The sequence below is a fragment of the Heterocephalus glaber genome, unplaced genomic scaffold, assembly GCF_053883595.1.
Source record: "Heterocephalus glaber isolate CG9 unplaced genomic scaffold, H.glaber_assembly_v1.0 deba00001606, whole genome shotgun sequence".
Lineage (NCBI taxonomy): Eukaryota > Metazoa > Chordata > Mammalia > Rodentia > Bathyergidae > Heterocephalus > Heterocephalus glaber.
In genome coordinates this window covers 42,332,966-42,475,956 of record NW_028258377.1, presented here as the reverse complement: position 1 = coordinate 42,475,956, position 142,991 = coordinate 42,332,966, and the positions used below count along the sequence as shown (strand labels likewise).

The 142,991-nt window shown below is 46.5% G+C and overlaps 3 protein-coding genes and 1 pseudogene across 16 annotated transcripts; 3 read left to right on the top strand and 1 right to left on the bottom strand.

The window, feature by feature from the left end:
* Nucleotides 1-31,037: 31,037 nt before the first annotated feature.
* Flt4 (fms related receptor tyrosine kinase 4) lies at nt 31,038-66,411 on the top strand. Of its 8 annotated transcripts, XM_087195013.1 has the most exons (31): nt 31,065-31,163; nt 40,995-42,510; nt 44,531-44,627; nt 44,994-45,238; nt 45,433-45,545; nt 45,659-45,821; nt 46,003-46,142; nt 46,419-46,587; nt 46,855-46,972; nt 48,856-49,010; nt 49,106-49,268; nt 50,619-50,748; nt 51,795-51,903; nt 52,716-53,078; nt 53,277-53,423; nt 53,513-53,644; nt 53,796-53,902; nt 54,082-54,307; nt 54,635-54,739; nt 54,993-55,106; nt 55,239-55,327; nt 55,409-55,556; nt 55,907-56,001; nt 56,349-56,471; nt 57,297-57,408; nt 58,182-58,281; nt 59,056-59,161; nt 59,893-60,044; nt 60,907-61,027; nt 62,334-62,419; nt 62,669-63,871. In XM_087195013.1, exons 2-31 carry the CDS (start codon nt 42,468-42,470, stop codon nt 62,895-62,897), a joined length of 4,200 nt encoding a protein of 1,399 aa, XP_087051139.1. In that variant the 5' UTR covers nt 31,065-31,163; nt 40,995-42,467; the 3' UTR covers nt 62,898-63,871. The 8 variants fall into 8 exon arrangements, 6 of the variants coding, with proteins under 6 accessions (XP_004836815.1, XP_087051140.1, XP_012920741.1 ...); XM_004836758.3 differs by lacking the exons at nt 40,995-42,510; nt 62,669-63,871 and adding an exon at nt 64,869-66,411 and having other exon boundaries at nt 31,038-31,163; nt 54,172-54,307; XM_087195014.1 differs by lacking the exons at nt 40,995-42,510; nt 62,669-63,871 and adding an exon at nt 64,869-66,411 and having other exon boundaries at nt 31,038-31,163.
* A 6,679-nt stretch (nt 66,412-73,090) lies between these two features.
* On the top strand, nt 73,091-74,571 carry Scgb3a1 (secretoglobin family 3A member 1). Its single transcript, XM_004836753.4, has 3 exons — nt 73,091-73,266; nt 73,840-74,072; nt 74,437-74,571. Exons 1-3 carry the CDS (start codon nt 73,212-73,214, stop codon nt 74,458-74,460), a joined length of 312 nt encoding a protein of 103 aa, XP_004836810.1. The 5' UTR covers nt 73,091-73,211; the 3' UTR covers nt 74,461-74,571.
* A 138-nt stretch (nt 74,572-74,709) lies between these two features.
* Cnot6 (CCR4-NOT transcription complex subunit 6) lies at nt 74,710-131,684 on the bottom strand. Of its 7 annotated transcripts, none has more exons than XR_002388680.2 (13): nt 131,663-131,684; nt 111,070-111,183; nt 99,402-99,588; nt 97,082-97,167; nt 92,874-92,978; nt 92,722-92,790; nt 90,912-91,069; nt 89,962-90,116; nt 89,232-89,386; nt 88,132-88,362; nt 85,878-86,080; nt 78,288-78,441; nt 74,710-75,028 (listed from the first exon to the last, which is right to left on the bottom strand). XR_002388680.2 is itself a non-coding variant. In XM_087195017.1 (13 exons), exons 3-13 carry the CDS (start codon nt 111,179-111,181, stop codon nt 83,679-83,681), a joined length of 1,674 nt encoding a protein of 557 aa, XP_087051143.1. In that variant the 5' UTR covers nt 111,182-111,183; nt 121,228-121,436; nt 131,093-131,313; the 3' UTR covers nt 79,676-83,678. The 7 variants fall into 7 exon arrangements, 6 of the variants coding, with proteins under 6 accessions (XP_021098290.2, XP_087051143.1, XP_021098285.2 ...); XM_087195017.1 differs by lacking the exons at nt 74,710-75,028; nt 78,288-78,441; nt 131,663-131,684 and adding exons at nt 79,676-83,891; nt 121,228-121,436; nt 131,093-131,313; XM_021242631.2 differs by having other exon boundaries at nt 74,710-78,441.
* On the top strand, nt 100,559-106,043 carry LOC106010504 (testican-3 pseudogene; annotated as a pseudogene).
* Nucleotides 131,685-142,991: the final 11,307 nt, after the last annotated feature.

The following is a 142,991-nucleotide window of genomic DNA, read 5'->3' as shown; positions in this document are numbered from 1 at the left end:
AGGTTTTTCTAACATGTACCTCAAAGTTCTTCCTGCCTCTACCCTTTACCTTGCCCCAAGTCACTTTCACATATTTAGGTATTTGCTACAACTGCACCCCAATTGCCAAAGTCTGTTATAGTTTGCTAGGGCTGCCATAGCAAAAGGGCAAAAGGGTTTTCTAGGGCTGCCACTTCACAAAAATGCTGAAAGAAATCCATAAGCTGAAATGAAAGGACTCTAGACAGGCAAATCTGTGTGAAGAAGAAAGGAACACCAGTAAATGTAACCATATAGGTAAATATAAAAGTGGTTATTTTCATATTTTTGTTTGTAATTCCCTTTTAAAATGTGATTTAAGAAAGGAATAATAGTTATAAATAAATGTTAATGGCTCAGGATGTATAAAGATATAATTTGTGACAATGGCAACATACAAGGATGATGTGCTACATAAGAACACAGTTTTATATACTATTAAAATTAAGTTGGTTTTAATGTAAATGTTAGGTAAATAGTGGCAACCCAGTAAAAGAACATGGCCAATCTGATTTCAGGGTTGGAAGCAAGACCTTCCTGGACTAACTCTGAAGGAGAGTCTGACTCAAGTTGGGGTGGGGGGGGGAGAGGAGAGTGAGGGATCAGTGAAGTGAGAATATCCGGGCAGCAACAGTTTTGTGGCCACAGCCACGGCTACATTTTGTACTACTGGGTGTGCTGTGACCCAGCAGAGCTTCTGTGTTGGCAACAGGATGTGGGCGTTGAGCTATGATTGTTCACAGAGTGTTCAGGTGTCTGGGAGCAGCTACTCCAAGAACTCAGGTGGCTGGGGGCAGATGGGTGTCATACCTATCTATCATTTATTGGGTTTTTGAGATAAAGAAGAATGAAATAAGGAATCTTGCATGGGAGCCTGAGTTTTTGTCCTCATGGAGCTGCTTCAGGCTGAGCAGGGGTAAAGTTGTGGTGGAGACAGGGACTATGCGGAACAGGGTGGTGGCCACTTGAGAAGTGAAGCAAGACCTCCCTGCCTGAATGAACCTAGACAGGGTCTGGAAGAGACAAGGGTCAGATGTGACTAGGAGGAGTATTGAGACAATGGGCCCATGAAGAGGTACAAGCCACAAGCTCTAGGAAGTGGTCCACCAGCAAGGAAGGGTCTGGGACAAGACCTGATTTGGTAGGTGTCCCGTCCCGCGGGACAGTCAACGGAGACCCTAGAGGGGGAGTGAGAATGGAGGGACGAGAGACACAAGAGACGGAGACGAGACAGGCTTCTGATCAAGTCTCGTTTATTGCCGGGCTAGCTAGAGTTCATATAGGGAAGGGATGCGGGGAGGGAACGAGGAGAGGTATTGGCGAATCGCTAGGCAGAGGGCGGGAGGATCCTACTTTTGAAAGCGGAAAACTGAAACTTAAACTTAGGCGGGAAGCGTTACTCAGGCGGGAAGTTCAAACTTAACCTAGGCGGGAAACTCAAATTAGGCGGGAAGCGGGAAACAGAAACTTAAACTCAGGCGGTTTGATACACGATTGCCCGGTGGGCTAGTTTCCCACAGGTAGGGTGGTGGCTTGACCATGCAACCTTTTGAGGCCTTCTTGTATAAGTCTGGACTTGTTGGTGAAGCAATAGCAGGTCTTGTGGAGAAAGCCCCAGAGCCCACCTTTTTCTGTGGCTAGCAAGTCTAGGCCTTGGCAGTTTGGGAACACAACAGCAGCCAGCGAGTCAATCTGATCTTGCAGATTAGTGAATTCAATAAAGATCTGTTTTAAACTTTCAGATACCTGCTTAGAGAAGCTAGAAAATAGTGTTGGCAAGGGTGAGTTCAGTCAGGCAAGGTGGATGGCAGGGCAGACAAGGGAGGAGTTAAGTTAACTTTAACTGTGGGTGACAGAACAGCAAATTTTATTTGGTTTTGGTCAGGAACTGCAGTTCTTACTTTCAGAATTGAACCTGGCATAGGCAGCAGTTGGGTGGGGGCCAGGGGCTGAACCTGGAAAGGCCCTTTTGGATTTGGAGAACTATTGCTGCCACTGTTGTCAGAGAATCAATTTGGCCTTGAAGGTTGGAGAGTAGTTTGTTTGAGACTTTCAGGTATCTACTTGGAGAGAGCTGAAAAACAGTGAATAGAAACTCCTAGTCTGGCTGGCCCGGTGCCAACAGTGGTAGCTATTCTGATTCCTGCCAGGAGGAGAATTAACTGAACACCCTGAGAAAATCACTGTTCATTATGTATCCTCTGGTGAGTATAATGGGAACATGCTGTCTGGATTAATAGAAAGTGGAGGCAGAAGGTGAAGAAGCTGATCTGGGTTGGAGTGAACTTGATGAAGGTGTCCTGAAACCACAGGTCAGTGATTACATTTGGGAGCAAAGTTGAGGTTGGGGAGAAAGGATATTAATTCTCCTACAGGGGAAATGATAAAGTGGACCGGTTTAGGGAGTGGGAGAGTCATGAGAATGACAGGTAGCTTTTGGGGAGAAACCTGTGGAGAGGAGGCACTGAAGGGAGAGAAGATGGAGGGTTACTATCCCAAAGACAAGGAGTATGAGGAGAACAATTAAGGGACTGTTTTCAATGGTGATCTTTATAGGGGTGTTTGGGAATTCTGGTGAGCTTGAGCTTAGTTGGTCCAACAATGGACAGCCTGGAAAGAGATCGATGGTCAGTGACAGATGGTCTGTGGAGAGGTTGAAAGCTGGTGGTCAGCTTTAGGTGTGTGAGATGGACCCAAGAAAAAATTTTACATCAGTAGAGGTGGTAAAGAGGACCATGTAAGGTTCCTCCCATGTTGGTTAAAGAATTTTGACCAAGACTTGTTGACCAGAGATAAAGAGGGAGGGAAATAGTGAGTGTGAAGGTTGGAGAAGAAGAGTATCAATACGTGCTCATAGGAGGGCTTGAGCATGATAATGAAGGATATGCCTGGCATATTTCGAGTCAGTATAGAGGTTTGTAGGACATCACAATGCTCGGATAAGTGTTTGAGTTAGTGCTGTGAGTTTTGCCTGTTGTGAGGTAGTATGGTAAGGAGCGATCGGGTCCTGATTATGCACCTAGAGTTAGAAACCATAGTATATGTTGTCCAGTGCCTATTGGGGGTTTGCACAAGCTCTTATCTATGAGCCAGGCTTTGATTGCCTGTGTGATGGGGTTTTATGTATATTGGGTTATTATGTATATTTAGATCATAATAGATGCCTTGAAGGCAGCTGTGAATGATATCTTGAGCCAGGGAGAGCATGAGGGAAGGGGTATTTGGGAGGCATTATAAAGGGATCTGGCTATAAAGCTGAAGTTGGGAACCCAGAGGCAGAGAAAGCAAGCTAGGCCAAGGAAGGTTTTGTTTGTTTGTGGGAGGGGAATTAATTGGATGAGAGCTTAGTGATAGATCATGATGGCCTGTGAGGTGGGATAAGGTGGAGCCCCAGGTATGAAATGGTAGTCTGAACTAATTGTATCTTGGAAGATGAGGCATGTTATCTGTAGGAGGAGAGAAAAGAGAGAAGGGCAAAGCTGTCTGACTTGTTGAGAGAGTCTGCAGATTAAGATATCACCAATTTATTGGAGCACTTTATCATTTAGAAGTAGAGTCCAGTCAAGATCATAGCTGAGAACCTAACTGAATAAGTGGAAACTGTCCCTAAAGCCTTGAGAGAGGACTGTCCAGGTGAGTTGAGCGGCATGTCCCAAAGTGAGGTCCGTCTATATAAAGGCAAAAAGATCTTGGGGATCGGGGTGGAGGTGAAGGATTGGAGGAAGGACGAAGGAGAAGGGTAGAGTGTGTGAAGAGAGAAGGAGGATTTTGGAAGGTGACTGTTGCCGACCTTGAGAAGGAGGTCCCGTCACAAGAGGGGAATGGGGCACAGGGAATCAGCAGAAATGAATGAGAGAATATATGATGTTTTATGGAGCAATTTAAGGGTGCTGTCATGTAGGAATGAAGGCTGGCTGTCAACTCCCACTGCTGATATTGAAGAATTAACTGCAGGTCCCAAAAATTTTGTCAAAGGGGAATAAGGGGCCCCTTTGTGAGAAAAAATGAGATTTACCTTCAACCAGAAGAGTTACCCTGGGCTCTTGTGTGCTGGTGGGCTGGAGGTACAAGAGCTGGGGGCCCCATCAATCTTAGCTAGAAGAATAGGTACCATTAGGTCCGCAGAGCAAGGAAGGTACAGGAGTGGATGGCTCCTCCATCTTGGAGTGGGGGTAGTCCATCTTCTAGTGTGCCTCTAAGCTGCATAGGGCTCAGGGTTTGGTTGGGAGGCCATGGATTGGGGGTTGCTTTACTCAGTTCCCTGTTTTTCCACATCAAAAGCAAGGCCCGAGGTTTAGACTTTTATTCATGTAATTGGCCTGGCTGGAATGTTGTGAGGAGCTACAGGGCAGATTTATTGGAAGCTGGAGACCTCTCTGGAGGACTCTCTGTCAAGTTCTCAGTTTTGGTAGACCCTGAAGGCAGTGGTCATGAGATTGGCCGTAGGGGTTGGAGGATCATCCTTGAATTTTTTGAGCTTTGTCTGGATGTTGGGGGCTGCCTAGGAAATAAAATAAGTTTTGAGAAAAAGTTGTCTCTTAACTAAGGAGACATCTAAGCAAGTGAGGGCTTTTAGTGCGTCTAAGAGTTGGGCCATAAACTTGGCTGGGCTTTGGGGTGGGGGGTCTTGACAGATTTTTTTGGAGTTTGTCAAAATTGATGGACTTAATGAAGGCCCTGTCCAGACCAGTGAGAATATATTGACTAAAGTCTTGGTATTTTTTCCTAATCTCTGTGACTGGGCTTGTTGCTCCATCCAGTGTCCTCCCTAGGAACAGCAACTGTCCTGAGGTCTTTGATCATCTCAGGAATGGGCCTCATCCATTGTATGGGCTGCCATCCTCCAAACTCATTTGCCCTCACTGGGGAGGACAGTGATAGTGAAAATGATATGAATGTTATACCAAGTGAGGTCAAAGGAGTGAGATGAGTGAATTCCTTAATGTAAAATGAGGGAGTTGATAAGAAGGAACCAAGATGAGCTTTTATTTGGGAAAGATAGGAGAGAGTGAGGGCCGGGGATTTAGCTCAGTGGTTTCGCCACCTGCTGCACAAGTGCAAGGACCTGAGTTTGATCCCCGGTACCAAAAGAAAAGACAGGAGAGAGTGAGTGGAATGTGGACGTGAATAGGATCATTCGTGCTGGCCACCTCTCATGAAGGGGGGTCTGGGTCAGGGGACTCCGCGGGGCTGCTCTGTGAGGACAAAGACCAGGTCACGGGTGGCGAGGAAGGAGGCCAAGGAGCAGAGGGGGAAGTTTGTGAGACTGAAGTCCTTGGGTTGGGAAGGGTCTGATGTCAAAAGCTGGCACAGAGGGGACGCTTGTCGTCATCTGATGTGAGGCAGAGCAGAATGAACAGAAAGAAGGATGAAAGTGGAGGGTGAAAAAGACCTGACCATAGGGGACCTCTGCGCATTTGCCTGAACTCTACAGAAAGCAGTCAAGGTCAGAGAGGATCTGAAAACTGAACAAAGTGTATTCTGGCCAGATGAGGTGTTTTGACTTGAGATAAGACTGGTGACCAAGACATTGAGACAAGTTATTGCAGAAGCACCCCAGAAAGGTTCCTTTAGGAGGGACAGAGGCAGTTCTCCCCATGGTGGCTTAGGCCTGAGAGTAGCCTGCAGAAATAAGGGTGACTGGGATCAAAAGGAGCATCCCCCAGATGAAGACTGAAAGCCAGAACAAAGGACAAACAGAGCAGTCTGCATCCAGGCAGGTTTGTTGTGTCCAGGCAGAAGCTATAGGTCAGGCCTGATTAGGACCTGGACAACTGACTGCAGAGGTGGACCCCTCAATCACTCTCCAGAGGACTTACCCCACAGTCACGAGTGGCAGGATTTAGATGGAGATGTTGGGAGGAGGTCTTTGGTGGGCTGGAGGCAATGAGGCCACTGCTTCTTACCACCCAGAAGGTGTTGAGATGGGAGAGCCACATCCCAGAGGCATCCTGCCACCTTCTAGGTTTTGGCACCAGATGTTAGGCAAATGGTAGCAATCCAGTAGAAAAGCAGGGCCAGCCTGAATTTGGAGTTCCAAGTGAGACCTCCCTGGAATAACTCTGAAGGAGTTGTGTTTTTATGAACAAGGCTGGGGTTAGGAAGTGAGGCGAGCAATGGATCAGCAAAGCAAGAATAGCTGGTAGCAATGGCTACATGGCCATAGCAACAGATGTTTTGTATTGCCGGATGGAGTGTGATTTGGATGAGCAGGCAAGATGGGTGCACCATGTCCTAGCACGGCAGGCTAGGACATGAGGAATTGCATGTTCATATGGAATTGGAGGATGTGGGGCTGCGCTCTGATTGTTCCCGGAGCACTCAGACAGCTTGGAGCATCTGTTCCCGGAACTCAGGTGGCTGGGGGCAGAAGTGGTCAGACCTACGAGTAAACTAGATTTTTATTAATTTAATGTTAGTTTTAATTCTCAGTATAACCACTAAAAAGAAATACAGAAAAATAAATGACAAAGGAATCAAGAATGTGCACTAGAAAAAAATCAATTAATCACAAAAGATGACAATAATAGAATTGAGGAACAAAACAGATGTGACATATAGAAAACAAATGCATAACAGAATTAAGCCCTTCCTTTTTGATAATTAAATTACAATAAATGAATTAAATGCCTTAGTTAAATACCAGCAATTGTCAGGCATGGTGGTACATGACTATAATCCCAGCACTCCGGAGCCTGAGGTAGGAGGATTGCCATGAGTTCAAGGGCAGCCTGGGCTACACAGTGAGTTCAAGGCCATGCTGAACTGCATAGTAAGTCCCTGTCTCAAAAAAAAAAAAAAAAAAAAAGCCAGCAATATTGGCAACATGCATTAAAAAAAAGAAAAAAATGATCCAAATACAGATCTAAATATCTTTTAATATCTAAAAGAAGCTAACTGTATAGATACAAATATATTGAAAGTGAAAGGCTGAAAAAAAAGAATATCCAAAAGAGAAAGTTAGCGTGTGGCTACACTGATATCAGATAAAATAAACTTTAAATGAAAAAAAACTTTACAGGAGGCAAAAATAAAGATATTAGACACTGATAAAAGAGTAAACCCATCAATAAGATATAACAATTACAAATACAGTAATATCTCAGTTCATGAACAGTGCTGTTTGCAAAGAATTCGGTTTGCAAACAAAAGCATTCAGCAAAATTTTGCTTCTGTTTGCAAACTCTGCATCAGGTGACAAACACCACCTCAGCCATCTTCCCCTAAATCATGAAACAAATTAAGTTCATAAGCTGAGGTACCACTGTATAGGCGGCTAAAAACAGTCCCAAAATATATGAAGCAAAAATTGACAGAATGGAAGTAATCGGTTCTACAATAATTGAAGATTTTGGCATAGCACTGGAAATTCTAGTTAGAGCAATTAGGCAAGAAAAAAGAAAATGTATTCAAACTGGAAATGAAGAAGTAAAATTATATCTATTTGCAGGTGACAATCCCATTACAGACAAACTTAAAACATTCACACACTAAAGCTAATAAGAGAATTCATCAAAGTTGCAGGATAGAAGACCAAGACATAAAATTATCTTTAACTTCTATACAATATTTCTCCATCAATTTTGAAAAATAATTTTGCAGGGTACATCAATCTTGGTTGGAGGTTGTTTTCTTTTAGGGCTTAAAATACTTCACTCCAAGCTCTCTTTGACTTCAGAGTTTGGTAAAGAAGTCATCTGTAATCCTGATGAGTTTTCCTTTATAGGTGATTTGTTTCCTTTCTCAAACAGCTTTTAATATTTTGTTCTTGTGTTGAATTTCTGGAGTCTTGACTATTATATGCCTTGGTGTAGTTTTTCTGATCATGGCTAATTGGGGTTCTATGTGCATCACTTATCTGTAAGTCAAATTCTTTTTCCATGCTTGGGAAGCTTTCTGCTATGACTTCTGTGAACAGGTTCTTTTTTTTCCTTTTTGCTTTCTTCTGACTTTCATTGATTCTGATTAATCTTATGTTATTCTTCCTTGCATCATCTAGCAGCTGTTAGATTCATTTTTTGTTGTCCCTTGCTATTTTTAAGAACTTTCTCATTTGGTGGTTGCTAACCACAAACCTGTCTTCTAGATCTGATATTCTGTATTTGCATTGGTTGGTTCTCTTGTGTGTATTTTTGATAGAATTTTTAATCTCCTGGATATCTGTTTGAATATGTTTTATGGAATCCAGTTCTTTCCTATGTTGGGCATTCATGGTTTACAGCACATTCCTAGGCACTTCTATTTTTTTTTATCTATATCCACTCTAGATTCACTAATCATGTCCTTCATTATGGTCATTGTCTCTTTAGTAAACTGTGTAATTATTTCTGATTTTTTTCCTAGAGCCTCTTCATCTGCTTTGCTACTTCTGCTGCTACCATTTCAGAAAGTCCAACTGGGTGGCTTTTGATTTCTTCCACCTCAATGCTCCCTGGATTTGCCGTGAGTGAGCTGGAGGTCTGGGGTTACATCTTGCTTTCTTGTTTTCTCATTTTCTATTTGTTTTCTGTGTTGATGTTTGTAAGCTTATGGTAGGTAGCTTTGTTACTAGTACCAAGATCTTGTTAGGAAATGATTACTTTTCACAGATGTCTTCTACACATAGCTGACTTTTGGCTTGTAAGTCTGTCCCAGGATCCTACCTCTTTGATTTGTTAGGGATTAAAGGTTGTCTGTTTGGCCTAGCACCCTGTTCTTTGGTATTGGACTATGGCATTGTTTATGACTCCTGGACAATCTTGGTATTGGCATACCAGGAAGATCAACTGATCACAACAACTATGTTATACCTTGGCTAAAGTAGTATGGCCAGTAATAACAACAGCATCAAGTACAGTCCAGAAAATGACAAACTGTGATAACTATTAATTTGCCACCTTTAACCATAGGTACAAGCTTTATAGTTATATAACAAAATCTAAAACCAATCAAAAAATTATACACAATAAAAATCCACTTAATAGAGCAAATTTATCCTCAGGGGAGAGAACTTAAAAGAGATATGAGGAAAAAAATAGAGAAATAAAAGAAAAAGATTAGAAACAAGGCTGAAGGAGAAAGGAAGATCACTCAAGCTTTGAGAAACTGATGAAGACAGGAGAGAAGGAAAGAAAAAAAACAAAGACACGAACAAAGCAAAACAAAAAACTAAAAACAATGTTCACCCTCATGAAAAAAACAAAAACAGATAATTAAGAGAAAACAAATAAATAAAACAACGAATAAAAAAAGCAAAAAAGAAATTTCTCTGTGACTTGAAGCCTTTAGTAATCTTCTAGTGTCCACAGTTTTCTGGTAGTGTCCGAGTCAAAGCTCAGAGCTGTACTAGGTACCGCCAGCCTGGGGCTGGGACCTGAGTCTTCATCCAGCAACACTCTGGGTGTCCCTTGCTGGCCTGCCCATGACACCCTGACCCTGGACGTCTCCTGTGGCCATCCCTCACCCAGCTGCTGTAGGATTTCAACATCGGGAGCCCTGAGACAAAGCTGCTGAGTCCTGGGTTCAGTTGGCCCCTTCCTAAAAAGGCCTCCCACCAAGTACTCTATCCAGGGAACATGGCTGTCACTTGGACTGGAGTCACTCACTGGCCCTTGCAGTGCACAGCATCCACTGCTCTGCTCCACTGGTTTGTTTCTCCCTGGAGCCCTCTGGACTCAACCATCCTCACTGTGCCTCTATAGATTCGATAGTCCTCTCTCATGCTATGAACCTGGAACAGGAGGCAGGGGAATACAGTCTGCCTCCTCTTTCTGCACTGCCATCTGTCTCCTTACTTTCTCTGCAGGCTCCAATTTTTCCTTCACATCCTTCCTGGGTCCCAGGGATCCTCCTTCCTCTCTTCCCCAAGTTGTTATTTTCTAGGGTCTAGATTCCAAAATTTGAGAGGTTGATTTGTTGCTGCTTACCACTCTGCCATCTTCCCAGTTTCTAACGTCTATACAATAGCCATAAACAAAAGGGAAATTTACCCAGCTATTCCCGTACTGGGTATCTTCCCCAAAGAATTAAAAGAATCGTACCAGGGCGATGTATGTGCACCTATGTTTATAGCGGCACAGTTTGTAATAGCTAAAGTTTGGAAACAGCCCAAGTGCCCATCAACTGGAAACTGGATAAAGAAGATGTGGGTTTTTTATAAAATGGAGTACTCTCGGCTGTGTTCTGGTTCCTGCCCATGGTACGGTGACGTCCCGGGAGCAGATTGGAGCCCCGCCTTCATCCGGTGCTCCGCTTAGCCGCGTGGGCACCTGCAAGGGCCAATTCCATTCCCCCCTCCCCACCTTCCGGCTCTGCTGCTACCTGGTCCCACACTACAGAGGCACAGGGGATTATACTTCACATAGTTAAATGTGATAGATTAATAACTATCACAGATTGTCATTTTCTAAGCTGCACTTGATGCTATGGTATTGCTGAATGTAACATTTGGCCTAACATGTTGTGATTGATCTAATCAGGTTTCCTTCCTGGTATAAGGAAAATAAAATAGCCTCAGAGTCATTAGAGCCTCAAAACCTAAACACAAGCCATATCTGGAAGACGCCTCTGAAAAGCAATCATTCCACAAGGGTTTTAAACACAAGCAACAAAGATACCTGCATTAAGCAATTTTGAAATATCAGCCCAGGAAGTAAACCAAGGACAGTACCAAAAACAAAAATGAGAAGACATTTAAGCAAGGCAAAAACGCACGCTTCCACACCACAAAAGGGAAATTCTGGGGGAAATGAGGTGGAAAAGTCGGATAATCAACCACCTGGACACCCTGAATTGATAGCACAGGAAGGAACAAAGCAGACACATGAGGCTCTAGAAAAATTCAAAGCAGAAATAATCTCTCAGATAAATACAGAGATGGTGAGTAGAGTGAAAGACACAATTAGAGGCTCTAGAGCAGAAACAGATAAGAAAATAAATGAGATCAGAAACATGCTGGAAGTCATGAATGCCCAGCATAAGAAAGAAATGGAAACCATGATCGCCCAACATAAGAAAGAAATGGAATCCATGAAACACATTCAAACAGATATTCAGGAGATTAAAAACTCCATTGAAAGCATGCAGACCAGACTAAGAGAATCTGAAGACAGAATATCAGATGTAGAAGACAGTATCGCCATTAAGGACCATGAAAACAGATTTCTTAAAGATAGTAAGAGACCATAAGAAATCAATCCAACCGCTGCTAGATTATGCAAAGAAGAATAACATAAGACTGATAGGAGTCCAAGAAAAAACAGGAGAAAGTACAATTGACAAAAAAAACCTGTTCACAGAAGTAATAGTAGAAAACTTCCCAGACAGAGGTAGAGAATTGGACACACAGATAAGTAAGGCATATAGAACTCCACCCAGCCACGATCAAAAAAAAATCTACACCTAGACGTATAATAGTCAAGATCCCAGAAACTCAACAGAAGAACAAAATTCTACAGGTAGTTAGAGAAAAGAAACAAATCACCTACAAAAGAAAGCCCATCAGAATCACGGCAGATTTCTCAACACAAACCCTCAAATCAAGGAGAGCCTGGAGTGAAGTATTTCAAGCCCTAAAAGAAAATAACTTCCAACCTAGACTGTTGTATCCAGCAAAATTATCTTTCAAAATCGATGGGGAAATTAGATACCTTCACGACAAAGAACACCTGAGAAATTTCATGAACACCAAACCAACACTCCAAACAATTTTATGCAATATCCTAGAAAAAGACAGTGAAAGTCACAACTCCATGAAGGCCAACAGAGAGAAGACACCATGCAAGGTAAGGCACTAAAGGGAAAGGTGGAAAAATAAGAAAAGAGCCAACAACAATAAAACATCATGGCAAGAATGAGTCAATATCTCTCAATTATAACAATCAATTATTTTTGTTGTTGTTGTTTTGTTTTGTTTTGTTTTTGTGGTACAGGGGATTGAACTCAGGACCTTGGCTTTGTGAGGCAGGCAGCAGAAGCACTAGAGCTAAATCCCTGGTCCCAATATAACTATCAATGTTAATGGCCTCAATTTGCCAATCAAACGAAACAGACTGACAGAGTGGATTAAGAAGCAAAACCCAGCAATATGCTGTATACAAGAAACACACCTAACTCAAAAGGAAATTCATAGACTGAAAGTAAAAGGATGGAAAACAGCTCTCCATGTGACAGGAAGCCAGAAAAAAGCAGGGGTAGCAATCTTATTTGCAGACAAAGTAGATTTCAAACCAAAACTAATTAAGAGAGACAAAGACGGTCACTACATCCTTGTGAAGGGAACAATCCAAGAGGAAGAGATGACAATCCTAAATATTTATGCACCAAATACAAATGCCCCCAACTATACAAAACAAATATTAATGGACATGAAAAACCAAATTAACAATAATATAATTGTAGTGGGGGATGTCAACACACCTCTATCACAAATAGACAGATCATCTAGGAAAAAAATTAACAATGAAATTCTAGAACTGAACCAAGCTATTGAACAAATGGACTTAATAGATGTTTACAGAGTGTTCCACCACACAAAATCAGAATACACATTCTTTTCAGCTGCACATGGGACATTCTCCAAAATAGATCACATGCTAGCTCATAGGACATGTCTAAGTCAATGTAAAAGAATTCAAGTTATCCCCTGTATATTATCACACCATAGTGCAATAAAATTGGAGATCAATAACATAAGAAACCGCAAAACACCCACAAACACATGGAAATTGAATAACACCCTCCTGAACAACCAATGGGTCACAAAGGAAATTAAAGAAAAAATTAGACACTTTCTACAAGTAAATGATAATGCCAGTACAACATACAGGAATCTGTGCGACACAATGAAAGCAGTTCTATGCAGGAAATTCATAGCAGTGAATGCCCATATTAGGACAACAGAGAGAACTCAGTTAAATTACCTAATGCAGAACCTCAAGCTCCTAGAAAAAGAAAAGCATAACAAACCCAAAGCTCGTACAAGAAAGGAAATTATAAAGATCCGAGCAGAAATCAATGCAATGGAGACTAAGAGAATGATACAAAAAAATCAATGAATCGAAGAGCTGGTTTTTTGAAAGAATAAATAAAATCGATAAACCTTTACCCAACCTTATCCAAACAAAGAAAGAAAAGGCTCAAATCCATGCAATTAAGAATGAAAAAGGTGAAGCCGCAACAGATCCAGCAGAAATTCAGAGGATCATTAATGCCTACTTTGAGAACCTGTACTCTAATAAAATGGAAAACAGAGAAGAAATGGACAGATTCCTAGATACATACAAATTGCCAAAGTTAAATGAAGATATAGAAATTCTAAACACCCCAATAACAATGAGTGAAATTGAAAATGTAATAAACAATTTACCGACAAAGAAAAGCCCAGGTCCTGATGGCTTCACTGCTGAATTCTACAAGACATTTACAGAAGAACTATCACCATTACTCTTTAAACTCATCAAGGAAATTGAAAGGGAAGCAAGGCTTCCAAATTTATTCCTGGAAGCAAGTGTTACTTTGATTCCAAAACCAGGGAAAGACCCAACCCAAAAAGAGAACTACAGACCAATCTCCCTAATAAACATTGATGCAAAAATCTTCAACAAGATACTGGCAAACAGAATACAGAGTGTCATCAAGAAGATCATACACCCTGACCAAGTTGCATTTATCCCAGGGATGCAAGGATGGTTCAACATCTTTAAATCAATAAATGTAATACACTATATTAACAGAGTCAAGGACAAAAACCATATGATCATCTCAATAGATGCAGCAAAGGCATTTGACAGAATCCAGCACCCATTCATGGTAAAAACGCTGCAGGAAATTGGAATAGAAGGTCTTTATCTCAACCTGATTAAGGCTGTCTACGAAAAACCAAGAGCCAACGTCATACTAAATGGTCAAAAACTGAAATCTTTCACACTAAAATCAGGAACAAGACAAGGATGCCCACTAGCACCACTCCTGTTCAATATTGTTCTGGATACAGCCATAGCAATTAGACAAGAGAAAGAAATAAAAGGAATGAAGATAGGAAAGGAAGAAGTTAAACTCTCATTATTTGCTGATGATATGATACTTTACATAGAAGACCCAAAAAACTCTACCAAAAGACTTCTAGACCTAATTGACAGATTCAGTAGAGTAGCTGGATATAAGGTCAACACTCAAAAAACAATAGCCTTTTTATATGCAAATAGTAGACCCATTGAGAGAGAAATTCAGGAAATAATTCCTTTTACAATAGCATCTAAAAAAATGAAATATCTAGGAATCAACCTAACAAAGGAAGCAAAAGACCTCTACACTGAAAACTACAGCACTCTGAAGAAGGAGATCAAAGAGGATATAAGAAAATGGAAAGATATCCCTTGTTCCTGGGTAAGAAGAACCAATATAGTGAAAATGGCCATACTTCCAAAACTACTATATAGATTTAATGCAATACTGATTGAAATTCTAACAATGTACTTCACAGAACTAGAGAAAATAATCCGAAAATTCATTTGGAAGCAGAAGAAACCTAGAATAGCAAAAGCAATTCTAGGCAACAGAGACATGGCTGGGGGTATCACAATCCCCAACTTGAAACTATACTACAAAGCGACTGTGATAAAAACAGCATGGTACTGGCAAAGAAACAGACCTGAAAATCAGTAGAAAAGATTAGAAGATGTAGAAACAACTCCAGACATACTCAGCCACTTCATCTTTGACAAAGGAGCCAATCGCCCTTATTGGAGAAAAGATAGCCTGTTTAATAAGTGGTGTTGGAAAAACTGGATTTCAACCTGCCAGAGATTAAAACTAGACCCATACCTATCACTGTGCACTAATCTAAGATCAAAGTGGATTAAAGAGCTAAATATCGAGACAGAAACAGTAAACTTGCTGGAAGATAAGTTAGGTAGAACTCTCAATGACATTGGCATAGGAAAAGACTTTATGAACAAAACTGCAGTAGCACGGGAGCTAACACAAAGAATTAACAACTGGGATCTCATCTTATTAAAAAGCTTCTGGACTGCAAGAGAAACTACTAACAGAGCTAAGAGACAACCTACAATATGGGAAGAAATTTTTTAGCAGCTATAACTCAGACAAATGGCTACTATCTAGAATGTATAAAGAATTGAAAAAAATCAGACCCCCCAAATTCAAAGACCCAATTCAAAAATGGGCATCCGAAATGAACAGACATATCTCAGACAAAGAAGTAAAAACACCAAATAAATATAGGAAAAAATGTTCAACATCACCGGTCATTCGAGAGATGCAGATGAAAACAACACTGAGATTCCACCTCACCCCGGAAAGAATACCTGCTATCAAGAAATCAACCAAAAACAAATGCTGGCAGGGGGGTGGAGAGAAAGGAACCCTGCTCCATTGCTGGTGGGAGTGCAGACTGGTGCAACCACTGTGGAAATCAGTATGGAGATACCTCAAAGAACTAGGACTAGAGGTCCCATTTGACCCAGCTATTCCCCTACTGGGTATCTTCCCCAAAGAATTAAAAGAATCATACCACAGTGATATATGTGCACCTATGTTTATAGTGGCACAGTTTGTAATAGCTCAGGTTTGGAAACAGCCCAAGTGCCCATCAACTGGAGACTGGATGAAGAAGATGTGGTTTTTTAATAAAATGGAGTACTACTCAGCCATAAAGAACGAGAAACTAGAGACATTTATAGCTAAATGAATGCATATTGAGGCCATCCTCTTAAGTGAAATAAATAGGACACACGTGTAAATACCAAATAGTATCTCTAGTGTGAGAAACTGAAAGTGTAAATAAGGATGAAAATGATTAAAATGAATAATTGATAATTTGAAATAGGAAAAGGTCCAAAGGGGTAGGGGTGGTGGGAGGGGAAGGGAAAAGGGAAGAAGGGAAAGGAAGAATTATGAGAAAGAAAAAAAAAATGGAAATAACGTATGTAAATAGGGAAGGGTGGTGGGGGTGAAGGGCACATAGGTAATGGAAAAAATAAGAACTAAGATACATCATGTTCAGGTACAAACACCCAATGATAAATGTAAATGTATTGTATACCTAAAATGTACCAATTAATATATAAATAAAAAAGGGAAATTTAGAAAGCAATACAATGTATAACAGCATTAAAAACAATAAAATACTTAGGAAAAATCTAAGTATGGAGTTACAATACATATACACTGAAAACTAAAAAATACGCCAAAAAAATTAAAGATCTGCATAAAGATAGCTCATGTTCCGAGACTGGAAGGCAATATTGTTAGTATGGCAATATTCCCCTAAGGCAATCTAAACAGACTATAAAATCCCCATTAAAAAGTATTGGCATGTTTTTGAAGAAATGGAAATGCCAATCTTATATTCATAAGGAATTGCAAGGGAGCTTGAATTGCCAAAACAACTGAAAAAGAAAAACAAAACTGGATGTTATGGCTGTGTCTAGATGTCCTCACAAAGCCTCATGGAGTCATAGGTGAGGCTTTTCAGAAGTGGCTGGATTTAGAGTGTGATGCTGGGATTAATGATGGAATCCTAGGATTAAGCGTCCCCTACCCTGTGTACGAGTGCTACCTGTTCTAAGGGTAGGTAGCCTGGATAGAATATAAGCGACAGAAAGAGGGCTGTTACCGTTGCTTGCTGCTTACCACTTCACTGCTGATTGCCTTCTGCCTGCCTGCCCTGCCGTGAACTGTTTCTCCTCTGTGATGCCCCTCTGCCACGCTGCCCTGCCTTGGAGCCAGCTGACTATGGACTGAAAATTCTACAAACTGCGAGCCAAAATAAACCTCCTCCATTAACTGTGGGTGTCGGGTACTTTGTCTCAGCAACAGGAAAAGTGACTAAGACACTGAAAGACTCAAACTACTTGACTTCAAAACTGATTGTCAAACAACTGTAATCAAACAGTGTGGAACTGGCATAAGGGAAAACATAGAGATCAATAGAATACAATTGAGTGTCCAGAAATATACATAAATATATGGTCAAGTGAATGTCAACTGAGTGCCAAGAGCATTCAATGGGGAAAGATAGTCTCTTCAACAAATGGTACTCAGACAAATGGGTATTCAACATGCAAAGAATGAAACTGGACCTCTATCTCACACTGTAAATAAGAGTCAATTCAAAATGTAGTTTTAAAAAAAGGAGATGTAAAGGCATACATGTGTAACCCCAGCTACTTAGAAGGCTGAGATAGGAGGATCACAAGTTCAAGACTAGTCTGGGAAACTTAGCAAGACCTTGAAATAAACAAACAAACAAACAAATAAATAAATAGGGCTGGAAAAGTAGGGCAAAAACCCTAGACTTCACAATAATTAAAAATGTTGTACTTCAAACGACATGGGTTTTTTTCTTTTTATATTTGCATTTTTTCCACTTTTTATTAGTACATGTTTGTAGTACATGCAGTTTACAGTCATCTTGGGGAGTAGGTTCATGTACATAATACAGCTTGTTTCTCTTTTTAATGCCCTTCCCCTTCTCTCCCCCCTCCACTAATTCCCCTTTTCAAAGAATGTTCTAGAATTAGTGGCGATTGGTTGTATAACTTAATAAAGTACTAAATTCCACTGAATTATACAGTTTAAAATGGTTAGGACAATGAATTTTGTTATGTGAATTCTGTTACCAAATCTGTGGGTTCTTTTTCCTACTCAATACCATTCACAGATAAAGTTCTGAGAGCAAGCCGGAAATCCTACTCAGTGGACACAGAATGGGCAAGGGGAGCTCTAAAAGGACCTGCTGACCAGAAGCTCTGGGATTTGGATTTTTAGGAGGTCTGGGTTATGAGGGATGCGGTATACATGCTGTCATCAGAGCCATTCCTGGAGAAGGGAGGTTTCCAGGGATCGGGGTACCACCTCTTTCTTCCCTAATTTGGGAATAGTTGGTTATGTCATGGCACTGGTAGCTATGTTTTTTATTATTATAGTGAGATTATTATGAGTCCAAGTTCATCTGGAGTGTCAGGATGGCTTCCAAACCACATCAAGCTGGCCTGGAATCTCCCCACCCCTGGCAGTGCAGAGTATGTGATAACTTGGTGGTCAGCAGCTGGGAGCCTGTGGTTATCAGAATCCAGGCTTGAACATTTTTTGGTGGTTTATTATTTTTTGGTGGTGCTTGAGATGAGCCCAGGGCCTTGTACATGGTAGACAAGCACTCTACCACTGGGCCCAGCCCCGGCCCTCCAGACTTTAATTCTCACAAACAAGTGGCATCTATAAGCAAATAAAGCTAACAAGCTATCAGTAATTTCAAGGTTCAGTGTGTGACAGTTCTATCTCAATGAAAAGGGACTACTTATTGATCCATACAATATCTTTGATGAATCTCAAAAGGATTATTCTAAGGAAAAGAAGCTACATCAACCAACCTCTCTTGGGCTTCTATCTAATACACAAATGTGGAGGTCTTCACATTTACACACTATAACTCAGATGTTGAATTACAACTTTTTAATCCATAAATGAATGAAATTATTCTCAGGAGCCATTTCTCCATTTCCAGAGATAATATAAACAAACAATCTTATGTCCACATTTTGTTCAGCCATTTCTAGATTAAATGCCAGCTCCTCTCAGGCTGACTCAGACTCCTTTTGGTAAACACTTGCTCTGTCAAGGTTTCCCCGTACCCTGGATCTTCTCGCTCCCTCCCTGAGAGTTACCCGAATCTGGATGTTGAAGAGTCTCCCTGATGTGCCCTCTCCAGCCTCAGCACCATGCAAGGTCACAGGGCTCACACTATCCTGACAGTCCCTCAAGCAGATGAGGCACAGCCTCCGCACTCTGAGACACCCACAATTCCCATCCCATGCTCTGTCCCTTCCAAACGCTGGGGACACTGAATCCATTTGAGGAGGTAGGCCTCATCTGACCCCTACCCCGTTCCTGTCTTGTTCGCTTCTTCCTGTCTGCCTATGGCACAGCATTCTCAGCGGACACTTTTTCTATGCCAAGGCTGCTTCTTTCCCTACTTTGTGGCTTCATTTTATAAACTCTATGGTCTGAGTTTTCCAAGCTCAGCCTCTTCCAAAGTTCAAACCAAAATTGTCTCTTATCTAGCACCACCTAGCAAGTCCAAATCAAAAGCATTCTGATTTTTGGAATGTTTTCTCTGCTCTATGCCTTGAAACATTTGATCTGAAATTCATAGCTGAGCCTTTACTTTCTACAGTTCTCTTCTTCTACCTACAGCAGGCTGTAGGCATGTACACATCATGGTGTCTCCAGGATTGTAAAAGTGCAAAGGGACAAAGACTTCACATTGTCACTTTTCCTGAATTCACTTGCCTAAAAACAAGAGACATTTTTATAACCAAAAGAGGAGAAATATCCCACACTTGATAAGAGAAGCTACAGAGTCACATGGTAAAAGTACGTGGATACAGAGAGAGGTAAAGGGTGGTGGCCATCTTTGCAATCTACCACATTAATAGAAAAGAAAAAAATGTAATAATAAAGACACTTGATTGATCTATAAAAGATAATAAAGGAATCAACAAAGAGGTGGAACAATTAGAAAACAAGCGATAGGTGTAAACCTAAATACATCAGCAATTATATTAAATATATATGGGGTTATGTCAAACACTATCGGTCTGCTTTGGTTTTTTTAACCTACCATATGCTATTTATAGGAAACATATTTTAAATGCAAGAAAGAGCTACAGTCAGTTCTGCTATCTAAATATCTGACTTTTTTTGCAGTGTTGGGGGTTGAATCAAGGACCTCACATACACCAGACAAGCACTCTACCACCAAGTTAACACGGACAGCTTCAAATATTTGAATTTTATCCAATGTAGTTGATATACTAGAGACAATTTACACATAATGGAAAATTTGCATTTGCTCATACATGATTTCATTTGCAAGAAACATTAAGTGAATGCAAAATCACCTGATGGCTTATTTGTGCATGTATAACTGTACAAAAACCACACACATTTCCAACATTTTCCAGTCACCTGATTCACTGTGTGCTATGAACTACACCCACCCACATCTGGTGTGACATCTGGTTTCCATCTGCTTTCAGACAATTTCCCTTCCACCACTTCACTCATAAGCAACAACCCTTCCAAAATGCACTTCAACAAAGAACCTTGAGATTTTCTTCAGGGTAAAATGTCACATACGGATATTCCTTGTTTAACAATCTACCTGTTTACCTACTTTTCGGACTTACAACCTAGGCACTCTGTTCAGGCTTACAATCTGCTGCTTGGACTTATGACCCACATTCAGAACATGAACATCAGTGCAGCCTTGTGGTGGCTCCTTCTACAGTACAGCACTGTAATGTTTTCTGATTGTACTGTACAGTGCAGTACTGCTGTTTTATGTTCTGTTATACATTATAGTACTGCACGTAAGAGTTAACGCAAATAAAAGCAAAGTCATCAAGTTGGAATTTCCTTTGACAATTTCTTTCTTCTGAATATATAATTACATACTATATACAATTCCTCAATTAGGGACTAATTCATGTAACGACCTCATCATGGGAACAGAACATGTTAAACAAGAAATGTCTGAATAGTGTAGTGTTTATGTATTTCTTAACTATTTAACCTATATAAAACTACACTATCAACATTTTGGTTATATATTTGTTGAAATATAATTCACATATCATATCTTTTTAAAAAAATTTTTTTGAGACAGGGTCTCACCATGCAATCCAGGCTGGCCTCAAACTCAGCAATCCTCCTGCCTCAGCCTCCCAAGTGCTGAAATTACAGGCATGCACCACCACACCTGGCTCTCATTCACCTATTTAAAGAGATTTTTAGAATATTCATAGCTATGCAACCATCATCACAATCCATTTTTAAACATTTTTATCACTTAGGAGAAAGAAGCCTTGTACTCAGTAGGTATCATCCCCTATGCTGCCACTCCCCACTCCAGCTCTAAGCAATCACTAACCTACACTCTGTCCTTATGTATTTTCTCACTGTGGACATTTCATATAATAAATCATAATATGAATTATTCTGTGACTGGCTTCTTTCATTCAATATAATGTTTACAAGATTCATCTGCATTATACTTTATATCTTTGATGTGTGAAAAATCAGATGACAGCACAAAGAACATTAAAAAAGCCTATTTACAGAAGTAATACCAGAAAACTTTCAGGTACGGAAAAATAATTTAATGTACAAGAAAAGTGAGAACCCTGAATAGTCATGAACAGAAGCCAAGAAGAAATCCAATTCACATCATAATCAAAATACTAAAAATCCAAAACAAGAACAGAATCTTAAAAATTGTTAGATAAAAGTACCAAATTGCCTAGAAAGGAAAACCCATCAGAATTACAGCAGACTTCTCAAAACAAACTTTAAAGTCAGGAAGAACTTAGAATGAAGTGAGTCAAGCCCTAAAAGAAAACAATATCCAACACATACTAATATAGCCTGCAAAATTATCTTTCAAGCCAGGGTTTTAGCTCAGTGGTTCTGCCACCTGCCTTGCAAGCACAAGGTCCCAAGTTTGATCCCCGGTACTACTACTACTACTACTACTAATAATAATAATATAAATAAATAATTTTTAAAATTATCTTTCAAAAGTTGTGTAGAAATAGGATATTTTCATGACAAGGAGAACACTTAAAGAAATTCATGACCACCAAGCCTATACTCCAAAAAATTCTCAAGGATATCGTAGAAAGACAATGAAGCTAAAAATGCCAAAAGATCCAATAGAATGATTGCACAAAGTAAGGCAAGCAAGTAGAAAGGAATAAAAGGCCAATGGCAAGAAAAAAACCACAATGACAGGAATAAGTCCAGGCCTATCAGTTATAAGTATCAATAAAAATGGTCTCAACTTGCCAATCAAAAGACACAGATTAGAAGAATGGACCAAGAAACAAAATCCAACAATATGCTGTATACAAGAAACCCATTTAAACCAAAAAAAAATTCATAGACTAAAAATCAAAGGATAGAAAACAATTTTTCATGCAACAGGAGTCCAAACACAAGCAGGAGTTAGCTGTCCTATTCTCAATGAAAGTGAATTTTAAGCCAAAGCTGATCAAAAGAGGCAAACAAGGACAGTACATATTGGTTAACAGAACTATTCAACAGGAAGAGATAACAATTAGAAAGATATGTGCAAAAACTATGGTGCATCCAACTTCACAAAACAAACACTGACAAATATAAAAGATCAGATAAACATCAATATAGTTATGGTGGGAGACCTCAATAAAGAGTCCCCAACTTACAAACATTCAAGTTGCGAACTTTCCCAAGTGTACTGTATAAGACTCACTTTGTCAGATTACCAATGAATCCGACTTATAAACCTTCGCCTGGAACAGAACTCATTCATAAGTCAAGGACTTGGTGTGCCTCACTTATCAATCAACTAAATAAAAAATCAACAAATATCAGAGTTGAATAAAACCTTTCAACAAACGGACTAATAGATGTATATAGTATTCCACCCGACAACAAAAGAATTCAGTATACATTCTTTTTGGCAGTGCATGGTACCTTCTCCAAAAGAGACTATGTACTAGCTAATAAAGCATACTTAAGTAAATGCAAAAGAAACAAAATTCTACCATGCCTATTATCAGACCACAGTGCAATGAACCTAAAATCAGTGGCAAAATAAACCACCAAAAGTGTGGAAATGAAACAACGTACTTGAATAATCAATTGGGCACAGGAGAAATTAAAGAAGAAATAAGACAATTTCTAGAATTAAATGGTAATACCAATACAATACAGCAGAACATATGGAACACAATGAAAGCAGGAAAGGAAGGAAGGAAAAAAAAAAAAGCTTCCTTCCTTAAGAAGGAAGCCAGAAAAAAAACCCCAAAAAACTACCAACTAAGAAAAGCCTAGGACCTGATGGATTCCACTGCCAAATTCTACACGAACTTCAGCGAACACCAAACTCTTTAATAGAAATAGAGAGGGAAGCACTGCTTCCAGAATCATTCTTGGAACTACCAATACCCTGTTCCCAAAACCAAACAAGGATCCAACCAAAAAACAGAACCACAGGCCAATTTATTTAATGAACACATTTGTACAAATTCTCCACTGGGAAACAATGCAACAAATCATCAAAAAGATCATACACCGTGATAAGTAGACTTCATTCCAGGGAAGCAAGAAAATTTGAACATATGCAAATCAATAAATGTATTTCATCAAATAAACAGAACCAAGGACAAAAATTGCATGATCATCTTAATAGACACAGAAACAGCTTTTGACAAAATCCAATATCCATTCATGATAAAAAAACACTGAAGAAAATAGGTATAGAAAGAATTTATCTCAGTCTGATAAAAGCCATTCATGACCAACCTACTGCCAACATCATATTAAATGTGGAAAAACTGAAAGCTTTCACTCTAAAATCAGGAAAAAGACAAGAATGTCCATTATCATTAATCCTGTTCAATATAGTCCTAGAAAAACTACCCAGAGCAATCAGGCAACAGAAGGAAATAAAAGGGATACGTACAGAAAAGAACAAAGTCACACTATCATTGTTTGCACACAACATGATCCTCTACTTACAAGATCCAAAAATATCCAGCAAAAAAATTCCTAGAATTAATGGCCAAATTTAGCAAGGTAACAAGATACAAAAACCCCACAAAAATAAATAGCATTCCTATACACTAATAATGAACTCACTAAGAAAAAAACTAGGAAATCAGTACCATTCACAGTAACATCAAAAAAATTAAATACCTAGGGAGTAGTCTAACTAAGAAAGTGAAAGGCCTCCACAAGGAAAATTATGTCACTCTGAAAAATGAAATCAAGGAAGACATGAGAAAATGGAGCGATATCCCGTCCCCAGATAGGCAGAACCAGTATAATCAAAATGACTATATTACCAAAACTGTACATAGATTTAACACAATCTCAATAAAAATACCAAAAGTATTTCTCACAGATCTAGAAAAAAACAATCCCAAAATTCATTTGGAACCAGAAGTGACCCAGAATAGCAAAATCAATCCTGGGTAACAATCAAAGCAGGAGGCATCACAATTCCAGATTTAAAGTTATTCTACAAAGCTACTGTGATTAAAACAGCAAGGTACTAATACAAAAACAGGCGTGTGGATCAAAGGAACAGTATACAGGAAGCAGAAACAACCCAAGACACCTTCAGCTCTTTGACCTTTGACAGAGGGGCAAAAAACATATACTGGAGGAAAGACAGCCTCTTTAATAAATAGTACTGGGAAAGCTGGCTATCCACATGCAGAAGAGTGAGTCTTGATCCATATATCTCACCATATAGTAAAATAAAATAAAAATGGATCAAAGATCTAAATATTAAAATGGAAACAATCTTCTGGATGACAAAATAGGTAAATTTCCTGAAGAGAAAGATGTAGGCAAAAGACTTCCTGAACAGAACCCCAGTTGCAAAAGAAATAATACCAAGAATCAGCAAAAGGGGTTACATCAAATTAAAAAGCTTCTGGACAGCAAAGGAAACAATGAACAGCAAGAAGAGACAACCTACAGAATGGGAAAAAGAATTGCCAGCTATTCCTCAGACAGATCATTAATATCTAGAATATATAAAGGACTCAAAAAAATTAGACTACACAAAATAAAGACCCAGTGAAAAAAATGGCCAACAGACATGAATAGACACTTCCCAGAAGAAGTGTAAATGGCCAATAAATACACGAAAGAATGTTCAACGTCACTAGCTATTAGAAAAATGCAAATTAAAACAATGTTGAGATACTGTCTTACTCCAGAAACAATAGCTGTCATCAAGAAATCACATAATGATATAGTTTTGAGGGAAAATGGCAGAGTGGTGAGTGACAGCAACTCAGTATTTCCAAGATTCAGAATCCAGACACTGGAAAATAACAATTTGGAGAAGAAAATAAAAGATAAGTAGGTCCCCAGAAACCAGGAAGGACTTGACAGGCAAATTAAAATCTACAAAGAAGTTGGAAAGATAGAACACAACAGGAGAAGGAAAGAGACCGTCTGAACTCCTAGCTTGTGGTTCATGGAAAAGGGAGCTGAAACTTGCAAAGACAAAATGAAAGCTGGAGTTCAGAGTGCTCCAGGGAGAAACTCAGCAGCAGGATGGACTAGCAGGTGCTGTGAGCTGCAGGGACAGTAAGGGATTCTACTCCCATGAGTTCTTCAATAGGCAGTAGCTGGTGTATGACTCTAGTCCGTGCAACTGACATATCCATGGAGACAGTGCCTGATCAGACCCATTCTAGAAGTGTTAATTGTTTGAACCCAGGACTCAGAGCAGCCTTGGGAATGCTTCACTTCAGGGTTTCCAGTGTCAGGCTCCCACAGTGACCAGTTTGAGACAGCTACGGAGACAGCCACTGGCCCGGGAGCAAGTTGGAAAGAGATTCCCTAAGGCAGTGGTGACAACCTATGGCACCCATGTTGTTTGTTTTTCTTTTAATACAAAAGATGCTAATGTAGAGTTGCGTTTTCTAAGCTAAAACCTCAGTATTCAAGTTTAATTGCAGTGTTGGCACTTTGGGATAAATAAGTGGGTTTGGGGTTGCAGTTTGGCTCTCGGTCTCTAAAAGGTTCACTAACACTGCCCTAAGAGGTTTGAGCTAAAGAACACAGCCCCACCCCTCTGCAAGAGACCAGACCCAGTGTGAATTTCTCTGGATTTGAAAGTCACAGCATTGGCATCCTCACCCTGCTCCTAGTGCCTGCTGATGCTTGCATCTAGCACAGACCTGGGATCTGACCGCCTTCTTTATCCATGAGCATGAACAGAGACAGGTCTTGATTCAGACACTGGCCCAAAATTGTAGACTCTGAAAGAAAACCACAAATTCAAATTCATGTAGAAATTTCTAGTAGTAGTAGTAGTAGTAGTAGTAGTAGTAGTAGTAGTTGTTGTTGTTGTTGTTCCTGTTGTTATTGTTGTTAGTATGTGTTTTCTTTTCTGTTGTGGTTTTTTTTCCTTTTTAAAAAAAAATTCCTTTCTTCTTTGCTTTCCTCCATCTTCTTCCCTAATGTATTAGGGCTTGATGAATTTTCCTTTTTTCTTGCTTCTTATCTCTTTTTCTTACTCCTTTTCCTCTTTTTTCTTTTCTTTTTCTCTTATCCCTTTTAACTTTTCTTCCTTTAATTTTTTCTCTTATTTTTACTCCACATGTAGTTTTTGTTGTTGTTGTTCTCTTTTATTTTTGGTACTGGGGATCGAACTCGGGTCCCTGCGCTTGCGAGGCAGGCGGTGGAACCACTGAGCTACGTCCCCGGCCCTTGTTCTCTTACTTTAGCTCCTATTTCTCATCAGTTTCCTTCTACTACCTTTACCTAACCCTGTAAATACCCTTCTACTCCCCAGAAGTATCCGGCATCCCACTTTTCTCTCCTCCTCATATAGTATACACTAAGGTTTTTAATTTTTCCTTCTTATGTTCCCCCATTTGCAACACCCTATATCTTTAATAGTATAACAATAAAGCTGTATTAATTCTTAGATAATTAGTTAACTCTATAAAATTACTGTTGAATTCTTTTCTACCATTACCAGAGATATAGCTTTCATATTTAAAACAATATTTCTTGTAAGTAAATGCATGGGTTGTCTTAATGTTCACACCATAATTGTGGATTTTTTCCTCTGGGGTTATGGGTAGTACATAATTGGTTTTTATAGTGTGTTAATATCCAAATTGTCTTGGATGATACTATTGTAGCCTATTTGCTTGATATTGCAAGGGTTGCATAACTGTTGCTATTAATGGATTTTCTTTGGAAGCCAACACCCACATTACCTTTGTGACATTAAAAATACTAGAGCACACACCTAGAGAACTCAGTGTTGGACCACTTACTCTGCATCCTCCCTTCCCAAATTACCTGAAGTGGTCGAATTTTGGGCCTGAGGCAAAGGACTATAGTTAGCCACACCCAAAGTGCATCCCTGAAAAGTGACTGAAGAGACCTCATCACTAGGAACAAAGTCCTTACAACACAAGTATCTGCAAACCTCAGCACAAGACAAAACAGAAAAGGGAAAAAGCAACAGAAGTATGAAAAGATGAGGCAACAAAATGACTCCCAAATTTCTTCAATGAACATAGATGCAAAAATCCTCACTATGATACTGGCAAACAATGCAGCAAATCATCAAAAAGATTACACATCATGGCCAAGTAGGATTCAGTGCAGGGATGGAGGGATGGTTCAACAAAAGCAAATCAATAAGTGTAATACACTACATAAATGGAAGCAAGGACAAAAATCACATGATCATCTCAATAGACGCAGAAAAAGCATTTGACAAAAATCCAACATCCATTTATCGGAAACCTGAAGAAAACAGAAATAACAGGTCTTTATCTCAGTCTAATAAAACCCATCTATGACAAACTGATGGCTGACATCATCTTAAATGGAAAGAAGCTGAAGGCTTTCCCTCTAAAATGAGGAGCAAGACAAAGATGTCCCCTGTCGCCACTCCTGCGGAATATAATTCTCAAAACATCAGCCAATTAGGCAAGAGAAAGAAATAAAAAGGATATGAATAGTAAAGGAAGAAGTCATATTACCATTATTTGCAAATGACATGATCTTCTACATAGAAGACCCCAAAAACACCACCAAAAGACTCCTGGAATTAATAACAGAGTCAACACTCAAAACTCAATAGCATTTCTTTACACCAGTAAATTCATCAAGAAAGAAATTAGGAAACAATACCTTCCACAATAGCATCAAGAAAAGTGAGATACTTAGGATTTAACCTACCCAAGGAAGTGAAAGACTTCTACAATAAAAACTATAACACTCTGAAAAGGGAGATCAAAGACAACATCAAAGTAGTCGTAATTCCAAAACTGTAATACATATTTAATGCAATCTCAATCAAAATACCAGTAGCATTCCTTATAGAACTAGAGAAAGCAATCTAAGATTCATACGGAGCCAGAAGAGCCTTGAATAGCAAAATCAATGCTGGGCAATAGGGCAAGGCAGAGGGCAACACAATCCTGAGCTTCAAGTTATACTACAAAGCTACAGCGATAAAAACAGCATGGTACTGGAAAAACAAAAGACTTGTGCACCAATGGAACAGAATAGAGAATGCACAAACTCCAGGCATACTCAGCTACCTTTGACAAAGAGGCCAAATCCTCTCATCAGAGGAAAGATACCTTCTTTAATAAATGGTGCTGGGGAAACTAGCTCCACATTCCAAAATTGGACCTAAACCCATATCTCTCACCATGCATTAAACTAAAATCAAAATGGATCAAAGATCTAAACACTAAAATATAAACAATCTGCTGGAAGACAAAATAGATAAAACTCTTGGACATAGGCAAAGCCTTCCTGAACAGAACCCTGGTTAGACAAGAAATAATACCAGGAATCAACAAATAGGATCACATCAAATTAAAAAACTTCTGGACAGCAATGGAAACTACCAACAGAGTGAAGAGACAACCTACAGAATGGGTAAAAAAATTTAGCCAGCTACTCTTCAGACAAAGCACTACTACCTAGAAATTATAAAGAACTCAAAACAATTAGATACCCTCCAATTTAAAGACACAATCAAAACATGGGCATCTGAAATGAGTAAACATTTCTCAGATGAAGAAATGCACGTGGCCAATAAATACATGAAAAAATATTCAACCTCACTGGCCATTCAAGAAATGCAAATTAAAACAATACTGAGACCCCACCTCACTCCAGAAAACATGGCTGTCTTCAAGAATTCAATAATAACAAATGCTGGAGAGTCTGCAGGGTAAAAAGAACTCTTCATCATTGTTGGTGAGCTTGTAAACTGGTACAACTACTATGGAAATCAGTATGGACATTCTTCAAAACTTAAAAAGAGAAATTCCATTTGACTCAGCTATCCCCTTGTAGGTATCTTCCCAAAAGAGTTAAAGACATTGTATTACAGTTACTCTTGTTTATAGCAGCACACTTCATAATAGCTAAATCTTGGAAGCAGCCTGTATGCCCATCAACAGATGAATGAATAAAGAAAATGTGTTTACACAAAACAGAGTACTAGTCTGTCACAACTAGAGAGAAACTCGAGTCATTTGTAGGAAAATGGGTACACCTTGAGACCATAATATTAAATGACATAAATCATATTCACAAGCTTAAATATCGCATGTTTTCTCATACATGAGAAACTCTAATGCAGGGAGGGAAAAGGGGGGAGCAAAATAGAAGGCAGATAAATAGGAAGTAGGGCGATCTTTTTTAAATGAATGGGGAAACAAGAGGCAGAGGGAGAGGGAAAGGGGATGAGAAAATGAATCGAATGGAAAAAATAATAAAAGTAGACCTTTTGTAAATGGGAAGAGGACCAAGAGTTGGAAGGAGCAAGGAGGAAAGAGGAAGCTGGGAGGTAGAAAAAGAAAGAAAGGAAAAAGAGTTACGACGTATTACGTACTATACCAACTCCGACAAGTATGATCATCATGTACTGCAAACATGTACTAATAAAAAATAAATTTTAAAAACCCTATGATTTTAAGCACAATTCCAAATATGTTGTTAAAGTGTTTTGTCTATTTTGATGTCACAAGTTCATTTTTCTTGCACATGCGGTCTTCAGGCTGAACATAATATCATCTCACAATGTATTTGTTAACAAATTTGGTTTTTCTTGACAAAATTATTTTAAAACATAGCACTACACTGAATGAAAAAAGTGACAGTACTGTGTCACTGAAGGTGTGGAGCACTGGGAACTATTTACACTGCCACAGAAGTGCAAAATGGCACAGATAGCTTTTTTAAAAAATAGATGGCACTATCTACCAAAGTTGAAGACGCACATACCTAGCCATCTGGGAGACGGATGGGGGGGGGGGGAGATGCCATGCCAGGAAATATGTACAAGAGTGTTCACAGTAGCAAAAGTTGTAAACTGTTAACAATTCAAACTTCCATCACTAACAGACAGTGTGTCAAACAGTGGAAAACTATGCAGCTATGAAAAGGAGTAAGGTATAGCTTTTCATAGCAATGTATAGATGAATCTCACATATGATAGTGAATAAAAGAATACATATGGTACGAAGCCATTTAAATAAGGCTAAAGCGCAAGCAAAAGACACATTTGGGTGACAAAATGATAAAGCAGAGGTAAAGCAGGATAGTGAAAATCTCTGGGGATAATGAGGGACCTGTAAAGGAAATGGAGAGATTTCCGGAACACTAGCTAGAACCATTCTACATCCCTTGTAAACATAAGTATTTGCTTTCAATTTAATTCATATTACATCGATATATACTTTGTTTCATCTTAGGCTTATTTTAAAACTAAAAAAGGATGAAACTGAAAAGGCGTGTGACTTCATTTTTAATTCAGTTGCCTAGCTTGTCCGACATTATTTATTGAGTTACCTAAACCGTCCCCACTGGCTCGCGCGTCCCACTTCGTAACACGTTCAATTCCTCCTTGACAGTTGGGGGCCGTTGTTATCGACCGCCCGGTCACGGTTTCTGGAAGCGGGACCGCACTGCGCGGGGCGGCGGGTGAAGGGAGTAAACGACCGCGGGAGAGGCTGAACCTGTCATCCGCATGGGATTTATTTTTAAATAGGAAATTCCCGCGACAGCCCTGAAAGGAGAAAGGAAGTCTATGGGAGGCTTTGCCAAGTCAGAAAGTACAACGCTGTCTAGCAGGAGACCAGGAACGCGCCAGAGCGCAGCCGGGAGCTCAGGAGCCCCGAGCAGGCGCCCGGCCACGGACGGACTCCACCGGCACCACGGAGCGTGGAAGCGCCGCCCTTTCGAGCGGGGGCTGTTACCGTCTCGCCCGCTCTGGACTGGCACTCACCGCACGGGCGTCACGGAGTCCACCCCGGCGCGCGCCCTCGTGGCGTCCGGAGGCTCAGCGCGCACCTGCCCGGAGGGGCCGCCCAGCGGGCCGGCGCGGGGCGGGGAGGGGCGGGGAGGGGCGGGGCGACCGTGACGCCTCTCGGCCCGACCCCGCCCCGCCCCGCCCCGCCCCGCCCCGCCCGCCGGGGGCTCACTCCAGCCGAGCCGCGGCCGCGCTCGTCGGACCCGAGCCCAGTGGCCGGAGATGCAGCGGGGCGCCGCGCTGTGCCTGCGCCTGGGGCTCTACCTCGGACTGCTCGACGGTGAGCCGGGACGGGCTGGCGGCCGGGGCGGGCGGGAGCGCGGCTGCGGACACTGACCGGATGGGGCGCGCGGGCACTGCGGCCGGACGGTCCGCGTCCCAGCTCCGCGCCGCCGGCCGGCGCTGCCTCCTGGAGCTGAGCCGTCGGCGGCGTCCTCAGCCTGGCTCCCGGCGGTGGGGTCCCAGGGAGGTCCCCTGGGCTGCACCGCACGCCCAGAGGCCCCGCTCCCGGCCCGACCCCGGGCCCGGCGCTTCCCCAAGCCCGCAGGGGGCGGTGGAGGTCCCCGGGGGGCGCCCGACCCGCGTCCCCTTCCCGGGCGGGGACTGAGTGGCGCCCTGGCCAGCGCCTTCGTCGGAAGGGAGGGCGCCCACGGAGGCTGGAATTTGGGGACCCGTGCGCTCGAGAGCCGTGAGCGACTTGAGGCGCAGGAGTGCCAAGGCCGGGACTCCCCAGATCTGGGGACAGGAGGCTTGAGGGCCAGCTGAGCTCCCCGGACCAGAGGCCGCCCCGGAAGGGTCTTGGCACAGGACTAGCAGGTGTAGGTTTCTTTGCGAGTCGCTGGGGAGAGGAGCTGCGCAGTCTGAGAGCCCGGTCTGCGGGGAGGAGGAGGCGCAGAGGGTCGGATGGGGAGCTCGGGAGGAATCACTGGGGTGAAAGAGGATGAGCTGGAAGTCTCCCGAAGATGGTGTCCCTGGAAGCTAAGGGGTGGAGGGAGCGTCGTGGATGCCCAGTTGTTCGCCCAGGCGTGCAGGGAGGCCCAAATCCAGAGGGGGAATTTGGATACTTTTTATGCTACCCAATCTGAACACTGGCTGGTCCTTCATCTCTTCGTTCTCAGTGAGAGACGCATTTCACATGTGAGGAAGCTTAGACCAAGGACAGGCGAAACTTCCCAAGATCCTCAGGAGGCCCAGGGGAAGAGGGGAAGCAGTGAGTCAGGTCTTCCGGAGGCCAGAGCCTGGCCTGCAGTCCCCCTGCACCCTCACTGAGCAGGGGCTGAGCACCGGACACAGGGAGGACTCTGTCCCAGCCTGGGCAGGGCGTTCTCTTGGCTGTTTCTGGCTCTCCGCGCCCAGACCAGGGTCAGGATCTCACTGGTGCCCAGTGTTGAGTGGGGACCCAGGGTGACGGACCGGGCCCTGGTTGGGCAGCAGGGATAAGGAAGGAATGCACCTGGAGGCGCCAGACGCAGTGTCTGAGGCTGCCCAGACCGGCTGGGCTGGGCAGCTGTAGAGCAGGCAGAGCAGAGGGCCCACCACGGGCTCTGGGGAAGAAGTGGGGAAATGGGACATTCTGAAGGTGTGAGGAGTCCAGGAGGGCCAGTGGGAGGCGGAGGGGTGAGAGAAGGGTGCCGTTCCCTGGGTGATGCTGGTGACTCACCAGACCTGACCACGAAGGAGAGGGGAGGAGAGGCCGTCAGCTGCAGGTCGGCGTCCCTGACAGGACCTGGTGTGACTAGCAGGCAGACGCAGTGCAAAGAACATTCCTCCCTGAGCCCTGCACCTTGCCCCCCACCCCAGCTTGCTGCGCTGACAGGGGCCAGGAGCCCCCGGCCTGCAGCAGGCGCATAAACCTCTAAGCGTAGTCAAGTGTCCAGGAAGCCAGAGTGGGAGGCGGGCGAGAAGACTGCAGACCCCAAACTGCCTGCTCGGCGTGGCCCTGGCCTGCCCCTGGGTCACCGTGGAGCTCGGGCGCCTCCTCTTCCCTCGCTGCGCCTCAGTTTGCCCACTCGGGCCGAACAGCAGACTAACAAACGCTGAGCGACTGTTCTGGACTTCAAGGCAGGGCGCCTTGTTCAGTTCCAGTCCATGTCCCTGTGGAGATGGCAGATGGGAGCCCCCTGAGCCTTTATCTCTTGAGACTGGACCTCCTAGGGAGAGGCTCTCTCTGTACCTCAGGACAGTGGGCAGCCAGCTTAGGGACATACAGGGCAATCAGGAGGCGTCTGGATACCTGGGTTGTCCTGGCCTGAACTCACACATCTTTGCCGTGTCTGGGTCACACATGGCAGGATGTGGGGCCAAGCCCACGTTGCTCGGGGCCTGTGGACCTCCAGCCCTAGTTCAGGTGTTGCCCGCCTGCCTGCCGTGCTTGGGTACAGAGCCAGGATGGCACCGTGGGCCCTGCTCCCTCTCCAGAGCACAGTGCCCACCTGGCCAGGCCCTGACAGGGTGTGACAAGCGGCCTGCCCGGGGCGCTCCCCAGTGTACCAAGAAGGAGGCTGCAACCACAACCATGGCACCTGCTCATGGCGACCCAGGAAAGCTTTGGACCTGGCCCCACCCTGCAGGAGGTTCCCGGGTGCCAGACCATCGGGGACACAGGCGTGGCATCAGATATGTGTACCACAGGGATGAAGCGCTCAGGGGCCCCAGGGAAGCCCAGCTGGTGATGGGCTGAAAGGCAGCATCACTTCCAGCAAGGCGCTGCCTGGAGAGGTCTGCAGAGCCCCAGGAGAGGGAATTCAGAGCAGGCAAGGAACTCCTCAGAAGCCCAGCGACAGGAAAGTCTAAATGGTGCATGGAGACAAGTGAGCAGTCAGACGAGGCTAGAGCCTAGGATGGGGGTGACAAAGCAGGAGAGGATGACAAAAGCCAATGGCAAGGAGACACTGTCCAGGTGAGGCAGGAACCCAGGAGACACTGTTAATAGTCAGCGATGGTACCTGGTTTAAGCAATCCAGGTGGAAAGTGAGATTATTTATCAGATGCAGATGGGGGAGCAAATGTGGAGAAACATGCCCCCCAGGTGGGATGTCCATGGGACCTCCGGGAGCCCCCAGTTGATGCAGAGAGGTCTGGTAAGGATGGAGGAAAGGAGGCAGCACTTACATGTGATGGGACAGAGGGAATGAAGGAACTCAGAGATATTAAGCCGGGTCTTAGCATGTGTCTAATTTCCACCCCTCATGCTGTTTGAGGATTTGGCTCCACTGGGCAGATCTTCCTCCACCAGGGCCTCGCCTGTGCTTCACAGTCTTTTGAGAGGCCCTGAGAACAGAGGGTAGGCGGGGAGCGGAGTCCGAGCAACCTCTCACACTGCCTAGGCTGGCCTCTGATAGAGGAGTAGCCAACATGTCCCCCGGGAGCCAGGGATTCCTGAGTTTCGATCCTTTTCAGACACTGGCTTCCTCTGGGATCTCAGTTTTCCGGTCATGCCTAGGGGACAAGTCTGGGAGCAGGAAGGTGCGGGCATCCATTGCTAGCGGCAGCTGGGGTGCTGGGCCTGCCTGGTGGAGCTGACAGCAGCCACTCCCCCACTCACCAGGCTCCTGCGCCTGCGCCACCCCACTCCCTGCCCACCTGCTTACCTACCCGCCAGGCAGCCCCAGGGCTGGGTGGCAGTGGGGGAGCCCCTGCCACGTGGCCAGCAAGGTCAGCAGGGGTTCATGGGAAAGGACTTGTCGGCCACAGAAGAGGACATCCTGCCTGCGTTTCCCTCTTCCTGCGGCAGGAGCCAGTGGCCCCGATTTAGCAGCACGGGGGGCCACCTCTGAGCCAGCTGTGCTGTCTGATAACACAGCTCATCCTGCGGCTGGGGAGCAGAGCCCCGACCCCAGGGAGGCCAGGGCCACTGCCCGGCACTGCTGGCACACTGTGCTGTCCTGCACCCGGCACTCGGCGTCTGCCAGAACCCCTCCATCCCTCCACAACCTCCCAGGTACTCAGGCAGTTCACCCAACACTGGCCACACCCCCACGCCTGACTGCCCACCTCTGCCTGGTGTTTGCCTTCCTGCTGCCTCCAAGGGTCACTCTGAAGTGCAGATCTGAACCTCCAGTGCCCCCCACAGATAAGCACCAGCTTCTTGGGCCCATGGAACAAGTCCATCCTGCGGGAGTCCAAGAGCACCCACTGCCCTAACCAGCAACCCTGACCTGGTACCTGTCCTTCCTCTGCCCCAGCTGTGCCCCTGGGGAGGGCGAGGAGGGCAGGCTGCTCACAGTGGAAGGAGGGTGCCTTCGTCCCCACTGCCCGTGTGTCCCAGGACGCGGCATCCAGAATCCAGGTGGGCTCCGGCAAATCCCCGTCCTCACCAAACCCAAGTACTGTCCCCAGAGCTCCTTAAATGCCACTAGACGGTGGCTCATTTGTGTCAAGCCACACTCTTGGCCTGAACGTACCTGTATGAGCCACAGCCCACACAAGTGCACTTGGGTAACTGGCAAGGAGGGAGCTCCCCCCATGGAAAAGGGCTCATCGGCTCACTTCACTAGGCGTGTGCCGGTTTGAACTGGACACAGGCCTCCCTGAGCCCCCTTCCCGCCCACTCCCATGCTGAGGCGGAACCCGTGCTCATGCGCGCTGGGTCAGCACTCTGCCACTGAGCTGCACGCCCGGCCTCACTGCGCCTGCTCTGAGGAGCAGGAGATTAAAAGCAGAGTGTGCAGTGGCTCACTGGGTGCTAGGGTGCATGGGCTTATTTCAGTGTGGTGACAGACGTCTGTTTTCTGGTCCCATGTGGCATGGGGGCCAGGAGATAAAAAGGGGCAGGAACTGGCAGCTGATTGTCATTCCCCGTGGAAAGCCCTAGAGGGGCCAGGTGAGGTCCTACATGTCTGACCTCCTGGGACATTGTCACGTGGACATCCCTCGCGTGCCCCAAACCCTCACCTTCTTTTCCCAGGTCCGCCGCTCACCGCTGTGCCCGTCTGAGCGCCCACTGTCTCCACTGGCCCAGACACCACCTCCCGCACCTCCCCATCTGCCCATATGCTATGTGCTGTCCTTTTTGTTCCTTGCACCCCCGCCCCCAAGCCAGCCACAGTTCAGCCGCCCACCAAGTCCATGCTGGAAGCCACAGTGTAAAGACAAATGAAAGCCCCGACCTTAAATACGGAGTTGTCTAACGTGATAAGCCAGCCTCTCCACAGGGCTGCGGGGAGGTGCAGAGGTCTTGTGCAGGGCAGGTCTGCACGTGACCCTGGAGATGTGGCACAGCGCCGAGACATGAGCGGAGGAAGGGATTGTCCCAAACGCTTGCCACGCGGAGGCACAGCCTCCAGCGCTGGGGAAGGCAGCACAGCACTCAGACTCCACTGAGGCACGGGGAAGCAAGGAGCGGTTGAGCAGACAGGGACTTGTGTTGTGGAAAGCTCATCGGACCGTGGGTATGGACTGCACCCGTGGAGAGACCCTGCTGTGGAGCACTGAGGCAGCCCGAGCAGGGGTGGGAGGGGCCGATGGAGCAGGCTCAGCCCCGGAAGTCCTAGCAAGGGCCATCTAGCCAGAAGGTGTCCACTGCAAGGATCTGAGCCCTGCGAGAGCAAACTGCTCTGTCCATGCGGCAGCACGGGGAGGGTGCAGGGCCCTGGCTCTCCTGTCCACTCGTCCTTGGTGCCCTCCTCCCAAGCCAGCAAGCTCCCAGTCAGTCTGAAAACCCCATTTCAGGTGCAAGAATGAACACTGTGTGGTGGCCAGTCGACTGAGGTTGAGTGGCGTCAAAAATGCTGGTGGGATGACCTACAAGGAAGGATAGCCGTGTTTCCAGGGCTGAGAGAGGAAAGAGAATTTGATCCAATGAAAGCCTTTCCATTTCATAAACTGTAGAAATGTAAATAATGCTGCCACCTCTAGGAGTAAATAATGGCTTTCCAAAATCCTGTGCTCCAAGGATGATGTTACCGGTAATCTAACTGTGGGCAAGTTGGCCTCCGCGCGACTTCGTTTTCTCATCTGTACCATGGGCAGCAACAGCACCTCCCACGGGTCCTACTAAGCAGTGAAAGGTGCCCTCATGTGCAGGACTTCTTCCGCGAAGAAAGTGCTCAGTGTGCATTTGCTCTTATTGTTGCAACAGGATGTACAATATTGGTATAAGCAGGATTTGGAGGTCAGAGGGTACAGACGTGAGTGCCTGCTTCTCCACGCCCCTGCCCACGCCCGGAGGTATTTTCTGTTCCATACTCACTCAGCACATGAGTGCACAGCTGTGTGCTCCTGCCTCAGTTGTCCTCCCGCGCTGGATGGGTATGAGGCTGGGGTCCCTGAGGAGGGAAATGCAGGACAGCTCTCAGGAAGTGGGGAGTACTAAGTGGAGGTGAAGCAGTCAAGAATGGCACTCTCAAGACAGAGAATGCACCTAGTGAGCAGGACAGGGGCCTGGCCCTGAGCCTGGGACCCTCATCACTGCCCCCCATGCTCTATCTGCTGTCTGATTTTTGAGGTTACCTATGTTCCATTCAGCCTAAGTACTCACCTCCTGAGCCAGCAAGCTCCTATGCAGCCTACAAAGCCCATTTCAGCTCACATGAACACCCTTCATGCCCCAGCCACAGAGGCTTTCCCTGGCCCCTGCCTTGGGCACAGAAGCCCAGCGATGTGCAGCAGCTATGATAACTTGAGAGCATCGTCCAGCAGGCAGGTGCCAGCAAAGGGCTCAGTGGAGCTAAGCCAGCAATAGTTTATTCTTGCAGTGCTTCATAAGCTACTGTTCTGTTATTCGTGGTTCCCAGAGAACCACAATAGTAATAATAATCGGAATCTCACAAGTGGGAACACTGGGGCTTGGAGAAAGGAAATGAACTGCCCAAGTCCGTACACCCAGAGGCATCATGGGGTGCCCAGCCAGGCTCGGGGGGTGGCGAGCCCACTCTAGGAGCAGCTCTTCCTGTCCTGGCCATCTTTTCTCCTCCAGGGCGGGAGGTAAGGACCCGCCTTGACCCTCACTCTTGAGCTGTAGGGCACGCAGCTGCCTGCCAGGTATCTCCCAGGCCAAGCCCGGGGTGGAGGGAGAAAGTGCCAGTGCAGGGCTCCCGCAGCTGGAGTTGCCCCCCTCCCCTCTCCCCATGTACACACCTTGCCCCTAATATGGCGGGCCTGGCCTCTAACTGCCTTTGTCCTCCTAGGCATAGCTCCCCAGCAGTACAGGACTAGCACAGGGCCCCTGACTTCCACGTCACCCCAGGGAGAGAGCAAAGAAGAGCCAGATCCAAGGTGGCCAGGACAGGGCCATGCTCCCTGCCAAAGTGTGGAGGAGCCCCAAGCTCCTGGTGTTGGGCATGCTGGCCTGGGAACTGAGCCGTGGTCTGATGAGACACTGCAGCCCTGAGAGCCACTGGATGACACAGACCTCCCTGCACTGGTGGTCGGAGCAGGGCTGAGGTCAGCTTGCCAGGCATGGAGGGTAGGCGAGCACAGTGCACACGGCCTAAGCCTGGGCAAGGAGTGGCAAGCCTGCCGGGAAGAGCCACCAAAGGGGTCTGGGAGCCACGAGGTGCAGGTTGGAGGCTGCGGGGATCGTGAAGGCCAGTGGAGGGAAGGGGACAGAGAAGTCAGGATGCGGGCAGGAGGAGCCCCAGCTCCCTGTGCCAGCGCCCGCTGCCCTGCTGTCCTGGGACCCAGCCTGTCTGCTGCCTGGTGACTTTGTGACCAGGGGGAGGCGGCTCTCCAGAAACCACTGCGGCCCAGCCACCGTTGCCCTTCCAACCCACGGCACCCATAAAGGAGGTGCCTGCTCTCAGCCTCCGTTCCAAATCTGCCTGTCCTGTGTCTTGTGCAGGATTCCTGTTTCTTGGCAACCCCTCCTGGGCCCACCTGGGGCGGATCTGGTCAGGTGCCCACCCGGGGACATCTGTGGGATGAAAGTAAGCCTCGCCCCTCAGGGGTTCTCCCTGTGTTTAGTTGGGCTCCCCCTCAGTTGCTCAGGAAAAATGCTTTTGAAAAAAAAATAGCATCTGCGCTTTAAAGGACTTTCCCCAGCTGTAAGCTAGAAAGAGGGCCAGGACCCAGAACGAGGGCACCGAGGGGAGATGGGGCTCACAGGCCCACGTGGCTTCCTGCATAGAGGGGTCCCTGAGCTTCAGGTTTGGGTGCCCAAGTTGTGATCTGAGCACCTCTAGCCCTGCCTTGGGAAAGTATCCTGGCCAAGACTTGGGCCACTGTCCAGCTGCTGAGCCACTGCGTCTGAGGCCCCAGGCCTCAGTTTCCTCCTTTGTAGGCCAGACTCACCCCCCTCTCTTCCCTCTCAGGCTGTTGTGAGGCCCAAATGGGGCACTTACAACTGAGCTGTGGGACCCAGAACTGCCCGCCCCTCACGCGAGACGTTGTGCTTTCTTAGGGGAGGCAGAGAACCAGGTTGTGCTGCTCCCACAGCCCACTGCAGCTAATGTCAGGGTCACTAGAGCCCAAGGCCGGAGGGTGTCCCGGGGCTGCTGACAGACGGGAAGAGGAGGTGTGCACCCTGGCCCTGCCGACCTTGCTTCAACAGGCTTGGAGGCCAGAGTCCTGCTGGTCAGCGGAAGGAAGAAGCTAGTCCCCGGGCCAGGAACAGGAAGGCAGGGGGAGCGCAGCAGAGGCCAGGATGACAGAGCTTCCTGCTGTAGGAAGGGAAGGACAGTGGAGACAGACAACAGCCAGGCAGGAAGGATGCGCCTTCTTCAGGCTGCAGGAGGGGGCTGGGCAGTCATGGAGCAGCTAGAGGCACAGCCCTCAGGTCCCCATCTGCCCGGCTCCCAAGCACTGGGTTGCACGGTCTTCAGAGAGCCTGTTCTATAAAGGTGAAAGCATCTACTTCAAAGGAACAACCAGCCCTGACAACTCCAACCCAAAGGAAGCCCTCAGGGGTCTGTTTAGCCATCCATCTATCCAACCATCTGTCCTTCCACCCATTCGCCAATCTGTTCATCCAGTCATCCTTCTGCCCCTCTGCCCATCCATCCATTTTTCCATCCATCCATTCAGTCAGTCAGCAAGTATTTGATGAGCCTTTATTCTGTGCCAGGTGCTGGCTGGGCACCAGGTAGAGTGAAAAGAGGACTGTCTTCATCCTTACACCACTGAAACTTACTGCCAATGGAGGACATAGACAAACATAAATAAATAAGATCGTTACAAATTACAACCAGAAGGATAAAGCAAGTGACCCCGAAGCTGGGGTGGAGCCTAAATAGGGAACTTAAGTTTTATAAGGGTGAGGAGGCTGCATCTAAGCTGAGGGCTGGGAATGAGAAGCAGCCAGCAGTGCAGGGCCTCGGAGAGGAGACCTCAGGAAGACAAGGTGTAGGCAAAGGCCTTGGGGTTGGAAGGAACATGGTGTGCTGTAGACAATGTGGAGGAAGTGAACATGAGCTACAAGGAGATCACTCTCCAGAGGCCAGGCCTCCATTGAGAGTTGAGATTTTCCTGATCTTTGACAGTAGGAAGTCACTGACAGGTTGTAAGCATAGTGTGATGTGACCCTTTCGCATTTTAAAAATATCACTCTGCATGGAGGAGGAATAGAGGAGTGCAGGAGCAGCCCCAGGAGCCCACTTTGGGCCCAAATGTAGCTGCGCAGGGCCCCCCCGCAGGAGAGCAGGCGCCAACTCTGGGATGCACTGGGCTTGCTAGGCTTTGTGGGGCTGGATGGGGTGGGGAGATGGGAGCTATCCAGGGAGGAGCCTTTGGCAGGGGAGGAAGTCTGAGCCTGGAGCTCACCATCAGCAACTTGGAACACAGGGTGTCTGCGGGTTGTCCCAGTCCACCAGGCAGCTGCGTATATAAGGCTGAGTGGAGAAAAGTGGTCTGGAGGTAGAGACTGTGAAGCAGTCTGGACCCTTGAGAGAGAATGAGCAGCGACAGGAATTAGTGTTGGGCAAAGGAGGAGGAAGACGAGGGCAGATGGGGTCACAGGAGCCAGCAAGAGGAGAGGACAGCTCTGCTCCTTGACCTTGTGTGGCACGGCGGCCACCAAAGGCTTTGGCTGCCCGCTCGATGAAGTCGGGGTGTACCCCACCTGGGCATGTGAATGTGGGGGAAGGGATAATGAGCAGAGCTCTGGCTACCGAGGCAAAGAGGACAAGGAACAATGGCCAGAGGGAGTATGAGACTAGAGAATTGTTTTGTTTTATAGATTGAAGATGATTCCATGGACAAAGAATGGTAATCAGAAGAGGGAGGAATCATCTATGGGAATCGGATCACGGAGGGTTGGGACCTGAGCAAGATGGAGAGTTTGCCTGGGGAGCAGGAATGTCAGCAGGCCTTGGATGAGGGTCAAGGAGGCATCTCTGTCTGATGTTCCTGTGTTCATGCTGAGAGGGAAGGAGGAGGGAAAACCCTGAAGTGCCTCAGTGGGGGCCTGGATGAAGCCCGCACCCAGGAAGATAAAGAGGAAGCAGCCAGGGTGTGGGGTGTTGTGCTGCACTGCTGAGCTGCTTTCGGACATGATGGCATTGCAGGGCTGCAGTGGAGAGTAAGAGAAAAGAGAGAATCAGAATGATGGACATGGGTTAGCACTGCACAAAGTCAGGGGTGACACTAGCATGGTGTCAATGAGAGCAAGCATTGCAGGGCTTCTGATGTGGCAGAGGGCTTCACAGAGGCCGGACAGCACACCTGAGTGTGAAGGAGGCGACGGGGAGAAGCAGGAAGGCAGGCACTCTCAGTGACGGTGAAGTTTCTGGTGATGACTGTGTCCAGGGTGTGCCCCGGAACCCATGGCTACGGGGGAGTGGAGAGGAAGATCTCAAAGACAAGGGTACCAGGGATTCATCCGTGTGGATGCTGAGGTCATAGAGAATGGCAGGAGTGGGGGAGACAGGAAGCCAGGAGCTACGGTCAGCAGAGAATGAGGGGAAGTGACCAGGAGAGCAGCTGATGACAGCTTTAGTGGGGAGAGGGTGGTGCCACTGAAAGCAGAAGCCTCAAAGGGGTGGTTGGGGGGGCCAAAAGGGGAGCCCAGCAGTAACTGCCCCCCGGCAGTGGTGTCCTTGGAAAGCCAGGTTTCACATAAGACCGAGGGGAACTGGGCAGATGGTCCTGCTTAACGTAAGGGTGTGGATGCTTCCTCTGCGGCGAGAGAAGTGTCAACAAGCTCACATCTCACCCATCCGCCCATCCACCACCCATCTGTCCACTTGTGCACCTGATGTTCCATCATGTACGTCTCCCTTTTCTTACATCCACCCCCTGAATCTTAACCACACATCCCGTTTGGGGCTGAGGAACATGAGAACTGATTAGCATTCCAATCAGGATCCCCAAGGAAGACAAGGCAGAAACTGCCCAGATGATGGCGACTGCTCCACAGGGAAAGGACATGTGGACTAGACCTTCTCAAGAGAGAAACCCAAAGGAGAGAGAAGCTGGAATGTCCCAGGCCCAAGGACAGATGGGCAAAGCAAAGGCTCCAAGATATGAAGAAGCCTGACAGTTCGTGAGGAAGCTGAGAGGTCCTCGGCCTCGCAGGCGTTGACGCTGGAGAAAGGAGGGCCAGAAGGTGGCTGCTTATCTGCTTTATCTTGGAAACAACAGAAAGCCACCAAAGGAAGCCGGCTGACAGCTGCCATCGCTGTGTAGCTGGCCACTGCCAGGGCGTAGAGAGATGAGCACTTCAGAGAGGGGAGCCTCCGAGGTGAACCTCCGAGGTGAGGCGCTCAGCACAGCCCCTGCCTCTCCTCGACGTGGCCCGTCTCCCACAGTGAGGACCCACACTGGGCTGGGCAGGTCAGGGCCTGACCACTGCAGCTCTCCTGTGCTGATGGCCCAGCCCCAGGCCCCACGGGTCCATCAGCAGGGAGGGCACAGGACTGGCCCCCCACAGGCCCAGACCCACTCCCATCACCTCCTCAGTCCTGGGGCTCAGAGCACAGACCGCCATCCCCTCGATCACCCACGCATTTGCTGGCTATCTGCCTGCCGTGGCCTCGGTCGCTTTGACCGCCTGGGGAAAATCTTCCTCTCCTTCAAAGCCCCGCTCAAAGGTGTTGTGCTGGGGATTCCTGCCTAGCCCCTCACTGTCCCAGAGGAGAACCTTATCTCGTGAGACACCCTTGCCTTTGGCGTGATCTTCAGCAGCACAGCATGACCCAGTGCTGCCAAGTGCCTGGCCCTGCAGCTCACATGGGAGGCCTAGCAGGGGAACAGGCAGCAGAGCCCAGAGCCATCTCCCACCTCGGGGCCAGAGCAGTTGGCCTGAGTGCGAGGAAAAGGCACTCTTAGCCCGGGAGGGAGGACTTTGCAGCAGTCCTGCACTGTCCAGGAAAGGAGCTGCCTTCTTAGGGCAGGCCTCAGTTTCCCTGTCTGCAGGTGGGAGTAGATGCCTGAGAAGTGTTTTTCAGCTCTGGTCCGTGGTGCAGTGGTGCCTGGAAGGGTCTGGCACAAGGTGGAGCAGGATGGAAGGAGGGAGAGGCCAGCAGGCTGTGTTATCCGTGTGGTGCTGAATGCCCTTTTGGTATGGAGCGTGCTGTCTTGGTACCACTTGACTGGACAGCTTGGAGTCAGGGTGTGCAGAAGAGCGGATGATAGTGGTCCCTCAGGCTCTGCTGCACTCCGCAAGCTGCCAGACAGGACCCCAGGGCCTTGGGAGCTGGCTGGAGAGCAAAGGACTTGAACTTCGATCCCCTCTGAACCATGAGGGACTCGAAGAGGCTTGAGGCAGGAGAATGGGCTTTGCTGCCCCCCAGGAGGACAGGGACTTGGGGGGAGGGACAGGACACAGCTCCGGGCCTCCAGCCACACAGTCCTCCCTTCCTGTTGTCTCGGGATGGTCCTGGCAGGATGCATCTGCCAGAGTTCCAGGCCCATTCCTCCCCCAAGGCCTGCACCCACCCCCACCAGGGTACCCCCCCCACAAGAATGTGTCAGAGACACAAATATGCATGCTTACACACACACTCAAAGAAACACACATCAGAGAGACTCAGATTCACACACCCAGGCCCACAAATGCAAACAGATGTGCACACACAGAAGACCCACACCTTTCAACACGTGCAAATACACAACATCCACTCGGAGGATGCTGGGGGTGCGGAGCTGGTGGGCAGCAGGGCAGGGGGCCTGGTCCCAGTCGCCTGTGGTCATGGAGGTGTGCAAACAGGTAAAGCAGCACAACTGTGCACCCGAGGAAGAGGGGAGACCCAGGTGTAGGGAGGCCTGGCCCGTGGAGAAGCAGATGGAGCCATGAGGCAGACTCCCTGGGACACAGGCAGATGGGGCAGGCAGGCTGAGGCTGGGCCTGCTTGGGGAGGGCCTGGGACGTGCAGGGCCACTTCGAAAGCTTGGATGACCTGGCGTTCAGGAGGGTGGGGCTTCAGGAAGAGCTATGGAGCCGCGTGCTTGACCCTCTGCCCGCCAAGGAAGATGCCAGCTGTCCTCTCTACCTCCTTTCTGGCAGCTCCCCTCACTCCGGCCAGAAGTCAGGGTTCAGTCCCTCTCAAGCCCAGAGTCACTTGGAGCTGGGTCAGCTGTGAGCAGGGGCAGCCTGAGGTGGAGCTTACTGGATACCCTGGGGTACACGTGGGGAGACCAGCATGTGCCGAATGAGAGCCACCAGGCTGCTCCTGGCAGGAAGCGGGGGTCCCAGAAGGCCCAACAGTGACTGATGGACACTGTCCTGTGAACTCGGGGTGGCCCAGGGGCACACTAATTCTGTCTCCCGCCTAGGCCTGGTGAGTGGCTACTCCATGACCCCCCCAACCCTGAACATCACAGAAGAGGTACACATCATCAACACCAGTGACAGTCTGGCCATCTCCTGCAGGTACAGGGGCTCTCCATGGGCAGCCCAGGGAGGCCGCAGAAGGCTGAGGAACTTCCTTCCCGAGGCAGAGAGGCCAAGGGGCTCCCAAGGGGGCACCTGGAGGTTCCCAGACACAGGCACCCTCCCCTCACCCACCCACCCACCCGCACCCCAGCCACCCTGCACTGGCCCGGACCAGCTGCCCTCCCTGCCCCAGGAACCAGGCAGAGGTACTGCACCTCGGGCAGGGGCTGTGGAGTGTGCCCTGCACTGTCCTGTCTGCAGTGACAGAGGATGGGCAAAGCTCTTAGCCCTGGAGCAGGCTCCTCGGGGACTGTCCCCTTGGGCTCTGGGGGGGTGCTCCTGACCACTCCCTTTCTCTGCCAGAGGACAGCACCCCCTCGAGTGGGCCTGGCCAGGGGCTCCAGAGGCACCAGCAGCCGGGGGGAAGGAGAGCGAGGACTCGGGGTTTGTGCGAGACTGTGAGGGCACAGACGCCAGGCCCTACTGCAAAGTGCTGCTGCTGAGTGAGACCCACGCCAACGACACGGGCAGCTATTGCTGCTACTACAAGTACATCAATGCCCACATCGAGGGCACCACAGCTGCCAGCACCTACGTGTTCGTGAGAGGTGAGGCGGGCCGTGCGAAGGGGCCGGGCATGGCCAGGCCCCTTGCTGTCCGTGCTCGCCCCCAGCCTGCCCTCTCTGAGTGGCCGGGAGGGAGACGAGGGTCTCGTCCCACCCCTGATGGCAGCAGGCGAGCTGCCCCTAACCCTGGTCGGGCCCCTGAGCCCTGCCTCCCTCCACTCCTGGCCCCTCCTCAGACCACGAGCAGCCGTTCATCAACAAAGCCGACACGCTCCTGATCAGCAGGAAGGAGTCCACGTGGGTGCCCTGCCTGGTGTCCGTCCCCGGCCTCAATGTCACGCTGCACTCGGTACAGTCCCCACCCCAGGCACACCCCTTCTGCCCCATCCCTGGGAAAGGTGGCCACTGGTCTGGCCAGGCAAGCACGGCAGGCACGTCCTGAGGGTCACCGTGTCCCTCCAGCAAAGCTCCGTGCTTCGGCCTGACGGCCACGAGGTGGTGTGGGACGACCGGCAGGGCATGCAGGTGCCCACGGTGCTCCTCCGAGACGCGCTGTACCTGCAGTGCCAGACCAGCTGGGCCGGCCAGGACTTTTACTCCAGCCCCTTCCTCGTGCACATCACAGGTAGGGGCTGATCGGGCTCTGCTGGAGGAGACGGGGCCCCTCCGCATTCCCAGTCATGGGTGCCTCAGGGGCACCGGTGATTTGAGGGCGTCCTGTGCTCTGTGCCCCGGGCTCTTGTGTGGTGGGTGTCCCTGTGCATGTCATGTGAGGGACACGGGAGCCACTGTGTGTGTGTCACCAGGCAATGAGCTCTATGACATCCAGCTGTTCCCCAAGAAGTCCCTGGAGCTGCTGGTTGGGGAGAAGCTAGTCCTGAACTGCACTGTGTGGGCCGAGTTCAACTCGGGTGTCACCTTCGACTGGGACTATCCGGGGAAGCAGGTGAGGGTGGCTGCCCTCCCTGCCAGGGTGCCTTCCTTCTGCCCACAGCTGTCCTTCCCCTCCCCAGGAGTCCCCGTCACCTGTGCCCGGCACACGATGGGCCTTTAGAGAGGAGATCCACACTCAACTGGCCCCAGGAACCCCAGTCTATGGGGAGTTTCCCCCACAGAAAACTGTAGGCTTCCAGAGCTACCGCCGGCTGGGCAGGGTGTGTGCCTCGTGGGTTAGCACTGCCAGAGCCGCCTGCTGACCCTGGGCTTCCCTGGGTGTGGGCAGGCAGAGCGGGGTAAGTGGGTACCCGAGCGGCGCTCCCAGCAGACTCACACAGAGCTCTCCAGCATCCTGACCATCTACAACGTCAGCCACGCTGACCTGGGCCGGTACGTGTGTGAGGCTGACAACGGCATCCAGAAGTTCCGGGAGAGCACAGAGGTCATCGTGCACGGTATGACCACCAGCACGTCCGAGGGTGGTTCCTGGAGAACAGGGGTCCTTGTGTGCTGTGGGCCAGAGGTCACGGCACACCTGCTCAGCAGGGACTCCAGCCAGAGGGAGGGGAGCATGAGAGGAAGCCCCGCCCAGCTCATCTTGCTAGGGCACTGTGGGCCCCGGACTGCTGGTGGCTGGCTTTGGGGCCGCAAGGACCACGGCTAGGGATCCCTGGTCAGTGATGAGCCACCCCAGATTCACACTGATGCCTCCTGTCTGGCAGAAAAGCCCTTCATCAGTGTCGACTGGCTCAAAGGACCAGTCCTGGAAGCCACAGCAGGCGACGAGCTGGTGAAACTGCCTGTGAAGCTGGCAGCGTACCCCGCGCCGGCATTCCAATGGTAACGGTTCGGGCCCCTCCCTGTGCTGCCCCACTAGGCCCAGAGGAGAATGGACCAAAGGGCAAGAAGGACCGAGGGGCAGTGTCCTTCCCCACAGAGCCTTACCCCTGCCACCCAGACAGGGACCTTCCTAAGGAGATCCTCTAAGATCATATGCGTCGTTCAGTGTTTAGCTGGAAGGAAGGTTGGTCTGGGAGAGGTTTACAAGGGGGTGTGGTGGGCGCCACGTGGGCTTTGCTTGCCTGCTATACTGCCCGCTGCTGCACCTGCGTGCTCGGTGCACCTGGGCCTGCAGAGCTCGGTGCTCTCAGTGCCTCCCTGGGGGCTCCCTCGGCCCTTGAAACATCAGGCTGGACATTCATACCTCATGCCTGTGCCCCAGGCCTCCTGAGAGCAGCACGCACTCTGTCCTGGCCCAGCACCCAGAGAAATCTGGTCCTTCCCAGCCCTCTGGCCAGAGCCTGGGCCCTGTCCCTGCCCTTCTCTGTGACCCCAGCAAGTCGCGTCCCTCTCTGAGCCCTGACTGCTGTCAAGCTGAGAGCAGATGATTGCTGTGTCCCTTTCGCACAGGCTTCTGCCCAAGAGACAGCCCTTCCCCAGCCCACACTGCCGTGTGTCTGGCTTAGCACACCCAGCACCCAGAGACGGCTGCCGGAGTCTGGAGCACAGGTTCCAGGCCTTTGGAGATTCCAGTCCCGAACTAGGGAGGAGCCTCTCTGTGGAAGGAGGCACCATCTCCACACACAGCAAGTCTGGGAAGCATCCCCAGGGGTCAGGCCCTGCTCCTCACGTAGGGCACACGGCCCACAGCCCCATGGCAGGACAGACAGTCACATGCCTAAAGACCAGTGTGCTGATGAACAGGACAGCAGGGAGGGCAGGCGGAGCCAGGGGCCATGTTACTAGGATGAGTGAGAGAGGCCTCTCGGACGACCTCAACACTCCACCCCGTGAAGGAGGGAGAGGCCCTGCCAACTGCCACTTGCAGGAAAGAGCATTCCTGCAAGGGCTGCAGCAAGTGCAAAGGTCCTAGGGAGGCCGCATGTCTAGAGAGCTCAAGGAAAGATAGAGCTGGGATCCAGGAGACAGCAGGGGCCGCCTGGCACGGAGAGCCGCTCGGCTGCTCCCGCCTTCACTCTTCGCGCAGCCGGGGCGGCGGGGGGGGGGGGGGGCCACTGAGGGCAGTGGTTGGGCCCCCGACTCGCGCCAGCCCAGCTGATGTTGAGGAGCAGCCAGGGGAGACCGGGGAGGGGCAGAACCCTTCTGGGCTGGGCCTGGTGAGTCTGGCTGCAGAGGAGCACAGCCTCACTGCTGCCTGGGGGAGATCTGGGCTGCTCTGGGGCGCCTCAGGAATGTCCGAGCCAGCAGCCTGACAGGGTTGTGACCCTCGGCAGGCGGGGCCTCCAGGCCCACTCGAAAGCCTTTGGCCACCTGCTTCCCAGGCCAGAGCCTGCTATGCCACCACATGCCTGCGGGCCCTTCTGGGTCCTCCAGAAGGGACCACTTGCTCTGGCCTCGCCCAAGGCCAGGCCGCTTGGCCTCCACTCCCCTCACTCTCTGGCAGCACATATGGCTTTCCACGTCTGTGGGTCCACCTGACCACAGACAGAAAATACCAGGCAAAGACTGTCCTCACACCGAGCTTGTGCAGACTGCTTGGTACAGTTCCCTGACGCTTTAGCAGAGCAGTAGTTCACACAGCTCTTGCATCGTTTTGCGCATTAGGCCCTCCAGAGATGATCTGTAGTGCGTGAAGGCTCTGCGTAGGTTACACGCACCCACTGCAGCCCTGTACGGGAGGGACTTTTGCATGCAAGGGTCCTGGAGCCATTCTGGTTGGAGGGATGGAGCCACACAGTCCCTGAATCCCCTCCTTGGACCAGGTACAAGGACAGAAAGGCGGTGACTGGGCGCCACAGCCCGCATGCCCTGGTGCTCAAAGAGGTGACCGAGGCCAGCGCGGGCATCTACACCCTCACCTTGTGGAACTCTGCGGCCGGCCTGAGACGCAACATCAGCCTGGAGCTGGTGGTGAACGGTATGGGCCGGGCGCGTGGGAGGGGACGGGAGGCCAAGCAAGCAGGCGGGTGAGGCGGCAGCTCTGGCTGACTGGCCGTGTGCCTGTGCCCTCAGTGCCGCCCCACATCCACGAGAAGGAGGCCTCCTCCCCCAGCACCTACTCCCGCCACAGCCGCCAGGCCCTCACCTGCACAGCCTACGGGGTGCCCCCGCCCCTCAGCGTCCAGTGGCACTGGCGACCCTGGACGCCCTGCAAGACGCTGGCCCAGCACAGCCTGTAAGTGTGACTCGAGCGTCTTTCCTCATTTCACAGTCCTGTTCCCGACCTCAGCCGTGGTGGGCGGACCCCTATCCCAGCCGCTCTGGCTGCCCGGGCTTTGCCCCCACGCCCTTCCTGGGAGCCCTACCCAAAACTCGAGCTTCCCTTTGCTTCTGTTGCCTGGGCTTTTGAGATCTTATTCATAAACCCTTGCTCAGAACAATGCCACGGAGCATTCCCCTGCTTCCTTCAAGGCTTCCACTTAAGTCTAACCTCTTTGGAGCTGACTTTTACAAATCGTGAGAGGGGTCCATCTACTTCCATTCTTCTGCATGTGGATATACATTTTTCTCACCACCACATATTGAAGGGACTGTTCTTTCCCCAGTGTGTCTTCTCAGCACCTTTATTGACAACCAGTTATCTGTAAATGTGTGGATTTATTTCTGGGCTCTGTTCTGTTCAATTGGTCTATGCATCTGCTTTTATACCACTACCACGCTGCTTTGGTTACTGTAGTTCTGTGGTATGTTTCAAAGTCAGGTAGTGTGATGTTCCAGCTTTGTTCCTTTTACTCAGAATTGCTCTGATAGGTAGGGTATTTTGTGATTCCATATGAATTTTAAGACTGTTTTGCTACTGCTCTGAAGAATGTCATTGACATTTTGATAGGAATTGCATGAAATCTGTAGATGGCTTTGAACACTATGAACATATTAACAGTGTTAATTCAGCAGTTCGGCCCTTGCCAATCCCTGGCCTTTCCTGGCCTGGGCAAAGTTCCAACTCTTCCTTATGTCAGTCCTGTGCCAGCAGGACCGGGTGGGCAAGCTGGCTGGGCTAGCCCCACCTTCTTCCCTCAAAAGGGAGACCCTCTAAACACACAATTGGACCACCCAGGGATGATGAAAAAGGGACCTCTGGGCCCCAAGGGTCCCCAGCACCACCAAGAGGGCAGGCCTGGGGTAGACTGCCGAACTTGTGCCGAGTCCCTTTGCACACCAGCCACACGTACTCGGACACCCACGTGCATCGGTACAGCTCTCGGTTCCCCCTTACAGACGAACACACAGGGTCAGAGAAGGGACACAGTTCTCAAGGTCCTAACAGTAAGCAACAAAGCGTGTCCAACTGCAGTCTGTGCCATCCCACCCTGAGCTGGATGTCAACAGGACAGAGAGGCAAGGAAACCACTTAGGGCAGAGAAAACGGGCATAGAAGGGATAGGAGAGGACGGCGCCGTCAGCAGCGGTCTTGGAGACACTGGGGATGACTCTGAGGATGGCCAAGGTTTGACCACTGTGCCCCAGATGGGCCCAACCTGGCCATATCCCTGATCCGCCCTTGTCCTTCCCCCGGCTGCGGCAGCCGACAACACCGGCAGCAACGAGATGGCATGCCACAGTGCCAGGACTGGCGGGAGGTAACCGTGCAGGACGCTGTGAACCCCATCGAGAGCCTGGACACCTGGACCGAGTTTGTGGAGGGAAAGAACAAGGTACAGGCCAGCCAAGCCATCAGGCAGCCAGGGGAGAAGGAGGAGGTTGGAGGGCTGGCTCATGCCTCTCTTCCCACCTGGCCTCCAAAGCTGTGGGGGCAGCAGCTGGGAGCTGGGTGACCTTTCCGCAGGCTCTGGGCCTCAGCTTCCCTGCATGTGAATGAGGGCCAGGCCTCTTGCTGCTCCCCAGACAAGGAAACTGAGGTCTAGTGCCTGCTGGTCAAGCCATGGGCCCCAGGGCGGGAGAGGATGGGGCTGGAGGCCGATCAGGTTTCCACAGGAGGCTGCTGAGCCCGTGGACCAGCCTGGGGGCAATGCTGAGAAAGGCCAGGAGGGGGAAGGGGACTGAACAAAGGCACCCACTTCCTACGGTCACTTCCTGTTTTCCTACACACCTCCAGAGCCCCTTCCTGTTCCAGGCCTGGCCAGGAAGTGCCCGGCTTGGGGTGGGGGTGGGGGGTCTTTGGATGGTAGGCAGGGCCTGGGGCCCTCTCTCCTCCCCTACTTCTCCATTTTCCTACTCCAGAGCCAAAATCTTGTGGAAGCCTAGGAACCCCCTCCCCTCAGACTGTCCTGGACGAGAGCTGCTCCAGGCCCTGGGGCTGATGTAGGCACACAGTGATCAGCCACCAACCTCAGGCCACGGCCTCACCTCAGCTCAAGAGTAGCTGCTCCTTGCTTTTAACCCTAGCTTGGCCTCACCCAGCTGCCAAGCTGGCTCCTGGCCCCTCAGCTATCTGAACCCAGTCGCAGACAGAGTTCTCCCTGGTCCGGCCGAAGCTGTCCTCTGATCTCAGCACAGCCTAGGCCAGATGCCTGTACACTGACCCTTGGCTTTTCTGGGTAGCTGCCCCTCTCTGCTGTGTGGAGACCTCCTCTTCCCTGCTTCACCACCCCGGTCCTGTCTCTGGGCTCGGGTCACTGCCGGCCCAAAGCCTCAGTTTCCCGCATTACTGGTGGGCACAGGGGACTCCTTCCAGGAGGGCAAGGTCCAGATTGGAAGAACTGAGGCGGGAAATGGACATGTGTGCCTGTACCCTGTGCAGACGGTGAGCAAGCTGATGATCCAGGACGCCAATGTGTCTGCCATGTATAAGTGTGTGGTCTTCAACAAGGTGGGCCAGGACGAGCGGCTCATCTACTTCTATGTGACCAGTGAGTAACCAGATCACACCCAAGGAGGGCCACTTTCCCCAGGCAGGCCTGGCTGCAGGGCCAGGAGTCCCAGCAGAGGTGCCCAGCACCCAGGGGCCCCGGGCCTGGGCAGGGTAACCTGTAGAGACTGTCAGCCCATGGAGTGGGTGTCGGTGCACTGGGAAAGCCCCTCTGCCCTCAGCCCTGGAGCAGTGCCCATTGGCTCCTCCTAGCCGGGCCTTCCTCCCACCCCTTCTCAAACTCTGGAGCCATGTGGTTCACTGTGCATTTTGCCCTGGAGAGAATTCCATGGCTTACTCAGATTTCACATGTGTGGGTGACTCAGAAAAGCTAAGAAGCCTGCGAGTGAACACCCACTGGGCCTCAGGGTGTAGACGAGGCAGCTCCAGAGATGGAACTCGAGGGAACACCTGAGGTCAGGGCAGAGCCCACAGGAGCCCGGCAGGAAGTGACCAGAGAAGCAGAAGAAGAGAGAGAGGGTGGCACTGGCAAAAGCCCCTGAAGAAGCTGTTGCACGGAGAGGAGAGCGGTGGGCTGTGGTCAGAAGGAAGAATGAGGACCTAGGTCCGCACTGGGCCTCGGGCCAAGGAGCTCCACAATCTGGGCTCCCTGTCCAGGAGGGACAGAGCAAGTAGGGAGGCAGGAGGAGACCCGGCAGGGCTTCCTGGGAGTGGGGCTACTGTGGGTGCGACGGCTATGGGATGCAGCTCACAGCCGTGGCTCAGAACTGAATGAGTTCTCAGCGATGGGGAGGGCCCCGTGGACAGACAGCAAACCTTTGGGCAGTGTCACAGGGCTTCCCCACTCCCCAGCCATCCCCGACGGCTTCAGTATCGAGGTGGAGCCCTCCGAGGACCCCCTAGAGGGCCAGTCCGTGCGCCTCAGCTGCCGAGCGGACAACTACACGTACGAGCAACTACACTGGTACCGCCTCAACCTGTCCACGCTGCATGATGCTCACGGGAACCCGCTGCTGCTCGACTGCAAGAATGTTCACCTGTACGCCACGCCGCTGGCCGCCAGCCTAGAGGAGGCTGAGCCGGGAGCGCGCCATGCCACACTCAGCCTGAGCATCCCGCGAGTAGCGCCCGAGCACGAGGGCGACTATGTGTGTGAGGTGCAGGACCGGCACAACCAGGACAAGCACTGCCACAAGAAGTACCTGTCGGTGCAGGGTGAGCGCACCAGGCGGCGCGAGGGCCTGCAGGGGGAGCGAGCGAAGGGCGTCCCCTGCTCAGGCCCTCCCTGGAGCACGCATCCTGCAACCCCGCACCCTTGCACCGCGCCCGCTCCTCCCAGCCTTGGGGCGTCGCGTCCTGGGGTGCCCTCTTGCCTCCGCGGGCCACTTCACCTCCTCAACGCCGCCCCCTCAGCCCTGGAAGCCCCCCGGCTGGTGCAGAACTTGACCGACCTCCTGGTGAACGTGAGTGACTCCCTGGAGATGCGGTGCCCAGTGGCGGGAGCACACGTGCCCAGCATCGTGTGGTACAAAGACGAAAAGCTACTGGAGGAAGAGTCCGGTAGGGAGCGACCGCGGCTGCGGGCGGGAGGCCTGGGAGGCCAGCGCCCCTCGACTCACCTGCGCTCCTACCCCATCCGCGTCCGGCAGGAATCGACTTGGCAGACTCGAACCAGAAGCTGAGCATCCAGCGCGTCCGCGAGGAGGACGCTGGCCGCTATCTGTGCAGCGTGTGCAACGCCAAGGGCTGCGTCAACTCCTCCGCCAGCGTGGCCGTGGAAGGTCAGCCCCACCAGACCCCCACACCCTCATGGAGCGCCCCCTTGTGGCCACCTCGCGTGAGCCGTGCCACCACGAGAGGGCGCCTCCCGCAGGCCACAGCCTCACACGCGTGTGTGCGCACACATGCACACGCCCACTTTTGCCCACTCAGGCTCCGAGGATGAAGGCAGCATGGAGATCGTGATCCTCGTCGGCACCGGGGTCATCGCTGTCTTCTTCTGGGTTCTCCTCCTCCTCATCTTCTGTAACATGAGGAGGGTGAGCGCACCTCCCCCTGCCGAGCCTAGCTACAGGGTCTCTTACGCATCTCCCCACCCTGGCCAGAGCAAGGTCCCTATCCTGGTTTCTGTGGCAGCCCTTTCAGGCTCCCTGTCCTTCCGCGCTGGGCTCCAGCACGCACGCAAGTGTTCTCTCTGTTTGCTCCTTCCTTGGTTGAGCGCTCCGAAGCAAGGGTCACCTGTCATGGGCAGTGTCACCTGAGCCATGGTGGCATGGCCACAGCAGTGATCGATCCCCACCCGCCCCAGCCGGCCCACGCGGACGTCAAGACAGGCTACCTGTCCATCATCCTGGACCCAGGGGAGGTGCCCCTGGAGGAGCAGAGCGACTACCTGCCCTACGACGCCAGCCAGTGGGAGTTCCCGCGGGAGCGGCTGCACCTGGGTGAGGCCTGCGGCCCGTGCCTGCCGCGGAAAGCCCTCGGTTCTCAGAACTCTGGCCAGGAAGGCTCCCGTCCCCACCTGGCCCGGCGGGCTCCATCTGGCCTGCGTTCCCAGGCCCAGGTCACTTCCTCTGCCCCGGGCAGGGCGACCCGCGCACCTGTGGAGAGGACGCGGCCTTCCTGTCCTCTCCCCGCGCTCCCGCGCCCTTCCTGCCCAGCGGCGGAGGCTCCCGGCACCGTGCGGCCCTTCCTCCCGCGCCTCCTCCCGCCCCTCCTCCCGCGCCCTGCCGCGCTGCGCAGCTCACCCAGGGAGGACCTCCCGCCCGCAGGCAGAGTCCTTGGCCACGGGGCCTTCGGGAAGGTGGTGGAAGCGTCCGCCTTCGGCATCAGCAAGGGAAGCGGCTGTGACACCGTAGCTGTAAAAATGCTAAAAGGTGCGAGGTCGCGGGGTGAGGAGGGGCGGGACTGCGAACAGGAAGGGAAACTGAGGCCCAGAACTAGCATCTCCCCTAGCGTCCACAGAGGACGGCAGGAAGCGGACCTAGGCTTCTGCCTGCACCCCTGCCTAGCGGGACCAGCAGGATGCGAGGGGACCGTGCGCCCTCCCCGCAGGGAGGGAAGCAGAAGTGGGCAGGACGGAGAGGAGGCACAGGCCGGGCCCACACGAGGCCTCTGTGTCCCCTCCAGAGGGCGCCACAGCCAGCGAGCACCGTGCGCTGATGTCCGAGCTCAAGATCCTGATCCACATCGGTCACCACCTCAACGTGGTCAACCTGCTGGGGGCGTGCACCAAGCCCAATGGTACTGGCTGGTGCCCTGGGGAGCCCCGCGCCTCCGGGTGGGAGGGGCCCACGATGCGGACCAGAGCAGAGGGCTGCGGGGAGTGCCCCCCACCCCGCTCCTCACCCCCGCCGCTGGCTCTGCCCGCCCCAGGCCCCCTCATGGTGATCGTGGAGTATTGCAAGTACGGCAACCTCTCCAACTTTCTGCGCGTCAAGCGCGAGGCCTTCAGCCCCTGCGCGGTAGGCGGCGCCTCTGCTGGGCTGGGCGGGGGCGCCCCTGCCGTGGGAGACGGCCCTGGACCCACCGGTGCCTCTCCGCAGAAGTCTCCCGCGCAGCGCAGGCGCGTCCGCGCCATGGTGGAGGGCCCCGAGGCTGATCCAAGGAGGACAGCAAGCAGCGAGCAGGCCCTGCTCACCCGGCTCCTGATGGGCAAGGGAGGGGCGGGGCGCGCTCCTGCTGTCCAAGAAGGTAAGAGCCCGCCTCCTCCTGACCACCGGCGGACTGCAGAGCGCACCTCCGGATCAGCACCCCGGGATAATCCGGCCTCGGGGAGGGGCTGCCTCAGGAAGGGCATCGTGGAGTTTTCAGAGATGTCTGACAGTTGACCTGGGAATCATAGGATGAACAGGAGTTTGCCTGCAGACAAGGCGAGGGAGCGGTCCAGGGCCTATAGCAGGTGCAGAGGCCCCGCGGTACCGCAGTCTGCTGCTCTAGGAGTAGTGAGTGCGTGTCCCAGAGAGAGCGGAGGCCGAAGGACAGGGAGAGGCGAGGGGCTAAGTCAGGAGAATGCTCCTAAGTCCACGCCCTCCTTTGTGCAGCTGAGGACCTGTGGCTGAGCCCACTGACCATGGAGGACCTTATCTGCTACAGCTTCCAGGTGGCCAGGGGGATGGAGTTCCTGGCCTCCCGCAAGGTGGGTCCCCCCCAGGCCCCACAGGGTCATTTAAGGGGCCCGTATGCGTAGGCTTGCTTGGTTCTGACTTCACCCCACCGCAGCCCTGGGGTCAGTCACTGTGGCTCCCATTTTGCAGAGGAGGAAGCTGAGCCCAGAGCGGGGAGTTCCCCTCCTGGGGCTTCCTGGCCAGTCAGGGCCAGGCCGGATGCGGGATCAGTGTGGCTGCCTCCCGGAGTTTCTCTGCTGGGGACACACACAGATCTCCCCTGACAGAACAGGACGCAGGCATCCTCTGGGGCACACTGGCGCTCAGGCCTGGGTGTTCCTGGGGCCTGGGCTAAGCAGCCGCTGCCTTCCTGCCCCAGTGCATCCACAGAGACCTGGCTGCTCGGAACATCTTGCTGTCAGAAAGTGATGTAGTGAAGATTTGCGACTTTGGCCTTGCCCGAGACATCTACAAAGACCCCGACTATGTCCGCAAGGGCAGTGTGAGTGCAGGCCGCCAGGAGGGGCCGCGGGGCTGGGTGACTGGGGAGGTGAGACCACAGACTTCCTGGCCAGGAGCAGGGGGCTCTGCCAGCCCAGCTTCCTACCCGCCCAGCTGCTGGGCATCTCGGGCAGCCTAGGGACCCTACCCCTGAGGTCGCATGGGGAAGAGAGCGAAGACAGTGCCCCATGCCTGTCCCTTGGGTGGACACAGACGCCTGTGCCTGCTGTCTCAGGCCCGGGCGTGCAGAAGCACACATCTGTGCCCATAGCTAACACTCAGGGCAGTGTCCGTTTGGGCATCCATGGCTGATGAGGGGTTTATCCCAGCAAGGGCAGGGAGAGGCCTGAAGGGTCCACATGCCGTGTGATGGCCACCCTGCCCAGCGTGGCCTCTGTGGAAGGCTTGACCCTCATCCCGCCTTGCAGGTGGAGGTGAGGGTCAGGTGTGCACTTAGAGAATCCCCTATGTCACCTGGAAGGAAAGGAAACCAGGACCTGGACCGGGGCAGAGGCCGGTCTCAGAGGGCTGTGTCCCTCACAGCTCCCAGGTGGAAGTCAGGAGAGGGAGAGACAGAGGGAAGAAGCCTCCGAAGCCCCAGGAGGATCACTGTGCTGCTGGTGTGGGACGCAGGGTGGGTGGAGGTGGGGAGGGTGTGCAGGGGGGCCTCGCCCCAGGGCTGGGTCTGGGCCATGCTGGAAGCTCCCCAAGGACAGCTCAGGGCCCACAAGGGAGCTGACAGGCACAGAACAGCAGCAGGGAGGAGCCTCGAGCCGGTGCCCGGCCTCCTCTTCCCTGCTAATGGAGCCCACGCCTGCCTCCCCAGGCCCGGCTGCCGCTGAAGTGGATGGCGCCCGAAAGCATCTTTGACAAGGTGTACACCACACAGAGCGACGTCTGGTCCTTCGGGGTACTGCTCTGGGAGATCTTCTCCCTGGGTGAGTGGGTGCAGGCCAGGCTCCCTGCTGGCCCAGGGCTGGGCGCCTGGAGCAAGCAGCCAGGTCGTTCTGCGGCAGATGGTTGTCATGGGCACCGCAGGACCACCTCAGGCCGGGGCCGGGGCCGGGGCCATGCCTGGGCCCTTGCAGCCGCCCCAGCACCAAGGGTCCGTTCAGTGAAGACACCTGCTTATGCAAGGGGCACATGGGAGAGAACATGACAGTCAGGAGTCCATGCTAGGATGCAGGAGCAGTGAATGAAGAGTAAAGTTCCACAGAATGGCAGTGAAAGTGAATGCTGTTAGTGAAGACAGAAATGCTGAAGGAGTCTAGGAACTTGGGGCTGTTTGCTAGCCAGAGGGACTGGGAGCTGGGAGTGCAGCGAGCAGGAGAGGGTGTGCTCAGCACACAGGAGCCCTGGGCTGGATCCTCAGCACCTCGGGAAGGAAGAAAGGGAGGAGTAGGGAGAAGCAGGTGGGCCTGGCAGGACTGCAGTCCCGTGAGGGAAGTGGGCAGGGTGTGGCCGGGGTGGGGGTCCACGCAGTGGGAGGGAGGAGAGGCTTAGTTCTGTGCAGTCCCGCCAGCCCCGGGGAACTGGTAACGGTGACTTCGCTGCAGAAGGAAGAGGGCCTGCGCTGCTCAGGCCGCAGTGGGCAGCAAGGTAGACCCTGTCTTTACTGTGCCTCTGCCGTGGGGAAGAAGAGGAAGCAAGGAGGGGACAGGACAAGGGTGATGGGCAGCCGTTGCACCCACAGCACCCCTTCCTGCTGCAGGGGCCGCCCCGTACCCAGGTGTGCAGATCAATGAGGACTTCTGCCAGCGGCTGAAAGAGGGCACCCGGATGAGAGCCCCAGAACTGGCCACTCCCGCCATGTGAGTGCCCTGGTGGTGTGCAGGTGCGGGGGACACGGGGACAGGCACATGGCCGGGGCTCTGTGGCCACGAGAAGAGGCATCTGAGCCAGAGAGTCCCCGGGGACAGCGTCCCCAGGAGTGGGCCCAGAGGTGACACTCAGAAAGAGGCCGTTAGAGAGCAGCTCTAGACGAGGGATGGCTCATGCCCAGCCTGGAGGAGGAGGGCAGTGCGTGTAAGGGACCAGCTCAGTCTGTTTTGTTTTCCTTTTAAAAATACCTGATGTGAGGCCGGGGATGTAGCTCAGTGGCACCACACCTGCCCCGCAAGCGCAAGGTCCTGAGTTTGATCCCTGGTACAAAAAAAAAAAACCCAAAGCTGGGTACTTTATAAAGAGAAGAGGTTTGCTTGCTCAGCACAGTTTTAGGGGTCCGGGAGCGTGGCACTGGCACCCGCCTGGCTCTGGAGTGGGCCTTCGGTGACATCACAGTATGTCAGACAGCACCACGGCGGGGTGCATGACAGAGGGAGAGATCACACGGAGAGGCGGAAGGGTACAGACTGGGAGGAACCAGCTCTGTAAAACCTGCTCTCAGCAGGACCCACTCACTCCACTCAGAACCAGTTACCCAGGCTGGGCTCCAGCTCTGAAAGGTCCGACCGCACTAGGACCAGCCTTCAGCAGAGGAGCCCCGGGGGATCACACTCAGCCCACATCCAAACCATTTCCTGGAGCCAGGGAGGCAGCAGGGCGGGACTGGCTGGAGGGAGGGTCAGCAGCCTGCTTCCCCGCAGACGCCGCATCATGCTGAGCTGTTGGTCTGGAGACCCCAAGGCGAGGCCTGCTTTCTCGGAGCTGGTGGAGACCCTGGGCGACCTGCTCTTGGGAGGGGGCCAGCAGGTGAGCCCCAGCTCTGCCCTCCCTGGGCCCTGCCCTGGTGTGCCCGGGTCCTGCTCACCTCTCAGCTACTGGGCAAGGCCAGGTGTGACTGGACCCAGGCCCCTGGCCTCCCACCCTCTACCCCTGCCCCCCTGCTGCACTCAGATGCAGAGGGGTCTTCTGCTGCCACAACAGAGGCAGCTGCCCTGGCATTATCCTACTCCTCAGGACACCCCAGGTGGTCCTCCCAGGGCCCGTGGGGCAGCCCATCTCCTGGCACAGCGCTGGGTTTCTTCCCTTCCTCCCACCCGCGGAGCACACTGGCCCCAGACCTGTGCATCCTGCACCTCCCTCCCAGTGGTGCTCTGCACCCTGGAAGCAGCCTGCACCTGAGTCACACCCTGAACCCAAGCCTCAGGGGCTGGGAGGGGAGTGTGGGACCAGTTCCCTCAAAGAAAAGGCAGCGGCCTCTAACTGGTCCCAGAGCTGCACCCAGAGGACCGGAAAGAGGATGCTCCCGAGCCTGGCCCACCCATCCGCCTGTCTACAGCAGGCCCGGGTAGGGGGGCGGCTGGGAGAGTCGGACAAGGCGGGACCACGGGCTGTCAACACCCTGAGCTGGGCCCGCCCCAAGCACTGACTCACACAGCTCAGCCGGACCCCACTCCAGAGTCGGGCTCGAGCAGTCCTGCATGCAGAGGCAGGGGCTGAGGGGCAGGACACCAGGCAGCCACCTCTCCCATTGCTGCTAGGAGGAAGATGAGGACTACATGGCCCAGTGCGACTCTCAGAGCTCAGAGGACGGCAGCTTCCTGCAGGCATCCACCACAGCCCTGCACGCTGCTGAGGCAGATGCTGAGGGCAGCCCGCCACGCAGCATGCACTGCCACAGCCTGGCTGCCAGGTCAGCCACGCTCCCCAGGTCAGGACTGGGCGAGGGGCAGGATCAGTCTGGAGCCAGCTCTCTTATCCTCTTCAGTCATCAAGGAGAAACACCTGACAGCAGCTTGAGAAGCATCTGGATGCCAGAGCGATTGAACTGGCTCACTGGGCACACAGGCCCAAACGGCTGTGGATCTTCCCCAAGACCACGTGGCCTCCCAGCTGTGCTTTCCTTACGGCATCCTTGGTCCTTCACGCTGAGCACCAGTGTTTTAGTCCATTTTCCATTGCTTAACAAAATACCAGAGGCTGACACCCTAGAAAGAAGAGTCACCTAGCTCATAGCCCTGGAGGCTCAGAGCACAGCCTGGCCTCTCTTCGGCTCTGAGCGGAGTCTCATGTCAGCTGGCATCACAACACCAGGAGCCCGTGCATATGTAGGACAGGAAACCAGAGGTTCAGGGGCCTGGATGGTTTGTTTTGTAGCTCACTCCCTTGATTGGACAGAGTCCCAAGGAGCGACATGAATCCCTCCCAGGCAGGGAGCCCCCATGACTTAGTTACCAGGCGTTTACTGTGCGTGAGGCCCCAACATCGCAAGCTGGAGACAGGGCTTCCTGCTCAGAACCTCGGGGCACACTCAGCACGTGCAAGCCACAACTCCCTCCAGCTCTTACACTGTTGGCCCCCCAAGAACTGCCCACCTCAGTTCCAGAAGAATGCCTGCTGGGGGTCTTGCATTTGGGCCAAGACTTCCCAGCGCCTGATTGAGCTCCTGAGCAAACCCCAGGAGCAGGGCCTTCCTGGAGGGGTTGGACCGATGGGCGGCAGCCTTGGGAGGGCTGAGGTGCACTTCTCCAAGCACCCACTGTTTCTCCCTGCAGATACTACAATTGTGTGTCCTTTCCTGGATGCCTGGCCAGGGGGACTCAGACCCAGGGTCCCTCTAGGATGAAGACGTTTGAAGAATTTCCGATGACCCCGACCACCTACAAAGCCCCTGTGGTAAGGACCGGGTGGGGAGGGGCCACACCTCAGATCAGTGGGCAGGGCACCCTGGGGGAGGCAGGCATCACAGTCCTAAGGCCAGTGGCAGAAATCAACTGAAGCCGTTCTTGCTTTGATGAATGTGTCAATTGTGTGTATTAGTGGAGTTTGGTGTGACATTTCACCACATGCATATGGTGTGCCCTTATGGAATCCACCCTTCACCCACCCTCCTGACTCCTCCAACCTCTAGTGATCCTGCTCTGCTTTCAGGGCAACATGCTTTAGCTGCTGCCTGTGAGAGAGACAAAGCAGTGCTTGCCTTTCTGGGTCTTGCTTATTTCACTTCCGGTTCCATCCACGCTGCTACAAAGAACAAAATTTCTTTCCTTATGTATGTCTGGATAATACTCCAAACATGCATTCCATGTTTGCTTAATCCAGTCCTCCATTTGCATATCTTACTGTGAGTAGTGCTGACTCAAAAAAGCAAAAATAAAAAGGGCTGGGAAGTAGCTGAGCATGAAGGGCCTAGGTTCAGTCCCTAGCCCAAGCAAAAGAAAGAAAGGAGGAAAGAATGAAGGAGGAGGAAAGGAAGGAGGGAGGGAGGGCCAAGCTTGGGTGCACAGGTCTCCTTGGTGGAGTCTGTAGGAAATGGCGAGGTCAGGGGGACCTCCAGGCATTCAGGGCCCAGGCGCTCCTGTGACACCCCTGTGCACTGCTCTTGCCCTGTCCTGTCACTGTCGAGCAGGACCCCCCCCCCCCGCAGCAGTGTAGAAACCCGCTGGAAAGACAGCCACCGCCTGCACAGTTACAGAGGTAGCAGCCCCAGTTAGCAGGGAGGGTGGGCCATGGGGAGCAGGAAAGCTGCAGGTGTCCGCCCAGGTGGTGATGCCTGTGTCCTCAGTGCAGGTCCACACACCCCAGCTCAGCTTGTGAGGCTGCAAAGTGTGGCCTGCGCTAAGGAGGAGCCCGAGGCCAGGCCTGAGCCCTGGCAGCTTCAGGTGGGAGTCGTGTTGGGACTGCCAGGTGGGGCTGGGGTCTCTGGCTGGGCGGAGAGCTCTGACCCACGCAGCTGGGCTGGCTGCTCAGCACGGACCCGGCTGTGTCTCATGGGCCAGATGAAGATGTTGGGGTCCCAAGCTCTGAGAAGACTGCAGTTGCCCTCTATGGGATTCAGAATGAAAACTGTACAAGCCACACTCAGGGAAACAAAGCCCCACCAAACCCAGGACGTCTCCAGGGTGTCCCTTGTCCAGCTCAGTTCCCATGGGAATGGGATTAGGCCCCCGGCAGCCACAGCCCTGGTTGGTTCCCCTCGCAGGATAACCAGACGGACAGCGGGATGGTGCTGGCCTCTGAGGAGTTTGAACAGATAGAGAGCAGGCACGGGCAGGAAGCGGGCTTCAGGTAAGCACTCCCCAGCCTCCCCCCCTGCAGAGGGGCCGCTGCCCTCCCTGCAAGGGCTGGGTGCACCCACCCCTCTCACAGCAGCTCCCTGTCCCCTCTGTGTGTGTTCAAGGCGAGCTGCTGAGACTCACAGCCTTTGGCATCCAGCCCCCCCACACACACATGCACATGCGTGCACACACACATTATCAGGCTGACCCAGCAGCACCTGCTAGGGTGTCGTTCCCACTCTGCCTCTCACCTGACAAGGGCTCGCCAGGAAGCGTACACACCCATCCCGGCCGAGCGGGCCACCCCTGCCCCTCCGCTGTTGGCCCAGTGCCCACTGAAGCCAGGCAGACGTGACCTGAGCCGCTGCTCAGGAAGCCTCCCGTGTGCCAGTAGAGGGTGGCCTGGGCAGGTGATTCCATCTGCCCAGCAAGACAGCCAGCAGGAGGAGAAAAGTTTGGACCACGCAAATGGACTTTTACAAGTGTAGATAAAAGAGCTAAATGTCTGCTTAAAACATTCACTTTACTTGTTTTATTCTATTTTTTTATTTTGAGGTATTGGGGGTTGAACCCAAGGCTTTCACACTGAGCTGCATCCCCTGCCCTTTATATTTTTTATTTTGAGATGGGGTGCCACGGGCCACGTGGTTGAGGGGTTCTCAGAGTGAGAAACCAGGTGGGAGATTAAGAAAGACAAAGACACATAAGGTGTAGGTGGGGCCGGGGGCTCTAACTCCTGATGGGAGGGAAAGACCCCAGGTAGGGGTTTATTTATAGTGGTAGAGATAAGGAAAGTGCAGGGAAGGTGCAGGGCTGGTCTGTAACCCGAGCTAGGAGGGTAGCTATGGTCTGCTGGACCTCAGGCTTGGTTTTCTGGTGAATGGGCAGGGCGGAAGGCAGAGCTCTTCTTGGCCAGGCCCTGCTCCACCTCGCCCTCTTGTTCTCCTGCCTCGGGGCCCTGCGTCTGCTGGAGGAGGCGAGTTAGGCCTGGCTCTACTGACCTACAGGCAGCGCTCCCTGCGATGGGGTCTCACCAAGTGACTATGTAGCCCAGGCTTGGACTTTGATCTCCCTGCCTCAGCCTGGGAGATTACGGGTGTGCACCACCACGCCTGGCTAACACGTTTGCTTCATTAGTTTACGTATACCTGTCCAAATGACAGGATCTCTGATAATTGTGTAAGACACTGGCCTTTCCCACTTTCTTCAGACTGCTGTATGCAGACCTGCCCCTCACACCCTGAACATTAGTGGTGCCCCCATCAGGAGCTTCTTTCCAGGCCAAATCCCTCGCCCATTTTTGAGTCAATAGATGATGTCTCTATTTTACTGTAAACCATAGGTATTTGTATAACACTGGGATAGTCAGTGTCATTTTTACCTTTCTTACAGGTATATTTATGATCTGTACAGTTTACCAAGTACAGGTGGAATATCTCTTATCTAAAATTCTTGGGACCAGAAGTGTTTCAGATTTCAAAGGGGTTTTTTGAATTTTGGAATATTTACATAGACTTTACCAGTTGAGCAACTTTAATCTGAAAATTCCAAATCTGGTTCTCCAGAATTTCAGATTTCAGAGACTTTTGGATTCCCTAAGAAGGGTCCTCCTACAAGTATATTTTAATTCTCATTTAATTAGGAAGATGGGATACTTCCCCATGCCTTTGCTATTAAAATACTAAACTTTAGCTGGATGTGGTGGCGCATTCCTATAATTCCAGCACTCAGGAGGCTGAGTCAGGAGGATTGCTGCGAGTTCTAGTCCAAGGTCAGCCTGAACTACATAGCGAGAGCCTGTCTCAAAAGAAAAAGAAAAATTACAAAAGCTGAAGATGGAGCAGGGTCTTGTGATCAGAAAGGTGGGCGGAGTTGGAGCGGGAAGCTTGGGTGTCTTTCCAAGAGCGAGAGGTGGCCGCTGGAGGAGCCCTAAAGTCACACTCGGTGTAGTGGTGTCTGCGAGAGGGAGAGGGAGCGAGGGAAGGCGGGAGTACAGGGGTGGGGCGCTGCAGAGCCTCCAGTGACGCAGCTCAGCAGTGGGGTGGCCGGCGGGAGGCCTGAGTGATGCACGCAGATGCGGGCAGGGGCGGCGCTGCTTCCGACAGGACAGCGGACAGGAAGGGCCCGCTGCACCTGCACCTCCCAGGCTTAGGGTGTGGGACGGAGGCTCCCGAAGATCGGGTTCCGTGGCGGTGGGAGCGGATGCAGAGTTGAGAACGCTCTCAGGCGCTGCGCCTCAAAGGGACCAACGGACGGCAGAGGGCGCTACTCCTCACGCGGTCCGCGCCCGGGGCGCCCCCTCGGCCAGGGAAGCGGCTGGGGTTGCCCCGCGTGCCCGCTGCGCAGGGCCAGGTTTCTGAGCGGCTGTGGGCTCCACCTGTGCCTTTGGCGATTCCGATGGCACGCGGGCCCGTGCTCTGTCTTCTGTCTTCCTCACACCGCCCTCCTTGTCTCCGCAGCTGTAAAGGACCTGGCCAGGAGGAGGAGGGGACTGGGGCGCGCGCTGACCCCCAGGGGAGGCGGCGTCGGCCGGACCTGGGAGCCCGAGGCGGCCAGGTGTTTTACAACAGCGAGTACGGGGAGCTCCGCCGGCCGCAGGAGGAGGGCGCCTGGGCTCCGCCTCCCGGGCCCTTCCGCGCAGACGGCAGCTACTGAGGCCGACCCTGGGCTTGGGCAGCTGGGGCGGGGACACCCCTGGCGGGCCGAGCGGAGGGCTGGAGGCCAGGCTGGAGGCCAGGCTGGAGCTGGTCTCCTTCAGCTCAGCCCGGCCCGGCCGGAGGAACGTCTTTCCTCTCTGCAGCCTCTCGTTAGAAGAGGGGGACTCCAGGCTCAAGGGCTCCCAAACTGTCTCGGCGCCTGTCGTGGGCCACTGCTCTTCAGACACCCGGCCCCTTTTCAGATTCAGATGCCATTTATCCAGTGTCCGCAGGCGCTGGCCCCGGGCTGGCCACTCCCAGGACACCGGGCAGGTGACGCGGGAACGCCTGCGTCCGAGAGTCGCACGCGGCGGAGGTGCAGCTCCGTTCGCCCCAATTCCGGGCCAAAGCGCGGTCCCGCCGCGTCAGCCCCCTTCCTCGGGGCAAGGGCTTTCTCCTCCCCGGAGCTGAAGAGAGCGCAGGAGGACCTGAGGCTGGGTTGCTCTCCGGCACCAGAGGGGGCGGAGCCGGCCTCGAGTGCGGAGAACCATCCCCGCCCGACTTCCGCTAGGACTTCAGGACCTCTGCGCGGCTGTCATGAATTCTCTTTGCAAAACTTCAAACTGGAAAGGAGTCCGGTTTTTGTTTTGTTGCGGAAACTAGGCAGTTCTCGGCTGAGGCGCTGCAGTCCCCGTGACCTGTTTCTCCCGAGAAGACGCCCAGCCCCACGGGCCCGGTCCGGAACCCGAAGGACCAGCCCTCTGGCTCTCCACCCCAGATGCCTCCGAGACTTGAGCGCCGCAGCGGCCGTTCCTGGGGTCCGGGAGGACCTGCCCGCCCTCCCTCCGCCTGCCCTCCGTGCCGATGCGACGCCGGCACTTCTGTGCTCACGGGGGAGCACCCGCCCCCGGGCTGGAATCGTTCTGCCCAGACCCCACCCAGCTCCCACTGCCCGCCCGCCCTGCCAAGAGAAAGACCCTCGTCCTGGTTAGCCTCACAGACTGCAGCCCCAGCCCAGCCCGGACGCTTGCAGGACAGGCGGCCGTGAGGCGAGCGGGCCTTGGCTGCAGGCCCTCCCCACAGCACCGACCTCGAGACGCGGCGGCGCGTGTGCCCGGTCCTCGCTGGCCCGACCTCCTCCCTCTGCGCGGCATCCGGCTGCGGCTCGGCCAGGGCAAGTCCTGAGACGCGAGGCGGTGCGGACCCCAGCTCGGTGTGCACCTCCGGAGGGCTGGAGCCCCTCTTCCTGTCCTGCAGCTGCACGCACAACGCTGTGCTGGGGAAGAACGCCCACTGTGCCCTAGTAGACATGTCCTCTGAAAGATCTACATATTTAACAAAAGATAATAATAAATCAATGCCAGTCTTCGAGTTTCAACGAGTGGATTCTGCGTGAAGTCTCGGTTGTCTGAAACTGATCCTCACCTTCCGGGCCACAGCGGCGAGGAGCGGTCCCCGAGGCGGCCGGCAGGGGGCGCGCGCCGCCCCGCTTACCCCGGCTCCTGCTTGCTGCTGTCTGCTTCCGTGGCCTGTCTGCTCCTCAGTACCGAAGACCCCGCACCGAGCGCCCGCGCACCCTGCACCGTGACCGCCTGAGCTCGGCCACTCCCTGGGTGCGCCGCCCTCTCGGGTGCGGCGGCGGGGTGTCCCGGTGCCGCGGCTGCTCTCATCGGCGAGCCCTGCGGAAGACTCCCCAGGCCGCGCTCACGTCCCTGGGTCCCGTCCCTCCTGAGCCCCACGTTCCCGCACATTTGTCAGCCCCTAAGGTCGCCTTTGGGGCCAGCGGCGCCCTTGAGTGTCATTCCATCCTGGTCGCTGGCCCTCAGCATCCAGGGCTGCCGAGGCGGAGGGCTGCGCTTCTGGGTGCGACCCTGACCCCGGGCTCCGGGGGAAGCAGGAAGCTGGGCATCCGAGGCAGCACCTGAGCCCGGCGACAAGGGGTTGTGTCTGCACTGTCCGCGGAGCCGCAGCCTCTCCTCTGTGACTTCCACTTTGCAAAGCCTTGGTGGCAGCAGTCACAACGCCCACAATGTCCCTGGCATGACCACTCCATGAGGGAAGAAGCCTTCGCCCCCACTGCTCTGTGCCCACGGCGGCATCTGACACCCACTCCTGAGCCACCCGCCCAACTGTGCCCCACTGCACATCCTCCCACCCCCGACTGCCATCTGCACCCGAAAGGCAAGGGGGTGGCATCGCCAGGGCGGGCCCGTGGGGTAATGAAGTCGGACGGGGTCAGTTCCCGGCAAGAAGTCGGGGACCCGCTGTCCTCAGCCTACCCACGAGGGCACGGGAGGAGTCTCATGTCCGGAGGCAGAGCTGAGCCCTCACCAGACACGGGTCTGCTGGGCCTGGATCTTGGACTGCCCAGCCTCCACACTGTGGAAATGAACATGAGCGACCGAAGCCCATGAAGCCGCCATTCCCCATGCCTCCATCTGTGGCAGAACAAAAAGGCTTTGGGGATGGCAGGGAGTGCGTGCATCTCTGACAGGGAGGGACCGGTCTGCAGTCTGGGCTCAGATGTTCCCCGGGCCTGTCCACCAACCAGTCTCACCCGGCAGACAGCAGCTCCCAGTCCTGGGCATGGAGGCAGCGCAGGGCAACGTCGGTTCCAGTCCCACAGGGGTGCCAGGCATGGGAGGTCCTGGGGACCATACAGACCCCTGGCCAAAGCTCGGGAGGTCATTGATGAGCCCGACTTTCTTATGAGTGAACAGAACGCCCCCACCCCCAGTGCCATTCCTTTAGGGAACCGCTACCCAGGCGCCTTTGTTCTAGGCTGAGCAGGGATCCCCCTCAGCCCAGGCAGAAACTGGAAAACTGGGCCTAATTATGCACCATGTTTCCTTGGCCACTGCGCCTATGGTAAGCACAGCTTTTATTCATCGGGAACTCATTGAAACCTTGTGAAGGACCCAGGGGAAGCAACAGATCTTGTTTCCCTGAACCGAAATCAGTGTCTAAATTTGTTACTGCTGACTACTGGTTCGTTGCCCCCTTAGAGGGACAACTACCTCCAACAGGGGAGCCGAGAGTGACTGACAGCATCTGAGGCTCAGTCAAGCTTTGCTGGAAGGCGAGCCACCCTTGAAACCTCAATCACTGCCAAAGCCCATGGGTCAGCTTTCGGTCACTTCACCAGTGCCCTGAGCTCACAGAGCGAGAACCATGGCAACGATCTCCTCTTGCCCTCTCCACCGCGGGGGCCCTGCAGGGAGGAGGCCTGGGCATGGAAAGGCAGAAAGGAAGTGCTTGAGAGAGCCAGATCAATACTGGCCATGGTGCAGGCCCTGGGAGTGGGGACGGCCTGCCAGAGACCGCCCCCCCCCCGAGCCCAGTGCCAGGAGCTGAGCTACGAGGAAGGGGCCCGAGGTGTGCGTGCTGGCAGAGCAGGCGCCACACCTGGGCGCGGGGGGGGGGGGCACGGGTCTGGGAGAGCAGCGCAGCCCGCGCCGTCCCCATCTGCTGCTCCTGCGGCCGCCTGTGCCTGGTCTACAGAAAGCCAGGGCCCCGCTCCAGTGTCCGTGCACCCGGTTCTCACCTGTCCTTGTGGTGACCACTCAGGCGGGAGACAGGGGGTGCCTTTGAGCCGGGGGGCACACCAGGGCATCCCTGGAAGGAACGGAGGGCTGCACTGGCCAGGGGCTTCAAAGGCCGGCTTCGTCCAGGAGGCTCTGTGGGGAGGGCCCAGGATCTCGACGGGGAGTGAGGTGCTGGCTGAGCGCTCCTCGCGGGCAGGGGGCAGAGGTCAGGAAGCGCCTGTTTGCGAGCTGCGCAGGCATTGGCTCGAGAGGGAAACGGGCAGCTTACACAAGAACAGCCTAAAATCCTACACCTGTGTCACCCGCAACTGGACTCCATGAGACAACACGTCACTGAGTGGCCGTGGCAAGAGCGGGTGGCAGTGAGCGCCGCACTCATCTCCCATGGCGAAGTCACGGCGATGCCTGGTTTGCAGGTCCGGGAGGCTGTGCCACCCACCCTGAGTGGCCATGCTGCTCCCAAAAGGGGCACGGGGGGCCTGGCATCCTCCCCAGTTTGTCTAACCCTGTTCTGTGCGGATAGCAGAGACGGCTTCTCAGTGGCCAGTCTGAAAACAGAGGTGCTGGTGTGACACAAAGGGAAAGAACAGAACAAGTGGGCCTCTGGGACCTCAAGAGATCCCCTCAGCTCCCAGGGCTGCTGTGTGGGGCAGCCCGGACCTGGGAGCCTAAGGTCCATGCCCACATGCCCATGGCGGCTGCACACCAGGGCCAGGGTGGGCACACCTGACAGGGGCTGTGGGGCTGGGGATGCAGCCTGGGAGTGGGGACCCCGGACAACGATCCCAATGTGGGGAGCATCGCCAGGCCGTGGGGGGCTTTGCAAACAGGAGGTCGGTCGGTGGGTTTCAAAGGTGCAAACAAGTCCACTGCAGCTGGCTGGGCACCTCCATGGCTCCTGAGCACCTGCTGCCTTGCTGCCGAAGTCCCAGCACTCAGAACGCCGCATGGACCACGTGCCAAGAGCCAGGACGGAGGGCCAGGCAGAGCAAGCGGGCACCTTCCTCATGGCTACCCTGCTGCAGGATCCCATTGGCGGAGCGTCAGCTCCAAGAGCTCCACGGTCCTTTCACAGCTCCGATCGGACATTTGGCCCGTGCCCAGACTGCCAAAGTCATTTACCTCCAGCACTTCCTGCATCCCCAGAGGGTGAGGTGAGGTGTGAATATTTGTCTTGGCCCAAAGGATTCCCTGCAAACACTGCCTGGGACAGGCTGAATGCATCAGCAGCAGAAGGTGCCAAGCCTTTCCCAGGGCTGGGGCCACCCTTCTGCCACAGGAGGCAGGCCTGCAGGAGTGGACCAAAGACCCAGGCTGGGTGCTGACAGCCATCACCACCCTGGAACCCTCTGGAGACCCTTGACTCACCTGGCCACTGAAGGGCAATGCAGAAGGGGAGGGTGGCGTATCCTCGAAAATCTAGCTGGCCCTAGTTCCTGGAGACTTTTGATGTGACTATATGAAAAAAGAATCTTGGCAGTGTGATAAGATTCCCTTGGACTGTTGAGGCAATGGAATGAAAAGGAAGCAGGGAGATTCCAGAGACAGAGAGAGACAGACAGGCAGACGGACAGACAGAGACAGAGGACAGGGGAGGGAGAGAGGGAGGGAGGGAGAGAAAGAGACAGGGAGAGGGAGAGAAAGGGAGGAGAGGGAAGGAAGGAAGAGAGGTCAGGGAAGGGGAACGGAGCAAGAGGAAGTGGGGAGGGGAGGGAGGAGTGACAACATGATCATGAAGGCAGAGACTGAGCAACGTGGCCACAAGCCAAGGGATGCCAGCAGCCACCAGAAGCTGGAAGAGGTGGGACTGCATTAGCTCACAGAGCACCCAGAGGAAGTTCGGTCCTGCAGATACCTTGCTCACACCCCAGCAATGCGGGACTTATGGGCTTCAGAACTGTGAGCAAATAAATGTGTTGTTTCCAGCCACCAAGCATGTGATGATTAGTTAGAGAAGCCTCAGGAAGCTAATCCGGAGACCTCTGCTCACCCCACCATGTGGGCAGGACTCAGCCATCCCCACTGCCCAGCTCCGTGGACGGCTCACCTGGGGAGGCTCTGAGGCTGCTGTGGGCTGAAGGGGGCCTGGCCTAAACACTCTGGCCTTGACCATGCCCACTGGGAAGGCTGGGGCAAGTCCCTCAGCCCCCTCAGAAGTGAAAGGGGGCACGATGGCACACTTCACTGGGTAGCTGTGGGGTCTGTTTTGGGAATTGGGAAACTTAGGCACATGGGAAGGAGACCTGCGGTCAAACTGGAGGCTCCTGGGATGACAGGCAGATTCACTCAAACCACACACACCAGACAGGTGGACAGGGGCTGTTTGTCGGTCAGTTTTTGTTTCTTCACACTGGTTTTTCAAAGTGCTGGAGATTGAACACAGGGCCTCAGTCATGTTAGGCAAGTATTCTACCAGTCAGCCATGTCCCCAGACCCATGGAGCTTGTTTTAAAGATAAAAAATACCAGGGCCGGGGATTTAGCTCAGGGGCTCCAGTGCCTGCCTCGCAAGCGCAAGGTTCCGAGTTCAATCCACAGTAGAAAAGGAAAAAAAAAAAAAAAAGATAAAGAATGCCAGCAAAGGGTACGAGGAGCCCACAGAAATGCTGGGGCAGGAGTGCTGAGTCAGACTGCTGGCGCTGCCATGGCTCAGGTCGTGCCCTCCTCCTCGGTCCACATGGTGCAAGGTGAGCCCCAGGTCAGCGCCCAAGAGCCACCTGATCCAGGCAGGGGCCCAAGGCCACAGAATCCCCCAGGAACAATGACTGCCGAGGACGTGGAAAAGGGGAGTCCCTCGCACTACTGGTGCAAATGGTGCAGCTGCTGTGGGAAATCAGATGGCGATTCCTCAAAAAACTAGGAGCGGAACGACCGTAAGCAATCCCGCTTTGGGACATACAGTATTTTTCTCTTAACTGAGGTTCTGTGTCCATGGTTGCAGTTACCTGTAGTCAACCAGGGACCAGAAGATATTAAATGGAAAATTCCAGAGATAGACAATTCATAAGTTTTCAATCGCATGCCATGCTGAGTGCTGTGAGGACACTGCACTGTCTGGCCCTGTCCTGGCTGGTCTTGAGTCACCCCTTCGTCCAGTGCATCCACACCATGTGCACTGCCTGCCCACTGGTCACTTAGTAGCGGCTTGGTTATCAGATCCACTGCCGCAGATCGCAGGGCTTGCATTCAAATAACCCTTATTTTATTTATAATCATCCCAAAGCACAGGACTAGTGATGTTGATAATTTGGACATGCCAAAGAGAAGCTGCAAAGTAAGCTTCCTTTTAAGAAAAAGGTAGAAGTTCTTGACTTAATAAAGAAAAAATGTGTCCTACCCAGAAGGTAAGCAACTTAAAACTTGCAGTATTTTCCATTTAGTATTTTCAGACCAAGTTGCCCACAGATAGCAAAACCGTGGATAACGTGGGACCCTGTAAATGCGCCACCTGATTCTGGCTTTCAAGAGGACCTAGTCAGGACAGTGTCCCTTTGGCAAATGCCCCCTGGATGGTGGGTGTGGCCCACTCTGCCCAAGTAACACAGATGGTCTTGCCCTCGCTCATGAGCAGCATTTCTTCCACGATGACCAACAGAACATACAGGTCAAACTCCAGGTTTATAAAGCAAAGTCTCCCAGACAAAATAGTCAAAGAAAAGTATGAGAATCAGGTAGATACAATATGGAGTTCACACGTGGTCAAGTGTTAACAAGCCACAAGCCGTCCACAGGTGGATCTGGCCAGTGACCACAGCACGCAAGTGTCATAGCATGCTTCTGTACTATGGCAAACCGTCCGCAGATCCCTGAAGTCAGTTCTTCCTACCAATGGGCCTGTTTTAGTGAGATCAGTATGTTTTGCCTTCCATTTATCATATGTCTGCAAGTGACTAACGGATGAGGTCTTTTAAGAGAAAGTCTAAAACATGCTAGGCCCATTTATCAGCTTCAAGGCTAATTTAAAAGAACAATGTCCCAGGCCCTTCTGCTTGCATCAGTGGCTGCCAGTGGCCCAACAAAGGAGGTGGCCAGGAGTGAGGCCTGATCACCTTGGGAAGGTACCTGGTTTCCTCATCTGGTGCCTCAGCCACTCTGGCTTCCCCCAGGAGCTGAAGCCATGAGGACCCCTGCTGCATGATATTTCCATGCACACCCACCTCAGTCAAGGGAGGTGCTGGGGCCAGAGAGACCTGCCGGTTCCCACTGTGCTCTGACAGCTCCCGGCCCTGGGATGTGTGCTTATTGCCCAGCACCTCCTTCCCTGTTCCCTACCTGGGCTGGCGCCTGGAGCCTACACTGTTGTAAGGGTCAGGTGGGGTCAGACCACAGTGAGTGCTGGCCCAGTTGGGCCTTGTGAGACAAAGCACAGCCTCAGTCTCTGCCCTTGGGCCCAGGAGACGCTGCCAAGAGGAAACCTAGACCCAGGAGGGATGAGGGAGCAAGCTTCCCAGGCCCCACCGGCCAGAGCAGGAAGTTGGCTGGGCTCTGCCTGTTAGCTGAGCAAATAACGCATTCCTCAGAAGACAGGGGGAGGCCCCGGCCCTGGGTATATGAAGGCTTCTGGGTCAGGCTCTGGACGTTTGCCTTAGGTCCTGAGAGCATCCGCCGAGTCCCACTCTGCCATGAAGCTCGCCACCGCCTTTCTGGTGCTCTGCCTGGCTCTGCTCAGCCATTTCGGTGAGTGCTCCCATGGCCTTGCTCCTGGAGGCAGCTGCCATCAGCCCTGCTCTTCCCCAGCTCCTTCTCCTGCTGATGCCAGCCTGGGGCCGCCGAACCCTGGGCACCAGGTGTGGTCCTTGCAGCTTCAACTCTGGGGACCCCTCAAAGGCTCCTGGTCCCTCTCCTTCCTGCGGCCCTTCGGGCTCTCTGGGATCAGCCCGGCCTGTGCCCTCAGCTTCTCACCCCCACGCCCGTGCAGCACTGCTGTGCGACCACCCGCATCTCTTCCTGCTGAGGGCCCACTCACTCTTCAAGGCACAGTGAACATGCCTCTTTTGAAACCTGCCCTCCAGCCTGCACAAAGATCAGCTTCCCCTTCCTGCGGCCCCAGGGCGCCTCCTCTGGCCTCTGCAGCCTTCTCACGGGCCCAAGGCTCTGCTTCTGTGCTGCCTCTCCCCTCTGGCCCGACTCTCCACGGGGCAGCCGTCAGTGAGGGCCAGGTGGGTGATGCAGGCCATGCCACATCCTCCTGGAGGGAATGGGGCTGCCCTGAATGCAGGTGTGTGACTCTCCCCTCCTGTGTGTCGGCAGGTGATGCCTTCTTCGTGGAGTCCCTGCCTAAGCCGGTGGCTGAACCCATAGCTGCCCTGGCCCCTGCTGCAGGGGCCGTGGCTGGGGCTATGCCCAGCCTCCCTTTGCCCTTCAACCCCCTGAAGTTCATGCTCGCCAGCCTGGGCATCCCGGTGGAGCACCTCATAGAGGGTTCTCGGAAGTGTGTCACGGAGCTGGGTCCTGAGGCTGTCGGAGCCGTGAAGACGCTGCTGGTAACAGCACCTCCAGCCCCGCCGCGTGGATGTCCCCCCTGGCCATCCCAGCCCCAGGCAGGGAGAGCTGCTCTTGTCCACTAAGCCCACCCCGGGAGCAGCTAGGGGGCTTTGGCTGTGGACGGGGTTGACCATATCTGAATTGCAGGGCGGCTGTGGAGTCGGGGGTGCACCTCTCACAGGGGCGGCCCGTGGGCTGTGGCACTGGTGCCAGGATCCGCTCCACCCACTGGCAGTGTGGCCCGGGACCAGGACCAGGGCCTTCCCTCCAGTCTCAGTGACCCCGGGCAGTCAGAATGAGGGCCCCGCCTCAGCTCCCTTGGGTGGCAGAGAGGGGCACACTCACGCTTGGCTTCTTTTCCAGGGGGTCCTGACTCTCTTTGGTTGAGCCAAGACTGGAGTATCCTGACTGAGGACAAACTGCTGCCCGCGCCAAGGCCTGGAAACCCTGCTCTCACCCTGACCACCCCACCTTTCCTAATAAACATGGCCAAGCTTGTCGGTGGTGTTTTCTTGCCTGAAAGCCAGTGCTCAGGGATCGAGGCACCAAGCAGCACATGAAGCAGGATGTGTGTGAGGAGGCAGGAGGGGCACTCACGTCGGCAGGTGGTGCAGAGCCAGTTATTCTAAGAGTGACAGGGACTGCGTTAAACTAGACGTGGAAACGGGGAATTTTTCCTCATTGTCCTCTGTAATTTTTAATGAAGCATGGGAATTATTTAATTCGTGAAGACTGGCAGGAATGCACCAAACACCATGTACTGCTAATAGCTGAAGGTTTTATCCCCTGACATACATATTTCTCCTCAGCACGGAGCAGCCTCCAAGGCTGCAGGATCCAGCCGATGTCCCTGCTTTCCCCGCGCCTGCGGATGATTGCGCTCAAACAGCCCAGTATCCGTCAAAAAGGACCCCACTTCCCGACTGAGTCTTGCTTGCTGCTGCTGGGACAGCGCCTGTGGAATCCAGACACCTACGTCCACTTCAGGGGAAAGTTTCTAGTAAACTTCTGTTAAAAGGCATATTTAACTCCATATTGTGCTTCCTGGGAAAAGCTTCTCTATTTTACACCAAAACGTAGATCTGGCCTTTTTCTGTCCCGATTTTGACAATATTCAGGGACTTAAAACTTTGGGGGGGGGCACTTTAATGAGTTCACAAATGAGGACAGGGAGGAAGCCACTTGGATGCAGTCTAAGTTTGAATCTGTTATCAACACATTGCCCAAAAGATTGCCAGGGTTATGAATCTTGGTGGAATTGTCCAGTCTGGACAGTCACAGTCAACCACGCTGGTGACCCCAGCACTTGAGAGCCTGAGGCGGGACTTAGAGGTGTCGAAGGCCAGCCTGAACTACAGAGCGAGCCTGTCTTTAAATCAAACTGGCCCCTGACATGGCGACTTCCTCCTGTTCTCACCAGCAGGGTTAGGGTCAGAGGCTGATTCCACTAATGTGTGTGGGTACAAATAGGTTCTGCTGTTCTGCAAGTCCCTGACTCACCAACGAGTTCCATTCTGGGAGACCTGTTTGTAAACTGAATTCACTGTGAGCCAACAGTCTTCTACAGTACACTTGTGAAAATTGGCAACTCAAACGTTCGTTGTCAGGGTCTTACTCTACAACCGGGACACAACTTCACCAAGTGGGTATGTGCTCCAACAGGACTGCACTCCAAACCTTAGGGGCAGACCTGGTTCATACACATGCACCAGGAAAACCCTAAATTACCTATTCCGACTCAGCCGGTGGAGCTGCCAGACCCCACTCAATATTATCTAAATACCACAGACACAACGGCATGAAAAACCAAGGCAAGGTCTTGGTCTCCCTCTTCTTCAAAGCCATGATGCCCAACAGTGGAGAAGTGCATTTCCCCACCACCCCAGCACTCATGTGTCCTATGACCACTACGTTCACCTGCTGTCAGACTGACGTGCCTGACAGTGGCCCTGGCCGAAGCCAGCCCTGACTGTTCGGATGCCACAGGATGGTGTAACTGTTCTCGCCAGCAGAGGGCAGTCTTGATCCTAGACATCAAGCCTTTAACCCTGGGAACAGAGACCCACCCCCTTGCCAGGCTGCGGTGGGGTGGATTGATACTCGGACATTCCTGGCCTCGGCACTCTTAATCATACCCCCTTAAAGACATTTAGGGAAGACTCCTGAACATCAGAAAGTGGTGAGGACCACAGGATGAAGTGTGTTCCAAGAAAGGGGAAATATTTTGAGAATTAATGTCTTTTACTGTAATAAACTGGGGAAAAAAATCCCCAATCATTTACTGTATATTTTGATTAATCTCATATACCAAATAGAACCATTTAACACTTTCTGAAGCAGTCCTTAAAAATATCTTTGACAGGTTTTGATATCAGGATGATCCTGGACTCACAGTGTTGAACTTTTTGGAAACAAACAAAACTGCTTATTTACAAAATAGAGGGCCGGGAATGTAGCTCAGTGGCACTGCGCCTGCCTGGCAAGCGCAAGGTCTGAGTTCAATTCCTGGTACCCCCAAAACAAAACAAAAAACAAATAGAAACACAGAAAAGGAAGAAGTGGGTATCAATTCTTAGTCTGCCAAAAAAAAAAAAAAGCACACTGCAGGAAAAGAAAAATAGTGTTTCTTCAACAGATGGTGTCACCGTAGTATGGAGGACCCTACAGGATGCCGTGTATCACAGAAAACCCACTACACTGCCAGGGAAGAAACTGAAAATGCCTGTGCACCTATCCCAGTGACCAAGGCTGCCCAAGCAGCAGCTGGCCGTACTAATCAATGTCTGGAAGAGCATGGGCACCACCTGGAGCACCGCTTGCCACTGGAGAGGCCAAAGGTAACTTGTATTAATATCACGTCTCAGTGAACTTAGTACTAAATATGGATACGTTTTGCTTTTCCTGAAGTGCATCCACATTTTGGGGGCAGGCTCTGTATTCAGCAGACTTGACCAGTGAAAACCATCTGGGTTAGGCTGTTCTTTCACTGGGGTTGTTTCTCCATTACGAATTCAATCTCTTTACATGCTGTACATCTACTCTTATTTTCTTCTTCCGTTTTGTCTCTCCAGGAATTTGCCCATTTAGTCTACGTAATCTAACTCAATGGCATGCAGCTGTCCACAGTACTCCACAGTAATCCTTATGCTATCAGTTTGGTAGCAGTGTCCCTCTTTGCTCCGGGCTTTAGTGCTTCCCCTCCTGGTCCTTCAGCCTACTCATGAATATTGCTCATCTTTCCAAAGAACCAATTTTTGGTTTTGATTTTGAATTTTTTTACTCTCTGTTCTACAATTTTTTTATTTCATCCGTATTTCCTTCCTATCCTTTACTTTGGGTTTAATTTGTTTTCTAGTATGTGATGGAATACTAGGTTAGTGAGTTGTTTTTTTAGTCTTTACAACTACAATTTTCCCTTTAAGCACTGTTTCCTATATTCCATTTTGGTATTTTATCTTTTAATTTATTTCAAAGAATCTTCTAATTTCCTTTGACTCACTGGTTATGTAGGAGTGTTAACTTCCATGTATTTCTAAACTTGTAAAAAATTTACCTGACTGGAGAGGAGTTTGACTTGTCCTTTCAAACTTATTGAGACCTGTTTTACAGAGCAGCATATTATCTAAACTGGAAAATAGTCCGTGTACAATCGAGAAAAAAAGTGTACTCTTGTCTTTGGTAGTGTTCTACATATTACGTCATTGGATTTTATTGTTCAAATCTATTATATTCTCCCTAGTTGTTTTATCTATTGACAGTAAGGTACTGAGAGTCCCATTTTTATTGAATTGTGTATTTCCCCCCTTCTATTCTGTAGTGTTTGCTTCATGTGGCTCGGGGTGCTTTTGTTTGATATTACTTATTATAAAATATCCCTCTGTATATCTAGTAGCATCCCCCACGGTCTATTCTGACATTAGCATAGCCACTCCAACTTAACTCTTTTTTCTGTTTGTTTTCTGAGGCAGGGTCTTGCTATGTGGTCCAGCTCGAAGAGTATCTCTGAGTGATTGTACAGACTCATGTACAGAGCTATTCCCTACATAACAGGTGTACTGCATTGGACTGCCACGACTGACAAGGCATGGGGGTTGTACCTAGGAATGTCTACTTCCAAACTACATGTAGCACCAACCATTCTAAGTTACTCAATTCTAAGTGAGAACTGACTGGTATGTGACCAAGAAAAGGGGTTTAACTACCATTCTACTCACCGAAACGAACCTAGCGCTTTCATCGGGCGAGCCCAGCGGCTTAGACTCACTCTGCTGGTAACACCAAGAAGAATCAGGCAAAGAGTTCTTGAAGTCCACTTCAGGTACGCGGATTAGAGTAAGCCGCTCACGAAAGATCCATGTGGGTCAGTGCCTTTGGGTAGAGTGATTTGAAGTTGGTAGTTTATAAAGAAATGAGAAAACCAGCATCTCCTTATCCTTTATGATTAGAAGTGTTTCATGTGCTAAAGAAACAAGAGAAACTGCAAGCTACCCTATAATCCAGGAATTTTCCCAATTTCTATCTTTATCCCAGTTGGTTAGACTCATTTGAAGAATGACTTAGAATATTACTTGGGACAACTTTACTTATGGAAATATTTCACAAATCTCACTAAAATTCTACTAAAAGCTACTCTTTACACAGGATTCTTCTAAAATATAACCTGTTATACTGTCTTTGTAATATTTACGAAAGCTTATTTTAAAACCAGCTTACATTTGAATACCTAAATAGTTCAAAAAAGGAATCCCTAGTAGAGATGACATTATCTAAAACCTGAAAACATGGTGCTAAACAAATTTCAGTTCATGTTTCTTTAGGTATGTGCTTATTCCTCTAAAGAACATTACTTAGAATTTACAAAGCAACACAGTAAACATACTTCATTAACTTTTTCCACTTTTTTTGACAATTAAATGGAAGACCAAGACCACTGTTATATAGGCAAAATTAGCTGTTAAGGATTATGCAGCACATGCCCACTTTAAAAACTGGACATCTCAGCAAACATTCTCTAAATTTTCTTTTTAAATGATTTTTCCATCACTTACATAAAATTTACATTTATGTGTCACAGAAATAGTTTCTAAAAACAAAATAACCCCCCCACTCCCCTTCACTATAAGCCCACACAGGAGGACTTCAGAAGTCACATACTTTTCAAGCTCATACATTCAACAAATTATACACGTAATGTGTAAAACATTTAATAAATTAGTATAACCCCAACACAATGTTTGCTACTGTATTAAAAGCATTTATTTAAAATATGTCCACCTCCTTCCAAAAGATGGAAGACACAGGAACCCATCTCTTATATCGTGAGGTATATGGTAACAACAATAATCCTAAATGCAAAAGGACCGTCAGGTGCCTAAATATAAAATTGAACTTTGGCAAAGATACGAGTGTTATACAAAATAACACAGCCAATAAGGAAATACATATTTTTTACACCATTTCCCCCTATCATGGCCCTGTCCCCTTTCACTCTTCCCTCTGAAAGGATGAGTTATAACCCTGTCCAGATGACTCAGAATTTTAAGGATTAACATTTATTCTTTTCAAACTTCAGTACTACAGCTATACAAATTACACTTTAAAATATTTGAAACAGATATTGAATTTATTGGTTGGCTATGAGTAGGAAAATACATTGGTAAAGAAAAGACACCCTGTATATAAATATAATACTACCTAGTTACAATTTGACCAAGAAGGTTCCACTGAAAAGAAGATTAAAAGCCCTTGTTACCACCAGTCCATACGGTCTAAATTCAGTTTTCCATTACCCTTATCAAAGAGCTGCCTAGGCAAATGTGACATTCTTTGAGCTTAGTGCAGATAATGTGCTGGGTTTTCTTATTACACGAATGGTAAACAAGAGTTAGTCCAGTGCATTACACAATATAATGTACTGTGAATAAAGACTAGATACTCTATTTTAGACACTACATCAACATACCAGTTTTTAAATTTTACATAACCAAAAGGAAGAGCAAAGCGAACATCTTAAATACTGTTTGTAAGTGGGGGACAGACCCTTCCTTAAAGCGTTCCTCCCACTGTCTGCCAATAGCTATGCTGATATTCTGATTTTGGCAAGACTAGGGATTGAACCCAAGGTCTTTGCAGTGAGCTACATCCCCAGCCCTTTTAAAAAATGCAGCTGAGACAGGGTCTCTAAGGATTAAATTGCCCAGGTGGGGATCAAACTTGTGATCCTCCTGTCTCATCCTTCCAGAGTACTGGGATTACAGGCATGCACAACCACACTTGGCTTTGATTCATTAAAAGACCAAAGGGTTGGTAACTGTTTTTGTTTTAGGTTGGCTTTTGTATGACATGACCCCCAAACCTTAAAAAGTCACGATGGAAACTAATTCCTTAAGTTTGAACAGTAAGAAAAGTGGAACTCTAAAACTTGAATGTTATTATCAAAAACCTCAATCTTAGAAAGGATTTGAAACTGTAATTTCAACATTCAGAAGTGCATGCCATCCAATTTACTGATATCCTTAGGTTTCAAAGTGCTAACCCAAAATAAGTTCTCCTGGTTGCCCCCCAATCAAAAATACAAATGAAAACTCGTTTCTTGGAGATGTTCTCTGCCTATCTTCTGGGACTATTAAAGTTGCAATCAACAATTTACTTCTACAACTTTAGTTTAAATTATGCCATAAATTAATTTTGATGAACATTATTTAAATTCTCAAAGCATAAATAATTACCACTAATATTGTAAAACGTATTCAAGAGATTTACAACAAGGAATTGAGTGCCTCCAAATTTCTCATCTTTAAAACAAAAAAACCACATCCCAAATTTTCTGTAAAACATTCCTAAGATGATTTTTCCAGCAAGAACACTGAAATTACATTATGGCAAAACATTAAATACATGTTACAGAATTTTTGTAAAATAATCTACACTACGAAAACAAACTAGTTTTTATTGCATTTTAGGAGTATGGATTATTGGAAATTATTCAGGACACAGAAAATATCCAGAACATAAACCCTCGCTTAATGAAAGTATCATAGTCTGTTTTGGTGTGAACGTTTATCCGCGATTGACTCAAACTATTTCTTTTTCTTTTGAAGGTTACAGTTGTAAATCTGCACTCTTGGTTTAATTTACACTATCTACGTAAGGTGGAGAAGCTGTTCAAACTGATTCACAGACGCAGTGTGCCTGGAAGAGGCAAAAACAAGTACTCTCAAGACACAGCAGGCCATTCTATCTTAGTATGCGGTCCCAAATTTCAAATATATTATACACAGTAACAAATACAGATGAAAACATTTTGTGTAAAGCTCAAACCTGTAGCATCTAACAAGTGCACTCTAGCTCCAGCATCTATGAAAAGAACACATCTTCCGATAACAAACAGAACAGTAAGTGCTCCTCCTCCCAACCACAAAGCCCTCTGGACCTTTGATACCACAATCGGGTCCCATGAAGAGCAGCTTCCTCCATCAGTACAACCGGCTCCAGATCACCCTCACCGGAAATTGTCATGATGCACATACAACACAGTGTTTAGGGAAAATGAGTAAACACACTTTCATTCTCACTTTACAAAAAAATAAAACAAAACCCATAAAAAGTCATGAACTGGTTCTACATTAGTAACACCAGCTTTGCAACGTACTGATTATAAACTAAATGTGTTTGGTGTTGGCACAATTTAAAAAGTGCCAAAAAAAAAAAAAAAAAAATTACAGCAAATTCTTTATTTAAAAAAACCAAAAACATAAAAACCCTTAAAGGAAAAACCAGGTCCAAGACAAAGATTCAAGATGAAAACCTTTTGGTAGAATTTCTTAAAAAGAAAGAAAGAAAAAAAAAATCATTTATTTAAAGAGTACTGTAATTTTATTTTCTCTTAAAAGCAGAATAAGCACATTTAGTGCTTAACATTTTTCATAAAATTTTAAGTCATCCAAAATGACTCATCCTCTGTATAAAAATCATTAATAACAATCAATTTTTTCTTAATGCGCACGTGGTATCCTTTTGCTCCCCTGCCTGCAGTTGAAACAAAAGCAGACCAAACACCCTCTGAATTCATTTGATTTTTCAGAAGAATGAACGACTGAGAACAAAATATATACAAGTTAGCTTTGCAAAGCTAAAGCTTGCTCTAATCTCTAGTCTACTAAAACTATGGGCAAAGCACAGGGTACAATGCAACTTTCATCTTGGCTGACATTTGACAATGACTCGGTCACTTTAAAAATGATCTGAAGAAATGTCTGAGGGACCCGTTTTGAAAATGCATCTAATTTATACTGCTTCATAAACAGAAAATTATTTTTTCTTTAAAAAGGAATGGTTTTAAAAGAAAATCTGAGAGACAGAGAATACATGGGCAACTAAGAAAAAAAACAAAGAACTTCACATGGTAGTAGCATTGTGGGTGGCAAACAGCACCATGCAATGGGCACCAAGAAGCAGGGCCGGGGCCAGGTGACCAGACGCAGACCCTGAACGTTTTCTGAGATGTGATATTCAATGCTTCACAATGGGATGAAAGCCACAGCCCACACAAAAGCATTTTCATAAAATTCTCACAAATGTTAAATAATATTTAAAAATATAAAAGAGGACGCACAGATTTTCTCTGCGTGCACAGGCAGTGCTGGGTGAGAACAGACTGAGGCAGGCACAGTGGAGAGGACAGGAAGTGTCTCAAGAAGGTAAGAAAGAAGCTGTATCTAAGCAGCTGTAATATTTTTAACTTAAAAAAAGTTGAAGATTTAAAAATATGAGAATGTACATACATGAACCATCACATTCAGTTCATAAATGCCTATGAATCATTTACTGTTCAGCTTATCTGTCCTAGTAGATAGTTTTCATAAAAATTGAGGAGTTCATCAATCAAGTTGCCTCTGGTCCAAGAAAATGTCCTATGGTTTGAGCAGACCTAGATTTAAAGAGCAATGTTCTCAATTTAAAAATAAAATAGTACAAAAGGGCTAACAAAACCCTAACAGTGCAAATCACTGCAGAGAAAGTCTGCGGCAACTCTTTTACAAGCTGGCCTTCAGAACACAGGAAATAAGCAAAACATTTAGCCTTAGTTTACAATACAACTGTTTTCAAATTTGATATTTTTTAGTACAAAATTTCATAAATCAGATCTTCTGTGGATCATATACAATCATAAAGGCTAAATTCAAATTCTATATTTTACAAATAAATCTGAAAAAGGGTGTAAGTCTGGAAGAATGGTCTCTGGATGTTACTACTGGCCTCAAAAAAGTAGTGCTACAGATTTCTGTGCAAAGAGGATATGCTGTTCCAACATTTTCCTATTTCAAGGCATGAAAATATTATCTTGGATAGAAGAAACAGGAAAATTACTTTTAACAAATGAGAGACAGGTGCAGACACACCAATCCCTGTCTACCAGTATATAAAGCACATTGGGCTCAGAATTTGTCTGTTGCTAGCACCTGGCTTTCATACTATGTCCTTTATCAAACCAACGAACTGGAAATTCAAATCACACTAAGGAGACCTCCAGCCATGCCTCGCCCTCTTATTCAGATTTTCACGAGTTCACATTAAAACTGAGGTTGTCCTCTGAAGGTACTGGGCTACCTCCTGCCAGAAAGGTGAATGCCATTAACTTGGGGCAGGAACGGCAGCAAGAGCTCCAGTTGTGCAAAAAGTGAGAAGTGGTCAGAGGGGATGAGTGGATGTGGGCAGCCGCTGATATTGTTCTCAACTAGCCAATGGTGGTCCAGAGGTCCCAGGATGCCTAAAGTGTTCAGCTGAGGTTTGGAATAGAAGATGTAGTCAATTATACCCTGAAAAACAGTAATAAAATAAAAATAAAAGACAAGGCCCAATATAATAGAAGACTGAAATAGAGTGTTTTAAGACCCATCCTCACAGTTACATTTGGTAAACAAAAGAAACTTACTGGCTTGTAAGTAGTAGCACAATAAAAACCAAATGGTCCCACAAATGTCACCTTCACCCAAATGAAGCCTTCTTCCTATCTGCACCATCAGCAAACCTTCAGTGAGACCTAAAAGGCCTTCATGACCCTGCCTCTGCTTCTCTTTCCTGACATAATCTGCCATTTCCCCTGACTCAGCACCCTGGCACCATACTAGCCTTCCGTGAGGTGGGGCGAGGAAAGCATCTATCTTTTAGGCACTAAACTCCTTCGTGCCCCAGGAGCTGACAAAGGCTCTCCTACCTGGAATACTTTAACACTTGCCATCTGGTTAGTTCCTTCTCAGTCTTCCGATGTCAGGTTCAATCACTTTCCTGCTCCCACTCATACACCTCCAACCACTGATTCTCTTCCCCTGCTGACGCTCCCAAGGTATGATTACACACTCATTTGTGTGGGTGTGCCCTGCTATGGTTTTGATTCTGAATGCTCCCAAAGATCCATGTGTCGAAGGTTTCATCTGCAGGGTGGCATTTCTGGAAGGGACTGCAGACCTTCAGGAGGTAGAGCATGGCGCCTTACACGTCACTGGGGCAGGCTTTGAAGGAGACCTTTCCCCTTTACTCTGGCCCTGCCTCCCAGCCAATGAGGTAATAAGTGTGCTCTGCTGGCAATCCTACCAGGAGGCACTGCCTTGCCAGAGAGACCCAGAGAGATCCTCTAGTGGGACCTCTAAAACCATGAGCCAAATAAAACTTTCTCCTTGTAGGTTATCTCAAGTGTTTTGCTACAGAATTTGACCAATATAAAACCTGTCTCCCACGAGACCATAACTGACTAAGGGGAGGGCTATTTCCACCTGGCCTGCACATCTTTCCAGCAGCCCCAAGAACTACAGCTAGCACAGATCTGCTGGCTTTGCCCCTCTGTGACTTAGCCCCTGCTCCATATGCTCTTAGCCAAAGATACTGGTGTGTATGCAAGTGTCTTCTTCCAGTCCTGCTATCAGCAGCAGAACTAAGGGGAAAAACCTTACCCTCTCCCCGACCTCTGGTTATCACGCTCACCTCATCAATCAGTCTGCCTAGGACACTGAGCAAAACATAGGTGATCATTTCTATGCTTTTTAAGGTGCAAGAGCTCCCAACACATTACCCAAGCTCTTATTTAGACTGAAATAGACAATCTAACAGAAAACTTATTTTTCCACCAGGTTAGAAATAAAAACTGGAATTTACTAGAACAGAAATACAAGTTACTGGCCGGGGATTTAGCTCAGTGGTTTCACCGCCTGCTATGCAGGTGCAAGGACCCGAGTTCGATTCCCGGTATCAAAAAAAAAAAAAGAAAGAAATACAAGTTACTAAAAAAAGACATCTGTTCAAAATAAAATGACACAGACCTAGGTAACCACTGATACAAAATAATGAGTCACTGAGAAAAGGTTCTACACTGTAAGATATTAACTGTGTAAAGGCAGCACATAAAAATATTCTAGAAACATTCAAAAGGAGGATGATATAAACCACATTTTGGCATTCAAAGGAGTACAGTTTCAGCTAAACCCAAGTACACAGAGTCTCACCCTCACCTCACAGCCAAATTAAGGTATTACGGCACTGCATATCCAACTCAGAGCATGCAAGAAACTGCCCCTAAAAGATGAAAACTGCTTCTGGAATTGATTTACTTTCATTACTTCATCTCACTTCTTACTGTGGAAAATAGAATTCTAACAGATTAGTAAGTAAGGATATGACATCAATCAGAAGGAATTCTACAGAAGATCAATAAAATAATACAGCTGTCAATGAATTTAAGGTTGTTTTAACTCCAGTCTGAACACACATCCACATTTTAAAGACCAAAGAATCCATAATAAGAGACACACCTTGAAATCAAATGTGTAATTCGTGTAAGGCATCAGGCCACTCTCATAGGCACTCTTTAATTTGAAACCGTGGGTGATCCTTCCATTGGTCATTCCATTCTTTCCATTACAGCTGAAGTTCATAAGACTTTCATTATATCTCAGTTCCTTAAAGTCTTTGTGATTTGTTTCTACCCCACCTGTGCTCAAATATTCTACAACTCCTAAAATGAAGAGACATGTACTTTTATCACTGTCAAGTACAATACACAGCAAATAAATTAAAAAGATCTCACAACAGTAACTAATTGAAAAAAGATTTCCACTTTCTAAAATGTTTTAGAATAACTTTTCCAGAACTTGCCCAGATCTATTACATAGTTGTAGTCTTTATTCATTTATAGCAGGTGTTTTCCTAAATAGCCATCTTTCTTAATGGCTAGATAAAACAATTCAGCTAGAGCAGTATTTTCTAGTTTGTTTTTTAAAATTCAGGTTTCTACTTTTTAAAAAGAACTAAAGATAAATGCCACAATCAACATCTTAGTACACACATTTCTACTTATTCTATATTATTTACAGGATATTTACTTCTAATCTTTGGATTTCACATGTCACTTTATAATACTACAAACTATGGAAGAGAATCTCACCAGTTAGTTACAAAGCAACTTTACCATCCCTGGACAATATTTTCCCAATTTCCTAAGTATAAAATAGGCTCTGCAAATATATTTTTATTTAGTCAGCATGAATGGATATTATCCCATGTATTTGCTATTAACATACTGTACTTTTCTCTCCTTGCTCCCTGTAGCTATCAACAGGGTAGAAAGCAAGTAGAGAAACTGTCTGAAATTAATCAGTTCTTTCAGTATTAGTAATCAGACGCCCTGATGAGATTGACGAAAGAATTACAAATCTGAGTAATACTTTCATCTTCCCTAAAAACAAATCTTAAAGTTTTTTTCTTCTTTGTGGCTCTTCTCTATTGAGATGGCCATAACGTCCCACCAAATTCATCTACCATGAAGGCAGGTATGTGTGAGTGCATGCATGCATGCATGTATGCATGCAAGTCCAAAGGAAGGTATTCTTGTGCATGTAAGAATATGAATAAAGAGTTGAAACATAAAAAAGAACTATCTAATTTGCTATTATAAGGGCTATAGTCTATTTGCCATACTATCTATGAAAAAATATATACTCAAGATCAGACTTTCTATATCCTTCTACTCCGTGATTAAAAAAAACCTATTGCTTCTCAGACTTTTGGCTAAGATCAAGTGTAAAAAAAAAAAGAGATTCTTGCTCTTTTTATTAAAATGACTTGAATGATGTATAAACAAAGTATCTCAACTCCTACCTGAGGTATATGTTTCTGAACAAGTTACTTAAAAGAAACATTTTAAGACTGTGGCCAGTTGTGGCGGTGGGACACACCTGTAATCCATCCCAGCACTGGGGAGGCTAAGGAAGAAGGATGATCTCAGCGAGTTCGAGAGGCCAGTCTGGGCTACAAAGTGAGTTCAAGGCCATTACGAACTATCTGTATAGCAAGACCCTGTCTCAAAAAACAAGAACAAAGATCGTGTAATATAGGATCAAATTCTAACTAAGTTCATATTACCACATGCCAGAATCCAAAGAAGCAGACTTAGTAAACTTTTTGGAATTTGGATTATATGATTTAGGTTAATAATTGTTCGTTCACAAGTTATTTCAAGTTAACAAGATGAGTATTCCTTATCTATGATGTTTGGGTCCAGAAGTGTTTTGGATCACAGATTTTGGAATATTTGTATATACATAATGATCTCGGGGAGGGAACTGAAGTTTTAACATGAAATTCATTTATGTCTCATATATACCTTATATATGTAGCCTGAAGGAATTTTGTACAGAATTTTAAATAATTTTATGCATGAAAAGAAGTTTCATGGTGTGGAATTTTCCATTTGTGGCATCGGGTCAGTGCCTGGAAGTTTTGGACTTTAAAGCATTTCAGATTTTGGATTAGGGATGCTCAGCCTGTATCACTTATATGTTTATCAAAGATGATTAATGACCTTTCTCCTTAGGTTTCTATAATACCACTTCTTTTTCAAAATGATGTCTCTCCCTCACACAGGAAAAACTTGAAAACTGGCTCCTGAGTACCAATACAAATTAAATTTTCATTTGGACTAAATTTGGAATTATCAAGAACAACATACTGCAAAAACATTTTAAGTCAAAAATATGCATATTATATAAAATAGGACTCTTTTCTTACCAGAGTCTGGCAAAGAATTAAGATCCGCACACAACACAAGTGGAATAGTTTCAAATTCATCCAATACACTAGATTTGGGGCTTCGAGAGGCTTTATCAATAATATTCTTCACTTCTGAGAGGAACATCATAGTTTGTACCAACTTCACATCAGAGTATTCAGGGTCCCAATGCATATGAGCATTAGCCACAAGAATAAGTTGCTTTTCTGCTCCAAGGTGTGGCTTTCCAGCTACAATAGATAAGAAGAAAACAGACAAAAACCCACCCATCAGGCCATAGATTCTTAATCCGAAACAAGTTGATTATATCAGAGTCTCAGAATAGAAAAGGATCTCAACATTTACCTAACAATTCCCCATCTATTCAACTGACTAGGACGTGCAATACACACATCTAAACATCTGGGTGATACTTATAGCATAGGAGAATTCACCACTGGTATCCACATAACCCATTCTATTTAGGATTGTTTGATTTTCAAAAGTTCTGTCTCCTTGAAACTTTCGGTTTTAGTTTACATGTCCTAAAAATCCAAAATTAAAATCTAAACCCTCTTTTTTAGATATATTTAAGAAAGCATTAAGTTCTATTGTCTACCTTTAACATCCTTCACATTAAATATTCCCATTCCAAGTATTCAGAAGTTTCAGTTCTCAGCATGATAGCCAGTCTAGATATGCTTTGAATTAACATAATTATTATAAGTAGATCGGGAAGATAATTAGCTTACAGAATATCACTGCTGACAAGACATTATTATAGTTTTTATCCACTGGTAGTTATTTTAATTAATATTTACTTCAGTATTTCTTTTATGTGAAAAATTCCTGAGAGCAAAAAAAAAAAAAAAAAAAAAAGACCTTTTTAGCTCTGTGTTTTTCAGGTTTGTGATACTTTTATGAGCAATGCTTTCTTATCTTACACTTTGTGGAAAAAGAGATAATGTTTTAGAAAACAAATTCTCACTGAGTTTCTTCAGGTGTTAGATAAGACCATTAATAAATAACGAGAGGTCTGTTTTTATTCTTTTCGAAGATGTCTAATTGGAATTATTAAACTTTGGAGATCAATTTTACAGGAAGTGAAAGGGCCACTCACATGACATTTCAATCAATTCCTTTCGAAGTTCTAGCAGTACTGCAACTCCAATGTTATCTTTTGTCATGACTCTGTTCAGCATAGCTTCAGACCCTTCTGAATTTGCCATTGCTAGCTGATTAAATTCAACAGTGTGTTTCTGAACCAAAGTAAATCTAAAACAGAAACAAAAACACACACATAAACAAAGAATTGGAAACATCACGATGTTTTCCCAAACTTCCTTAACAGATATGATGGCACTTAGGTTCCCATTATGGAAACTCCCTCACAATCAGCACAATCTCACATCCAAAGTTGTTTCCAATCTGTTATTGATATAAATAACATTTTGAAATACCTTTACAAATTAATGTAACGCAGTAATCTTTTATTCAGAATGTTTCATACTTGAATATTCCATCTTATAATAATTTATAGTTATTTTCCAAAATACAGGTTTAAGAATCCCTCCATCATCCTAGAGGGAATGTTAAAGATGTAGTATTTCAAGTGACAATTGGAGTTAAAGTCCTAGTAAACACCTGAAGAAACAGCAGTACTTTAAGCATGTCTACAAAACAAAGATATTTCTGATGATTAAAAACAAAAACACCTAAGTCAATAGTACTGTTTTCTTGATTAATAATAGTGCCTCATTCTCTTATTTCCCAATTAATTGCCACAGCCTTGGTACCCACCCCGCAAACACCGAGAACATTTTCCTTTTTTAAAAAATGGGAAGACTTACTTTTCTGTCTTGAAGAATATTGCACAGCCATCAACATGTTTTCTTTCTTGTTCTGACATTGTCCTAGCTCGAGACTTTGGACTAAAGAATCCATTATAGCCACGTTCTTTCAGTTCTACCAGAAAAAAACTGTAATACTGTTCTGTTTCAACCTCCTGAAAAAATTGTAAACAGCCAAGTTACTTCACGGGACAAAAATCAGCCCTACACATTAACTCTGTATATGTAATGCGAAAGCCTGAAGTAGTAAAGGACTGAGCTGCAGATTAAAGAATGTAACATCTGTTCAATCTAATTTACCTGAAACTAATCACAACATACACGTGTCCTTTTACAGGTATCAGTTATTCCCAAGGTCAATTCTCTGTTGTTTAGGAGTAATGAAGGGGAAGATACACATGCATATGAATGTGTATGTCTTAGATTGAGAAACAAAATCACAGAAGTAGAAGGAACTTCACAGATCATAATTTCAGACTCATGAGGAGAGAGTGACTTGCCCAAGACTTTAAAATTATTATGACAGCTGGACTAACAAGCCAAAGTTACTGTACATAAAATCCAATCCTTTCCCCATCATGCCCTAATTATTCTTTTAACACTAGTAGTAAAGTACAATTACCTAGGTGATAACACAATTTCAGTTACTCTGCCACCCACCTCAAAAACACTATGTGCAGAGACACTGCAGGAGGGAAGGTGAATATTTAGCTGCCATTATAAATGCTTAAAATCCAGCTCAACACACTTGCTTTATTTGGTAGCATATTATTGCAAAGCAAAGCAAGCAGTGCACTTAGAATTCACTAAAAACAAAAAAAGCTGGTATTGTAAGAAATGCTGAAGCTGCAATTTCAAATGTGCCAGTGTAATGTATTCTAGGGTATTTGTTCCTTGCTTTGTCAATGCTGGGAGATTTTTGCAATTTAAACACTTTCTGTGTGACTTACCTGAAGACTTATAATATCAGCATTGCAGCTCAAGATTTCTTGAATAATGGCCTTTTTCCTGTAGTCCCAATTTAGTGCCCAAGATGGACAGTAGCCATATAACTGCCGGGTCGCATATTTATCACAAAGAACATTATAGCACATGACAGAAAACAAGGCTGTAGAAAAGACAACTTTACTTATTCATACACGTGGCAGAAAAAAAAGGCCATTTCAGTAATAGTTTTCACTTAAACGTTAAATTTGTCTTTATTCAATCTACATTACTAAAAAGCTACAGGTTGGGGAAAGGAAAGAAGGGAAAGGAATATGAGAAAAGGAAAAAACAGAAACAAAGTCTGTGAAGGGGTGGAGGGGTTGAAGGGAGGGCAGGGGAATGGCAAAAAAAAAAAAAAAGAACCAAGATATATCATGTAAAGGTACAAATTCCCAATGATGAATGTCATCGTATTGTATACCTAAAATGTACCAATAAACTTAATGAATTTTTTTTAAAAAGCTACAATATGCCAGCCACAGAGAGAGGATATAGAGATAGTTAATGAAAAGGGATACATGAACAGATTACAGAGTATAACGTGTTATCTAATACAGAGGTAAGCGAGAAAGTCTGGAAGCTAAAAGACTAAGAGGCTGAACCCTCTAAAACCAAGGTTCCTCATTTCTCTACTTCTTCCACCAGGTCACTGATTCTTAATGTAGATGTAGAAAACTGCAAGACAGTCTTTTAGTAAATATGTCTATTATTCTTATAGAGAGCAACCACAGGCATACCTAAGCGATACCACTGAGTTTAGTTCCACCCAAAGCAATAAAGTGAATACTCCAACAAAGCAAGTCACATGAATCTTTTGGCTTCCCAGTGCACATAAATGCTAACGTTTATACTCTTATTACCTTCAGAGTGTAATAGCAGGTTTAAAAAGGGCACATAACTAAAGATATACTTCATTGCTAAAATATGCCAGTCATTATCTGAGCTGTTAGAAAAATGGCAGACTTACTCAGCATAGCATTGCTGCAAACCTTCAATTTATAAAACAAAAAAACACAGTATCTGTGAAGCACAATAAAGCAAAGTATAACAAAACAAGATCATGCCCATATTGTCAATTCATGCAAAAAGAAAGGAGTATCGTAGATCAAATCCTATTACATGCCATGGGAGCTCTCCACTATTTTCATAAAACTTAGGTTAAACACATTTGGAACATACTAGGATTTGGAAATTTCCACTATAGAAAGATCTTGGTGTATTTACTTATAAATGAATCTCACTTTGAACCAGCGTTTCTCAAGAGGGGCACTGCTGACATTTAGGTGGGCGAATCGCAGCACTGTTGGTCTCTACCCACTAGATGCCTGTAGGGTTCCTCCCAGGTTTGATAATCAAAATTGCCTCCACACAGTGATGAGTGTCTCTTGGAGCATAGAACTGCACCCATTTTCAGAAGTACGCTTTATAGCATACCTCATCCTGCACAGCACACACACAGGACAGATGACCTCCCAGACCAAATCAACCACAGCCATTCTGCCTTAACGTCTGTTGCCCATTATCTAAAGCAGCAATGGGAACCTTTTAGAGCTTTCAAGGATGACAAATAACCAGCTGTGGCAAGTGTGCCGTAGGTTCGCCACCACTAACCTAAAGCATGTCAAGAATAGTATAAATAAGAGTTAAAAATAAGTTAAAATAAGAGGTGAGACTAGTAAAAATTGAACCAAGTAAAAATAAGAGACCAAGTAAAATTAAGATAAAAAATTCCAGACTAAGTAAAATTAAGAGTTAAAAAATCAGGTTACCAACCAGTTGGCCTTGTTCTGTCTGGTTCTTGTAACATAATCCAAGATCTTGGAGGTGGCTGTTCTGTGGAAACTAGTTAAATATAGAAAACATAAAATTAAGCAATATTCTTGTATGTCTTCCTAATAAAAAGGTTTGAACAAACAACCACTTACTTCTTTTTGCAGTACCTGACAAATTATCAAGCAAATAGTTCAGTAGCCTTCTTGTTCCATCTGGTTCCAGAGAGAGGTTCAATATATCCTGGGTAAGTGGATTTCCTGGAATATTTTTAAAATAGGTAAATGAAACCAAGATAAATACTAAAATATTTCAAACTTCAAAAAATACATTAAAAAAACACCCAATTTTCTGTAACGATTGGCATAGTTGCTAATAACTTACTACTTCAGCAAATATTTTTTTTCAGTTCTTGATTTGAAATGTAAATAATTTATACCATGTGTGAGGTATAGATTGAGGTACTCTAAAAAAGCTTAATGGGCTGGGGATTTAGCTCAGTGGTGCCGCTGCCTGCCTTGCAAGCGCAAGGTTCCCAGTTCGATCCCCGGTACAAAAAAAAAGCTTAATGGATTGATGCCAATATAGAAGTGTTCTAGCAGTGCTCTGTATCTGACCCTACCTCACCAACACTTTCAACAACAGAGATGGTTACAATAACTAAAACTGAGTATTGGACCAGGGATGTAGCTCCACGGCACAGCACCTGCCTGGCAAGCACGAGGCCCTGAGTTTGATTCCCGGTACCAAAAAAAAGAAAAAAAAGTCATCAAATATTTGGCTGGGCATGGTGGCGCATGCCTGTAATCCTAGCACTCAGGAGGCCGACACAGGAGAATTGTCACGAGTTTGAGGCCAGGCTGGGGTACACAGTGAGTTCAGGGACAGCCTGGACTACAAAGCAAGAACCTGTCTCAAAAAACAAAGCAAAACAAAAAAAACAACAAAAAAACCCTGAGTGTAATTAGATGGGGGTTAGAGGTAGGAGCCTGGTAAGGATTACAGAAGAGGAAGATGACAAATAATAATGAATCAAAGAGAAATAAAAATTGAGAATGCCACAAAGCTAATAAGAAAACATTGTAATGGTAAATGTTAAGTCCTGTATTTAGATTTTTAAAACCCTACTGCATTAAGTAACAAAATAAGGCAGAACTGGTAAGAGTTAACTCACTAAGGACAAAAAAAAAATCCTGGGCCCACAAGCCATGTATAAATTCAACAATAGTTTCGTGCGAAAAATGAAAGCAAATACAATAACTTAAAAGAATCTTCAAGGTCTCAAATGCTCTCAGAAAGACTTTTGTTATGTATAAACAAGGAATAACAGCACAATGCAGTACTTTAAGCATCCAAGTTCCTGCCCATACTACACAAATGGTGTGTGTTGTTCTGAATGCCACAGCTCCACTTAATACTAGAGAAATACAGACTGAACAAGGTAGGCAAAATTGTGAAGGATCTTAGCCACGAAAAGTACAGAAAACTGAAAGGACAAGGTATTTAGTAATGATCACAATCCTCAGAAAAAAAGAGATTTCCTCCCCCCTCCTATACTCTTGGCAAAGACTGGACTCAAAAGCAGAATAATAACCAATGAACAGGCTCTAACAGGAAAGGCCAATTCAGAACCCAAGTGGCTGGTAGACGACAGGGCTACTGAAGGTAAAATGCCCCACCCTGGGAAGCAGAGGAGCCCTGTAATCAAAGAAGCTGGATCACATGGATGAGACAAATAACAAAGTTACTTGACTTTTAAGATCATTTTCAGTTTTAAGGGTCTACGAGTTATAAATAAAAATGTGCTGCTGTCTTTTCAAGAAGTTATAAAAGTATCATCTTCTCAAATGTGTACAGCTCTTTATTCCTGCTACAGTCCTTTTGTATTTTCATTTAGTCATACTCCTGGGATTTTACGTGTAAATTACCAGGACCTTTTGTTAACCATGTTTTGAGAAGCAACCAAAAACATCTCTATGCCAGATAAGCAGCCCATTAACCAGACCTACACTGATGCTGTCTGTTTACTACTTTCTATTGAAAAAAGTATATAGAGATGATTGCTAACCACTTGTAATTATGATCTCTCCTTCTGGGATCTTTCTTTGTAAATTAAAAACTATTCCCAAACATTAAAAAAAAATTGTTCATTACTCTATAATTCAGTGCAAATGAGGTCTAATGGTGTATTTTCACAAATGTTTATTTGCTTTTGCTTTTTGGAATTTCTTTTAATTTACAATTACTCTTCACTGCTTGGAAAAAGAAAATGTTTACAGGGTAAAGGTAACAGTGACAACAGCAAAAAACTCTGGAATTAAAACTCGATACAGTATCCTCCGAAGTGAGGAACAAAAATAAACGACAGAAGCTTCAGGGCCAATGGCATAAACATTTTTCCCTACTCCTTCTGCTAAATACAACTAAAAATCCTACACATTACATGTGGAACACTATAGAACTCTGAAACATGTAAAAAGACAGAGGAATGACATTGTGGTGGTTCCTGGGTTTACTTTTTACCTCATTTATATGGAGCTGAAAAAAACATTAATATGAAACTACCAAGGGATGCAGACCAAACAAAAACAAGCAAAAAAAACCCTCACAAAAACCACAAAAACCAACAGAAGTCAAACATCTAGCAAACAGCTGACTAGAAAGACAAAAAAAATTTTAGGTAAGACCCACTCAAATTCAGCTAAACACCAAAGAAAAACACGGCCCCATCTCTACCCGCCAGCAAAGACCATGTGAGTTAGGAGATTTAACAGAAAAAGTTACCCTGAGTTTATATTTCACAGATCTTTACGAAGCCTGAGCCAGACCAACCGACCCCCCAAAAAATCCCCAAAGAAATATTTACATAACTGTTGAATATGATCTTTTCATTTATTTTTCTAAATTGTTTTTATAATACATAAGATGGACGTGTAGGAATAAAAATCTCATCTTACAAACCACATTTTAAAGAAACAGGAATGCAATTTTTGAAGGAGTGATAATTGTTTTAGAAACAATATACTAGTTGTATAGTAACCTGGCCAAGACCAGCGAAGAATCACGTAATCTGATTTTTAAAAAATTATAAGCCTTGATATATTTTTTAGAATATGACCTTCAATCTTGGCGGCTTAGAACCAAGGATCTCAACCAGGTGTGACGCCATCACCTGCAGCAATTCCAGTGTGTGGAACATTAGGGCAGGGGAGGTGCAAGTTCAAGGCCAGTCTGGCTACGCAGTGAAACCCTCTCAAAAACTAGGAGAGCAACAACAGCAACAGCAATTTTTCATAATAGTTCTTGCTGGACCAATTACAGCCCTGGTTTCTAACATATTAGTCAAGGCCTCATAAATCAAGTTTAAAAATACATACCCAATTTCAAATCTTTATTAGTAGGTCTTAATAGATCTACTTACTGTTTTCTTTAGTGCTCTGTAAGTCTGTTTGTTTTTGTTGTTTTGGGACAGGGTCTCATTATGCAGTTCAGGTTGGCCTTGAACTCACGGCAATCCTCTTGCCTCTGCATCCCAAGTGCTGGGATTATAGGCATGCACCACCAGGCCTGGCAAGAGTCTTCATTTTTTGAAATTTGAACATAAGGGGAAAAGGCTGTGTATACACACACACACACACACACACACACACACACAAGCACACACATATATGTATGTATGTACACACATTGTATATATGCATATATGAACGATAAAGTAAAAAAGTAAGCCAGGCACAGTGGCTCATACCTGTAACCCTAGCACTCAGAGAAGCTGAGCCAGGAGGATTAGAAGTTTGAGCCCTGCTTGGGGTTAGCAAGACCCTGTCTCAAAATAAGGGGGGTGGGGGTGCCTGGGAGTAAAGCTCAATAATAGAGCGCCAGTACTGTGGGGAAGTATAGACTCAGGAATATATCACCAGGACACACACAGGGTTGATTAAAACAAAGGCTCTAGAAGAGCAACCTTGGACTAGGAGCAAAAGAATACAGAGTCAGGCATTTTAGGGTGCACCTACACCCCAGCTACTATGGAAGCTGAGGCAGGAAGATAGCAAATTGGAGGCCAGCTTGGGTAATACTGCTATACCCTGTCTTGAAATTAAATAAATATATTAAAAAGCTAGGGATGTAGGTCAGTGTGAGGCCCTGAGTTCAATTTGCAATACCAACACACAAATTAAAAATGAAAAAAGACAACCTACAGCTACCAAATAGTAAGAAAGCCACTGGGATGTATCTAAGAAACTATGAAGTTTGGCAAACAGTGAGCCAGCAATAAATCTGGTAAAAGGATTCTCTCATGGCTTCTTTAGGTTCAAAGTCATACATAAAACTGTAAGTAGCACAAATATGGAAGTCATACCTCTTAGGCATAAAGTCTGCAACTGAAACAGTTTTCCAAGCTCAAAAGGTAGAACTCGTAACAGGTTGTCATTTAAACGGAGCTCCCTATTGATGTAAAAATGCCAGGAAGTAAGAAGACATATTAACTGTTAACAATGAAAAGCAACAATATAATTTTTAGGACAGTGAATATCTAAGAATGACAAAGCTTTGTATTATATTCCAGTATCTACTGTTGGGCTTCTTAAAAATAACTGCTGCAGACCAACCTTTTTGTAAAAACAGGAAAAAAATGAATTTTTAGAAAGACAAAATGAGAGAAAAAAAAAGACAAAACACAATCTCCTAAGTTTAAAAATTCTTAGTCAACAGGTATGTAAAAATGACTCAACTCCAGTCTTTCTCTCACTGTGGACTGAAAATACAGCTTGCAGACTGGCACCACTCCCGAGCAGAGTGACCAGCACTGCTGAGCACAGATGCAGCCTCTCACATGCGTGTAAGACACAGGAAATAATTACACCTAACACGTGAACTCAAAAATGATAAAACAGTGGCAACCAAAGGGTTAATTTGGTTTTATTGTTTGTTTGGGTTTTTTTGATACCAGGGATCGAACTCAGGTCCTTGCACCTTTGAGGCAGGCAGAGGAACCACTGAGCTAAATCCCTGGCCCCTCAAAGGATTAATGATAGCTACACAATTAAATTTATGATTACTATTTTCCTAAGTTTACTGAGATTTCGCTTTATAAATAACAGAAGTTGTATTAGCTTCTAATTGTTCTTTTAATGACTGTTCTGCACAGATAATCACAATGTAAATATTGTAAGAATCTTTAAGAGGGATAAAAACAACCAGATACTCAACAATGAGATAACGGCAATTTCCCATACTAAGTTTTATTTACCAAATTTCAAATGTAAAGGAGAATCATTTCTCTAATCCTTTTCTGAAATTTAAATTAACGTTGACCACCTCTGAGCAAATCAGAGGCTTCATCCGAACAAAACCTTGTTCTAAATAAATGGTTCCTACTTCTTTCCAAATACATCACACAGGAAAACAGGCCCTGTAAGTCAATTTGTTTGGAGATCAAAAATGGCTGTAGTATATACTCAGTAACTGAGCCTAGAAAAATGTGAAAAGGCTGGACAGGCTAGCAACGCAGGCCAAGAAACTCCCACAAAGCCCTTACTCCTTTTTCCTGGAAGGCGGCAAACAAGCTGGTAGAACTATGGATAAAAGGCAGGTAAATTGGGACTGACATAATAGCTAGAATTTGGCTTTATATTTATCTCAAGTAGATCTTATCTACCTTACTTAAAAAGTAATAGGGCCAGGGATTTAGCTCAGTGGTTCTGCCACTTCCCTCACAAGCACAAGGACCCGAGTTTGATCCCCAGTGCCAAAAAAAAAAAAAAAAAAAAAAAAAAAGTAATAAAAACCAGCAATTAGCATTTTTTAAAATACAGTATGTGGGGCCGGGGATTTAGCTCAGTGGTTTCGTCGCCTGCTATGCAAGCGCAAGGACCCGAGTTCGATCCCCAGTACCAAAAAAATAAATAAATAAATAAAATAAAATACAGTATGTGCAATGCAGAGTGCTAGTAGCTTTTTAGATACTATCTCAGTATCCTATCATCAGACTGAGAAGCTTGCCCAAGATTACAAAAAAATTCAAACAGCGAAGTCAGGATTCTAACCCAAACTCTGTGCAATCAAATCCTATATACTGGGCCGGGGATTTAGCTCAGTGGTTTCACTGCCTGCTGCGCATGAGCAAGGACCTGAGTTCTATCCCTGGTACCAAAAACAACAACAACAACAACAAAAATCCTATATACTGAACTACAATATATTAAATTTAATAAATACTACAAATCCTAGTTTCTTTCATGTCTAGGTTTTACTCCTATCACACATAGAAGCCATGGGCTAGCAAAAAGGTCTTCGCCAACTGACAACAGTTTTGTGGACTGAGTATTATGGATACATGGTCCACTCAACTGTCCGTCATAAGTATATGGGATAATACAAGTGCCTTATAGCTACTTATCTCACTTTGTCTAAAAATTTTGGCCCAAAAAGAGAAGTATGTTACACAAAACATATCAATACAATTTTCAATCATGTATCCACTTATTATTAATTAGGTGACATTTGGTCTTCCCAAAAAACCTTAAAAAAAAGAATATCGTTGTTTACTTTTCTTTTTTTTTTAATGTTTACTTTTCTTTAAATATGACCAAATGGACTGTCTTATTTCTTAACAAAACAAATGGTGTATTTGTTTTAGGGGGTATATACTTGGTATACACTAAGTAGACTCTACATACCTGAGTGAAACCATGTTTCCGAGTTCTGCCGGTAAACTACGGATTTTATTACAAGATAGGTCCAGATACACCAGATTGTGGAGCTTGGCAATGTCTGAAGGAATGCGGGACAGAAAATTGTCACTAAGATGCAAAGCTGTCAAGTGAGTTAATGACCATAAAGATGAGCTTAAGCTTCTTACTTTTCCTGTAAGAGAAAAAAAACAAAAGAAACAGGAAGAATTACATAGTGGTCTCTACAATTTGGTCTGTGGGTTGAACGTGATTTAGAAGCTTTGATCAGCAACTTAAATCATTAGTCAAAACTGTGGGAAAAGGTTCACAGGGAAAATCTTACCTATTCCAAAACAATCTACTGCCAATCATTAAGTTATAAGCTCTCTTCTTTGCAGATTAAAGCAATGTATCAGTACTTAGACTGTATCTTTAAGAGCGTACGGAAAAGAATTTATCCTTTAAAATGACCTCAGGTACCACGTAAAGTATGAATACCTTATAGTAGTGATTAAGTCCAACATTCAATTGTGTGTTAAGGTTTAGAACTGGGTTTGAAAGCTGAATGGACCATGGGGGCACTGTGCTCACCAGGGGACTATCCTCTGATACATTCATAGCTGAGCAGCTGTTAGGAGGTGGGCCTGGCCAAAAGAGGCAGGACACTGAGGGTGCAATTTGAAGGATCTCCCTCCCTCCCTCCCAGGCTCCACGCTGGGTTTTTTTTGGTACGGGGGGAGGCAGAACTACTGAGCTAAATCCCCAGCCCCCAGGCTCCACTCTTATCTCTTTCCTACCTGCTGCCAAGATGTGAGCAGCTTTCCTCCACAGCAGGTTCTTCCACTCTGCTGTTTCTACATTTCAGCCTGCCCATGGCCTGAAACTTTTACAAAGGTGAGGCAAAACAAACCTCTCTTCCTTATGTGGGTGTTGGGCATTTTGTCCCCAGAAAAGTGACTAAGACAGATTTTGATAACAGGAGGAGTGGGGTCACTGCTCTGACGACCTGACCACATGGTTTAGAAGCCTTCAGATCTGGTTTGAGGAACAAGTTCGGAAAGGTTTGGAGATGCCGGGTAGAAAAGCTCTAGAATGCTATAAACCAAGCTTAATCGGAGATTCTGGTCAGGGTCAGGATCTTTCAACTGAGAACAAGGACTCCAATGGCAGCTGGACCAGAGACCATGTGTGGTATGTTCTGGCAGAAAATTTGTGTACATTTTGCTTGTGTCCTGAGACTTTGCGAGAGACTGTGACTAAGGGTAGTGGACTAATTAATGTGGTTGAGGAAATTTCAAAGCAGTCCAACGTTCAGGCTGTGGCACGAGTACTACTGGTGACTTTTAACCAGGTTTATAGTGAAAATCAGGAGCAAAAAGCACATTTTAAAAGTGCTCAGTTAGGGTGACATCCCCAGTCAGTGTGTGTGTGTGATTTTCTCTCTCTCATCAATATATTAAAAGGGTAATGAACAAGTATAGTTCATGCTAGAAAGTCAAGGTTTGCTGAATATTCCAAAATCAATGTAAACTTTTTTTTTTTGGTATGGGGATTGAACTTGGGACCTTGTTACTGCAGGGCAGGCGGTGGAACCACTGAGCTAAATCCCCAGCCCAATGTAAACTTATTTTAACAGACTGAAAAAGAAAATTACAACCATCTAACAGTAATTTGACAAAACACTACAACCGTGCCTAATTTTTTTTTAAAAAAGCTCCTCAGTTACAGAACTTCTTCACTTCATAAGGACCATCCACAAAAAGCTTAGGGGTAGAGCCAGGGATTTAGCTCAGTGGTTCCACTGCTTGCCCCGCAAGTGCAAGGACCCGAGTTCGATCCCCGATACCGGGGGAAAAAAAAAAAAACAATTGAAAACACAGCAGATATTCAATATGAATAAATTTGATGTCTAATATGAGTAAAGCATTTAATATTACAACAAACTATTTATTGAGTGCCTATCACGTTTTGTGTTACAGTGCTCTGACTCACTTTTAAAATTTGCGAATTTCTACATCTCGTTTTCCTACACAGAGCAATCTTAATTCTATTTTGCCAGAAGATCTGCATTCCCATTCAAAGATAAGGTGGAAAGGAAATTAGAAAAGGGGAAAAAGTAAGGATACAAACTCATATATAAATAAATCAGATGTGGTGAAGAAGGAAGAATCAAGGGAGGGTTCATTCCTACCATGTAAGGGGAGTGTGGGAGGTGAAAAACATTTCTAAACACACACACACATACCCAGAAAAGTTAACAGAAAATATTTAAGAAAAGATCCAAAAATGAAGATACTTGTCAGTCTGAGTTTATTAAAAATTTAAACTTCTACACTGTGTGAAAGTCAGAATTGACATACATTAACTGAATCAAATTTTCAGAATCTCTTCAACGATGTGGTGATAGGATGATAAATAAGACAATGTCCTCTCTCTCTTAACTTTTTATGTAAGCTTTACAAAGGAGGAAAGAAAATAAAAGATAAGATAATCAAACACAGGAAAATGAAGAACAGATAAGAAGAGGTAAGTCACCTAAGAAAAAAGAAAGTATAGTCTAGTGGAGGATGTTACGGGGCAGGGAACAACACAGCACCTACCTCACACGCATGAGGGTTGCCCTGGGTCTGACCCTCACACCACAATGAAAGGGAGGAGTATCTGCATATAGCCTATAAACATCATACCCACTAAACAATCTTAGGACACTTACAATACTCAATACAATGTAAATAATTGTTACACTGTATTAGAAGAAAAAAGTCTGTATATATGTTCAGTACAAACATAATTTCCCCCAATATTTTTCACCCTCAGTTGGCTGAATGTAGGGATGCAGAAAGCCAAGATATGGAGGGCTGACTGTATTTATTTCTACCTACGCAATAGCAAAGTAAAAAGATTAAAATATAATAGTAACAAGGCTAAAGCAAAAACACATTCATTGTGGGAAAGGTATAACTGTATTTTGAAGCCAAACTCATAATACCTTATCTAGTAAAATTTTAAATCTGAGTATCCTTTGCCTATTGCAATTCCACACTTAACGGATTTACCCAATAAAAGTACTTGCTAAGTATGCAATTGTACATACTGTTAGTAGAGGGAGAAATTAGAGATAATATGAATAACCATTAAAATGGCACAATTATTCATTCATATAATATTCTACAGTCATTCTCCTTTAGAATGTAGTTACACAGCGCTGTACACAATGATGTGGAAAGATGCCCATAAGAGAATTGTAAATTAAAATTATTTATGTTTTTGTTAAAAGAAATCATAATTAAAGATCAGCTGGCACAGTAGTACATGCCTGTAATTCCAGCACTTAGGAGGTTAAGGTAGGATGGCAAGTTCAAGGCCAGCCCGGGCTACAGAAGAAACTGAAGGCTGCCCTGAACCATATAGCAGGACCCAGTCTCAAAGGACACAGCAAAGCAAAACAAAACAATTGTTAAAAGGGGGGGAAAGTAACGTCAGAAAAAGAGAATCTCTACAGGTGGAACCAAGAAACTGAGGTTCCTTGTACCTGGGCAAGAACAATGAGCAAGTCCTTTTTTTTTTTGGTACCGGGGATCAAACACAGGACCTTGAGCTTGTGAGGCAGGCACCAGAACCACTGAGCTACATCCCCGGCCCCAAGCAAAAGTCTTTTGACAGGACATTTGGTACTTTGCATCTACTTCTTCCCCATCGAACCGCACACGCAATCACATGATGTACGCACCCCCTTCACTGTGGTACAGGGGTCAGATCCAGGGCACCCTCTACTACCGCCACTATCCCTGCCCCTCACAACATCCCCAGGCTATACTTGGTTTCTTCCAAAGTGACTCACTTGTTTTTATCTGTTGCTCATTTTCCTGTTGTTACCTTACCTTTTCTTCTATTTAAACATGGGGATATATTCTGAAAAATTCATCATGAAGTGATTTATGTCCTGTGTGAACATCACAGAGTAGCATTCTTACACAACTAAGAGGGTTACAGCATCACTGAGCATCATATCTTCAGAACCACTCTCATGCATGTCACTCTCTTAGCCAAAACAGTGGTGTGTGACTGTACTCCTTGCTAAGCCCCAACGCTTCGTTCACGTCTAAGCAGCTTAGTGACTTGAGAAAGGCTAGAATTATCCCGGCCTAGATTAAGAACCCTATTTTAATAAATGATTTCTTTCTAAATTTACCATAAATATGTATTATATATATATATGTATATATGTGTGTGTGTGTGTATATATATATATATATAATTTTTGCTAAATACCAGGAGACAGGAAGAATCTGAGTGTTTTTGAAATCAGAGGAAACCCTAAGGGATTAGCTGTACCTACCAAGAAATCAAATTAACTACCTAACCATTTACAGATTTTTAAAAAATAATTTAAAAATTATCTAAACGCCTAAAACTTGGACATTTTAGAAGAAAAAGAATTACACTTGATCTTCATTATATATTTGAAAATTTGACTATTCCCTAAAATGTATTGGTAGCTCTCAAATCACAGTAATTCTCATAGGTGAAAAATGGCCAAAAAAAATTAGTGTCCAAACTCACATTCCCAGCTAAGATCTGACAAGGTGATAGTACCTCCTTGTTTCAGCTTGTTATACTGTAAACACGTGTCCTTTCTGCTGTCTATTAAATGGCACGTTTTTGCATTTTATACCTTTTGTTGACTTTTCTACTTGAAATGGCCCCCAAACACACTGTTGAAAGTACAAAGGCTTTTAAGCACAAAAAGGATAAGATGTGCCTTGCTAAGAAAATGCATGTAAGGTAACTTGACTCAGACATAGATTACTGTGATGTCTGCCATAAATTCAATGTGAATAAATAATGAGTCAACTTAAAGATATCAAACGGGGGGTGTCTTTAAACAGAAACAGGCGCTAGACACGAATATTACTGATCAGTTAATGAAAACATGACCAAAGGCTCATAGGAATTTAACAGCGTTGGTTCACATTTTGCTTACTCAGTGTTGGTGGTGATCTTAAGAGACCATAGCTACTTGTCATTAATGACAACCAACTATAACTGGAAAATGTGGTAATTTAAACTTTTCCTAAATCACAACTCCTGATGAAGTCAGGACTCAAGTTTCAATCTATAAGAGAAACTGCAACCTCAAGAAAGGAAGACTGTAACGAGATTTACAGTGGATCAAGACGAAGATTAAATTACAAGCAGGGCACTAAGGAAGACTTTTGGCAGACCAGACGCCACAATGATACTTAACTGAAAATCCTAAATTAGCCAGGTGTGGTAGCACACTCCTACAATCCCACCACTCTGGAGGCGAAGGCGCAGAAACTTCATGAGATTGAGCCTGGCTTGGAAAACTCAGTGAGTTAGTTAGATCCTATCTCAAAAGAAAAAAATAAGAGCTCAGGACATAGCTCAATCCCTGGTACTATGGGGAGAAGGAGGAGTAAAGCTGATGAGAAAGGAAACATTCTTCATGCACCAGAAGTTTAAAAAGGCAAAACACAGTGGCAAATGTTTACATCACTCGAATCTGGTGGGAAGAAACTGCTTATTCAAACTGAACAAATCTCATGTAAGTAAGAAAAAAAAAAAAAAAAGCCTAAAGCTTCAGAATGGAAAAACTAAAATACACATTGTGTTTTCAATGTGTTCTCTACATTTTCTAGGTTGAAAACTTAAATCCCAAATTCAAACACTGACGGTATTTGGAGATGAGACAGCCAGGATTAAAATTCTCAAGGGCAGGACCTCCATGGCAGGACTGATGACTTTGTAAGAAAGGCCTGAGCTGCCAATTTTTCTCTCTCCCCCATGCGATAGCCTCTTCCATGATCTGATGCAGTAACCAAGCACACGCTGTCAGTACCAGATGACAAGTAGATGTGGCACCACACTTTTTAGACTTCTCAGCCTCCACAATCACGGGCCAAATCAACTTCTATTCTTTATAAATAACCCAGCAATCAGGTACTTTGTTACAGCAACATAAAAAATGAATTAAGATATTATTAGGAGGGACGGCGGTAATTTTCTGGATGATAAACAATGGCTCACCACAGTCTCTCAGTATGACAAGGAAGTCGGACAGTGGAACAAATTCCGAGACGATGATTATTTCCGCACATCGAGTCCAGGAAAACGGTTCGATCAGGCTTTAGATCCAGCTAAGGATCCATGCTCAAAGATGAAATGTAGTCGCCATAAAGTATGTATTTCTCAAGATTCTCAGACTGCAGTCTGCATTAGTCACCGGAGGCTTACACGCAGCATGAAAGAAGCAGGTGTAGGCCTTCAGCAGCGGAGGGGCCTCACACCACCCACCTGCAGCAGTGCCCGATGGTCTACACTAGCCCTGTGTGTGGTTCCAATGGTCATTCCTACTCTTCTCAGTGCAAACTGGATTATCAGGCATGTGTCTTAGGAAAACAGATCTCAGTCAAATGTGATGGATGGTACCCTTGTCCTGCAGAAAAGTCCGTAAGTACAAGCAGAAATGTTAAGAGCGACATAACTTCTGAACTTCAGCATGCCACTTGTACTGGACTCTCTGGAATTAACTCATATTCAAGACGAAGAATTGAAATTAAAATGTTAGGACATTGTCTTCAGTAAAGCAGCTTCTCAGGTTCATTATTTGCATGTAAATTAGTTGATTTGAAACTCATGGTAAGTTAGTGCTCCCTTAGCAGCTCCTGTTCAAGACGGCGTCACATGGTGGAGAGGTAAAGATGCCTTCTGGAATCTCTGTTCTTTATCCCTCACTTTTTCTGCTTGAAAGTATCGTAGGCTCTGTCTCAGAGTTTAATTCCTTCTGTGTTTCTCATCCCCATCATCCCAATCTGCTCTCTCCAAGTTATCTCAAATACAGATTCTCAACACCTCCTTGAATATATGAATCAACCTTCAAAAAATCAAGAGCTAATTGTTTCTTTTAACTGAGATTCTATGATGTTTATGTTTTCCTCACCCCCACTTGCAAGCGAATACACTTTTACAGTTAAGATACAATGGCTGAGTAGTACTCCATTTTATAAAAAAACCCACACCTTCTTTATCCAGTCTCCAGTTGATGGGCATTTGGGTTGTTTCCAAGCTTTAGCTATTACAAACTGTGCCGCTATAAACATGGGTGCACATATATCACTGTGGTATGATTCTTCTAATTCTTTTGGGAAGATCCCCAGCAGAGGAATTGCTGGGTCAAATGGGACTTCCAGGGCCGGGGATCTAACTCAGTGGTTGCAACGTCTGCCTCGCAGGCGATCCCTGAGTTCGATCCCTGGTACCAAACAAAAAACCACACAAACAAACAAATGGGACTTTCAATCCTAATATATAGGAAGAAAAAGTCTAAAGGAATAGGGGAAATAGGAGGGATAAGGAAAAGGAAAGAAGGGAAAAGAAAAAATGGGAGAAAAGGAAAAAAATGGAAACAAAGTCTTTGTAAATAGGCAAGGGTGGAGGGGGTGAACGGAGGGCCCGAAATGGGGAAAAAATAAGAACCAAGATACATCATGTACAGGTACAAGATCCCAATGATGAACGCAAGTGTACTGTATATGTAAAATGCACCAATAAATAAACTTAATAAAAAAAGAAAAAAAAAAGATATTAGTAGGAAAAGAAAGGATTTCAGTACGGAGGGTTAGAGAAGGAGGTCCGTTGGAGAAGCTCAAAGGAGACACTGGATAACTCAGGTACTCTAAAACAGAGGAGCAAGCATACCCAGATACAGAAAATTAATCTGAAAGATGAATTCTCCAGATCAAACGCAATACCTGGGCTGTTGAAAAAAAATAGTTAAAAGCTGGGGGAGGGGGGTTATGGTGCATGGACAGGAGAAAACACGCAATCAAAGTTTTACCTGCTTTCAATAATCATATTGGTGTAGTATTATCAGCACTATTATTCTGAGACTGTTGTGTGTTTAATACAGGATAATTATGGGACAGTCAAACTCTATCATCCCATATACCTGACAACCAAGACTGAGTATTAAAGGAGAGAAGATTAACTAAAAATCTTGCTATCCTAACTTTCAATCCAAAGTATCACTATGTTTTCATGTTTTAACTTTAAATGTACAAATATATTTTAATCTCTAAAAATACTGTCATGGGCCAGGGATTTAGCTCAGTGGCACTGCACCTGCCTCACAAGCACAAGGTCCTCAGTTCAATCCCCGGTACTGAAAAAAAAAAATTAAAAATATTGTCATATATACCCTGGTCTCAGATCCCTAGTCGCAGCTTTTCCCTAGTTTCGAGTCCCTGTCTGGGCACCACCTGCAGCCAAGCCCAACCAGCAGGTCTTGCTCCAGAACCGGGACCTAGACCCACTACTTTCTTCTCTGTTCTTGTTGGCCCAGGGGGTCAAGAAGAATGAATGTCAAAGAGACATGGCATCAGTTTAACAAGCAGGCGGCCAGGGGGCTCTCGTCTCTAGTATGTAGGCAGAGGAACGCCCAGCTGCGGGCTCACTTGCCTTTGTTCGACCAAACACCGGCATAAGCAATCAAAGTGACACAAGAGTCACCTGCTTTCCAACAGTATCCATTAATACATACTCTGGTAAGCAACTTAACCTCAGCTGTCTCAACTTTTCCCTAATATGCATCCACCCCTGTGTGCAGCCTTTTTCCTCTGTGCTCACAGAGGAGGCCAATTAGGCCTTAATTCTCCTCTGGTCTCCAACACACATCAATACTGTATGTATATAATAGTTATACAAATATATTTCATCTTTTATTCATAAACATACAAATATATATGTACACACAGAAAGAGTGAGGGAGAGAATCCTAATTTCCTAGCTTACGGTCTTGAAATAACATTTCCAACTTAAAAAGAAAAACAGGCTTCTTGGAGAAAAAAATGTCTCATTTTAAGTCTGAGGCAAAATATAAGATGAGCCAAGAAAAATCTTGTCATACCGATAGCAAGTAAGCTACCAGAACAACCAAGTTTGTCTCTACAATCCAAAAATCAACTAAACAGCCTCTCCTTTATCCACCAAAAGGACAATTTAAGTGTCAGTTTAACTAGAATTGCATTTTGCCAACTGTTTGAAACCTAAAGGTTTAAATACTCTAGTTAATACTGAGATAGCTGGGGATCACCCAAAAGTGAACAGAAAAATCAAATGCTGGTAACGGGCTTGTATTATGGTTTCACAGCAAAATCAAACAAATCATAAGTGGGTTACGTGACTTACATGCAGACCCCGAGTTAAAAGCACAACAGCTACAAATACATCTTACTGACACAGAGGTAGGCAAGGGTCAGCCTACTGAAAAATTCTCCTTACCCCAGTAATTAAAGCTGACCAATGAGCTCCTGTAGTAACAGAGTTCAGGCAAGGACCAGCCAGGACCAGACATTCTCTACAAGTTTGAATCCCTTATTTGCAGGGAGGACCTGGATGAAAACTTTTGAAGGGAATTTTTTCTATACTACCCTTTTCCTTTTTTCTAGAAGCCACGGGCCTGACATGTCCTTAGTCATAGGTGCATTTCCCTTCTGCCTCAAACAGAAGTCTCAAGACAAGCCTTCCTGCGTTTGTATTCCTGTAGGTTCAGTCTTGTGTCTTCTGTTTCTGGACCTAAGAACTCAGCTCTGGTTCCAATACTAATTATTTAAAAAAACTAATTGGTTACCCTCAAAGGATGGTAGTTTGCCTTGAAAACTGGTAAATGAAAGGAAAAACGCAAACATTCTTTCCTTATCTTTTCTATAGAAATTAGGTAATCAAATAGTAAATGAGAGAAAGTACATACATATCTCAGCTAATACATTGGTAGAATTATCACTATTTTGCAACCTTCAAAGACTTAATGGTTCTGGTAACAAAAAGCAGTAAACAGAGAGCATTCAGACCCAGTGTGACTCCAGAAGAAAAAGCACAGTACCACCTATAGGATATCACCTGTAAAATATCAGCCCAAGTCCTGTCAAAAGATTTTATCTCTGGGTCTGATCAAGCCTCTGGATCCAGCTGCCCATCTGCAGGAAATGTTGAATTACAAAAAGAATATGTAATCTGCCAAATACACACTGCAGAGAAACAACAGGTCAAACTGCTCAGGTTCTTCACCAGGTATTTTGCAAGGGCAAGAAAAAGATGGAGGGGAAAACCTGGAAAGAGAGACATGCTAGATTGAAAAAAAAAAGGAGTAGGGTAGGGCTAAACTGTAACGCTTAGTTTGCTAGTAACACTACAAGGAAGTGATTACTGTAAGTCAGGACAATGGCTACTCCTGAGAGTAGCATGGATGTTGTGATCAGCTGTGGCATATGGAGAGGGTTCTGGGCAAAGCAAAAAATGCTTGACCAGGGCAAGGGTTAAAAGGCCTTGTAACAGTTCATTAGTATATTGTTTGCATAGTGTTACCTATTTATTTTTCATAACAAAGCCTTTAAAAAGTCAATGATTAGTAGACAGCCATCCAGCTCATCTGGTTATTTCCAAACGGCACAAGAACTCACCACCCATTCCCACTAGAACTAATTGTGGACCCAGGGTTCAATAACCTCAGATCCCTAGAATCTTTCAGTACAGGATCTTAGGAAACTGATGCTAAATGAACCACCTGAAATAGCTGACTCAGCAGGAACCCTAAACTATTTCTCCACATACAGTGTTAACACATACGTGTTAAGAACTGAATAAAACAATAAAGTGACTATCAGTGACTGTTAGTTACAAGACTTATTCACTGAACAGTTTATCCTCCATTAGGAGAGTTGGTAAAGGTATGACTGTTAAGAATGTTACTTTACAGAACTCTCCCCTTTTCTTTCCTGTCTTGTACACAGAACTTTCCCCCAACTTCAGAGCAGGGAGAGAACAGTGATTCAAAATTGCCATCAAGTTCCCAGCATAAAGTAGAGAGGAAAGAGTAGAGAATCCCTTTAGCCTCGGAGATATAATCTCCATGATCCTTAGGTCACTAAGCACATTACAGATTATCCTCATGCTGTGAAATAGGGTAAACTTCCCTATAAACAAAAGAGATGTAATCCAAAATCTGTAACTACAGAATTGCAATTTACCAAAAATGTTTGAAACCAAATTTGGTTGAATACATCTAGGGTGCATTAAGATAAAAGGTAACTTTAAGATCTGCTTCAGCTCTTCTAAGATTTTTGTTTCCAGCTGGGGATTTATCTCAGTGCTTCCGCCACCTGCCTTGCAAGCGCAAGGACCCGAGTTCGATCCCCAGTACCAACACCCCCCCAAAAGATTTTGTTTCTGAATAAAGCTGTCCTCAGAGACTCAGAATGAAAAGTAAATAAATACAGAAAAATAGAGCTAACCCCAAACCTATATAGGATAGCTATTTCATCCTATTAGAAATGTATTATTTGAAAATGCAAAAGCTTAATCCTACTTTATCAGAGAATTAACTACCAGAACAAACTTCTGGGCACTAGGCATTTCATATGTCCCATTTTCATTTTTTATATTATTATCCCTATTTTATAAAGGGACTCTGAAAATGAGACAATAAACAACAGTGGGTTTTGAACTTTGACTCAAACCATGTTCTTTCCAATGAATCTTTCTGCTTCTAAGACAAATTGGCATTTGTAAATTACAATCACTACTGGCTTTAGAAAACTTAATTTTCTACCATATCTTTATTTCTATACCATAAATTCATGCTTCCATGTCTTACCACTTATTTCAAGCTCTGCCCAATGTGACTTCTTTCCATTTGCTGCTTCCTCAGAGGACATAATTGTGTACATCCTCCGAGGGTCAGGGGGCTCGTATTTTTCTTTGGGCATACCTATTGAATGAAAAAAAGAAACTAATTAGAATTGTGAAGAATCAAATATATAAAACTAACAAAACCTTTTAAAAGTAGACACCCAGGGGGAGGGGATTTAGCTCAGTGGTTCCACCACCTGCTTCGCAAGTGCAAGGTCCTGAGTTCGATCCCCAGTACCAAGGAAAAAAAAAGGAGACACCCATATTATGATCTATAAATACCATTTCCCATTACAAGGCACTATGAACTCCTTGGAGAAACTGATGATTTCGATTTCGGGTCAGGGATAAGACAGATATAAACAAGCCTGAAGCCACCAAGGGAGTGGTAGCTGTTGAGAAGACAAGCCCTTGGGTAGGCAGGGTTCCACTGGCTAAGCACGACAGTCTAAGCACCACAGTACCGACTACAAACTGAGTCATTAACTGCATGAATACTTTTTTCTTTTTTGCACCACTGGGGAATGAATCCAAATCCTTCATACTGAGCCACATCTGCAGTCCTTTTTAGTTTTTTAAAATTTGAGACTGGGTCTAAGTTGACCAGGCTGAGCTCAAACTCGTGCTCTTCCTTCTAGAGCACTGAGACTGTACGCGTGCACCACCATGCCTGGCCTGAATTCAAACTTTTAACTAAAATAAAACCAAGTCACCCGAATACTGGAAAACAAAAGAAGCATTGATCATGCATTTCTGGCAGAAACAAGATGAGTGAATGTTCTTCATAGAACTCCAGCTAATAAATGCAAAGTTACATAATTAGAAAAAATCATTATTTTATAACCACTTATGAAATAATGAATGCAGGCAATGATCATTAATAGTTAATAAAACCACTAGGGGCAGTAGAGGAAACCACGGAAAAATTAAACAACTGCAAGACCTGAAGGCATCGATCAATCTCATCCAGACAGGCAGCCATTCTGTGCCTCCTTGATGAGGTGACAGCAAGCACATAACACTAACAGGCAGTAGGGCCCTTGCCCCTTCTTCACTAAAACAGAAACAACGAACCTGAAGCAATAGAGCCTCTCTAGATCTGGCACCAGTCTACAGAAAAGGAAATAGAGGAACACATTTAAAATAACATGAATACATTTAAAACTTCATACTACAGAACTGTATGCTTGGTTATGACGGTAATTTTAAATGTATTTTACAATGTAAAACTTTAAAACATTTTCACAGCTAGCAAGATGAAAAATACAGACAGCGCTATGTGGTTAAAGACCCAATTTCTTCAAATGAATGGCATAAAAAAGTGGGATGAGAGGAACAGACAATAAATTATTTAACAGGCACAGCAATCAAATTAATATGAATTTGAACAAATAAAGTGCAAAAAGACATTTTTGAAAATCAGAGAAATTTGAGGATGAACTAAGTATTAGCTAATACTAAAGACACATTTGTTCATTTGGCTTTTTTTTGGGGGGTACCAGGGATCGAACTCTGGACCTTGTGCTTATGAGGCAGGCGGCGGAACCACAGAGCTAAGTCCCCGGCCCCATTTTGCTTATTTTTAAATATCACACCTGTTCATATTACTGAAATCCCTCATCCTTGTCTCACTTCATCATATTCTTTTGGGTAAACCATAACCTTTGTTTAACAAATTCTTTACCTACTCCATATATACCTACACAGCTAAATATAACTAGGGTAAAACTCATGACCCTGTGAAAAAATAAGCTAGTGAGCAAGCACCAAAAATGCTGCCCAGAAATCAGACTGGAAGTTCCAAGTGTGTTCTGCACTCCTAGCGGGTTGGTTGTCTCTTTAAACCTGTTAGACTATGGGTAGCTTTTACGCCTCTAGCTTCCTTCTCAGCTGATGGCCTCACTTGCGTTTTCTCACCGAAAAAGGAAAAGTCAGAAGAATCTTCTATACACTCCCTCTTACACCCGTCTATACTTTCGGTTACCGTGAACAAACTGCCTGCAATCTTAGCGATGAGTCTACCTAGGCACTTAAACCCATCCCCTCATCCTGCCTCTTCAAGGACAGTACTCTGGCAATTTTCTCCTTTCATCATCTCATCCCTGTCTGCTGGATCTTGATCTTCAGTACACATATATATGGCATTACTTCCTCTATTTAAAAAAAAAAAAGAAAAAAGGCCTAAGCTCATTTCCATCTCCAGCAAGAAGGCTTGTGTATGTTCTGCCTTCTCCCAGCTAAACCCATTCAACTTAGTAAATGTTAACATTCTACCAAAAAATTTCAAAGAAACCCACCGCCTTCACATTCTTATATAATACTACCATTTCCTGGACCCTTTCTTCATTGTTTATGATTAACTGCTGATGTAGCTGATCACTCCATCCCACAAATACGTATTTCATTTAGTTTCTAAGATATTGTTTCTCTTCCATTTCTGTGCAGTCCTAGTGTTTTACTGGTTCTTCCTGCAGAGCTGAAATTATCTCCATCATACCAACAGAAAACCGAAGCCCAAAAGATTTGAGCAATCCTCCAGAGGCTGGAAGCAGCAGTCAAGCTTTATGGGTGTCTGATTACAGGTTAAAGGTGCTAAGATTACGCTTACTGTCTCCCTGCTGGTGGAAAGTGGAACTGTGTTTCAAAGATAGAAACAGGTTTTGACCAGTTAGTCAAAGAAATCCTCATTAGCTGTATGAGGTAAGCCTATAAATGGTTTAAGATTATTCACATGCACAAGACATAACAGCACATCCAAAACATGGCTTGTTATATACTGATTAAAAGTTATTTCTTCATATGCAAATTTCTTCTGTATAGAAATACAGTAATTGACAGTTTTTTACCCTGAGAGAAATCACCCAATACAAAAAGGTGTACGGTAAAGAACAGTTTGGTTAGTACTGTCTAGAGGCCACTTTGTTGAAGTAAGTGCCCCTTCTGAAAGACATGACTATACCAGTAATAAACTAGGAAATATAAAATGTTGTGTAAGGGCAACAGAACTAAGATAACACTGAAATGCCGCAACAAATGCTTCTTATGCTTAGAAAACTTTGAGTGCACTACACTAAATACAGTAACTGCAAATAGAGATGCATGGACAAGACACACTGAGATAAAACGGGAGAGACTAGACCTAATGGAAAAAAGTACCTGAATACTAAATTTTCTAAAACAATGTTGGGACTTAAACCAAGTAACAAAAGTATACGTAAATATGTTCCCAGGAATATTCAAAATACAAATAAAATGTTTTTACAGTAAAAAACACAAAAAAGGTAAAACAAAGAAATTACTAACATCCAAGATGACAATTACTCTATAATTCAGTATATTTACCTTTAGGTATTAATCCAAATGAAATAAAAAACTTTTGTCCACAAGAACATACATATATAAATGCTCACAACTTCACTCAAAGTTGCCCAAAACTGAAAGCAACTGAAATGTTCATCAATAGTGAAATGGAGAATCAAATGTTAATATAGCCTCACAAATAACTACTAGTCAATTAAAAAAAAAATGAATTGTTAGGTGCAAGGTCCACAGTTTGATGGCCCCCCCAAAAAAGAACTGTTGATACACACAAAAATATGGGTAAATCTCAAACATTAACTGAATCAGAGACCTCAAGGAGATTCCATTTGCGTGAATTTACAGTGATAAAAATTACAATCATGGTTGTATCTAGATACTGGATATCTTAATTGGGGTATGGTTTATAAGGCTTTATATACTGGTCAAAACTCAAATTTTGGATTAAAGTCTAGTCCGTGAAAGTTATCAAAATGGAGTCACTAATGTCCCCTAACAAAATGGAGGCAGAAGGCCATGAAACAGGGGTCAACACTTAACTCATATGTCTCTGACAGAAACTACGTAAGAAATTCCTCAAAACCACAGTACAGTGTTACTGTACTCACTTATCCAGTTTCAGTTATCCTCCAACCGTGGCCTGAAATTAACTGGAATAATAAACAAAATAAGATAATTATGCAAAATGAAACAAACAATATAATATTAAATGGAATCAAAGTAACAATTCATAGATTTTAAACTGCATGTTCTGAGTAGTGTGATCAAATCTTGCTCGGCCCATGACCTGAGTCACATCTATAACCAGCATATCCATGCCTGTATGCACTACCTCCCCATTGGACACTCAGAAACCACCTGAGATATCAGACTGGACTGTTGTGGTATCACAGTGCTTGTGGTCAAGAAATCTTTATTTTACTTAATAAAGTCCCCAGAGAGCAAGAATGGTAATGATGGGAATTTAGATACACCAAGAAATGTAATAAAGTGAATCCTTTAAGTGAAAAGTTCTCAATAAGGAAAAATGAATTCTAGTTTTGCAGTTTGTTATTAATATACTATGCTTACCTTAAAAATTACACTTCATCACAGATATGTATGTACTGTATAGGGAAAACCAGTATATAGAGAACTTGGTACTACCTCAAGTTTCAGGCATTCACTGGGGGGAGTCCCAGAACATACATTTGAAGGGAGACTACTGTACTCCAGGTAAACTGCTTACACACCAGAGTGCCCTCCACTAATAAGCTATCACCAACTACTGCAACAAGCCCCATAACCAATGGTCCTCAAGACAACGGAGTGGACTTTTCATTAAAAGCTTCCCCAAAGCCTTACATACGCATGCCCCAGACACCAGCTGCCTTTGGTTTGGAGAGGTCTCTCTATTGTTAATTTTAGGTTGACAATATTTATCATTTTATATAAATCTTACCTCAAAAGTATTCTATACTCAAGCACCTGGTCATGTGTGTGGACAGATGAAAGTTTTTCCAGACAATTATTAAGCAAACATACAACTCATGTACTTTTTCTAAATAAGTGCTTACTACAAAATCATTGTTTGGGACAAAAAAAAAAAAAAAACGTGAACCACCTAAATGACTCCCAGTAAAAATATATGGTTACGGGCTGGGGATTTAGCTCAGTGGTTCCGCCACCCGCCTCACAAGCACAAGGTCCCAAGTTTGATCCCGGAACCAAAATATATATATATATGGTTAAGCCAGGCATGGTGGCACACACCTGTAATCCCAGCACTCGGGAAGCAAAGGCAGGAGGATTGCTGTGAGTTCGAGGCTAGCCTGGGCTACATAGTGAGTTCAGGGCCAGGCTGAATTACAAACCAAGACCCTATCTCAAAAAAACAGAACAAAACAAAATAAAAAAGAACATCTGGTTAAATAAGTTATCATACACCCAGGCAGCTGTGAAAAGGATGATAAAGTAGGCTACGGGTATCACACTGAACTATTTATTTCAAACTGTAAGATTAAGCAAGTGAGTGCTTACGTTCAGTGTTAGGAACCAAGAACACTGGGTAAGATAACTTTTATTAATCAAAGAAATTAAACGAAAACAATACTAAACTGATTTGAAAGTATCAATAGAAACTCATGATTTTTAACTTAGTTCTGACTGTTCACTGAAGTGTTCCAGAAAGCAGTGTTACCTCTGGGGCAATAGCACTTTAATACAGAAGTCCCCCCTTTAATCAGTGAGGCAATACATTCCAAAGCCTTTGGTGTACACCTGAAATCGTGGCTACTAACAAACCCTATAATTTAACTCCTTTTACATCTTTTTTTTTTTTTGCTTAAATTCTTTTATTGGTACATTTTAGGTATACAATACATTTACATTTATCATCAGGTGCTTGTACCTGTACATGATGAATCTTGGTTCTTGTTTTTTCCCCCATTCCCTGTGCACCCTTCACCCCCTCCACCCTTCCCTATTTACATAGACTGTTCCCATTTTTTTCTTTTCTCATAATATTTCGTTGCCCTTCTTCCCTTTCCCCTTCCCTTCCCACTTCCCCTACCCCTCTGGACCTTTTCTTCCTATTTCAAATGATCAATTATTCGTTTTAATCAGTTTAACCCTTATTTACACTTCCAGTTTCTCACACTAGAGAAACTATTCGGTATTTACACGTGTGTCTTATTTCACTTAAGAGGATGGCCTCATCATGCATCCATTTAGCTATAAATGACTCCAGGTACTCGCTCTTTATGGCTTAGTACTCCATTTTATTAAAAAAACCCCACATGTTCTTTATCCAGTCTCCATTTGATGGGCACCTGGGCTGTTTCCAAGTATTAGCTATTACAAACTGTGCCGCTGTGAACATGGGTGCACATATATCACTGTGGTATGACTCTTTTAATTCTTTGGGGGAAGACACCCAGTAGGGGAATAGCTGGGTCAAATGGGACCTCTAGTCCTAGTTCTTTGAGGTATCTCCATACGGATTTCCACAGTGGTTGCACCAGTCTGCACTCCCACCAGCAATGGAGAAGGGTTCCTTTCTCCCCGGCCCCCCGCCAGCATTTGTTATTGGTTGATTTCTTCATAGCAGCCATTCTTTCTGGGGTGAGATGGAATCTCAGTGTTGTTTTCATCTGCATCTCTTGAATGACCAGTGATGGTGAACATGTTTTCCTTTATTTATTTGCTGTTTTTACTTCTTTGTCTGAGAAATGTCTGTTCATTTCAGATGCCCATTTTTGAACTGGGTCTTTGAGTTTGGGGGGTCTGATTTTTTTCAGTTCTTTATATATTCTAGATAGTAACCCCTTGTCTGAGATACAGCCGCTAAACATTTTTTCCCACATTGTAGGTTGTCTCTTAGCTTTGTTGGTGGTTTCTCTTGCAGTGCAGCTTTTTTTTTTTTTTTTTAGTACCAGGGATCAAACACGGGTCCTTGTGCTTGCACAGCAGGCGGCAAAACCACTGAGCTAAATCCCTGGCCCCACAGAAGCTTTTTTTTTTTTTTTTTTCACAGCAGCTTTTTAATGAGGTCCCAGTTGTTGATTCTTTGTGCTAGTTCCCGTCCTACTGAGGTTTTGTTCATAAAGTCTTTTCCTATGCCAATGTCTTCAAGAGTTCTACCTAATTTATCTTCCAGCAAGTTTAGTGTTTCTGTCTTAATATTTAGATCTTTAATCCACTTGGATCTTAGTTTAGTGCACGGTGATAGGTATGGGTCTAGTTTTAATCTCTGGCAGGTTGAAATCCAATTTTTCCAACACCATTTATTAAATAGGCTATCTTGGGGCCAGGGATTTAGCTCAGTGGTTCTAGTGCCTGCCCTGCAAGCGCAAGGTCCCAAGTTTGATCCCCAGTACAAATAAATAAATAAACAAACAAACAAACAAATAAATAAATAAATAGGCTATCTTTCCTCCAATGAGGGTGGTTGGCTCCTTTGTCAAAGATGAGGTGGCTGAGTATGTCTGGAGTTGTTTCTGCATCTTCTAATCTATTCCACTGATCCTCGGGTCTGTTCTTTTGCCACTACCATGCTGTATTTATCACAGTAGCTTTGTAGTATAGTTTCAAGTTGGAGATTGTGATACCCCCAGCCATGTCTCTGCTGCTCAGAATTACTTTTGCTATTCTAGGTCTCTTCTGGTTCCAAATGAATTTTTGGATTGTTTTCTCTAGTTCTGTGAATTATATTGTTGGAATTTCAATCAGCATTGCATTAAATCTATACAGTAGTTTTGGAAGTATGGTCATTTTCACTATATTGGTTCTTCCTAGCCAGGAGCAAGGGATGTCTTTCCATTTTCTTATACCCTCTTCGATCTTTTTCAGAGTTCCTTTTACATCTTAACTGAGCACTCAACACACACACTGCGGCTATAACTTTTGCAGTTTGACAGCATAAATTTCTTTTTCCTTCACAATTCCTTTTTCACAATTTCAAGTACTATATAGAAGATTCACTTTTACAGTAGACCTTACCAACTAATCAATTGTCTTCTTCTCTAATTAAGTTAATAACTTCCACTTTTCACTGAAATGAAGCACTTTATAACCTCTCTCCGGCACCATCCAAATCAACAGCACAGGGGCCGCAGATTTAGCTCAGTGGTTTCATCACCTGCCTCAAAAGTGCAAGGACCCGAGTTTGATCCCAGGTACCAAAAAAATAAAAAACAAATCAACAGCATTAGTACTCTCACATTCTGAGGATGTTAGGCAACTAAGTGTTTAGTTGAACACTACCTCTGTGATATGATGACAGCCGATCTGATATCCCAGAGAGCTACTGACTGATGGGTGGGTAGTGTATACAGAGGAGAGAGATACTGAATTCACTTCCTGAGCATAGAATGGCACAAGACTTCACCACACATTACCCAGGACAGTGTACAACTTAAAACATATGAAGGGTTTATTTCTGAAAATTTCCTTTATTATTTTGAACCACAACCGATCAAGGATAACTGAAACCTCAGAAAGAGAAATCATGAACAAGGGCTGTGGAGGCCCACTGTACCAAGAAAATAAAGTTCACTGAAGCAAAGTTCTCTGTACAGTAACCGACTTTAAATGTGGGGCAGGAAATGTATAAAGCGAGCCTGAATCCCAGCACTCTGGGAGGTTGAGGTAGGAGGACCTCAAGTTGGAGCCAAGCCCGAAGCTGGCAACTTATCGACATCCTGTCTCAAAAAAATAAAAATAAAATAAAGGCAGGCAGGCCTGGAGGCACAAATCAGTGTGAAGGCCTTGGGCTGAATCTCCAGCACGACAAGGGCAGCCAGCGTGTATGTGTGTGACTCCGTGTGAAGGCTGTGTGTGCAAACCCCATTACTGCAGACACACACACAGACAGAGACAGAGACAGAGACAGAAGCAAGAGTGAACAAGCACAAGACCAAGAGCGAGAATGGGACACCTTTCAGGCCCAGAAAGCCAAGTTTAATGGGGTCATCATGTCAGCAGACACAGGAAGCACTGGAGAGGGTCCTCTTCACTGACCAAAGCTGTGATAATCTGAGCAAAACAAATTACAATTATAATGGACTGAAACAGTCTTAGTATGCCACCACTCTGATTTCTAATTGGTAACTATAATTTTAGAATTACAATTTAGATATACCATCCTTCCTGAAGTTGAGTTCTAATTAACAGCAAACCTCAGTAAAAAGAGCCATCCTTTGTAGACTTTTGACTACAACTGCAAAGTTTAAGGACCCAGGAGCCATCTTTTTGAAATATAATCATCAAGCAAGATGGTTCCTCTCTTTCCCATCTTGGGGGGGGGGGGTAGGAGCTGAACTTCAGTGAGCATTTTGCTCGGAGCTGTGAAACTACCTCTTGTCATGAGGGTAAGAGAAAGTTTACTTTTCCTTTAGGCAAAGTCAGTGAGCAAACCAAACACAGATGATCTAAAATCCCCCCACACCTCCTCTTCAAAACTCTCCTGCTGATTTCTGGTCCCGCGTAGCTTTAAAACAATGATTCTGTCATCCCTTCTACTCCCTTTTAAGATCTCTACCACCAAGAAAACAAATTCAGGCTCCACAGTTTAGATTTCAAAATGCCCTATTTTTCCAAACTTTTGTCCCACTTCTAACTTTTCCTTCTTTCTCCTCCCACCCAGTACACACCGAGTTACATTCTCTGCCCTTTTTATATATCTTACACTACTGCAACAGGGTCTTGCTAAAATTGCTAAGTTGCCCAAACTGGGCTCAAACTTGGGAAGCGCCTGCCTCAGCCTCCCAGAGTGCTGGGTTCACAGATGTGTGCCACGGTGCACAGTCTGTCTCTGTAACTGTCGATGCCACTGGCAAACTGCTATCCTTCAGACATGCACCACATTCCCTATCTCCAAACCATGAGTTACACTATTCGTACACTGAAATCTCATCCATACTTCAAGGCTAAGCTACTTAGGACCCCTCTCTTCCCCACTGCAGCCCCCACGGTGGATCATAAACTCCTCACACAGTTCTCCCCAACACTACAACCATGAACACTATCCACAAAGCAAGTTTAGTTAAAACAAGAGCTTTGTTCAATGTCCTACAAAACTATTTTGAAATCTACAGCTTTGATATGTAGACTAAAATACAGTGTAACTCACATTTCTCATAATTCCAAGCCAAATTTATCTCGGCCCGCTGTTTTCATTCCTTACTGTGAGAAAAGAGCTCCATAAAGACTACACATTTTAAAAAGAGTCTGTCAAAAAAATGCAGACACACTTCAGGAAAAGATAAACTTGTATACATGTTTTAATACTAAATTTACTGAACATCATGAGATTAATACAAGTTACCTTTGGCCTCTACAGTGACAAGAGGTACTCAAAGTGGTGGCCATGAGCTTCCAGACATTCATTCATTGAGCGAACTGCTGCTTGGGCAACCTTGGTCACTGAGATTGTTGCGCATGAATTTTCATTTTCTTCTCTGAGGGTCGGCAGTGTAGTGGGTTTTCTGCGATATATGACATCCTCTAGGGTCCCCCACACGAGGGTAACACCATCTGTTGAAAAACCATCATACTATTTTTCTTTTCCTGAAGCGTGTATACATTTTTTGGGCAGACTCTGTAAATTAGCAGAAATGAGCTCCAAGTCGTGCTTTTGGTGGAATGAGAAGTAGGAAAATGACAATGTTTTAAAATGGAAGAGAAAGTGCATTAACGTAGAGACATCCAGAAAAGGTCTAGAATGTTCATTCAACTGTCTCTGGAAGTAACAAGCTGAACACATTTTTCTGTGTAACTTTTTTTTTTTTGGTACCAGGGATCAAACTTGGGACCTCGCACTTGCGAGGTAGGCAGTGGGACCACTGAGCTAAATCCCAGGCCCCACATTTTTCTGTTTAAGAGTACAGTATTTTTGACTTGTGCTATTATAAAACTCTTCTATGCGATGCGAATTAAGTGCTATATGTGAAGTGAATATTAACTTGTAGCAATTACTTCACAACACATATGTATCTCAAATCATGCTGTACATCTTAAATATGCTTTTATTTGAGTTACACTCAATAAAAATAAAAGGAAACAAAGGAAATCAAATTACATATATCAAAAAATAACCTTATTCCAGGGGCGGGGATTTGGCTCAGTGGTTCCGCCGCCTGCCTGGCGAGCACAAGAACCTGAGTTTGATCCCCGGTACCAAAAAAAAACAAAACCTTATTCCAACAGTCTCAGTCCTATGTTCTTCCTTCTACTCTCCTCCATCTAAATACTGTCCTTAGTGGGCTGGGGATTTAGCTCAGTGGTTCTGCGCCCTGCCTCACAAGCACAAGGTCCCGAGTTCAATCCCCAGTACCAAAAAAAAAAATTAAATAAATACAAAAATACTGTCCTTAGTGATTTTCCTAAAACATACACTGACTTCACGGCCCTAAAACTACATCTTGTTCCCCTTGGAATCTGGCACTGCACGTGACAAAACACAGCCCAAATACAGTCAGATATCAGCAAAGGACTGGTTCCAGGACAGCTGGTTCCAAAACTCCCAGCGTACACCAAAATGTGAGGACACTGAAGTCCCTCCCATAAAAGGTCACTGAATTTGCATATAACCTATGCACATCCTCCCATATATTCTAAATCATCGCTAGATGACTTATAATACCTAATGTATAAATAGCTGCTATATTGCTTAGGGAAGAAGGACAAGAAAATAGTACAAATGCAATTTATTTTCAAATATTTTCCGTCTGCAGTTGACTGAGATATGGAGGGCTAACTATATACGTTAAGCTAATTAAACAGAGGAAACACAGGCTCATCAAGTAAGTAAGGTATGCTTATATCTTCTGTCTCCTTTGTGCCTCTCTAGCCTTATCGTGGATCCCCCCAATTCCCACATGCCTCTAACAAACCTCCACGCCCTAGTACATGCTACAGCTTCTTCCTGAAATGCCACAGACACTGACAAGGCCCTACTCATCCTTCCAATGCCAACTCAGACACCTAATTTCAAAAAGGTCATTACAACCTTCTTCCCCATCTCAAACACCGGAGTTTACTGTTCCCTGCTCTGAGCTCCTAAACCTTTAAAAAATGTGTTGTAGTCATTAACTTCATCTTAGTTTTTTAATACGCCTAACTCACCTACTACAATATAAGCTCTAAGCATTTATATTTTAAATATTTTGTATCTCCCGAGCCTGGCAAATAAGTCCTCAGTGAATGTTTATGTAAATTTAAGGCGATGAGTTGTGATAGTAAAACCATTTCCTAAGCGTGCCAAAAGAAGCAACAGAAGCAGTGCTCGTGTTACCAAGAATATAAAACATTAACATCTGGGCTTCTACTGTTGAAGGCAAAATCCATGGAAACCAGACATTAAAAAAAGCCTTCTTAGTATACAAGGGAACTGAAACTACTGGTTCTAGGATAGCCTCAGTTAAGAAGCAAGGGGAAAAATCATAAACTTCATCTTAGTAACATGTTACGGCAAAATAAGAGCGAACACAGACGGGGCGGTGGCAAAGATGTGCTGGGCACCTACCTGCCATGGACTGCACTAGGTACGTAACAGGTCACACTGTTTCATGGGGACTGACTACCTGTCAGGCCTGCCACACACTGTATACACATTATTTCATTTAACCGTCAACACTCTTACAAGCAGACACATTAGTCTCCTTATATAAAGAAAGAAGTACCAGAGAATAACTTACGTGAGGTCACAGAGAAGGGGTACAAACGGTATTTTAACCCAAGTCTGACTCAAGTCTCTGCTACTATGCAGTAACATTTGTAGGATCTCAATTTAATTCTCATAGCAACACAAGATAGAAGATAATCTCATTTAACAGATGAGGAAACTGAGGCTTAAGGTTTAAACAATTTGCCCAAGGTCACACATATTTACTAACACCTGGAATTTGAACCTAGTACAATCTAGCTCTAAAACTATAGCTCTCTAGTCCATCATTGTCTCAAACTACTCTCTCAAACTCCATCAACTGACAAGATCAGTATTTCACGTTCATTCTCCAAACATTATGTTGCTGAGTCCCTAGTTTATGTCCCAGATACATCATCTTTCCCAAGCTAAACTCCTCACTGTAGTCGCTACTTTCAAACTTTCCATAATATACCAACACAGAAATCTCAAAATTCTTTTGTCTCTGGATTCTTTCACATTTAAAATGTAACCAGTACCTCAAAGAGCTTTCCTGTATGTGGATTACAGCTATCAGTAACCAATCAAATCAGAACAATTTTTAAATATTTATGAATAAAATAATAAAACAAATCATGTTAACTTTTTATAAAAACTATTTTAAAAAACCAAGTAAAATTTAGTGAAACAAGTGACATTGTCTAACATTTCTGCAAAGCTCTTTAATGTCTGCCTACTAATTACTCAGGGTACTAGGTCAAAACCATGATTTGTGTAGCAAAAATCTCACCAAGATTAAAAAGGTAAGCACCACGAGGCCATTCATACTAAATCTCCTCCTTTGGCATAAGACAAGCCAACAGCGATGGAGTTCACAGCCTCACCACCAAATGATGGCTGTCAACATCAATCTTTTCTTTCTTATCTTTTGCCAAGTATGCTAATTCTATTTAGTTTCCCTTGTTTTATAATGAATCGTAATATTCCAGCTACCACCACCTAGTGGCAATTTTGGCATTTACAAGAAATTCAACACTTACGCTAGCTGCTAAATCATGTATAGTATCATTTAAGAGGTTCTTACTGTATTATCACTTTTGTTCCATTAGTCTTTTCGTCCCCCTAAAACTAAGGACAAACTTTTCATGAATCACTGACTCTTCAAAGCATCAACAATACTAAGATCTTACTCCAAAGCCACTGATGCTGTTTCCAAAAATCGGGGGTTTCAATGGAGTTCTGTTACACACTACTTTTTGACTGCAGATGTGTGACTGTTCTTTCCAAAGTAGCAAAATACTTTAGTGAATTTTTTTTTTTTGGTACCAGGGATTGATCTCGGGACCTTGCGCTTGCGAGGCAGACAGCAGCGGAACCACTAAGCTAAATTCCCGGCTCCTTCATTGAATTTTTGACCAACATGAAAAATATTCTTACACAGACCCTAGTAAGGTTTTTGTTTCATAAATGAAAATAAGAGTCATAAATATCAAGAAAAAAAACTATCAAATAACTATGTCAACATGATCAGCCAATAGTGCAAGGAGTTATAAATCTGGGCCTGCAAGTGAGTCTCCCCATATAATCAAATATACAGTAAACATCCATTTGAAGCCACAGCATCAGAAGTGTGAAAGAGGGAGGGACAAAACAGTGTCACTTAGGGATACAAACTGGCATCAGACAGACCTGTACGAAGTCCTGACTCTGCAATGACGCGTTTAGCCTTCATCATTAAGGCTTCAATTTCCCCACTATAAAATGGTGGTATCGACCCTCACAATTCTGCTGGGAGGATTAAACCAGAAAGCATATGTAAGGCACAGTACTCACCACATCATTAGCATTCAATAAACTTTTTTTTCTTTCTGTGACTACCAACTCCTTAATCTCTGCATTTGTGCATAATAAGCACAAAGCTAGCACAGGGATTATGAAAAATAAAGCTCAGTCTTCCAGTAACTGAAGACTGAAAGTTGTAATATTATGTAATATTATGATTTTACAGATAAATTCCACCTCTGAGGAAGAATATTGTTTTTTAAATCAATTCCACAAGCAAAACAATTTCCTGTGACCAAATAAAAAATTATTTCCGCTCATGAATCAAGGAAATCCTTGAAAAACATGTAATTTACCGTGGAAATTTCCTAAGTTTTGAACTGAAGAAGGGAAAAAAGCAACAGTCTACCTTCTTTGCAGTCCAGTCAACTCTTCAAACTACCCTCTCTTCCTCTCTAGTTTAATTTTTCCCAACAGCCGTTTACAAGCCCTCCTCCTAACGTCCCACCTGTTCCCCAGCCCACTCTACAATCTGACTTCCACTTCCTTGCCATCACAAAAATCTGCTCTGCTTGGGCCAGGGATTTAGCGCAGCGGTGCTGCCGCCTGCCTTGAAAGCTCAAGGTTACTGAGTTCAATCCCCAGTAACAAAAAAAAATTTGTTCTGCTTATACCTGACAAATCTATTGACTCATGTTCAGACCTGATTCATCCTACCCTAAACCTGAGGATCATTCACACCCTGAAAACGCCACTGTTCTCGGTATGCTCACCTCTCCGGGCATATGTAATGTACTCCACCTGCTGCTCTCCTTTTACTTTTTTAACAATGTTGCTTAAATCCTGTTCACAACCAACTGCTGCCCACTCCTATTCCTATCACTCAGGTTTGCATGTGCATACTTTCATTTTCTTCAACAGTCCCCATAATTCTCAACTAATTTTCAAGTGGAGACCTTATTTTCCCTAAAATGTGAAAAACTAGTTTAAACACGCTTCCTTAGTGATCATCTAACCTTCAATGCCAACTATATAACCCAATCTGACTCCTCACCACTGTCCCATCCAGTTAACTACTAGACATACGGATCTAAATAAATATCTGCCAGTTTCCTTGCCCAAATCTGTTTATTCCTCTATTGCTCAAGTTAAATCATACCAACAGTTAACATGGCAACATTCTACATTAACTTTCAAAAAACTTGAATCATACCCAATTCTTTGCTCTTTGTATTAGCTCCCTGCTTGTCTGTTCCTAATTCTAGTGTCTTTTGTTTTTGGTACCGGGATCGAACTTGGGACCTGGCACTTGCGAGGCAGGCAGTGGAACCACTGAGCTAAATCCCCTTTGAAAGTTATTCTACGTGTTCTACTGATGTCCTTGATCTCTCACGAAGACCTAAATGAACTCTCACACTATGTCCCCACCTCTGTCTACTAACTACACTCTTGACGGATTCTCATCAGAGGTAGGTTGCAGTCCCAACAGTTTCAGAGAAACCCCAAGCTGCTTCTGACCAACTGTTTTGTCCCTCTCACTCTTGGATCCTATGGTTTACAGCCTAAGCTGTATATAATTTGACTTTGGATGTGCTAGGTCTTTCCCCTGAAATATCCTACTCAGCTTGACAAACCCCTATTCATCCTTTAAAACTCAGCTCAAAGAACTCTAAGACTTACGTTTCCCAAGTAGAGTTCATTTCTTCTAAGCATGCCCCAAATGCTTTACACATTCCTAATTACTACATAACTTCATGGGTGCTTTATTTTTTTATGTGTCTTTCTCTCTACACCACTATAAACCCCACGTAGGACAAAAGACCACAAGTCCTAACCCTATTTCTATACATAGTGCCTGATGCACAGGTTGTTAGTAAGTATTTTGGGAACTGAGTTATAGTACTACTTTAAAATACTGTATTGAAGCATAATCAGTTCTGCTATGTAACTCTAGTTCTGAAACTGTGAACTTATTCCAACATGACTGATGTATTAGGAAACAATGTAAGTATAATGCAAGTTCCTGAATTGTTTATGTGCTATTTTGTCTACAAAAACACACTAGAGGAAAGGAGAACACTTACATCCAGCCGAACTGAGCTGTAGAGAAACACACAAAACACACTTTAAACACCTACCATCTAAATCAGTTTCCTGTTATGAGCCACACCCACTCACTTCTAGTATTGTGACTTTCCGTCTGATTTCTGGTGAACTCTTTCCATCATTTCAGTAACTTACAACAGCAACCCTTGCGACAGCTATCTGCACAAACACACCAGGTGTTTTTCAAGGTAAAGTACTACATGTACTATTGTATTTATATAAAAATGTGCTACCGAGTTTTTATCAGGTTGTTTTTTGGGGGTTTTTTTGGTACTGGGAATCAAACTCGGGACCTTGCGATTGCGAGGCAGGTGGCGGAACCACTGAGCTAAATCCCTGGCCCTTTATCAAGTTGTTTTAAAAACGTGTCACTGACAAATTTTTTTAGTTGTACCCCCAATTCCATTTTTTGCTAACACATGTGGTTTCCATTAAACAATTATGCGTAGCACAGGGGTTTTCAGGAAACTATAAGATGCTTTATAGCAAAACTGACTGAAATAGCTTTATGAGCGTCATACAGTTTGAATAGTCCAATTCCAATAATTTATTGTAGAGAAAACTGTCTTTGTCAAAATTTCACGTTTACAGGCCATATCCTAACTAGCCATCAGGATATTCATAACCTTAGCGTGATAACTGTAACTTCTGGTGAACACATTGTTTCTCCAGCTCAATTCCCTAGTTTGCCTAAGTTTAAATGAGAAAACAAGATCTCAAACCTCAACTTTCATGTGTACCATTTTAAGGCTTTCACTGCTTTTAATCTCTTCTAAAACATACTGACATTTTAATTTTAAACGGCCCTGCATTATAGAGCAGTTAGAGATACCATATCCAAGGTAAAGCAGACTCGGAGCACTAACTCCTTATCTAAGACATGGCTTGATGTTTACATGTACAGCCTCTATCTACTCTACTCTCCACACTGATGCCTAAGTCCTCACTGAATCACTTTGCTCCCCTGCCGAGGATATCCTGGCCTCTTCCTTCACTATCAGGAGAAAGGTACAAACTTCACTTTTGGCTTACCAAGCCTGATTCTTCAAAATCTAGGCTACACACACTTTCTAAGTCCTTCTCAAGTCACTCCAGCTGTACCAGCAGCACCTTATCACTGGCCCTCCCTCAACACTGATACTTCCGTTGAAGCACAGCTGTGGTTCTTTTTCAAATGCCCATCTCCCCCAGTTTGGCAAGGTCTTATGCAGTGTTACTTTTTATAAACTGACTCCACATTCTCCTTAAATTTAGCTATTCGTTCTTCTGTTCTTCCACAACTAGTACAACTATTAATAAGCCTAGAAACTACAAGAAAGCAGAAACAGTACACCCATCTTTGAATTGTGTCCAACACAGAGGTCAGCATATGCTGACATATAACTTATCAAGAAAACGTAAACGGATGAGTGTGACAAAGCTCACAGAAGGTTAAAGTTAAGGTCGCCTAAATAAGCATCCATCTTAACATTCAAATAGCCCTTTCCTCTTACTTGTTCAAGTCAAGAATATGATGTGTTCCATTGTACTCTAATGCATATAGGCTATGTACACAGTACTAGAATTTATCTTATTCAGCATTTCTTAATTTTGCCTAGTGTTTTATTAAGCACATTTTGTTGCAAGATGGCTACCACCTTGAAGTGAGCAGCAGGTAAAGTTAAAGAAAAAGAGTAAATTAGTGAAAGTTCTGTAGAAGCTGGGGGATTTGAAAATTAAAATTTTCTTTTCCAGATACATAAAGGGCCAATCACAACACAAGTGTATACAGCATCGTACACTCACAAATTCAAGTCTTTTCTCCAGTAAAACACATGTTCTTAGATGAACGTGCTTTAAACAAGAGCTTCCCAAACAGTGAACAACCCTGCATGTGAGCACGGTACAAATGTACTCAAGACACTGACCTCTCACTTCCCAAGACTCTGAGAATACAGCTGTGAGCTGCCTTAACCATTTACTTCATAATGCCTTATATAGAGTATTATCTTCTCTTTAACTACAAGGAAAAAATGTATGCTTTGAAAAATATAAATAAGGCTAAATGGATACTGTGAAATGTCTAAGCATCAACCAAAATGCACATTTACAAATTTTAAGTACAGTGGGCAATTCCTACAATGTCTTCATTTTTAATGAGGACCACGTTCTATAATCCTAACTCGTTTCTGCTCATAAGAATCAGTCTGATATTTCTCAACAACTGTAGTTTTACTTTGCCAACAAAAATCCAAGAAACACAGAAACACTACAAATTGAATAGGGATTCAAAGGGAGCTTCTTTAGCTATATTTTTGTTAAACAAGACACATCTGAAGTTATCTTAGGAATGACTTTCAGAAAGCTCAGTCTCACAAGAAAATACTCCATCTTTTGTCAAATACTTGATTCTTCTTGTCATTTCAGTAAATATATTGTTCACCTACTGAGAACTGACCAGACAGGACTATCTTAAATAACTTCTATCCATTAAAACACCCCCAGAGAGAAAATCCTCAGCAATTATCACTGCTTTTTTGCACACAAAACCTGATCCTGTCCCTTATAACTGTAGTAACCTTGGGCAATGCACTTTTTCCCTTCTGGATCTGTTTCTTCATGTGCAGCTGTTCAATGATTTTGTTTAAAATAAGGCGACTGGATTAGATCACTGGTTTAAAAATATTAATTTAAAATTTATTCTAAATCATCTCACTTTAGAGTGCTGACAACTGTCTTAACAGCAATTACCAAAAAGTCTTCAAAACCATTTGATGATCAATGACCACAACAGCTACTGCAGCCTACAAAACTTGTTCTCAAGTGGAGGTAAATAAATAGTACCACATTATGGAAACTACAAAGTGCCATTACGCTCCATTTTATTTTTCACTGATTCACTCGCCTCCTCTCCAAAGTTACATTTCCAGACACGTGTAGGCAAGAACATTCAGCGCTAGCAATAATGAGACAATCCACCTTGGAAACTGTTAAGCGCAGACCCTCAAATCCAGGCAGATTATTTCAACAGTCACCCTAGCACTGTAACGGCCAATCCAAGATGACCATTCACAACACTGGCATCTGCCTTAACAGCTAGAGAAGGCTGATGAGAGGTGTAGGTAGCAGGGTCTCTGCAGAAAGTAGAGGGAAAAAGTAAAAGAAAAATTTTTTAAGTTCCCAAAGAAAGTAATAACGTGTTGAAAAATGAAAAGGCAAGATGAGACTCAGGTTACTGGAGAAAACCGGTTCAAGTAAACAGTACTATCCCCGAGTCCTCAGCAATACCGTAAAATAAATCTCATCCGGTGCTACGTGTTCTTTGGCCATGCACTCCACCCGCCGTGCCCCGAAAATATCTGCCCTAAACGGAACCTAGACTCTTCCGGGGAGGGGCGGGCAGACGGCTTTCCCCAGCGGGCACCGGGCGCGGGAGGCGGAGCACGGGCAGAGAAGGGCCCGGGCCCCGCCCGCGCGGCCGCCCACGTCAATCACTCAATCACGCCCCGGGAGGCCCGGCGGGGGCGCGGCGGGGAGGGGCGCGATCGCGGCCGCGCGTGGGGGCGGGGAGCAGCTCGGCGGCCGCCGCCGCCGCCAAACTCGACCAAAGTTGCGGCGACGGGCGGCCGACCCGAGTTCCCAGGGCGCGGCCGGTGGGGGCCCCGGCTGCCTCGCTCACCTCGCTCGCCGCGCCGCCTTCCTCCTCCGCCGCCGCCGCCGCCGCCGCCTCCCTGTGAGCGCAGCGGGGTCTGACCTGTGGAACCACCATACCAGTCCCGCCTCAGCCGCCGCTCTTTGTTCCCCCTCCGGGCGCCACCGCCTCCGCGGCCCGCCCCAGCCGCCCGGCGGCCGCCACTACGCCCTCACGCCCGCTCGGCCCCGGCCTGGCTCTGCACTGAGCCCGCCGCCGCGTCGCCCCCGCGCCGCCGCCGCCGCAGCCACCGACGCCGCCGCCTCCTCCTCCGCGCCCCCCTCGTTTTCATTGAAAGCAAACAAGCATCATGGCGGCGCCGCCCCAGCCCGCGAGCGCCCGGGCCGCCGCCGCCGCGCCAATATCCCGGCCGCCCATTGGTCGCCGCCGCCGGGCGCCACCATCCCGCGCCCGGCGGGGGGAGACGCTCCGTAAGCCCGGACCCCCGGCTGGGGAGCAGTGGACCGCCCCGGCGCGCACGTCCCTCCCTCCCTCGCTCATTCTAGCTGGCGCTCGGCCGCTCCTGCGTTCTCCTCTTCCGAGTGCCCGGTGTCGCACCTGGCTCCTGCTTCGTTCCTGGCGGGTCCCTTGATGGCTTTCCTCCGTCCTTTTCCTGGGTATTACTCTCCTGTACGTCTCTCCTTTCCCCAGGCCTTCGCATGTCCTTCGCTCGGCAGCACACATCTATTGGCAGACTTTTAACCTTTGCCAGTATCTTGTTCTGCAGAAAGATGAACCAACAATTGAATAATTCTTCCTGCCTCAATCAGGCAGACAAAAGTAAATTAATGACCCTTCCCTGTCCACTAGTGGCAAATCAGCCCCGTACATTGAGGACAGTTATTGGTGGCATGGTTCCAGCCTGAATAACTGGTCAGAGATGTATTCACAGGTCAAGACAAACTGGTGATTGCAGGTGTGCGGGGAAATGATTGGCCTGATCCATGATGTTTGCAACAGGAAATAGCTGGCTGGGAGTTTGGGCCGCGGTGAATCAGACCCTGCCCCTCCTTCTTGAGTAATCTCATAATCTAGGGGCCAGAGAAACTCCAGATTTAAAATCATTAAATGTCAGCTGAAGGGTATGGAATGAAGAAAAATAAATAGATGCACACGCTTCTAGCTGGTAAACTATGATGGACTACAGGCTCCTTCCTGGAAAATAAGCCCTGAAGAGATGAGAGTGAATCTGGTCCCAGGAACTAACAATAGCAAACAAAGGAGAAACGCATGCTCCTTGCTGAAGTCTGTCTTGGGCTAGACGGTGTGGGAAATGGGTGGCTGCTGCTTGGGATATAGGAGAATTGACAGTGTGATGAAAGGACCGAAGGGTGTATTAGTCACTCCCATTGCTGGAACAAAATAACCTGATACCTATACCTTAGGAGGAAAGGTTTGTTTTGGCTCACAGTTTCAGTGGACTCTGCCCGTAGTTGGCTGGCTCTAGTGGAGAAAGGGCATGGCTGAGGAAGGCTGCTCATGATGATGACTGTGAAGCAGAGAGAAAGGAAGAGTCAGGGACGAGAATACAGACTTCCAATTCACACCCCCAGTGACCTGCCCCTTCCATCCGGGTCTCACCTCCAAACATGAGACTTTTGGGGGACATTTTAGATCTAAACCATAAAAAGGACAGAAGCTTTTCAGAGATCCAGATGTTCTATTCAGGGCAAGAGTTACATGCTTGTCTGATCCTAGCACTGCCTTGAAATGGCCACTGGCTGTCATTCACCAAGAGAGCAGCAGTGGCAGGCCTTCAGTGCCAAAGGACATTGGACAAAGGCAAGGCAAGTCAAAAGTCTGGCACAAGCAGAGTTAGAACAATGCAGAAATAGCTGCCTCCCTGTAGATACTGCTTCATAATCTCGAACCTCCAAGCTACTGGAGTTGTACAGACCTTGTGCCATACAAAGTGTGCCAGGCTGAGGGGCCAGTGGGACAGACATCAAGCTGGGCTTCTCCAATTTGAGTGCTGGGCCCTGGAAGCCTGTCCTCCATCCTGGAGAAAAGGGTCCCTTTTTGTTATTCATTTGCCCAATGGGAGCTCTGTGTGCGTGTGTGTGTGCGTGTGTGTGTGTGTGTGTGTGTGTGTGTGTGTGATTGGCATGATGTACGTGGAGAAAAAGAAATTACTTCCATAAAAAAAAGCACTTGGCACTTTAAAGCAATAGTTTTATTATATCTTATGGTTCAGGTGTTCAGTAGGACAATTCTGTTGGTCTCACTTGTGGTCTCTCATGCCTGTGCCTCAGGTGGTGGCTGGATGGTGAATGTCTGTCATCTTGGCATCCCCTGGTGAGGCCTCTTTGTGTAGCACTTCATCCTCCTGCCTTTCTTGGTGGCCTTTCTCTCCAGCAGGAAGTTATCCTGGATTTCTCATTGTGACAAACTGCGCACATGAAACCACTTGGGACAGGGTTTGTGAGGAAAAAGATTTATTCCAGTGAACAGAGACTAAAATCGGGGGTAGATTTCAGCAGCTAGCTGAGAAAAGCCTTATCTGTTACATCAGTCTGTGGATGGCTGACAGCAAGAGATAAATATCAGCAGCTAACTGGGAAAGGAATTAGGCTTATTAGGTATTGAAAAGGGGGCTATGATCATAAGAAATGTTCATGACTGAGTGGCCAAGGAGGTCAGTGCAGGTGTGTAGACAGTCACTGGACTTCTCAGAGCTGGGGAGATTTTATATTCATCTGTCCTGTTTACTGAGAATAGCCTGCTGTTTGCTTTCCAAAGGTCTCATTTAGGCCATGCGTGACACTCACTGGCAACCCAGGGATCCAAGAGAAAGGAAGTGGAAGCTGCCAAGCCTTCTGAAGAATGTCACTCCTCTGTGTTCTATCCAGCAAAGCAATCACAAGCCCAGCCTAGATTCGAGATGAAAGGATGCAAGCTAGGGAAGAGACACATGCACGCAGAAGGAGTGATAGACTTGTTTGGAGTCATCTAGGTAAACTAGCTCCACAAAACTGCCAGGAGCCCCGGAAATGGGCAGTGTTGATCAGACTGAGTACAACAATAAAAACTCACAGGAGACCACCAAATGAGGCAGGTCCCGAGGCTTATTTGAAAAGACAAACTAAACTGCTGAGACCGGAGAGCTTGTGGTAGAAGACCCATAAATATTCTTCCAGGAGGAATGTGCTCAGAAGGTTAAGCCATATTAAGTGTTGTTTAGTGAGCTGGAAATACAGACCCTGTGGAGTTCTGTGAGTCCCCTCTAGAACTGGAGGCTTGGTGTCCAGGGGAATGGTATACAGCACTGAGCACCAGAATCCCTCACCCTGATGCAGTGCCAAGGGCACAGACATAGCCTGTCCATCAGCTCCCCTTCTCTGGGCTCAAGGCCTCCAGGCCAAAGTTTTCCACAGGGCCTGGTAGAATAGACAAATTTCAGGATCCAAACATATCTCCCCCATATTACCCTTTATCTCTGGATCCATTGTATTAGTCTTAAATTGATTGAAAATCCAACTGAAACAGCTTTAAAATACAGGAAAGTGAGCAAGAAAAAAAAGAAAATTAATTGGATCAAATAGCTTTAAAAGGGCAGGAAGAGTACATCAGCTTCACAAGGGGCTTGATCTGGGGACAATGCCACTTTTGGGTCTGCTCACCTCCATGGTCATGTTATCAGGTGTCATCTTGAAACACAGTGAGGCCAGCTTCTCTGAGGTACAAGCCCAGCAGGAGAGTGAGAGCTTCCCAAACAGGTGAACAGGCTTTCATTTCTGTCCGTGAACCAAACACGGTGGTCAGGAGACTGTCACACCCAGCCACGGAGAAGTCTTATGCCCAGTCTTTCAACCTTACCCAGAGACTCTTTGGAAGGAGTTATGGGGCAGAGAAATTGGAGGTGCTGTTATTGGAAGAGGAGGGACAGAAGCAGAAAGGCAGACAGAGGGCTGAGGTCCCCTCTCTGCCAAGCCTTCACATGCTCATGCACGGACAGCCTGCCGCTGCTTCTCCAGCTCCCTGTCTTCTTCCAGTTTCCCTCTGTATGTCGAGTCGGGAGAAAATGCCACAAGGGTACAGAGTGTGGGCCACAGAGGGGCTTCTGTTCAGAGCTCTGTCACACTCCCCGCAGACCGCCTTTAGCAGACTGACTGGAAAAGAAAGAACACCTAGTCTGTAACTGCTTGTGAGTATAGGTCACATTACTGAAGGTTACACCACCATGTTATTGTTGTAAAATAATTTACAGTCAGGATTTTAAAAAATAAAACTTAAAAAACAGCAAGGCATGAGGAAGAAAGTACAGTAATGTCTCATCCTTGTCCCTACCCCAGCCACACTCCCCAAAGACAAGCATTTGAATTGATTACAAGGCTTTGGCCTTAAAGGACAAAACAAAAAAGATAACTTCACACGTGCTCACTAGACAGCAGTGGTCACTCCCGAGACTAGATGTCTAAATTGAGGATGGCTTGACCCCATAGGTGCCCATCTAAGGTTGAATATGTGTGCCAAGAGGACAATTGTATTTTTAAACAGTGTTTTAATCAAAGAATTTCCCCAATATGTTCTCCTTTGACTAACACGCACTGTTTCAGATGAGTAAACCTCTAAACCATTGAGTCCCATTGTCCGTTCTGGGGGAAAACCCTCTAGACCGTGTTGGACACTCTGGTTCATAGTCTTGTCCTCCTTCCAGAGCTTGCTGGTGGTTGGGTGTGTAGTGTGAGAGGCAGAGGGAGGCGGGTGGCCCGCGGGCATCTGGCCTGAGCAGCTGGAAGGAGAATTGGTGTCCGTGCTGACGTGCAGCCGGTGGGGCTCGAGTTTGGTCTACCAGTTCCAAGGAAAGCCTGGCAGTCTTCCTGCTCAGATGTGGAAAGAGGCTAGCACCTAGGGAGAGGCTGATCATGGACGTTCCCCTGGCTGAAAAGCACTTTGTGTTTCCTCGCTACTTAGGGAATAATGAGGTGTTGGAGTGATAGCAGGAGGTTGAATTAGCAAGGGAGCCTGAAAGATGTTTATTATACAGATTGGCCTAAAAGAGTTTAGGGGGAAACAGGGCCTCTATTGGGCAGCTCTGTAATCCCAGCACTCTGATAGGCTGAGGCAGGAGGGTTGCAGATTTGAGCCCAGCTTGGGTAATTTAGCAATATAGTGAAACTCTGTCACAAAATAAAACAATAAAGATGGGCTGGGGATGTAGCTCAGCGTGAAGGCCCTGGGTCCAATCCCTAGTGCTGAAAAAAGAAAGAGTTTAGTGAAGGGTGACTTCGTACCATGGCAGATGACATGAGTCCTGTAAAGATTTCAAAAACTGACCTCGTTGGCCTGACCTTCCAGTCCTGTGGGAAGCCGTCGTAGGTGGGCTGAGGACATGCAGAGGGTCCCTGCATGTGAACTGCTGGCCCATGGGGCTGCTCTTATGCCTCCATGGGTGGTGGGCTGGTCCATAACTCCCAAGGGGAGCCTCAGTGGAGCTGAAAGCAAAAATCTGAAGACACAGAATGTGGGTCCTTCCAGAGACGTCCAGGGTTGGCGCTTCATCCAGGATTCCAGGTGAGTAAACGTTCCAGGCTTCTTTGTGCGTAACCTGGTTGATGGCCCATCTTCTAAGTTTGTTAGGCCTCATTTAGTTTCTAGACTAGAAACCTGATTCTAAGTAATTGAGCAGCAATGGGAACCTATTGGCTCAGAGAAATGCTAGGTGGTCTAATGGACCGATACAAAAAGTCTGTAATCCCAGCACTTGGGAGGCTGAGCTACGAGGATTACAAGTTCAAGGCCAGCCATTTAGAGACTTGATGGGACTCACCAGAAGATCATTTTATTTAATACTGCTTAGATGCACTAATGTTGCACATGCCTGTGATCCCAGCACTCGGGAGGCTGAGGCAGGAGGATCGCTGCAGGTTTGAGGCCAGCCTGGGCTGCATGGTGAGGTCAAGGCCAGCCTGAACTACACAGAGTGGCCCTGTTTCAAAAAACCAAAAATAAGGCCGAGGATGTAGCTCAGTGGTGCGGCCGCCTGCCTCGCAAGTGCAGGGTCCCAGGTTTGATCCCCGGTACCAAAAAATAAATAAAATAAAAAATAAATAAACAAATAAATAAAATCCACAAATATTGATATGTCACACTACTTAAAATATTTTGGTAACTATTTAAATATAACTAATTTCCTTTGTAATCCTATGTATTTTATTTTATGCTTTTAAAAATAATTGTTTGCTATTGGCAATACAATTTTTTTTGTACAGTAGTCTTGTATTCTGTCATTTACTGAACACCCTCCTAGTTTTAGTTGATTTTTTGGTACAGTATTTCGAATTTTCTAAGTCAGTGGTCCCCGGCCTCTTTGGCACCAGAGACTGATTTTGTGGAAGACAATTTTTCCACAGACCAGGTTGGGGGCTGGTTTCACGATGATTCAAGCACATTATATTTATGTGTACTTTATTACTGTTAATATTATGTTGTGATACACAATGAAGGAATAATACAACTCACCACAGTGCAGAATCACCAGGAGCCCTGAGCTTGGTTTCCTGGAAGTAAATGGTCCCATCTGGGGTGATGGGAGGTGGTGGCACCCACAGTGTGTTGCTTACGTCCAGTCTACTCCATATCTCGTTTTAGTTGCTGCCACTGCAGAAAACCCTGCAAAGATAGGACGTTGGAAACAGAAGCAGATTTTTCAGGGTTCTTGTGGCAATCTCAGGATATTCTGCCTTGACCTTAATCAGAACATATGGAGATTTGAAGTTGTCTCAAAAATACTTTTAAGGCCACCATTTCAGTATTTGCAATCTTAAGCAGTTGGTCTTCTAGCACAGACAAAGTAGATTCACCTGGCTTATTCACAAATGGATCATGAATCAATTCTTTCCCAGTTTGGGGGTCTTGTGTGGCCGGGAAGTAATGCTCAAACTCTCTTGAAAGCTGAGATAGGTGATCATGCAGCAGCTGGGAGAAAGAAGCCCCTGGCTCAGTTCCTTTTGAAATCTCTGCTAATGTTTGAAACGTGTCAGAAATCCCAGTGTTCACGCATTCCTCCCATGATTCCATTTTGGCTTTGAATGCAGCCACTTTATCTGCTGACTTGAACATTCTCCCCTGAAGTGACAGACTGAGTTTGTTGAGTAGGTTGAGTATGTCACATGAGTATGCAAGTTTTTCGATCCACTCTGTGTCACTGAAATGTGCTGTCAGTGGTGACTTTTGCTAAAAGAAATCTCTGAAGCAGCCCTCATAATTCAAAAACTCTGGCCAGAGCTCTGCATTTGGAAAGACATCTCACTTCTGTGTATAAGAGAAGACGTGCTCTGCATCTATCTCCTCACGGAATTGCGTGAGCAGATGTGAGTTACAGGTGTGCACTTCAATGTGGCAGATAATCTTAACTACATCCTGAGAAATGTTGTTACGTTCAGGTGACATTTTTTGTCTAGCCAGCATTTCTCTGTGGATGACACAGGGTGTAGGCTCACATTCAGAACCAACCTCTTTGACTCAGGTAGTGAAACCAGAAAGCCCTCCGGTCATGACAGCTACTTGGTCCTTGCATGTACCGACCTAGAAGAACCAGTTGTTTTCCTGATATGTGATCATTCAAAGACTTGAATAGGGCAGGGATATAGCTCCGTGGTTCCGCTGCCTGCCTCACAAGCGCAAGGACCTGAGTTCGATCCCTGGTACCAAGATGTAGCTCAGTGGTTCTGCTGCCTGCTTTGCAAGTGCAAGGTCCCAAGTTCGATCCCCAGTAACCCGCCCCCCCCAAAAAGACTTGAATAGTTGTGCAGCTGTGGTGTTGGTTGGCATAAAAGTGGACTGAACATATCCTCCTGCACATCATCCTGAAAAATAGATCGAACAAAAACTGGTATTTTTGCCCTGCTGTCAGCATTGGTGAACTCATCAACCTGGATTGTATTCCATGGTGACTTGTTAATCCTCTTGACAATTGTGCCTCAATATCCTCTGCATTTATCAACTTGTCTAGTTATGGTGCAAGCCAAGAGGAACATTTGCCATGCTTTGAACTACAGTCCACCCTAAAAGTTCATAGCAGACGTCCTTTGGGTCAGGCAGGATCAATTCCTCACCAAGACTCAGTGGCTTCTTGGCTTTATCAGGGTAGCTACTAAGAATGATGCTCTCAGTGCAAACATTCAATGAAGTTGTGGCCTTTAATAATTACTTCTGTTCTTTCTGTTTTCTTTTTTCTATTTTAAAAAAAAACCTCCAAAGGTTTGTCTTGTAGTGCAGGGTGCTTGGTTCCCAAGGGGAAAAAACAGTTTCAAAGGTTTCATGGCTTCGTTGGCTAGCCAGCTGCCACATATTGTACAAAGCAGGCTTGAAGAATGTGAATCACCTGATACAATGAACCCATAGATGAAATAGGACTCTTGGTATTTTATTTTAAGTGCATCGTTTTGTTGGCGATCTTGGATTCTGCTGTTTTCTCTTCACTTGGTCTTCTCCTGTTGTCGCAAAGAAGGTCTTCAGTGACATTTGTTTTCTGCTCATTTAGCTAAGGTTAGCTTGTAGGCTTCCCCAAAACTGTGACTGAGGCAAATGCAAGGTGCAGGAAACCGGCATGCACAGAAGTGGTAAATAAAATAATGGGTGGGACATGCAGTGGCCTGAGTTTTCTTTTGTCTGTATTCAATAAGTTTAAAGAGAGTGATCATTTCTGTGAAAGATTTTCTCACTTGTAGGCAGACAAAAGGAAAAGAACTTTCACTACAGCACTTTAAAACAAGACTTATTTTGGGCCATGAACTCTTGCCGGGTCTCTAAACCTCGGCACTGTTACCATCGGGGCTGGCTGAGTCTTTGTTATAAGGGCTGTCCTGTGCGTCAGGGGGTGTTTAGGCCTCTGTCAGATCCCACTAACATCCTCATCAATTGTTTCAACCCAAATTATCTTCAGACTTTGCCCACTGACCTCTGGGTCCAAAATCACCCCAGGTAAGAACCACCACACTATTTCAAGGGTTTGCACTCATGAATTCATTTAATCCTCACCACAAACTATGTGTTAATAGTATAGGTAGCACAAGGAGAGCTGGAAGACCCTTTCCCTCCACCCACTAGAGTGTGGGCAACACCCAAGACCGATCCTCCTTTTATTGTTTTGAAAGAAAGGGAAAATAAAATAGCAAAGACCCAGGAAATCTCTGCAGCTCCAGGCCAGAGCACATGTGAGTTAATTTCAGGGCCTGACGTTTAGCAACCTTTTCTCCTCTCTAACTGTGTTAACAGGTCATAAACACGGACTGCATCTCCTACGTATAATTTCACCATCGAGTGAACTCTTGGACACGCTGACTTGGTGCCCTACTGGTCATTCCTCTCAACCTTACCTAGAGACCCGACCAGAGGCACCCAGGCTGGGTCCACAGCTTTCCAAATCTGAAACCCTGATTTACTTGTGTGCTGTGCTGAGTTTTTTACTTTCTCGTTGTCCCAGAACCAACTTTCTATTGGTGCCACATTTTTGCCAACAGGCACCTTCCCCGAGCACATCTTCCTTCAATAAATGAAGCTGCTTTTTCTTTTACCGTTGGATGTAGGCTTGCAATTCTTTGCTGGTCACACACAAGAGCCCGGAGTCTGCCATTGGATCCACTATGTGGAATCAGTAGGTTCTGTTGTCATCCTCATTTTATAAGTAAGTGTCTGTAAGCAGAGTAAGTGTCTGTAAACAGAAGCCTGGTGAAGTTAGAAGTAATTTTCCAAGGTTACAGGGCTGTTAAATATCATTTATAATTGCCAACAAAACTAAAATAAACACCAGAACGCAGAATCAATTCAACAATTATGGAACGTGAATACAAAGGAATGTAGAACAAATTAACTGCTTGATTTATTTATGTTGAATAAGTCTCAAAAACATCACTGAGAGGAAAACAGCAAGTTGCAGAGACTTTGGTTGAGGACAAAATATGCAACAGCACTCGTAATCTCTCTGAAGATTTAGAGTAGAATTTTCCTTTCCAATTTCCTTTCCATTTCCAGAATTGCCCTGTGTCTGTGGGAGTCATGGTTTGAATCTCTTTCTTGTTCTTCCCCTCCCAGGGAATTGGCTTTCCCCAAATGTCAGGTGATTTTGTCCTCCTTCCATTTCTGTGGAAGGAACAACTGGGGCATCATGGGTAGAGCTTCACCGACAGCATCCCACAGAGCTGACTTTGTCCCTGAGACCGGACATCCTCCTCCCAGCCTGCTGCTGTTTGGCCTTGCCAGGCGGCCAGGGAGGTACCCTGGCTCCCCTTGGTCGGCAGTCTGAAGGGTCCCCGAGGTGCTGCCACAGCCTGACTCACCTTCGCCTGTTCCTCGGAGGGAGACTCGTGGCAGACATCCTCTGCTCTTTGTGTCAGGGAATCACAAGGTGCTTCCACCTGTGCTCTCGTCTTCACCAGGTCTGGGGAGAGCAGCAGACACTCACCCGGTGCATGCGTCTGAGTACATGGCCACTCAAGCATCTGCTCTCCCGCTCCCCGGTGGGTTGGGCGCATTGCTGGTGCTCTGTCTCTCTTCCCCACATCTCCAGGTGCGTGTGTCCCACTGCAGGGCTTTGGCTCCAGGCTCACCTCGGATATCCAAGTCCGAGGGTACTCAAGTCCTTTTACAGAGTAGCATGGAATCCGCATGCAACCTGTGCACAGCCCCCACATACTTTACCTCATCCTTAGATTCTTGTACCAGTCCTGTAACACTTAATGCAAATTAAATGCTATGTAAATAGCTGTCATGCTGTATGGTTGGGGGCATAATGACGAGAGAAATACACTCTGTATGCTCAGTGCCAATGCAATTCTTTCCTAACATTTTCAATCTGCAATAGGTTGAATCCGCGTGTGAAAGCCAACTGTGTGTGTATATGTGTGTCTCAGGTGCACGCCTGTGTGTGCATACCTCAGTTAAACACCTGTCTCCACTGTTACATGCTCAAATGTCAAGTTGGTGAATATAAGCTGCCCTGAGCCCGGGTGACTCCACAGCCACAGCGCCTCCGCTGAGTGCCTGACCCCTGCGGTTCACCAGGAAGGGCCCCAGAGAGGCCCTGCTGTGCGCGGCCAGGGGCGACCTCCTTTGGCTGCTGTGCGAGCACCCTTCCTCAGGAGGGCCAGGAGCCGCATGAGTGGCCTCATCTGCAGTTCGGAAAGGCTCCCTGGGTGATTGTAACTACAGCTGCCCGGTAGGCAGACAGCGGGCCTGGAGTTTGAGTTCCCCTCTAGTCCCCAGATGGGCGTCTTTGGAAATACTGCCTCCACTCTTGGGGGCTCATTTTCCCCGTCAGTGAATAGGGCGACGAGGGTCTCCTCAATTAGAAGGTGATGCGACTTCCCATACAGCCCACCAGGGGGAGCCCTTGGCATCTGTGATGTTGAGCCCCGCTCAAACTTGGGTGTCTCTCCGCTCCTACGTCACTTTCCGTTTTGGTTTTTCTTTGTTTTAAAATAGGGGCTCCCTCAGGAAGACAGAAGCAGAATCTCCAGTGTTGGAACTAGAACAGGTGCACTTTTAAATTGTAGAATAATTATTGTATATATTTATGAGGTACAATGTGACGCTAATAATATGTTCCTAATGTGTAATGATTAACTCAGGGTAATTAACAAATCTATCACCCCACATACTCATCACTTTTTTTTTTTACTGGAAACACTTAAAATATACTTTAGCAACTAAAAAGTATACAATACATTATAATTTATCATAGCTGATAAATTCACCATAATTGTGCAACGTGGTGCTTTTAAAAATGACTTTAAGCCAGGCACGGTGGCACACACCTATGGTCCCAGCACTCGAGAGGCTGAGGCAGGAGGATCGCCATGAGTTTGAGGCTAGTTTGGGCTACACACTGAGTTCAAGGCCAGCCTGAACAACATAGCAAGACCCTGTCTCAAAACAAAACAAAACA

Bases quoted from the DNA above. Each gene is read 5' to 3' on its own strand.
- Scgb3a1 (XM_004836753.4), top strand. From the start codon at position 73,212: ATGAAGCTCGCCACCGCCTTTCTGGTGCTCTGCCTGGCTCTGCTCAGC. The intron at 73,267-73,839 runs GTGAGTGCTCCC...GTGTGTCGGCAG, and splicing joins GGCTCTGCTCAGCCATTTCG to GTGATGCCTTCTTCGTGGAG. The intron at 74,073-74,436 runs GTAACAGCACCT...CTTCTTTTCCAG, and splicing joins GAGCCGTGAAGACGCTGCTG to GGGGTCCTGACTCTCTTTGG.
- Cnot6 (XM_004836748.4), bottom strand. From the start codon at position 111,181: ATGCCCAAAGAAAAATACGAGCCCCCTGACCCTCGGAGGATGTACACA. The intron at 90,117-90,911 runs GTAAGTCACACA...CAATTTTTTCAG, and splicing joins CTGATATTATAAGTCTTCAG to GAGGTTGAAACAGAACAGTA. The intron at 83,892-85,877 runs GTGTGTCTCTTA...ACTGTTTTTCAG, and splicing joins ATTACACATTTGATTTCAAG to GGTATAATTGACTACATCTT.
- Flt4 (XM_087195012.1), top strand. From the start codon at position 31,106: ATGCAGCGGGGCGCCGCGCTGTGCCTGCGCCTGGGGCTCTACCTCGGA. The intron at 55,328-55,408 runs GTAGGCGGCGCC...GCCTCTCCGCAG, and splicing joins AGGCCTTCAGCCCCTGCGCG to AAGTCTCCCGCGCAGCGCAG. The intron at 57,409-58,181 runs GTGAGTGGGTGC...TTCCTGCTGCAG, and splicing joins CTGGGAGATCTTCTCCCTGG to GGGCCGCCCCGTACCCAGGT.